We start from the raw sequence: 144,045 nt of genomic DNA, 5'->3' as shown, positions 1-144,045 counted from the left end.
TTGAACTGAGGTGGCCGGCATTATGTTTTGCTCCACAAATAGGGCAAGTGAGATACCACTTTATCATATCATATTATGAACATCGCAATCCTGCAAGTACTTATATTTCATGTTGCTTATTATTGTGTTGGTATCCTTTCATGACTTGCTTAACTATTGAGTATCCTTAGTTGCATGCTTCTTATTATGAATTACCTGAGCATCGTCTGATCATGTAATGAGAATATATGCATCATATGAAGCAAATAGGTTCGTGAAAGTTTCTTTTATCGCACTCAGTTGTCACTGAATTGCTTGAGGAAAAGCAATAAACTAAGCTTGGGAGGAGTTACTTTCCCGAACACTTTTGATGTTTTTTACCCTCTATATTGTGTGTTTTGAATACAACTAATGCGGACTAATGCTGTTTTCAGCAGAACTGCTCTAGTGTCTCGTTTTTGTGCAGAAATCCTACTTTTGGGAAAATTCCCAGAAAATATAGAAAAACCCATATTTCACCTGAAGACTCTCGGAGCCAGAAGACGATATGGAGGGGGGCCACGAGGAGCCCACACCTACCCTTGGCGCGGGCCAGGCCTTGGCCGCGCCAAGGGGTGGTCTGGCCGCCTCGGCCACCCCCTCGACCTCTCCTTCGCACTATATAAGATTCCTGACCTGAAAACTGAGGGGGGTTCGACGTTTTTCCAGAAAGAGTTCCGCTGCTCCGCCGCCACCAGAAACCCCAATCCGTGGACCATAAGTTTCGTTCTGGCACCCTGTCGGGACGGGGATTTGGAGGAGATCATCGCCATCGCCATCACCGACGCGTCTCCATCAACCATCCATGATTCCCCCCATCCATGTGTGAGTAATTCCCCGCTGTAGGCTATAGGGAATGATAGGGATTAGATGAGATTGGTCATTTAATAGCTATAAGATTGTTATGGGCATAGTGCCTAGTATCCGTTGTTAGTATTTTTGACATTGTTGCAACTTGCTATGTGTAATGCTTGTCACTTTGGCCCGAGTGCCATGATCTCAGATCTGAACATGTTATTGATTCATGAGGATAATTATTGTTTTTGATCATATCTGCAAGTTATATACACATATTGTTGTCCGGAACCCCAGGCCCCAAAGTGACGTTTAATTGGGATAACCGGAGGGGATGGATATGATGTGAGGATCACGTGTCTTCACGGAGTGTTAATGCTTTGCTCCGGTACTCTATTAAAAGGAGTACCTTAATTACCGCTTGATACGTCTCAAACGTATCTATAATTTCTTATGTTCCATGCTACTTTTATGACAATACTTGAATGTTTTATACATACTTTACATCATTATTATACATTTTCCGGCACTAACCTATTAACAAGATGCCGAAGCGCCCCTTGCTGTTTTCTGCTGTTTTTGGTTTCAGAAATCCTACAAAGGAAATATTCTCGGAATTGGACGAAATCAACGCCCAGGGTCCTATTTTTCCACGAAGCTTCCAGAAGACCGAGGGGGAAAGGAAGTGGGGTCACGGGGCGTGATACGTCTCCAACGTATCGATAATTTCTTATGTTCCATGCTACATTATTGATGATATCTACATGTTTTATGCACACTTTATGTCATATTCGTGCATTTTCTGGAACTAACCTATTAACAAGATGCCGAAGTGCCGGTTCTCGTTTTTCGTTGTTTTTGGTTTCGAAATCCTAGTAACGAAATATTCTCGGAATTGGACGAAATCAACGCCCGGGTTCCTATTTTTCCCGGAACCATCCGGAACATCCGAGAGCCGCCGGAGGAAGCCCTGGGGGCCCCACACCACACCCTGGCGCGGCCAGAGGGGGGGCCGCGCCGCCCTATGGTGTGGTGGCCCCAGGCCCCCTCCGAGGCTGCCCTTTCGCCTATATAAAGCCCATGCGTCGAAAACCCTTACGGAAAAGCCACGGTACGCGAAACCTTCCAGAGCCGCCGCCATCGCGAAGCCAAGATCCGGGGACCGGAGTCTCTGTTCCGGCACCCCTGCCGGAGCGGGGAAGTGCCCCGGAAGGCTTCTCCATCGACACCGCTGCCATCTCCACCGCCATCTTCATCACCGCTGCTGCTCCCATGAGGAGGGAGTAGTTCTTCATCGAGGCTCGGGGCTGTACCGGTAGCTATGTGGTTCATCTCTCTCCTATGTACTTCAATACAATAATCTCATGAGCTGCCTTACATGATTGAGATTCATATGATGATGCTTGTAATCTAGATGTCATTATGCTAGTCAAGTGGGTTTTACTTATGTGATCTCCGGAGACTCCTTGTCCCACGTGTGTAAAGGTGACAAGTGTGTGCACCGTGTGGGTCTCTTAGGCTATATTTCACAGAATACTTATTCACTGTTATGAATGGCATAGTGAAGTGCTTATTTATATCCCTTTATGATTGCAATGTGTTTTGTATCACAATTTATCTATGTGCTACTCTAGTGATGTTATTAAAGTAGTTTTATTCCTCCTGCACGGTGTAATGGTGACAGTGTGTGCATCCGTGTTAGTACTTGGCGTAGGCTATGATTATGATCTCTTGTAGATTATGAAGTTAACTATTACTATGATGGTATTGATGTGATCTATTCCTCCTAACTGGTGTGAAGGTGACAGTGTGCATGCTATGTTAGTACTTGGTTTAGTCGTATCGATCTTTCATGCACTCTAAGGTTATTTAAATATGAACATTGAATTGTGGAGCTTGTTAACTCCGGCATTGAGGGTTCGTGTAATCCTACGCAATGTGTTCATCATCCAACAAGAGAGTGTAGAGTATGCATTTATCTATTCCGTTATGTGATCAAAGTTGAGAGTGTCCACTAGTGAAAGTCTAATCCCTAGGCCTTGTTCCTAAATATCGCTATCGCTGCTTGTTTCTTGTTTTTACTCGTGTTACTACTGCTGCGTTACTACCGCTTGTTTACTTCCTACAATATTACTACCATCAACCGCACGCCGATAAGCTATTTTCCGCGCCGTACTACTCGCTCATACTTATTTATACCACCTGTATTTCACTATCTCTTCGCCGAACTAGTGCACCTATTAGGTGTGTTGGGGACACAAGAGACTTCTTGCTTTGTGGTTGCGGGGTTGCATGAGAGGGATATCTTTGACCTCTTCCTCCCCGAGTTCGATAAACCTTGGGTGATCCACTTAAGGGAAAACTTGCTGTCTGTTCTACAAACCTCTGCTCTTGGAGGCCCAACACCGTCTACAAGAATAGAAGCACCCGTAGACATCAAGCACTTTTCCGGCGCCGTTGCCGGGAGGAAAGGTAAAAGGTACTCACACTCCGGATCTCGGCTACTAAGCTATTTTCCGGCGCCATTGTAAGTACTCGAAGCTATTTCCTTTAGACTCTGCAATTGCGACATTTGGTTTCTTGTTTACACTAGTTAGGCATAATGGACAACAATGACCTTCTTATTCTATTTCCTGATTTAAGACATGGATGGTTTGATGCGAAAATTAAAAAACCCATGGAACATATTAATATGAATGCTTTGAACACTATTGTTGCTAATGCTATGGAAAATTCTAAGCTTGGGGAAGCTGGCTTTGATGAGCATGATATTTTTAGTCCCCCAAGCATTGAGGAGAAAATTTACTTTGATGATACTATGCCTCCTATATTTGATGATGAGAATAATAATGATAGCTACTTTGTTGAATTTGCTCCCACTACAACTAATAAAATTGATTATGCCTATGTGGAGAGTAATAATTTTATGCATGAGACTCATGATAAGAATGCTTTATGTGATAGTTATATTGTTGATTTTGTTCATGATGCTACTGAAAGTTATTATGAGAGAGGAAAATATGGTTGTAGAAATTTTCATGTTACTAAAACACCTCTCTATGTGCTGAAATTTTTGAAGCTACACTTGTTCTATCTTCCTATGCTTGTTACTTTGCTCTTCATGAACTTGTTTATTTATAAGATTCCTATGCATAGGAAGCATGTTAGACTTAAATTTGTTTTGAATTTGCCTCTTGATGCTCTCTTTTGCTTCAAATACTATTTCTTGCGAGTGCATCATTAAAACTGTTGAGCCCATCTTAATGGCTATAAAGAAAGAACTTCTTGGGAGATAACCCATGTGTTTATTTTACTACAGAAATTTTTGTTTTGTTGAGTCTTGGAAGTTGTTTACTACTGTAGCAACCTCTCCTTATCATGTTTTTGTGCCAAGTAAAGTTTCTATGTTAAAGTTGATGTTATATTTGGGATCGCTGCGCAGAAACAGCATTGCTGTCTGTCACGAATCTGGGCACAAGTCTCTGTAGAAAATTTGAAAAAATCTGCCAATTTACGAGCGTGATCCTCAGATATGTACGCAACTTTCATTAATTTTGAGTTTTTCCGTTTGAGCAAGTCTGGTGCCATTTTAAAATTCATCTTTACGGACTGTTCTGTTTTTGACAGATTCTGCCTTTTATTTCGCATTGCCGCTTTTGCTTTGTTGAATGGGTTTCTTTGTTCCATTAACTTTCAGAGTTTTGTGCAATGTCCAGAAGTGTTAAGAATGATTTTGTCACCTATGAACATGTGAATTTTGATTATGCACTAACCCTCTAATGAGTTTGCTTGAAGTTTGGTGTGGCAGAAGTTTTCAAGGGTCAATAGAAGAGGGTGATATAATGTGATCGAGAAGAGTGAAAGGTCTAAGCTTGGGGATGCCCCGGTGGTTCATCCCTGCATATTTTAAGAAGACTCAAGCATCTAAGCTTGGGGATGCCCAAGGCATCCCCTTCTTCATCGACAACTTATCAGATCATTTCTAGTGAAACTATATTTTTATTCGGTCACATCTTATGTACTTTACTTGGAGCGTCTGTGTGTGCTTTTATTTTTGTTTTGTTATCTTCGTTCTCCGAATAAGTTAATCCTTGTGTGGGAGAGAGACACGCTCCGCTGGTTCGTATGAACACATGTGTTCTTAGCTCATAATATTCATGGCGAAGTTTCCTCTTCGTTAAATTGTTATATGGTTGGAATTGGAAAATGCTACATTTAGTAATTGGTAAAATGTCTTGGATAATGTGATACTTGGCAATTGTTGTGCTCATGTTTAAGCTCTTGCATCATATACTTTGCACCCATTAATGAAGAAATACATAGAGCTTGCTAAATTTTGGTTTGCATAATTGGTCTCTCCAAGGTCTAGATAATTTCTAGTAAAGAGTTTGAACAACAAGGAAGACGGTGTAAAGTCTTATAATGTTTACAATATGTCTTTTATGTGAGTTTTGCTGCACCGGTTCATCTTTGTGTTTGTTTCAAATAACCTTGCTAGCCTAAGCCTTGTATCGAGAGGGAATACTTCTCATGCATCCAAAATCCTTGAGCCAACCACTATGCCATTTGTGTCCACCATACCTACCTACTACATGGTATTTCTCCGCCATTCCAAAGTAAATTGCTTGAGTGCTACCTTTAAACATTTCAAAATTTATCACCTCTCGATTTGTGTCAATGTTTTATAGCTCATGAGGAAGTATGTGGTGTTTATCTTTCAATCTTGTTGGGCAACTTTCACCAATGGACTAGTGGCTTCATCCGCTTATCCAATAACTTTGCAAAAAGAGCCGGCAATGGGATTCCTGCACCCAAATTAATTAACAAAAATAGACACTCCTCCATGGTATGTGATTTTTGGACGGCACCCGAAGGATTCGGTTAGCCATGGCTTGTGTAAGCAAAAGGTGGGGAGGAGTGTCATCATAATAAAACTAATATAAAAAGGCACTCCTCCATGGTATGAGATTGTTGGCAGGCACCCCAGGATTCGGTTAGCCATGGTTTGTGAAAGAAATGTTGGAAGGAGTGCCACCCAAAAATAAAATAAAATGGGAGCCGCTCTTTGAAGGTTTGTCTGGCAAGGGGGTTAGAGTACCCACTACCATTCGTTGACAACAACAAACACCTCTGAAAACTTTATTTTTATGCTCTCTTTATGTTTTCAAAATAAAAGCTCTAGCACAAATATAGCAATCGATGATTTCCTCTTTGAAGGACCTTTCTTTTACTTTTATGTTGAGTCAGTTCACCTATCTCTCTCCACCTCAAGAAGCAAACACTTGTGTGAACTGTGCATTGATTCCTACATACTTGCATATTGCACTTGTTATATTACTTTGCATTGACAACTATCCATGAGATATACATGTTACAAGTTGAAAGCAACCGCTAAAACTTAATCTTCCTTTGTGTTGTTTCAATACCTCTACTTTGAATTACTGCTTTATGAGTTAACTCTTATGCAAGACTTATTGATGCCTGTCTTGAAAGTGCTATTCATGAAAAGTCATTGCTTTATGATTCAGTTGTTTACTCATGTCATTACCATTGTTTTGATCGCTGCATTCATTACATATGTTTACAATATGATCAAGTTTATGACGGCATGTCACTTCAGAAATTATCTTTGTTATCGTTTTACCTGCTCGGGACGAGCGGTAACTAAGCTTGGGGATGCCGATACGTCTCCAACGTATCGATAATTTCTTATGTTCCATGCTACATTATTGATGATATCTACATGTTTTATGCACACTTTATGTCATATTCGTGCATTTTCCGGAACTAACCTATTAACAAGATGCCGAAGTGCCGCTTCCGTTTTCTGCTGTTTTTGGTTTCAGAAATCCTAGTAACGAAATATTCTCGAAATTGGACGAAATCAACGCCCAAGTTCCTATTTTTCCCGGAACCATCCAGAACATCCGAGAGCCGCCAGAGGGAAGCCCTGGGGGCCCCACACCACACCCTGGCGCGGCCAGAGGGGGGGCCGCGCCGCCCTATGGTGTGGTGGCCCCAGGCCCCCTCCGAGGCTGCCCTTTCGCCTATATAAAGCCCCTGCGTCGAAAACCCTTACGGAAAAAGCCACGGTACGCAAAACCTTCCAGAGCTGCCGCCATCGCGAAGCCAAGATCTGGGGGACAGGAGTCTCTGTTCCGGCACCCTGCCGGAGCGGGGAAGTGCCCCCGGAAGGCTTCTCCATCGACACCGCTGCCATCTCCACCGCCATCTTCATCACCGCCGCTGCTCCCATGAGGAGGGAGTAGTTCTTCATCGAGGCTCGGGGCTGTACCGGTAGCTATGTGGTTCATCTCTCTCCTATGTACTTCAATACAATAATCTCATGAGCTGCCTTACATGATTGAGATTCATATGATGATGCTTGTAATCTAGATGTCATTATGCTAGTCACGTGGGTTTTACTTATGTGATCTCCGGAGACTCCTTGTCCCACGTGTGTAAAGGTGACAGTGTGTGCACCGTGTGGGTCTCTTAGGCTATATTTCACATAATACTTATTCACCGTTATGAATGGCATAGTGAAGTGCTTATTTATATCCCTTTATGATTGCAATGTGTTTTGTATCACAATTTATCTATGTGCTACTCTAGTGATGTTATTAAAGTAGTTTTATTCCTCCCGCAGGGTGTAATGGTGACACTGTGTGCATCCGTGTTAGTACTTGGCGTAGGCTATGATTATGATCTCTTGTAGATTATGAAGTTAACTATTGCTATGATGGTATTGATGTGATCTATTCCTCCTAACTCGGTGTGAAGGTGACAAGTGTGCATGCTATGTTAGTACTTGGTTTAGGCGTATCGATCTTTCATGCACTCTAAGGTTATTTAAATATGAACATTGAATTGTGGAGCTTGTTAACTCCGGCATTGAGGGTTCGTGTAATCCTACGCAATGTGTTCATCATCCAACAAGAGAGTGTAGAGTATGCATTTATCTATTCTGTTATGTGATCAAAGTTGAGAGTGTCCACTAGTGAAAGTCTAATCCCTAGGCCTTGTTCCTAAATATCGCTATCGCTGCTTGTTTATCGTTTTTACTGCGTTACTACTCGCTGCGTTACTACCGCTTGTTTACTTCCTACAATATTACTACCATCAACCGCACGCCAGTAAGCTATTTTCCGGCGCCGTACTACTTGCTCATACTTATTTATACCACCCGTATTTCACTATCTCTTCGCCGAACTAGTGCACCTATTAGGTGTGTTGGGGACACAAGAGACTTCTTGCTTTGTGGTTGCAGGGTTGCATGAGAGGGATATCTTTGACCTCTTCCTCCCTGAGTTCGATAAACCTTGGGTGATCCACTTAAGGGAAAACTTGCTGCTGTTCTACAAACCTCTGCTCTTGGAGGCCCAACACTGTCTACAAGAATAGAAGCAACCGTAGACATCAGGGCGCCGCCACACTAGGGCGGCGCGGCCTAGGGGGGGCCCGCGCGGCCCTAGCGTGTGGGGCCCCCATGACCCCTCCGACTCCGCCCTTCCGCCTACTTAAAGCCTTCGTCGCGAAACCCTCTGTACCGAGAGCCACGATACGAAAAACCTTCCAGAGACGCCGCCGCCGCCAATCCCATCTCGGGGGATTCAGGAGAACGCCTCCGGCACCCTGCCGGAGAGGGGAATCATCACCGGAGGGCTCTACATCATCATGCCCGCCTCCGGATTGATGCGTGAGTAGTTCATCCTTGGACTATGGGTCCATAGCAGTAGCTAGATGGTTGTCTTCTCTGCTTGTGCTATCATTATTTAGATCTTGTGAGCTGCCTAACATGATCAAGATCATCTATTTGTAATGTTACATGTTGTGTTTGGTGGGATCCGATGAATCTAGAATATTATGTCAAGTTGATTATCAATCTATCATATATGTGTTGTTTATGTTCTTGCATGCTCTCCGTTGCTAGTAGAGGCTCTGGCCAAGTTGATACTTGTAACTCCAAGAGGGAGTATTTATGCTCGATAGTGGGTTCATGCCTCCATTTAATCTGGGATAGTGACAGAAAGTTCTAAGGTTGTGGATGTGATGTTGCTACTAGGGATAAAACATCGATGCTTTGTCTAAGGATATTTGTGTTGATTACATTACGCACCATACTTAATGCAATTATCTGTTGTTTACAACTTAATACTGGAGGGGAAGCAGATGCTAACCCGAAGGTGGATTATTTAGGCATAGATGCATGCTGGATAGCGGTCTATGTACTTTGTCGTAATGCCCTGATTAAATCTCATAGTAATCATCATTGATATGTATTGAATCTTTATTTGTCAATTGCCCACTCGTAAATTGTTCACCCGACATGTTAGTTATCTTATTGGAGAGACACCACTAGTGAACTGTGGACCCCGGTCCATTCTTTACATCTGAATACAATCTATCGCAATCATTGTTCTTTACTCGTTCTTTGCAAACAAACATCATCTTCCACTCGATACGCTTAATCCTTTGTTTTCAGACAAGCCGGTGAGATTGACAACCTCACTCGTTACGTTGGGGCAAAGTATCTTGATTGTGTTGTGCGGGTTCCACGTTGGCGCCGGTTTCACCGGTGTTGCGCCGCACTACACTCCTCCACCAACAACCTTCACGTGCTTCTTGGCTCCTACCGGTTCGATAACCTCGGTTTCTTTCCGAAGGAAAACTTGTCGTTGTACGCATCACACCTTCCTCTTGGGGTTCCCAACGGACGTGTGCTTCACGCGTTATCAAGCTCTTTTTCCGGCGCCGTTGCCGGGGAACCGAAGAAAAGCTACACCACGTAGATTTCTAACTCCCACGTCAACTACACGCTAGCGCCTCTTTTTCTGGCGCCGTTGCCGGGGAGATCAAGACACGCTGCAAGGGGAGTCTCCACATCCAATCTCTTTACTTTGTTTTTGTCTTGCTTTATTTTATTTACTGTCTTGTTTGCTTCATATTAAAAACACAAAAAAAATTAGTTACTTTACTTTATGTCTTGTTTACTAGCTCTATATCAAAACACAAAAAAATTAGTTACTTGCATTTAATTCATCAAGTTTAATTTTGTTTATTTCATCATGCTTCATCCTAAGTTTACTTTGAAAGATATACCTGTAGGTAGTGGGTCTATCATTGGAAAAGATAATATAGAAGAATTTTTCACTGATGTTAGTAAGACTAAAGATTTTGAAGATAGATCCTTGGTAGAACTTGCTCCTGATTATGAAATTGCTACTGCCTCTTTAGTGCACATGTTGGAAGATAGATTTGTTAATCTTAATCCAATAATGCAACATATGTTTCTTACACTCGGTGATATGGAAAAAGGAGAAAATAAAGATTTTATTCTAGAAACCCTTCTTAGAGAATTTGGTGATGTAGCTAGAGAAGCTAGGAAAGTCTTTATTCGATATAAGATGCTAGGCTTGTGTACAAATTTTGCAAATATCCTTGAAAAAAGGGAAAACGATAGGCTAAGATACACTAATAAAGTCAATTGTGAGGGGGAGATTAAAATACCAATACCTCATAAACTCATAGGAATGCACGAGGCATTAGAAAAGAATTTTGATTGGATTGTCCCTGAAAATTTATTTGAGGAGGATAGTAAGCCTAAAGGTATTGAAAAGGGAGTTCCATACATAAATAAGATACAATGCATAGTTGAGAAAACTCCCAAAGCCCGAGGCAATGTTGATGCTTTATCTCTTGATGTTACTTGATTTGCACTTTCTGGGCCTAGCTGAAAGGCGTTAAAGAAAAAACACTTCTTGGGAGATAACCCATGTTTTGTTTATTTACTGTATTGTTGAGTCTTGGAAGTTGTTTACTACTGTAGCAACCTCTTCTTATCATGTTTTTGTGCCAAGTAAAGTCTCCATGGTAAAGTTGATGCTAGATTTGGATTGCTGCGCAGAAATAGAATTGATGTCTGTCACGAATTCGTGCAGAACTCTCTGTAAAAAATTCAAAAAAATCTGCCAATTTACGTGCGTGATCCTCAGATATGTACGCAACTTTCATTAGTTTTGAGTTTTTCCGTTTGAGCAAGTTAAATGCCTCTGTAAAATTCGTCTTTACGGACCGTTCTGTTTTTGACAGATTCTGCCTTTTATTTCGCATTGCCGCTTTTGCTATGTTGAATGAGTTTCTTTGTTCCATTAACTTTCAGAAGCTTTGTGCAATGTCCAGAAGTGTTAAGAATGATTATGTCACCTCTGAATATATGAATTTTTGATTATGCACTAACCCTCTAATGAGTTTGCTTGAAGTTTGGTGTGGGGGAAGTTTTCAAGGGTCAAGAGAAGAGGATGATACAATATGATCAAAAAGTGTGAAAGGTCTAAGCTTGGGGATGCCCCGGTGGTTCATCCCTGCATATTTTAAGAAGACTCAAGCATCTAAGCTTGGGGATGCCCAAGGCATCCCCTTCTTCATCGACAACTTATCAGGTACTTCTAGTGAAACTATATTTTTATTCCATCACATCTTATGTTCTTTACTTGGAGCGTCTTTTGCTTTTATTTTTGTTTTGAATAAAGTTGGATCCCACCATCCTTATATTGGAGATATTGCGCTCCGCTTTTTCATATGGAACACTTGTGTTCTTAATTGTGCTTTAATGTTCATGGCGAAGGCTGAAAATTGCTTCGTTAATTGCTATTTGGTTGGAATCAGAAAATGCTTCATATGGTTTGGAATAACTAGGAAATTGTTTTGAGCTCTCATAGATCATGTTTAAGCTCTTGCATCATGTAGTTTAATCTATTAGTGGAGAACTACCGTAGAGCTTGTTAAATTTGGTTTGCATGATTGGTCTCTCTAAGTCTAGATATTTTCTGGTAAAGTGTTTGAACAACAAGGAAGACAGTGTAGAGTCTTATAATGCTTGCAATATGTTCTTGTGTAAGTTTTGCTGTACCTGTTCATACTTGTGTTTTCTTCAAACAACCTTGCTAGCCCAAACCTTGTACTGACAGGAAATGCTTCTCGTGCATCCAAACACCTTGAGCCAAAACCCATGCCATTTGTGTCCACCATATCTACCTACTATGTGGTATTTTTCTGCCATTCCAAAGTAAATTACTTGAGTGCTACCTTTAAAATTTCATTCCTTTATCTTTGCAATATATAGCTCATGGGATAAATGGCTTAAAAACTATTGTGGTGATGAATATGTAGTTATGTGTCTTAGTTCTTATAAGTTGCTTGTTGAGCGGTAACCATGTTTCTGGGGACGCCATCAATTTTTTACCTTTGTTGGATATCATGTGAGATGTTATGCATGTTCGTCTTGTCTGAAGTAAGTGTGATTTCATGATCAAATGGTTTGAGTATGCATGTGTTAGATAAGAACATTGGGCCGCTAACTAAAGCCATGTATCATGGTGGAAGTTTCAGTTTGGACATACAACCTCAATCTCTTATGAGAATATTATATGTTGTTGAATGCTTATGCATTAAAAGAGGAGTCCATTATATGTTGTCTATGTTGTCCCGGTATGGATGTCTAAGTTGAGAATAATCAAAAGCGAGAAATCCAATGCGTGCTTTCTCCTTAGACCTTAGTACAGGCGGCATAGAGGTACCCCTTTGTGACACTTGGTTGAAACATATGTCATGCAATGATAATCCGTGTTATCCGAGCTGATTAGGACAAGGTGCGAGCACTATTAGTACTCTATGCATGAGACTTGCAACTTGTAGGAAGTATTATGCATAGCACATATGAATTATTACTACCGTTGACAAAATTGTTTCTATGTTTTCAAAACAAAAGCTCTAGCACAAAAATAGTAATCCATGCTTCCCTCTACGAAGGGCCATTCTTTTACTTTATGTTGAGTCAGTCTACCCATTTCTTTCTATCTTAGAAGCAAACACTTGTGTTAACTGTGTGCATTGATTCTTACATGTTTACTTATTGCACTTGTTATACTACTCTATGTTGACAAATATCCATGAGATATACATGTTACAAGTTGAAAGCAATTGCTGAAACTTAATCATCCTTTGTGTTGCTTCAATGCATTCTACTTTGAATTTATTGCTTATGAGTTAGCTCTTATGCAAGTCTTGTTGATGCTTGTCTTGAAAGTACTATTCATGAAAAGTTTTGCTATATGATTCATTTGTTTAGTCATTATCTTTTGTTAGCAATCTTTTGCTTCAGATCACTCCATTCATCTCATATGCTTTACAATAATGTTGATCAAGGTTATGTTGGTAGCATGTCACTTTAGAAATTATTTGTGTTATCGTTTACCTACTCGAGGGCGAGTAGGAACTAAGCTTGGGGATGCTTGATACGTCTCAAACGTATCTATAATTTCTTATGTTCCATGCTACTTTATGACAATACTTGAATGTTTTATACATACTTTACATCATTATTATACATTTTCCAGCACTAACCTATTAACAAGATGCCGAAGCGCCAGTTGTTGTTTTCTGCTGTTTTTGGTTTCAGAAATCCTACAAAGAAAATATTCTCGGAATTGGACGAAATCAACGCCTAGGGTCCTATTTTTCCACGAAGCTTCCAGAAGACCGAGGGGGAAAGGAAGTGGGGCCACGGGGCGCCGCCACACTAGGGCGGCGCGGCCTAGGGGGCCCGCGCGGCCCTAGCGTGTGGGGCCCCCGTGACCCCTCCGACTCCGCCCTTCCGCCTACTTGAAGCCTTCGTCGCGAAACCCTCTGTACCGAGAGCCACGATACGAAAAACCTTCCAGAGACGCCGCCGCCGCCAATCCCATCTCGGGGGATTCAGGAGATCGCCTCGGCACCCTGCCGGAGAGGGGAATCATCACCGGAGGGCTCTACATCATCATGCCCGCCTCCGGATTGATGCGTGAGTAGTTCATCCTTGGACTATGGGTCCATAGCAGTAGCTAGATGGTTGTCTTCTCCGCTTGTGCTATCATTATTTAGATCTTGTGAGCTGCCTAACATGATCAAGATCATCTATTTGTAATGCTACATGTTGTGTTTGGTGGGATCCGATGAATCTAGAATATTATGTCAAGTTGATTATCAATCTATCATATATGTGTTGTTTATGTTCTGGCATGCTCTCCATTGCTAGTAGAGGCTCTGGCCAAGTTGATACTTGTAACTCCAAGAGGGAGTATTTATGCTCGATAGTGGGTTCATGCCTCCATTTAATCTGGGACAGTGACAGAAAGTTCTAAGGTTGTGGATGTGCTGTTGCTACTAGGGATAAAACATCGATGCTTTGTCTAAGGATATTTGTGTTGATTACATTACGCACCATACTTAATGCAATTATCTCGTTGTTTACAACTTAATACCGGAGGGGGTGCGGATGCTAACCCGAAGGTGGATTATTTAGGCATAGATGCATGCTGGATAGCGGTCTATGTACTTTGTCGTAATTCCTCGATTAAATCTCATAGTAATCATCATTGATATGTATTGAATCTTTATTTGTCAATTGCCCACCCGTAATTTGTTCACCCGAGCATGTTAGTTATCTTATTGGAGAGACACCACTAGTGAACTGTGGACCCCGGTCCATTCTTTACATCTGAATACAATCTACTGCAATCATTGTTCTTTACTGTTCTTTGCAAACAAACATCATCTTCCACTCGATACGCTTAATCCTTTGTTTTCAGCAAGCCGGTGAGAATGTGTTGCCTGCCGAAACCCACCGGCGGGCAGCGGTTAAGCAACACGAAGAGCCGGGAGGCTCCCAAGACTGCTGGTGGGCCTTGGTCCCTCGGTCAATGGCCCGCAGTGCTCTGGCACACGTCCTGACGGATGCAAGGGCGTGCCACCTGACCTATACCTGGTCAGGAAGGTGCTGGATCGTTTCAATTAGTTTCCTGCATGGTAGACACGTAAACATTAAATGAGCCTCGATCGGCTCTCAGGTTACCCTGTAGATCGGCTCAAGGAGCCGATCAACCCATGGTTCATGTTAGATATGCAATAACATGGGTTTCTTGCTTTATCAATACTAAGCTAATCAGATCTACGAAAGTTTAGGGTTTTCACCGCATAACTGGAACATCCTACACGTGATTGAGCCTGGCAGATACGTAAGATAACGGAAAACGAACCCTAGATGAGGCCTAAAAACCAACATAGTGTCGATTCCCGGAACGTCCCTTCTAGGATCAGCAAACCGTACCCTACGCGCTACTGGATCATTCAACCCGTTTGCAAGGCCTAACTATGCAGATATTAAACTAATCCTTGAAGAACAAGGAGCAACCGTAACGGATCAAATCTACTAAATAAAGACAAAGCAAGGCGCTGCCCTTACACCTAAAAAAGGTGTAAGGGCAGCTAGATATCGAGGGGCAGCGTATCTAAGCAAGCAGATCATAAGAGTATCAATGCAAGCCCCAAAACATCTAAGATAAACAGTATTGCTCGCCATCAACAACGCTTCAGCACGAGCAATACCAGATAACGAATAAACGTATATTGCCTAGATCGCGAGATGCGATCTAGGCAGCATGATGCTTACCCGGAAGAAACCCTCGAAACAAGGGGTGGCGATGCGCCTGGTTTGTGTTTGTTGTGAACGTGATCGTCCTCCTTTCTCAATAACCTTAGGTACATATTTATAGTCCGTGGACTTTCTATCTTTGGAAGTACACCTAACCGTGTACGGGCTAAACTCTATCTCTTAATTCTAAACTAAGATGCAATCTACTATACAGATACACGGGCAATTCAGCCCAAATTCACACACGAGGCCGATTCATAAATACTCCACGTGTATATCCTTCAAGCCCATCTTCATTACGGCCCATCTCTTGATCCGGTTAAAATCTGGTGATAACACATGCCCCCCTGGTTTTGATAATGATAATTTCAAAACCACTCTGTTTTTTCTTCGTAGGGTCACGTCGTGGCAGAGCAGAACCGTCACAGTATCCTTCATCATGATGCCTTGCCTTCTCAACTTCTCTGCACGATTCGACAGTTTTGGCACCACGTCCTCGGAAATCACCGCAGCATTAAATCTCCACTATATCCCCTTTATTTAACCGCATCGAGCAGTTCACTTCTTCATCCCCCCTGCTCTGTACTAGCCATCGAAAAACCCTCCTTCACCATGGACTCTTCCTCCTCCTCCTCTGCTTCCTCCGAGCTTTCCTGCGCATCCTCTCCCGTCCGAGAGCCGACGCCAGAGTGGGACCCGATGAGGGCATACAACATCCTCGCCCCAACGAAGTGGGACGAGGAAGACCATGATTCCTCCGTCTGGTCCGAGGACGACAAGTCCTTGAACGACGGAGAAGATGACTTCCAGTTCCTCGTTGATGGGGAGCTGGAGGCGGAGAGCGAGGATGACTCGTTCTCCTGGGACTACTTCACCTCCTCCGACGAGGAAGAAGAAGAGGAGAGTGACACCTCCTCCGGCGAGCCGCCGGCGAAGCGCATCTGCTTCGGGTCGGACGCCGACGACGATGACGAGGATGACGACGAGGAGGAGACAGCCCCTGTCGCGGGCTACGGCAGCAGCGACGAGGAGCTCGCCGGCAGCAGCGCCGATGGCAGCCACGACGGCGACGACGAGGGCAGTGATGGCCCGTAGACTAGGATTACTAGCATAGGACTAGTAGTAGTAGTAATCGGGTCTTCCCTTGTTCTTGAGCAATCGGCTCTTCTTTGTAAATCGTTCTTTGAATCCCTCTTTGAATCAATGGAACTTGTTCCCTCAATTTGATTTTCCGAGTGCCTTCCAATTTTCGATTGTCAAAGTGGGTCAATGCACCAAGAACCGATAGCAGCGTATCGGTCTTTCACCATCACGCGCTCATAAGGCCAACCCGAAAACCAAATTGGACAGGTTTAAGCAGACATTTCCAAAATTCAGACAATAACTTGATGCCTGCTCATAATCTGTTGTTCCTCTGTAGTCGATGGCCGTGCATCGGCTGTTTTTTTTTATTCTAAAGTCGATGTCTGTGCATCGGCTGTCTTTAATCTAAAGTCGATGTCTGAGCATCGGCTGTTTCCCCAAAAAAAATTAATTTTTTTTTACTTGCCGATTTCATGAATCCGCCCCCATATTTTACTGTCCATCATCCCAGATACTTGGGAAATACTTCTTGAGATGCTGGCCATTGACAGCCACTGGGAACTTCACACCATCCAGCTGCTCGAGCATGTATGCATTACCCTTTAAAACTTGGTCGACTCTGTACGGCCCGTGCCAATTTGGAGACCATTTACCATATACTGCATCCTTGGTTCCCAATGGCGGTACAGCTTCCCATACCAGATCACCAACGTGGAACTCCTTCGGTCTCACCTTCTTATTATATGCATGAGCCACCTTAGCTTTGTTCTCCTTAATCTTCTCAAGCGACCACAGCCTGAGCTCCGTCACATCCTCAACGCTATCGCTCATCAGGGCTGCATATTCTTCAGATGTTAAGTCATTCTCAAATGCAACACGTCTCGATCCAGCCGTGATTTCCCAGGGTAATACAGCTTCCTGTCCATAGACCAGATGATATGGCGAGGTTTTGATCGCTCCATGACATGACATACGGTAAGCCCACAAAGCTTCTGACAATACCTCGTGCCAACGTCTAGGATGCTCGTCGATCTTTCTCTTAATCAGCTTGATCAGACTCTTGTTGGATGCTTCAGCTTGCCCATTTGCTTGAGCATAATATGGAGACGATCGGATCAGCTTGATTCCCATATCCTCGCAGAACTTTCTAAATTCCTTAGAAACTAAGACCGAACCTCCATCGGTCGTGATAGTCTGGGGCATCCCGAATCTGTGAATGACATGTTCTTTCACGAAATTGATAACATCTGATGATGCCACCGCCTTCATAGGGACGGCCTCCACCCATTTAGTGAAGTAATCTATAATGGCCAATACCCACGCATGGCCTTTGCTCGAAGGAGGATGTATCTTGCCGATCATATCCATGCCCCACCCTCGAAACGGCCACGGCTTGATGATGGGATTCATTGCTGATGCAGGTACCATCTGAATTCTTCCAAACTTCTGACATGCTTGACACCCCTTATAATAATTAAAACAGTCCTCAAGCATGGTGGGCCACTAAAACCCTGATCTCCTAATCAGTCATTTCATCTTATGAGCCGATTGGTGAGTTCCACAAGCACCTTCATGTACCTCATGTAAGAGCCGATTCGACTCGGCTGGTCCCAAACATTTGAGAAGTAAGCCTTCCAAAGTCCTATAGAACATGTAATCTCCAATAAGGACGTACTTCATGGCCTTATATCTTATCCGTTTAGGTGCCCCCGAGCCAAATCCTTCAAGTAATTGAAGATATCGGCACTCCAATCATCCGGTTCCAAGGCCTGTACCTGGACGTCGGCTCCATCTGCTACGTCCTTGTAGCCTGACGCCATCTGTGCTAGATCATTGGCTTCGGCATTCTGCAACCTTGGGATCCAATTGAAGTTTATATACTTAAATTGTGCCATCAGCTCACGGCATTGCATCTATAACGGGAAGAGCGACTCGCTCTCACACTTGTACTCCTCCGTGAGCTGGGAAATCACCAATTTGGAGTCTCCAAAAAGTTCCACTGCTTCTGCCCCGGCTTCTAATAGCAACTCCATTCCCTTGCGTATGGCTTCATACTCGGCAACATTGTTGGTGCAAGGGGTAGGTAACCTGATGGAGAAGGAGTATGTTGCCCCCCGGGGCGACACGATTAAAATGCCGATGCCACATCCACCATCACAAACCGATCCATCGAAGAACATAGCCCATGCATGTACAGACAGTGCAGCTATATCAGTGTTGATTCGTTCAGCAATAAGATCGGCCAACGCTTGTCCCTTGACTGCTTTCGCAGGATGATATCGGATATCAAATTCCGATAGGGCAAACATCCATTTACCGAGTCGGCCTTTCAAAACGAGAGCCGACAACATATGCTTGATGACATCAGATTTGCGGATGACAACAATCTCCGCAGTCCACAGGATGTGGTGAAGTTTGGTGCAGGTAAAAAATAAGCAAAGGCACAACTTCTCGATTTCGGGGTATCTCGTTTCTGCATCCAACATCCTTCTGCTGAGATACAAAACGACTTTTTCCAGGCCATCATAAACTTGCACCACCACTGAAGCAATGGAAGTGTCAGCTACTGACAAGTAAATGTAGAATGGCCTGTCTTGCTGGGGTGGCACTAACACAGGTGGCTTCGTCAGATACTCCTTGATCTCGTCAAATGCTTGCTGTTGTTCTGCCCCCCAGTGAAACTCGTCATCTGATTTAATTTTTACCAGCCCCATGAACGGCTCAATTCGTCCCGACAGGTTGGAGATGAACCTTCTGACGAAGTTGATCTTGCCGGTGAGACGCTGGAGTTCTTTCTTTGTGGTAGGCGGCTTCATTGTCCGCACTGCCTCCTGACTTTTCAGGCCGATCTCAATTCCGCGTTCATGGACCAAGAAACCTAAGAATTGACCGGCCGAGACACCAAAGGCACACTTCTTTGGATTCATCCTCAATCCGAATTTTCTAGTTCGGTCTAGGACGTGTCGCAGATCCTCCAAGTGTCCTTCCACCGAGACAGACTTAACTACCACGTCATCGATGTAAATCTCCACCAGTTTGCCGATTAGATCATGAAAAATGTAATTCATGGCTCTTTGGTATGTTGCGCCGGAATTTTTCAAGCCAAACTTGACTACATATTCAAACAAGCCCACTGATCCTGGCACTCTGAATGCAGTCTTGTGTATATCTTCTGGAGCCATAAAAATCTGGTTGTAACCGGCATTGCCATCCATGAAACTTAAGATCTTATGACCAGCAGCCGCATTGATCAATGTCTCTGCTACTGGCATTGGATACTCATCCTTTGGAGTGGCACTGTTGAGATTCCGAAAATCTATGACAACGTGCCATCGGCCATCGGCCATCCTTTTTCTCCACAGGTACGACATTAGAAATCCATTCAGCATACCTGCATGGCCTGATGAACCCCGCGTTCAACATTTTCTCGATCTCTTTCTTAACTTCTTCTAAAATTTCGGCCTTCATCTGTCGTGCTCTCTGCTGGAACGGCCGAAATCCTTTCTTCAGAGGGAGCCGATGCTCGATGATGCTCCGATCTAGCCCGGCATTTCTGTGTAATCCCAGGCAAAGCAATCTGGGTACTCCTTCAACAAAGCTATCATCGGGCCCCTCAGATGTGGTTCTAACTTTTTGCTGATAAATGTTGGTTGTGGCTTATCCCCAGGACCAATGTCAATCACTTCTAGCTCATCAGCTGATGTAAACCCATATCCTAGCTTTCCGTCACCTGCCAGATCGATGTTGAACACAGGCAAGACGTATGATGAGGATAATTTTGGCCGATTGCTGGAATCGGCCTCCTTTGCAATTGCATTGCACAATGAAGGTTTACACCTTATCTGTACTCCACTACTACGTGACGTACTTGAGGTGGGATCCTTGCTTTCTATTTTTTGGGGCCGATCGCAGGGATCGGCCTTGCCACGTACGTCCGTCGACTTTGGTCGTGTTACTCGGTCAGGCCGGTGGATAAGACCAGCCTCACCCCGTTTTTTGTCACCTCGATGCGCTCACAACCGTCCAAGCTAACTCCAGAGATCGGCTCTTGGTCGTTTATGTCCCAAATACTCATGTCAGCTGTTGAGATCTCGATCGAGTCATCTGCATGAACGACCTCCACTTCATCTCCATCCCACTGTATCAGGCATTGGTGCATCGTGGATGGAATGCAGCAGTTGGTGTGAATCCAATCCCTCCCTAGCAGGACCGCGTAGGTGCTCTTGCTGTCGACGATGAAAAACGATGTGGGGATGGTTTTTCGGCCGACGGTTAAGTCCACGTTCAGAACGCCTCGCGCTTCTGATGCCTGGCCGTTGAAGTCGCTTAAAGTGACGTTGGTTTTGATCAGATCTTCAGTAGAGCGTCCCAAACGTCGTAGCATGGAGTATGGCATTATGTTGACTACCGCTCCCGTGTCAACCAACATCTTGCCGACATGCTGCCCGTTGATGTAACCCCTTAGGTATAGGGCCTTCAGATGTTTGTAGCTCCTTTCTTGCGGCTTCTCAAAGATAACTGGCCGTGGGCCGCAGTCAAACTGAGCTACTGGCGCTTCTTCGATCCTTGGAGCACAAAACTCCGACAGGAGTATGAACACCATGTTTGTGCTAGCCGATGTCTTTGCATCGGCTTTCGCTTGTTTGGGGCGCCATTCCTTCTTTGGTGGACGTGTATCCGCCTCCAAAGTTTGCTGAATTTTCACGGCCAGATCGGGCCGAGCTTTCCTCAACGTGTACAGGTACTGTGCCTCGGCTTCCTCCAAACTACGTAGCCGTTGCACCCTGCGCTTCTGGGAGTGACTGAGTCCATCAGGGCACCACCTTGGCCGGTGGTATCTATCTTCTTCTTCGTCATCTGATTCATCGAACTCTTCCCCTTGAGATGACTCAGCTTTTCTGTTCTGGGGTGGGAGAGGCCCTAGACGCCTGAATACTGAAACGTCTCCCTTGTCCTTCTTCTGCTGTTTCCATTCCGGGCAGTTGTCGATTGTAGGCAATCGGCTCATTCCTGAATCCCAGCAATGCCTGAAGAACGGACAATCCCAGTGTCTGTCCATATCTTCTTGCTCCCTTGATCTCCCATTAGCGCGGCGTTCATACCCTTCGTCGTCTCTATCATACCGATGAGATTTTTTGTTGACGGCATCAGACCGACGATATCTTTCGTCATCTGTATCGTATCGCCGACGTCGGTCATACTAATGCTCGCACTTGTTAAGGAGGTGCGCGGAAAGTGGTCGTTGGTATCGCACTCTTCTCACTTGATCCTCGGTGATGTACCGTTTATCTTCATGTCGGCGCCGGTCGCATGGACCGGCCTCCTCTTTATCCTTGCCACGGGAGTGACCGTTTTCTTCCTTGTCGTTGTCGTGGTGGTGCACAGGCCCTGCCATGTTAATACCAAATGAGAATCCTGGCTGACGCTGGACGGGGTAACCTAGCTCCACCATGTTGACGCTCGGAAACGGATGCGTGTCCACTTTCATGGCAAACTGACTGAAAATCAAACGGCCTTGTTCTATCGCCGATTGGATTTGCTTACGCAGCTCTTTGCAGTCATTGGTGGTGTGGGAAAATGAGTGGTGCCACTTGCAGTATGGTCTCCCATTCATCTCTTGTGCCGTAGGTATTTTATGGCCTTCGGGTAACTTCAGCTGTTTCTCCTTGAGCAACAAATCGAAAATCTGCTCAACTTTGCTTATATCAAAGTCAAACCCTCTTGCAGGCCCTTGTGGCTTCACCCATTTGCGGGACACGAGGACTGCCCCCGAGCCCATTCAGCCACAGCTACTTCCTGGTCTTCTGGGTCCTCAACCTCTGCTGTCTCGACCAGGGTGATCGGGCGCTTGATGAACTTGTCTTGGTACAACTCTGGATGGCTCTGCTCATACAAAGTTAGCTTCTGGACCATGTGCGCCAGTGAGTTGTAGTCGGCTTGTAAAGCCATGTCCTTGAGCGGCGCGGCAAGGCCCAACGCTGCCAGCTCGACCACTTCCTTTTCACTCAAACGAACCGAATAACATCGGTTCCTGACAGTCCTGAACGGCTGGATGTACTCTGACACCGTTTCTCCTCGCTTCTGCCATACCTGCGTCAGGTCGGCAATGCCAGCCTCGATAGCCTCTGAGTGATATTGCACGTGGAGCTGCTCTTCGAGTTGCTTCCAGGTCCGGACTGAATCTGGTGGCAACGAGGTGTACCACCCAAAGGCTGGTCCAGTGAGAGACTGCGCAAAAAATCTCACACGCAACTGGTCTGATGCTGAGATCATGCCCGATTGTGCCAAATATCGGCTCACATGCTCAATCGAGCTAGATCCTTCCGACCCACCGAACTTTGAGAACTCGGGGAGCCGATATTTGGGTGGCAAGTGGAATCAAATCATATTCATTGGGGTACGGCTTGGAATAGCTGATTGTCCTCCTCTTTGGCGGGATGCCAAATTGGTCTCTCAAGATCGTGCCGATCCGTTCCACCGTTTGTGCCTTGCAGGGGCCGAACTTTCATGACTCGTTCCGGTGGCATATTTAGCTAGCCACGCCTGTTTATCGGCCTCTGCTCCAGAAACTCCTCCTGCGGAAATCCCTACCGCTGCAACCTGGTTTGTACGCGTGAAGTTGTTGCAGTCAGGCACGTATGTGCACATATCCATGCGGGATTTCTTTGGGCGGCTCCAACCTTGTAGACGACGTATGCCGGTGAAGCCTGTTGTTCTGAGGCGGCAAGCGTGAACGGCAGCTGCGGTCTGGTGTAGAGCGGTATCTCTCCCTGCTGAGTCCCTAGAGTAGGTCCTGAAGGAGAGTACTGATGCTTCATGATTTCCTGAACCACGCGCACCGCAATGCGCTCCAAAGAGTTCAGCAGGCTCTCAGAAAAACGGTGCATAGAATGAGCCACCATGTAATTGACTTCTTGGCGCAGAGCTCTGGTGCATTCCTCTGAAGGGAGAGACAGGTCTACCCCGTCGAGAATGCCTTCAGGTGAGAATCCCTTCCACCTAACGCCGTGTGAACGGGTTTTCTCGAAAGAGCCGATGAGATCGGCTTCGAACTGAGATGTGATCGCATCATAATTCTTCTTGTGATCCTCAGTTAGCTCGTCGTACGTGACTGGTGTGCCGGCCATCTCGGTTGCAGATGTTGATGCCGTTGTTGTAGAGTGTCCCACCGGGCCTGCCAGAATGTGTTGCCTGCCGAAACCCACCGGCGGGCAGCGGTTAAGCAACACGAAGAGCCGGGAGGCTCCCAAGACTGCTGGTGGGCCTTGGTCCCCCGGTCAACGGCCCGCAGTGCTCTGGCACACGTCCTGACGGATGCAAGGGCGTGCCACCTGACCTATACCTGGTCAGGAAGGTGCTGGATCGTTTCGATTAGTTTCCTGCATGGTAGACACGTAAACATTAAATGAGCCTCGATCGGCTCTCGGGTTACCATCGTAGATCGGCTCAAGGAGCCGATCAACCCATGGTTCATGTTAGATATGCAATAACATGGGTTTCTTGCTTTATCAATACTAAGCTAATCACATCTACGACAGTTTAGGGTTTTCACCGCATAACCGGAACATCCTACACGTGATTGAGCCTGGCAGATACGTAAGATAACGGAAAACGAACCCTAGATGAGGCCTAAAAACCAACATAGTGTCGATTCCCGGAACGTCCCTTCTAGGATCAGCAAACCGTACCCTACGCGCTACTGGATCATTCAACCCGTTTGCAAGGCCTAACTATGCAGATATTAAACTAATCCTTGAAGAACAAGGTGCAATCGTAACGGACCAAATCTACTAAATAAAGACAAAGCAAGGCGCTGCCCTTACACCTAAAAAAGGTGTAAGGGCAGCTAGATATCGAGGGGCAGCGTATCTAAGCAAGCAGATCATAAGAGCATCAATGCAAGCCCCAAAACATCTAAGATAAACAGTATTGCTCACCATCAACAACGCTTCAGCACGAGCAATACCAGATAACGAATAAACGTATACTGCCTAGATCGCGAGATGCGATCTAGGCAGCATGATGCTTACCCGGAAGAAACCCTCGAAACAAGGGGTGGCGATGCGCTCGGTTTGTGTTTGTTGTGAACGTGATCGTCCTCCTTTCTCAATAACCCTAGGTACATATTTATAGTCCGTGGACTTTCTATCTTTGGAAGTACACCTAACCGTGTACGGGCTAAACTCTATCTCTTAATTCTAAACTAAGATGCAATCTACTATACAGATACACGGGCAATTTAGCCCAAATTCACACACGAGGCCGATTCAGAAATACTCCATGTGTATATCCTTCAAGCCCATCTTCATTACGGCCCATCTCTTGATCCGGTTAAAATCTGGTGATAATAGATTGACAACCTCACTGTTACGTTGGGGCAAAGTATCTTGATTGTGTTGTGCAGGTTCCACGTTGGCGCCGGTTTCACTGGTGTTGCGCCGCACTACACTCCTCCACCAACAACCTTCACATGCTTCTTGGCTCCTACTGGTTCGATAACCTCGGTTTCTTTCTGAGGGAAAACTTGCTGTTGTACGCATCACACCTTCCTCTTGGGGTTCCCAACGGATGTGTGCTTCACGCGTTATCACCAGTAGTTTCCCTAGAGGCCTGATACGTCTCCAACGTATCTATAATTTTTATGTTCCATGCTAGTTTTATGACAATACCTACATGTTTTGTTCACACTTTATATCGTTTTGATGCATTTTCCGGAACTAACCTATTAACAAGATGCCGAAGTGTCGGTTCTCGTTTTCTGCTGTTTTTGGTTCCAGAAATCCTACAAAGGAAATATTCTCGGAATTGGACGAAATCAACGCCCAAGATCTTATTTTTCCCGGAAGCTTCCAGAGCACCGAAGAGGGGCCAGAGGGGAGCCAGGGGGCCCCACCCCACAAGGCGGCGCGGCCAAGGGGGGCGCCCCCCTATGGTGTGGCTGCACCAGGGCTCCCCCGAGGCTGCCCTTCCGCCTATATAAAGTCTCCGCCTCGAAAACCCTAAAAGGAATAAGCCACGATACGAGAAAAGTTCCAGAGCCGCCGCCATCGCGAAGCCAAGATTCGGGGGACATAAGTCTCTGTTCCGGCATGCCGCCGGGACGGGGAAGTGCCCCCGGAAGGCATCTCCATCGACACCACCGCCATCTCCATCAACGCTGCTGTCTCCCATGATGAGGAGGGAGTAGTTCTCCCCCGAGGCTAAGGGTTGTACCGGTAGCTATGTGGTTAATCTCTCTCTCATGTGCTTCAATACAATGATCTCATGAATTGCCTTGCATGATTGAGATCCATATGATGAGCTTTGTAATCTAGATGTAGTTATGTTATTCAAGTGAATTTTACTTATGTGATCTCCGGAGACTCCTTGTCCCACGTGTGTAAAGGTGACGAGTGTGTGCACCGTGTGGGTCTCTTAGGCTATATTTCACGAATACTTGTTCACTGGGTTATGATTTGAGTTGGATGTCTCTATGAAATTGTGGTGTGTTAGTACCTCCTATGAATGCTCAAAGTGACAGCGTGGGGTGTTTATTAGTACTTGGGAATACATCTTTGAGGTTTTCTTTTGCATCCCTACATGGTGAATTAGTGTTCGTTATCCAGTCAGAGAGTAATTCAGAATAGCATAGTGAAGTGCTTATATTTATATTCAATTATGATTGCATTGTTGAGAGTGTCCACTAGTGAAAGTATGATCCCTAGGCCTTGTTTCCAATACTGGAAACACCACTTACTTACTGTTCTACTGCATGTTTACTTGCTGCAATATTTACTTCATATCGCAATTACCATCTACCACCATCTATACCACCTGTGTTTTACTATCTCTTCGCCGAACTAGTGCACCTATACATCTGACAAGTGTATTTGGTGTGTTGGGGACACAAGAGACTTCTTGTATCTTAATAGCAGGGTTGTTTGAGAGGACTATCTTTGACCTCTACCTCCCTGAGTTCGATAAACCTTGGGTGATTCACTTAAGGGAAACTTGCTGCTGTTCTACAAACCTCTGCTCTTGGAGGCCCAACACTGTCTACAAGAATAGAAGCACACGTAGACATCAAGGCCTCGCTGCAACGGGCTGGTAGGTCAAAAGATGTCGTGCAAGTTTCTTATTGCGAGCACGCATGACTAAATAGGAATGCATGCCTATGGTTATATTATGCTAAGATGGTTATATCATTTTTACTTGCAATGCCTATGTCTTGCTATTACATGGACTCTCTCATTCATGCAACGCCGTTCATCCATTCATGTGCCTACAGTATTTTAATCATGTTGTCTACTGCAATCATCGCTACTATTGTTTTTGTTTCGCTACTGCTGTTACTTCACTATTACCACTGCCATAAAACTGTTACTACTGATAAACTGTTGCGAGCAAGTCTATTTTCAGGTGCAGGTGAATTGACAACTCACTTATTAAAGCTTATAAATATTCTTTGGCTTCCCTTGTATCGAAGCAATAAATTTGGGTTTTACTTCCCTCGAAAACTGTTGTGATCTCCTATACTTGTGGGTCATCAATCACTATGGCCATGGTGATCATTGCGTGTATCTTGGATGCGAGGGCTTGGAGCATTGCCGGAGAAAAAACAATTGGGTCACTCATTGCCGGGAGATTAGTCTTTTTTCTTTCGGCTCTGTAGCCGTTGGGCTTTAAATATCATGTTACTAACTCTTTTTAATCAATTAATTAAGGCAAATCTTTTCCCTTTTTTAAAAAATAGTACTCCGCATAAGACCGAATATACCGATGAGACAAATATGATGCATGATAAAGGCTAAAATTTACATCAAGGTTGTTTCGAGTCGACGTATTTGGTTCCATGTTTTGCATCTAGGGTTTCCAGCACAACTAAGTGAAAAAACTTCATAAAATTGAATATGCGCAAACCTGCCAAACCTCAAATATTTTACAAAGAACAACTTGAGACACCCACCCAATAGGCGATGATGGCACCGAATGCACTTTGGCTAGGACACACCTTTTGCATGGCCAATCTCGAACGTCTAATTCGTCATCCTACTGTGTAAGCCCAAAAGGTTGAAACATGAGAACCACTAGCATAACTGTTTTGACATGATCACTCCTCGCTACCACCAACACTTGTCGAAGGGTCGAACATCAACCCACATTATATGAAGCCATTGGTCCACAAGACCAATATTTCAGAAGAACTCCTTCATTCGGCCATGTCGGTCACAGTGTCCGCACTTTTATTCTTTGTGAGGATGCCTTGCTATTGATACGTCATCACTAGGGATGGAGTTCTTTTAGCAAAGAGATGTTGCCAATTTCTTTGGTGCCAAGAAGTATTGTTAGCTTAAACCACAGAAATCAGACAATACATTATCGTAAAATTTCTTGTGAAAAATGATCCAGTTTCATATGGAACATAAGTAATTTAATGGCGGATGATAAATTAATTTTACTATTTCATTTTTCTTATGTTGATAAAAATTGGTATGAGTACACGTTTTCGACAAACAAGGGCTTCTTCCAAGAAATAGCCCATTATCAAAGTACCCATATACACCGCTTGCGGCAAAAAAGAAGGAGACGTGGTCCGAAGCCCATCTTGCACAATCGAATCTATCATCTTCTTTGCTGCAGCGTGCTCGCCGTCGGTTCCCCCACCGCGGGGCCAGCCGCCTCGCCGCACCGCCCTGCTTGATCCGCCACCGCCACGGACCTCCATCTAAATCTCCTGCCTCCTCTCGTACCCCTCACCCTAAGCCCCCTAACAATAAGTCCAGCCACTGGCAACACCCATGCACCCTAACCCTAACTCGACAATCCATCTCTTCTCCCTCTTCTTTGGTGGGCCACTAATGGGCCTGGCCCATGCATCGCCCACACGCCTAGGAGGGTGTGCAGCGCAAGTCTTCGGTGTCGCAACAAGCAGTGTATAGGTTTTGCCCCCATTATGCCATAATTCAGCCCATGGTGCTCAAAGTCACAATTGCGTGCTGGGCCGCGTAGCCTCTCTCTCTTCCCCTCGTCGTTCTCAATCCGTGCGGGCAGAGCTGCGGCCCTCCGTCCGCTCAAAAAAGAAGAAAAAAAAAAAAGCTGCGACCCTGCGACGTCTGCCTTTGGGAGAAGAACCTGCCGGAGGCTTCCTCGTCTCCGAGCTCCGGCCGGCGAGAAGCCGAGGGAAGTCCAATCAGGTTAGCCTTCCCCTCTGTTCGCTCTACACGTTAACAACAACTAGCCCCCGAAGAGAAGGCCGCAGCAGGGTAGCAGCGCTAGTTCGAAATCTGCGGATCTGATCGAATTCGAGGCTCTCGGAATGTTTCCAAGTTGCTTCAGGTGTTCGAACGCCTGCGTTTACCACTAGATTTGACTAGTCAAACGGGGGTGATAGCTTGAGTTACTCCATGGTTTTTTTTACGGGTTATTCCGTAGTTGTCTACTCTTGTTATTCGTGAAGCTAAGCTGCGAAAGGATCGAAATTAGTCCCCGAAAAAATAAAGGGTCCACTAGGTCTGCATACCGTTTAGTGTTACCGATATGGGATTTTGGTTCTGCTTGCGCAGAGCTTATGCGAAATTATGCAAAATGAGACAAGGACACAAACTGAAGTATAGAGTATCCTTAAGTTTCTGGTTTCTAGCATTGTGGATGGACGCATGTGTTAATTACCTTGGGCAACCCCAATGATCCGTCAGACAGATTGTGTCATGTGCTCAAAACATCTACGAATTTACAGATCTGTGTAAAGTAGAAACTTCATATCTCCTGAGTTATTAGAGTCTGCCCTTGCTAGTTACCATTTTATTGAATTTCATTCATATGAGCAGAACTCCCACATACTCTATAACTGTTGCTATATGCCAATCTCATGCATACTGTATATTTCTTTCAACTTTAGTTTATTTTTAAGTGCTTAGATATTTATATTTTGGCGTCAATCCTGTACTTAGAAGTTAGAACTGTGGAGGCACATAGGTAGGCTGACTCTTGTTAAACTTTAGGTTTGATAGCAACTTGTCTTACCAAAAAAAAAGATAGCAACCTGTCTTTAATGAGGGCAGCTGAGACAAATGAGTTTCATATTTTAGGCTGCATATTTTGCCACCTTTGTGCCTCAAAAACCAATAACCATGTTTCCAGTTGCAAGTTATAACTAACAGTTAGCAAAACCAATTGCAAGAGCTGAAGCTGAAGCTCTTAACTTAAATATCAATTGGATAAGAAGTACTCCCTCCAATGTATAATAAGTGTCGGGGTCTTTGTTCAAATTTGTACTACTCCCTTAGTAAACCACGACACTTATTATGAATCGGAGGGAGTATCTCAAAACATTTAACTGCATCCATGAGCTTCTGTATAGATCATTGAATATTTGATCTGCCTCAGTATTGTGCAATTACTCCTTTTGACATTACTCTTTCCTGTATGTACTCCTTCCATAACATAGACTGATAATGTTTGGTTCAGTACCATCCATTAAATGGTTGAATGGTATGCAAAGACACAAATGCCAAACATTTAAGCTAATTACTAGATATTAATGTTGAGTTTGCTTAACTGTTGTCAACCTGACACCTAATTGGAATATGTTTCATTGTTCGCCTGTGTGTTTGAGTTTTTCTTAACTGCTAGATATGTTGTCATGATCCAGAGTTCGAGACATTAGGCACTAATTTGTGTATCTTTTATGCAGTGTTGGAATTTGAGATCCTATACCATGGCTTCTTTGCTCTGTTCACAGATAAAATTGAACAAAGCATATGTTAGGAGGCAGGTTCATGAGAACAGATTACCCAGATCTCTTTGTTGGAGCCCATTGCAATCAGGCCATTTTAAAAATCTTGCACTGCGATGCACGAAGAATTTGCCTTGGGAGGCTTCTCTCCCATATGCTTCCTCAGAGGACAGTGCCAGCATTATCATGGGAACAAATGTTGTTGAAGCTATCGATACAGAAGAAGCTCCAGAAATTCCAATCCTCCAGAGTGAACAGGATGTTGTGGAGGTGAGAAATGAACAGGATGTTGTGGAGGTGAGAAATGAACCATCTGGGCAGCTAACAGCATTTAAACTGCCTATGTGGCTGTTAGGGCCTTCGGTTCTGTTGGTTACGGGTATAGTTCCAACTTTGTGGCTGCCATTACCTTCAGTGTTCCTCGGTCCTAACATTGCCGGCTTTCTTTCTCTAGTGGGACTAGACTGCATCTTTAACATGGGAGCAATGCTGTTTTTCCTTATGGCCGATGCATGTGGGCGCCCAGAGAACAATTCGTTTGACCTGACAAGGAAGATCCCAACTACTTACAGGCTGTGGAATCTGGTGGCCAGCGTAATAGGCTTTGCTGCTCCTTTGGCCCTGCTATTTGCATCCAGTCGGGGTACTCTGCAGCCACAGATAGCGTTCATTCCGTTCTTAGTGCTGCTTGGACCATATCTTTTACTCCTTTCAGTGCAGATGCTGACTGAGATGCTTACATGGCACTGGAAATCGCCTGTTTGGTTGGTAGCGCCTGTTGTCTATGAGGGTTATCGTGTGCTACAGCTGATGAGGGGCCTTCAGTTGGCCAACGAGATCACTGCGCCTGGGTGGATGGTGCAGAGCCTCCGTGGCTTGGTGACCTGGTGGGTGCTGGTCCTTGGGATTCAATTGATGCGTGTTGCTTGGTTTGCTGGACTCAATTTTGCAAGCCGTCCAAGTTATGTATCCAGTGATGATGCAAACAAGTAGGTTCGTCTGGGTTACTCATCTTGCTTGCAAACATGCATGATTTTGGGCAGATCGTATACACGGACAAGGGTCAGACTGCTAGAAAACTGTCAGTAGTAGTGTAACTACTGTTGTACATACGAAAAGATCACTGTACTTAGCACACTAGAATGTCCATGTGTAGGAAATACTTTACTTGAATAAATAATATACTCCAAGCTGTTGTTACCTGTCTCAGTGATCTACACTACCAGGTGACTATCGTGTGCATGAATATTAGAGAAATCTCTGTTGGTTGGGTGTGTAATTTGTGCAGGGCAACCTTGCGAAGAAATAGCAAGTTCTGTCTTTTTCAGATAATCTTCTTGATCCAGATATAACACCCGCATCACCCGAAATTGATAACACCCGACCTAACCATGTGTCATGAGATGCATACGGTTTGTCTACCAGCCCACACCGCAACCTACAACCGTTGAATCTCACAGAGCAAGTGCCCAAATGTCAAAAAGATAGAGCAAAAAATCTTACACTTGTCAAGCACTACATGTATCAAGCACACAAGTCCAGTGACATGGCTTAAGACCTAACTCAACACCATTGGTGTGTGGTGCGTCCATTGTGCAAGTATAATAATAATTAAAGAGTATGAATTCCATATTTTACTACATGTATGTGACTTGTTAAACGGAGATCTGCCCTACTTTGCATGTTTCACACAATTTTATTGAACGGATCGACCTTTTAGGATGACATGGCGTGAATGTAACACACACCAACTTGAAGGCGTAAATCAGCTTGATGTGTTCTCACTACCCGAGCGGCCCCCAATGTGCCCCAACTTGTTTTACGAATCAGGCCATCACTGGAGCAATGTCTGTCCTTTTGCCACCTGCCTTCACGAGATTAGGAAGTGCGTGTTTGGTAGGCTGCATGCTGCCAACTCCTGGGTTGCAAAAGTTGGGTGATTGATCACCTTCACACGATGCTAGGGTAGAATCTCCCCATGTTTAAATCACCTCCCAGCCACGCGATGCAGATTTAGCGGTTTGTTCGTGCCATGCTCCCTCGGTGGTGTGGAGGAGAAGGTGGCATACGTGGTGGCTCATGCAATGATATTAAGTGACGTTTCCCATGATTTGCTCCGTTTACCCTATTAATCTCCTTCACCCGTCTCTTCTTATCAACAAAATGGTGTTCCGATTCATGATAGATTACGAAAAAGATGCACATCGACAATGTGATTTTATTTCCGTGATTGGTTCCAAGTTCCACTATCTATTGATCTTCAATATCGTGTTTATATTTGTAATTTTTAAATCTATTTTCTCGATTTTGTTGCACACGGTTGATCTTTTTTTAAATTCCTTAGACCACTAATTTCATCCCGTTGTTCCACAACTCCCATGTTACAAATTTTAAAATGTTAAGTCTTCATCTGCCATGTGTTGTCTGAATCCGTATCTACTTTCTTGTATGTCTTTCTGTGCATCTCTCTGCTGGTCGTTACTTTTTTCTAGATCATTGCTCCGTGATGAGGTCTACTAGCATGTTTGATTGCCACCCACACTTTGACAAGCCCAACTTTAGGAAGTGTGGTAGCCATAAAATTGTGGCAAAAAACACTCTGATCGATGGTCCATCAAACACATGCCAAATTGCCAAATTTGGGCTTGTCAAAGTGTTTGTTGGGAACCAAATAGTCCCGTACTTGATAAGAATGCATATCGACGATGTGACTTCATTCCGATAGTCAATTACAAGTTTAGCTAATTCGAACTCTTTAATGTTGTGTCCATGTTTGGACACCCTTTTAGACTAGTTTTGTCAACTTTATCGCATCCCAGTCGATGGTTCTGAATTTCCTTTGACCACTAGCTTCGTCTCGCTGTTCTCCACAATCCTCATGCTGTAAATTTTAATTTCGATGATCATAAATAGAATGGTTCGAGTTATGCGCAAGTGTGGTGTTGTAGACCAAAAAAAAGAGTTAAATTCACCATGTTGGACAACTATGACAACAACAACAACAACAACAACAACATAAGTAGGCACAAAACTAAACACAAACTTGTATTAATGAAGATTAAGCATGCAACCAAACTTCAAGATCCTGTTGCTGGTCTTGTGCATGATAATGCATCGCAGATGACCAACCACGTACGGTCCAATAGGACATGAAAACAAGAAATTGGTGCAGTCCACCAAACAAGCCGTGGTGTGGTACAAACTAAGCCTAGCTCTGCTCAGCTGGTTAGGTTCCTGTGGTGGAACCAGCCCACCCAGGTTCAGGTCGTAGACTTGGCATGTATGTTCACATTTACCTAGATTATTCCAGGATTTAACGATGGTATTCTTTTGGTGGTAGGTGACGTGCCCATCAATAGCGAGACGTCTGTGGTGTCTTCGTTAATCTCAAAATTTGTCGGACCAGTCTCTCGGAGGTGCTCATATATAGAGATAGGGTGTGCATGCGTGCGTTCACAGGAGTGAGTGTACATGCGTGTTTGTGAGCGTCTGCGTTGTACTGTGTTTCTAAAAAAAATATGCAAAATGACTTTCTCTTTGAAGCAGGGAATGCCCTGGCAGGATGCAAAATACCTGATTACCAGTGCCAATAGGAAATTCACCTACCACAGGGCCACAGCTTTGCCCTTTTGCAGAAAAAGGAAAACCATGCAGCGGTCAAAAGCTGCATCAACCATTCAACCGCAACCGCATTTGGCCCAGCCTACTTTTTACCTCTCGTGCTCGTCTCCCCAACCAAAGACCAGACCAGACCAACCTTCTTCACCCTGCTGCTGCTTTCCAACCAAATTCCTTCCGATTCTCCACTGCTCTCGCCTCCCGAGGCACACTGAACCCACTCCCCAAACCCTAGCTCCCCCCCCTCTTCTCGCACTCGTCGCCCCAACCCCGGATCCAACCCGCGCGGAGCTCGAGCGCTCCCCTCTCCCGAATCCGAGCGCGCGGCAGATGGGCTCCGACGCCAAGGAGCTGCTCGGGATCGAGCCCCTCGAGCTCTGCTTCCCCTGTACGCCAATCTCTCCTCCTCAACTCGCCCGTGCTTTTGTCTAGCTGTTCTGGGCACCTGCCGTTATTCTTGTTGAAGGAATTTTCGGAGTTTTGTTGGTTATAGCTTCCCAGTTTACTTTTTTAAGCCAAACATTCCCGTGCCATTTTCTTTTATTCGGGAATCTGGCGGATTCGTCGGTTTTACTGCTCCTGCTAAATTTTTTGTTATCTCCCTCACACTCTTCCTTTTGGATCCCGCAGTTGAGACGAAGAAGCAGATCTCGTGCTCCATGCAGCTCACCAACAGGACGGATGGCTACATCGCCTTCAAGGTAATCGGAAAACTCTTTTTTCCACAACCCTGCAATTGCACAACTTTTCCAACTTGTCTGAACGCAATGCCGCGTTTCGGCGAATTGCTGCGCTTCTCAGGTCAAGACAACCAGCCCGAAGAAGTACTGCGTCCGGCCGAACAGCGGCATCGTGCCACCGCGCTCCACCAGCGACGTCATCGGTACTGCTAACTCCCACGCCCTTCCAGCAAACCCATCGGGATGATGCTTTGTCATTTATGCGCAAAAAACTGAAACTGTCTCTGATTTCTCAGTGACAATGCAAGCGCAAAAGGAGGCGCCGCCGGGAATGCAGTGCAAGGACAAGTTTCTCGTGCAGAGCGCTGTGGTGACCGAGGGCATGGCAGTCAAGGATATCACCGGAGAGATGGTACACCACTCTCTACCGCCTCTGCGTCTTTGTTATGTTGATGGAGGTTTTGTTCTAGCGGTGCTAACAAGCGAACCTTGCGTAGTTCAAAAAGGAATCAGGGAATGTGGTGGACGAGGTGAAGCTGAAGGTTCTCTACGTCGAACCACCCCGGCCACCGTCGCCTGTGCGGGAGGGGTCTGAAGAGGGCTCGTCGCCCCGGCCTTCATTCTCAGATGGGGTTTATCGAGATGTGAGATCCCTGGCTTTATGTTGTTTGTTTCATTTTCCTGTTTGTGCTTAACTGATTCAGATGTGATTGAATGTTTGTTAGATGGAGGCAACGAAGGAAACTGATGAGACAACATCGTTCTCTGTTAGTATCCCACTTTAAGTGCGCTTTTCTTGCTGTATATTTCTTTTTGTAACGATTGGTGTTGGTTTCAGGAAATGAGAGCGCATAAAGAACCTGAAGAGGTTAACTTTGAGGTGAGATCCTGCCAACACTTATCTTAAGTCTGCTTGCAAGAAGTAATGGAATACAATAACTGATTTTGTATAGGATTGAAACACCCTTTTCTTTACTAGCTCAAGAGTTATTATAGGTTTTGACTAGGTCTTTTTTTTTGAGGTAAAAAGAAAAACAAGTAGTGCAAGGTTTTGACTAGGTCTTAGCAAACCTTGCACTCGAATCTTCCAGAAGTAAATACCAAGTAACGTAGAGACATAGCTTGTGATCTTTTGAACGCACCATTTCAACGAAAACATGATCAAGTGCTTAAATACATATTCCTATGGATTTTGAAGAATGGTAGTGGCGCTAGATCACATATTCTCCCCAAAATTTCTTGCATAACTTAATTGATTACACCAAATGTAGATGTAGTAGATAGTCATTCTTCCTCATTTACTTTGGAGTTGACGATTGTGCTTTAAACATTAACGAGACCCAGACTTGGTAGATTCTATCTGGCACTCTGAGCGATGGTCAATTTAATACTGAAATAGTGAATAAGCAGCAACCGGACCAATGGTTTTTTAAGCCTCACACAGATGGAAGTATTTTGAATTTAGAGTGTCATCCAAGGAGATAAAATTGAAGCCACCAGTCAGTCGATATCATGTTCACCTCTACAATGTGGTGTATGTTGAACTTGTTAAAGTTGAAATTGGGTGCTCTATGCTGATTGTTGCCTGCTCATGCAGCATATGCATTTTTTATTATTATACCACTGGGTATATTTATGCATATTGGTCTGTTATGTTTCCTGTGCACTTATCTCAGAGATCAGTGGATCAATAGTCAATCTTGAAATGGTGGCAAGATGCTCAACCCGTTTAGTTTAGCTTTTCTTAATTCACCATAATATACTGTTCTTGGCCCTTTCTAGTACTTCCTACTCACGTTGCAGCTGTCAATTGTAGCTATTCCACATAATGGTACATAAATGTCCTAGTATAGCAACTAATTCCACATATTGGTACATAAATGTCCTAGTATAGCAACTAAATTGCACATAAATGTCCTAGTATATCAACTAACCTTTTATTAGGGGTGCAAATGCACATAACTCCACAGTATAGCCACTTAACTTTTAGTAGGGGTACAAATGCACATAACTCTGCGGTACATTACTAGTTTGATTACTAATCAATAAATGAACGTGTTGAGACCTTTTGTATTTTTCATCATTTCATCTAAATCGCGTGAATAAATTATTATTTTTTGCTTCCCTTATACTGGCTAATGTCTAATTTTGCTCTTTCATAGACATCTGCGTTGATTTCGAGATTAACTGAAGAGAGAAACTCTGCTATTCAACAGAACAACAAGCTTCGTGAGGAACTGGTTAGTGGATTTGATCATGATGCAAACATTTTGTGGCATGTTGTGCTAATTGACTATAGCAGTATTCTTTGCTGGTGTGATAATTCTTGAGTAAAGAGTTATCATTATTATTTAATATCTTGTCAACACTGTTAATTTTAACATCTTTGAGTCCACAACATATTGCAGCGTGACCAGGATCCATAAATCATAATAATTTCATATAAAATTTATTGTACTGGCTTCATGATTGGAATGTTGGTACATGAGGAAACTGCTAAATGTCAGCTGTGCACGTTGAAACCTAATATTGGCTGTAACTAAGCATCTTGTGTTGAACCTTAACAGGACATGGTGAGGAGGGAGATCAGCAAGCAGGATGGTGGTTTCCCATTTGTGTTCGTGGTCGCGGTTGCTCTGCTGGGAATTCTACTGGGATTTGTCATGAAGAGATAGATGATCATGTGCAACTCTGCATCTTGTTAGGCTTCTGTCCTCAACTGAATCGAATACTGTTGGCGTCTGCATTTCCTGATACACTTATTTACATGTGTAACACTACTACTTCGCAGCATATTCATCTTAGGGTATGACGTCCTCTGTAGTTGCAAAGATCAGATTGTTTGACCACCACACCCGGTCTAGTCGTCGTCATGCTAATGGTAGTTTGTTACAAGGTTGCTGCCAGCTTGGGCATTGGTGTACTTTTGGTAAATTGTAACTAATGTGCTGATTACCTGAGTGATATTTATCCATTGTTTTCATGAGCTGTATTCTATATGACTAATTCGCTTTGCCTAAGCTATCTATCCTGGGAGGCTGGGACGGATTTTTTCAATCATGAAGCCAGTACAATAAATTCGCTTTGCCTAAGCTCCTTTGTGTGTAGCTCAGATTCATGCAGTAGATACTGTAAAGTGTATTCCTCATTGGGACCTTTTATACTGCACACTAGCAAAGCCAAACAATACTGCACTTAATTACGTATGTACTTCATCCAGAAAATTGGATACGTGTACTTCATCCAGAAAATTGGATACGTGTGAGTCTGGGAACTGCTCTCCGGACGGTTCAATGGATTCTCGTTTAATTCAATGCCCATGTGCGCACTTGCCGTGGAACAGTAGCAAATGAGAGAACGGTGAATTCATAATTCCCATCATAACAGAAGCAGTACTCCCGTCAGTACCCAAAACAACGTACGTGACGAATTAACCTACTCCTACCAGGAAACAGCTACTCCTACCAGTTTGTGGCATCGACTGACATGGCAAGAGTGACACCATCGGTCTATCATCCCAAGATGGTCCTGGGGCTTTCCTTAACTGCGCAGACTCATACTTCCTTGTGCAATCTGCACTGATTTTTCAGCTTCCAACTCATGCTGCTGCTTCCCGTTAGGATTTGTGAAGGCACCATCTGTTTGCAAAGACTCCTTGAGTAATGATCATGCCCCACCTTCACTGCCCAGGCTCCTGCAGCATGTTGCATCGGGATACAATGGCGCGGAAGTCCTCGAGGTTTATCTGTCAAGTAAAATTGAACTGTAAGCAGTGGAGCTGGATGTTCAAAAGGTACTAGCAGCCACACATCTGCAATATAAGTTTTCAGAGACATCATTTTTATTAGTACAGATAGTATTGGTAGTCTGATGCAACACTAGTAGGGATAACGACGAACAAGTGTTTGCAGCACTTGACAAACTGACATCCATATCCCATAATGATTATTATAATAATAAAAATGATAACCATAGTAACAAGTTAAAATTATTGGAAGTTGCATTAGTTGGATATGTTGTAGTTAATGGTCCAAATAGGCAATCTAGTGTCATTACTCACTAGTCATTTTACATCAGGTTGACGATAGGAGGGCTATCATTATACAATTACTAATTCTGCAAGGTCACAATACTTCACAATAAATTATCATTCAAATATATATAAGCGACTAGCAGGGAAAAGCATGAAAATCTGCTATTGATGGCTTGTCTGAAGGCCGCACCACCTGGAGAAGTGCATCTATATCTGATTTACAAATCTCTAGAATGGAATCAGTTGACACTGTTAACTAATGGAAAATGCTTCCATGATGGGCACAAATCAAGAATGTTTCTGGTTTCCGAAACCACAAAACTTGGTTCTAAGCAATGCAGTTTTAAACATGTTGTCTTATTTAAGAAAAGAAGGCAAACCTTTCCATCTCTGTCACTATCAAAGCACTGGATCATTTTAGATATCTCAGAATCCGTCCAGATGAAATCATTTACATTGGCCATTCTTTCCAGATCCCAGGGTGTGATATGCCCTTTTCTTGCTTCTGTGCATACAAGTAGTAACCAATTCAGATTGTTTATGAAACTAAAAGATAGAAAGCAAATAAAAAGAATGAACCTTCAGAGTACAAGCCACAAAGAAAAGAGATACTATTCCAATCCAATTTAGTGTTTCTGTTCTAAAGCATACAGGAATGACTACCCAAAGTCTAAAGGGTTGGAAAAAATCAGATTGGCTTTTTAAATACTGATTTAAAGTAATATTTATTGCTTTGTTACCTCAGCAAGCATCCGTCCACACCATAAGTGACTTAACCAATACTTTTTATTTTCACAAAGGAAGGTGGAGGAACAAACAATTAGTTAAAATAGCAAACAACTGATGAAGAAAATAAATAAGATTATTTATACATTTATAAGGTATGTGCAAGGATATGTTGGATTATGGCCAGCAACTTCAAGAAAAATATGCATGATCATACTGGTTTAAGTGTGGTATAACTAGAATTTCTAATCAAATGTCTGCCGAGTTCCGGACCCTTTTACACACGATAAATATCATTTTTTTCTCGGTACCATGCGTTTGACTGAAACACCTAACTCCCGGCTAATTCTCCAAAGTCGCTTGTGATGCATCATTTGAATCAAATAGTTTGTGCTAACTCTAATAATTAAAGAAACGACTTTTATCAATTCCGAACAATTAGTTAAGAGCATGCATGTGTGTGAGTCAAGTGCGTGCCTTTGGAGTCCCGTGCTAGTTAATGGACACATGGCTATTGGGTGGTACATTGGTAACGGTAGTGCACTTGCATTTTTTTCCCCTGTTTCACACCATGCAATCCTCTGTGATGTTGGGTGGTAGCATAGTAATTATGTGGAGCAAGCCCACAAAGATGTATTTTGTGCTGTTTTCACACCCTGTGATCCTTTGTCTTCTCACATATTCCTATATAAATCGCAAGTTGCACCGGTGTTCAGTCTTGTGCTTGAACTTCCACATAGCAAGTGTGTGTGCGTGTGTTTTGATCTTGGTCAGCAACAATGGGGAACAACGAGGCGAACAAGAAGAGAGCGGGGTTGACAGAGAGCAGGGCACTTGTAGCACTCGAAGCGCCCGTTCAATGGAACCCCGGGGTGGTGGAGATGAACCTAGTATTCTTTCACTGCTTTGTATGCCAGCGTCCCCTCAAGCCTCCTGTGCACATGGTAAGTGATCAACGCACTCATACTGCTATGAATCAGGAAAGATGTATCACTACATAGTGATTGTTTTAGGGATGCGACGCGACTATAGATTTGCAGCCACGTCATCTGCGGTGGGTGCCATGGCTACATCTACACGACATGTGACCCGACGGGCTACCGCCTCGGCCAGTCGAGGGATGCTGCTATCCACGCCTTCGAGATACCGTGCCGCTACGCCGCGGACGGCTGCCAGAGCGAATTCCTTTACTACTAGCTCGCCGACCACATGTCCCAGTGTGCCTTCGCGCGCATCACTTGCAGATCGACCGACGCTTGTTCCTCGTGACTGCATCTCGGTTGTTTGCCTCTGGGAAGCATGACAACGGGGGCACCTGGGTTCAAGTCCTAGGTTGAGGTCACGAGCAACACAGTACGCCGTCTCTATCTGCGGTCGATAGTGGCAAGCAGCAACCAGCTTCCCCGTGGAGAGGGGCCGATGTGCATGGCGGTACCACCGGGCTTCGGGAACGAGAGCGAAGAGACCTCCTTCTTGTCTGCATCGACAAGCTCTGAAAAGCGTCAGACGCTGCTTGGTAGGTCCTACATGCATTCTAGGGGAACAACGGCACCAAATCCAAGTCTTATGATCGAGTAGGACCTACCAAGCAGCGTCAGACGCTTATCAGAGCTTGTCGATGCAGACAACACGGAGGTCTTCGCTCTCATTCTTGAAGCCCGGTGGGCGGTGGCACCGCCATGCACATCGTCCCCTCTCCACCGGGAAGGTGGTTGCTGCTCGCCATTGTCGACCGCAGATATAGACGGAGTACCTCGCAACCTACCAAGGTGCATCCGCCGCCGCTGGCGTGCTTTACCGGAGGCAAACAACCGAGATGCCTGACTCGGAGAGGGTCACGAGGAACAAGCATCGGTCGTTCTTCTTGAAGAGGAGATGCCTGCCGCGCCAGGGAGGAGGCACCATGAGTTTGCACGCATACCCGTCGAGTACCTTGGTGGTAGGCCAGAAGTGGGCGGTGGCAACATGGCAAACGAGCGTTGGCGAGGACGTCCGGAATCAGCAGCCGGGCTCTAGGGAAGAGATGGGCGTGAAGGCGGACTGGGACATGTGGTCGGCGAGCTGGTAGTACAGGAGTTTTCTTTGGTAACCATTTGTGGCGTAGCGACACGGTATCTAGAAGGCGTGGATAGCAGCATCCCTCGACTGGTTGAGGCAGTAGACTGGCGGCGGGTCACATGTCGTGCAGATGTAGCCATGACATCCACCGCGGACGACGTGGCCCTCGCACTGCAAAAAAAATCACAAATCTATAGTCGCGTCACATCCCTAAAACAATCACTGAGTAGTGATACATCTTTCCTGTATGAGTGCGTTGATCACTTACCTTGTGCACAAAAGGCTTGAGGGGACGTTGGCATACAAAACAGTGAAAAAATACTAGGTTCATCTCCACCACCGCGAGATTCCATTGAACGGACGCTACGAGTGCCACCAGCGCCTTGCTCTATGCCGGCCTCGCTCTCTTCTTGTTCGCTTCGCCGTTCCCCATTGTTGCTTTCCAAGATCAAAACGTGTGCACACACACTTCATATGTGGAAGTTCAAGAACAAGACTAAACACCGACGCAACTTGTGATTTATATAGGGATATGTGAGAAGACAAAGGATCGCACAGTGTGAAAACATCACAAAACACATCTTTGTGGGCTTGCTCCACATAATTACTATGCCGCCACCCAACATCCCAAAGGATTGCATGGTGTGAAAAGGGGAAAAATGCATGTGCACTACCGTTACCAATGTACCACCCAACAACCATGTGTCCATTAACTAGCACGGGACTCCAAAGGCACGCACTTGACTGACAGGCATGCATGCTCTCAAGTAATTGTTCGGAATTGACAAAAGTCGCATCTTTAATTATCAGAGTTAGCACGCAGTAGCTGATTCAAATGATGCATCACAAGCGAATTTGGAGAATTAGCCGAGAGTTAGGTGTTTCAGTCAAAAACATGCTACCGAAAAAATGATATTTATCGTCTGTAAAAAGGTCTAGAACTCATTTGGTTAGAAATACTACTATTAGTAATAAATTCATAGGAATTTATACTAGCATTAGTAATAAATTCATATGAAATACTAGCATTAGTTTTACCACACTTAGGCTGGCCATAGTGGGTAGTATCATATAGTAGTATCAAGTATATGATACTTTTGTATGATACTAGATCCATAATGCATAGTATCATAGACTAGTATCATAGTTTTGCTATATTAATTGATTTGTAGAATCCCAATACAAATTTGCGTACAAGATTTATTTGATACTAACTTTTCTCGTGATGTGCGCTATGATACAGTATCTACCTATGATACTCTAATCTTCTCTCTCATCTATAATTACCTGCCACATCAGCATTTTTGGTGGGGCTAGGATGCATGATACTAGCTATGATACTAGCACTATGGCTAGCCTTAACCACTATGCATGAGCATATTTATACTAGCATTAGTAATAAATTCATACGAAATACTAGCATTTGTTATACTAGCATTAGTAATAAATTCATATGATTAGTTATACATTTCTAAGGTATGTGCAAGGATATGTTGGGAGTACATTTGATGATACATCTGATCTGAACTTTGAAGAGGTTACAATGCATATCGTAAGCTAGGCACAAGTTCCATGGGCGGGAAATGAGTGTCAGCTGGAAATTCATCAGATCAACAAAACCTAAGTTACTTAAATTCACAGGATTTCCTACTGAGACTCTTTCATGGGTTATTTCCTCAACAAAAAAAAAGTACAAGTCAGATCTTAAATTCCATAATGGGACTTCCAAGTCAGATAAAATACCATCAAATGAGAAGAAGAATGCCACCACATCATCTTCTGACAGTTGTATTCTGCTCCTGACCTAAAAGCAAGCATGAGAAGAAGTGTAATTGTGTAAAACACAAATAAGAACAGATCAAAGGATAGAAACTTAACATGGGCCATTCTGGAAGGAGCATACCTGCTTCTTAGGCTTCCTGTTTTTGGCTGAGTCCTGAATAGGTGTGTTGTTCTTATTTTCGCATGGAGTGCCTTTCCTTCCTTTCGCTCCAGCGCTTGAAGTTTCTGCACCGATTGCTGTCACGGAATTTTGCGAAGGCTCTGCTAAGGAGAGTGCAATTGCCTGCACAAATAACTCTGTTAAAGAGTGAAGAACATAGGTGGAAAAGAAGAGGAGTTCAATTGGCATACTAGGATCCCATCAGTTTGGAGCCAGCATCTGTTATGCATAGATTACCTGCTGCAAGGCTGCATCTTCATCCATGAAGTCGGTGACAGGAACACCCTCTTCTCTAACGGTACTTTTAGAAGAGTTTCCTGAGTTCAGTAGCTTCTTTTTCTTTCCCTGTACATAATGAAGAGAAATGACTATGCATTACACTAAATCAACAATACAGGTACAGTTATACTAAAATGCAACGCCACATTCTTCCGATATTCATTTGACTAGTTGATCTCTAACCATAACATGTGATGGTTAGCTTGGTAAACACAATGTGCTGGTGCTTGGATATTTTAAAACCATGACTTAACGATTTAACATGAGAGTGCTAGGATGCCATGAACAAGCCCACTAAAAGAAATTCAGGAATGCAGCGAGAGAATCCTCTATCGCAATACAGCTGACGCAAAAATGACTCGTGATTATGTATCCTGTCGCTTCCTATGGCTATGGCACGAACACTGTAACGCCTCTGTAATATTTTGGGCTGTATGCATCTCTGTGGCCTTTCACCCATTATCTAAAACAAATGCAGGATGCAGCTGACGCAAAATGTGATCGATACACTATCACCAATGGCCTAAGAAATGTATACTAACATCGAAAATATTACAATAAAGGGCATGGATTAGTAGATTTATTCCAGAGGGAGAAAGAGGGAACCTTTTGCCGAGACCTAGAGGAAGACTTGGTCTCCTTGCCGTCGTGTTCGTCGCTGTCCGATGAGCTCTCCCCATTTTCCTCCTCCTCACCGCCGCTCTCGTCGGACGGGAGGTATTCCTCATCCACATCGTCGGATCGTTTCTTTTGTTTCCTTTTGGCCGCCGCCGCTGAGGACGGCTGGTTGAGGAGTGGGGACGCAGCTAGGCGGCGGATTCCGAGGGCCTGGAGGCGGGCCTCGTTCTCCCGTATCCGCGACAGCCGCTCCTTCTCGTAGTCCGTCAACGGCTGGTCTTCTCCCGCCATGGCGAGGCAGCAGCGGACCAGTAATTTACCCAGAAATCACTGTCTTTCTTCTTCTCCCGTTTCCTCTCCTCCCTTCTTTTATCTTTCTTTCTTGCCGTAGACACAGGCCGCAAGCGTGATATGGGCCTTAGAGCAGCCCAAAAAAACGCCAAATGAAAAAGTGTATAGTTTAATTTCTCGAAAAACTAGTTTCTAGCAAATTTGGAGGTGGCGTAGAACATAACCCGTAAGTCGGAACCAAAAAATTTAAAATTAAAATTTCACGGGAGATTTGTTCATCGCAGTACAAGTTCGGCGATGAGATTCATAGTCATACATACATAATTTACATACGAACGTCAAAATAAAGATCTTAATCTACTAGTCTCCGCCGCTTGACCTAAAGATAAACAAAATTCGGCCCCGGGATACTTGTCGGGGCCTCTAGGCGCGGCGGAGGACGGGGCGGCGGACGACGGCAAGGCGCAGGAGGGCAGAGGAGGACGTGGCCTACTCGGCGTCGAGGTAGATGATCTCCTGCGTCACGCGGCGGACGCGGGCCTCCCTCTGCGAGGCCTCATACAGGCGCACCGGCCGGATGGCCTCCTCCTCGTGGCGGAACCGCGTGCGCACCTACGCCTCAGATATGACGATGACCTGCTGGATCGCCGTCGCCTCCTCCTCCTCCCCTTCCCAGAGCTGCCACCGCGAGCCATGCGGTGGAGGTGGAGGTCGCGGATGCGCGAAAGCGGCGGCGGATGTGAATAAATTTGTCACTGAAGTTGAGCGGCGGAAGACGGCGGAGCGGCGGAGGAGAGTAGGGTTTTGGAACCGAACTCTCCTCCGCGGCCTGTATACATAATGGGCGCGCGTCAAATTTTTCAGTCCCCCGAGAATTTTTTTCGGATCGGGCCGCGCGTTTATGCTCTGATCTGCACAGCTTTCGACCGGAAAATTTAGTTCCGGCAGTATTTACGGACTCTGTTATAGTCGGTCTTAAACCAAAATTTTCTTCCGTACAATGGGTCTCTCTATGTTAACAAGCCTTCTAGTGGTGATGGGTCTCAAATTCTTAAAAACAAATGAACCGCACAAACCACTCATTTACGCGCCAAAAAGCAGCACAAACCAGTACACAATCACTGTTACGGAGTACTTTTATCTGTGCAATCTACATCTACTTGCAGTTTTCTAAAACAAGTACACGACCGTGTGCTGCGACCGGGATCGAGTGCTAACGTTGTTTATGCCCAACGGTGATCAGAAAGGAGCAGAGGATGAAAATTACAATGAAGAAAGAAAGGGAGTAGACACGGATCAAAAACCAATCTTTGCGCAAACCGCTGTGCAATTACAGCCTGAAAACACAAAAATCTGGGACAGACATCTACGACATGGCCAACTCCGCCGTTGCCCATGCCAAGGACGAAGCCCTGAGCGCGGTCGCCGTTGACATGTCGACGCCTTCCTCCAGGATGGCCGCAATCATGTTCATCGAGGGCCTACGCGACGGCTCGGCGTCGATGCAGAGGTTCACCGCGTTGCAGATGATTCCCAGGTTGTCATCGTTAACGTTCTTCAGCTTCGGGTCCACGAGTTTGCTGAACTCCTCGGGCTGGTCCAAGTGCTTCCTCGCCTGAAAACACACATACATCTCGTCGATCATTCTCGGTACTTTTCAATCCAAACTGGCGCGAAATAACATTACAGAGCTCATATGATTTATTGATTTAGTTCTCTGATAAACTTTACATGCTACCACTAGCCCTGTATTTCAGACAAAAGAACACTTACCCAATCCACCAGGTCATCTGTATCTTTGGAGAGTGAGGCTCTGCCGCTTATCAGCTCCAGCAGGATCACCCCGAAGGCGAATGTGTTGGCCTGGACGTCCATGAAACGCATTTGCCGGGGGTCCACTACGCCGTTGAGAGGCCCGCCGTTGACGATGACACCGGAGCTGAGAAACGGTTTGGCGACAAGATCCCTCCACCTCTCAAAGTCAATTATCTGAAAAACCAAAACCCATTTCAACTGTTACACCATCAGAGAGTTTTTGCTGTCAACTGCACTAGGACGTCATGTCACAAGCAGTTTGTTTACAGTGTCATATCCTACGAGTAACAGACGACGCAGACCGACCTTTGGTGAGAATTCTTCAGTTAGGTAGACTGAACTGGACGTCAGCGCGGCGACAGCAAACGGAGGCTGCAACTCGGTGTGCAAGTGCCTGAGAACTCGCGCGATGCTGAGCGCAATCTTCACCCGTCTTGGCCAAGAGAGCTGGCATCCTTCCCCATCTGAAGTTAAAAGATCACAAGCAAAGTTAATAAGTTTCACTTTTTCTTTCAAATGGCATCATACAGACAAATCGCCAAGCTTACCATGAAGATGCTCGTAGAGAGTCCCATTTGCTGGGTACTCAAAGACAAGCATTCTCGAGAACGGATCAGACTCCTTGCAGTAACCCACCATCTTCGCCACGTTTTCGTGATCCAGTCTGGCCATTTCTACCACCTAAATGATCGAAAAGTACTGAGACATTTGATAAAAAAAGGACTTGTAAAATCCTAACATCTATCTCAACATGGAGAGTAAAAACTTGCCTCCCTCTGGAAGTATAGCTCGACGTAGTTCGTCCAGTAGTGCACCGGAACAGACAGTGACACGACAGCGATCTCCCGGCCATCCTTCATAGTTCCTTTGTACACCACCGTCTCATGGGACGATCCAATTATGTTGCTGAAGTCTTCACAAGCTTCCGCGAGCTCTTGCCGGCTCATTTTCGGCACGTTTCCCAGCAGGTCATCATCTACACAAGCAAGAAAATCTGTAACTAGAACAGCGTAAACTCCACATATGTCAGTAGCTCGTATGGGAAGGCGAAGACTGACCGATTGAGATCACTGTGCTCTCCTTCCAGCTTATAGCTCTTGTCCATGGAATGCTGTCCCCAGAGGATCTATCTTTACATCTTCTGAGACCAGCGATGGCACAGAGTGTTAGTATGCTAAGCAGTGAGACTCCTGTGACGACCTCCACGATGAGAAGCCAAAGTGGTTGTGTCATGTTTTTCTCCCCACTCCCACCCGTAATGTGGTCTGTATCTGTACCGTTGATGTTTTCACCTGAAATTACGATGTGATGTACTTGCTTAATGTCCATAAAGTAAATTAACGAAGGAGGTAGAAGTAACTATAAGCATCCTAGTTTGTAATATGATGTAGTGCTAAAATGCAGAGAATCAGTTTGGGCTGTATCCTGCAGTGCTGATTTACAAATATCTGATAGAAAAACATGGACAGGGGGAAGAATGTGAGAGACAAAGTCCAAGAAGGAAGCAAACAAAGTTTCACATTTATGTTCTTTATTTTAGCAAAGCATAGCTGATTCCACTACACACTAGGTCCCATGATGTCATTCACAGCATAGGTAATAATTTGCTAATGCCACCAAATTTGAACAGGCAATATTTAACTTCCTAAAGTCACACCAACTATCTCCTCGAGCCAAGAAGAAGTATCACTTTTTGTCTTTAGAGGATAAAGAAATGGGTGGGACTATTTTTTAATCTTCAGACTAGCCAATGGAGCAGTTCCTTTAATAAACATATTGAATTAGTAGTTGCTAAGATCGCTGCAGGAATATATTATGATGTAAATGCACAAGAATTTATGCAGTATTTATTTTGCCCCAAGCAACCGCTAGATGTATCTTGCAATAGGTAATGTCAATATGGTCTTGTAAAATTACCGAAAGACACTAGCAAACAGCAAGAAAACCTAACAATATCATGGTGCTGAAAAGAGAACTAAACTTCGTTAATGATTGAATATGTTAGGAATGAAACATCTATCATACATTGCTCGACCGGACGGTTCATTATGTCATTGTCCTGGAAGCAATTTCCCACCCTGCTTGATCTGTTCAAATACTGCAAAAAATGTAAGTTCAGATAGACTTACTAAAGTCCAAGCCACAAAAGAAAGGTGTACGTACCCTTTCATTTGCTTCAAGCATGTAGGGATATCACCAACCAAAAAGTTATATGAGAGGTCTAAATCAGTTAGCTGGGCTAACTGACACAAACCAATTTGATCTTCTCTGCTGGTGGTCACCCTGAAAGAACAATCACAATTGCTTATCCATTTGCTATATGTATGTCATTAATGTCCAAAAAGAAGTACTCCTATATCTGTCTCTTGTCTCATTCAGCTTCTTTCCGGGCGATAAACCACATGTACATATTTACTCAGTACGGCTCTAGGAACTGAATCAGTGATGGTTGATGCTGACCTCTTAAATGAATATCTCTATTACATCCATAGAAGCGACGTTCTTCAATGCATGCCTAAAGCAAATGTTTGTTTTTGAAGACTCTGAAAATAATTTACTTACATGACCGAATCATTGCTTCCAGGAATAGTCCCCGTGAGACTATTATTGCTCAGCCGTAGCTCCACGAGGTTTGTCAATTTGCCAAGCTCAGGGGGGATATCTCCATTCAACCGATTCGCGTGAAGGTCTCTAGGGCATAAGCCAACAGATGGGTTATGAACTTCGAAATTAAATGTTGACAGAAACAAAAGTTGGTCATAGCTTTTTGAGCAGTACATTGTTGAGATCTTCCGCATATCCCCGATCTCGCTCGGAATGGGCCCCATAAGCTGATTTGTACTGAGGTTCAGCACCGTAAGGTTCTGTAGCTTGCCGATTGCTCTTGGTATTGAGCCCATGAGTGTATTGTGATCCAGTATACTGCACACAAAAAAAGCTCGCCAAGGCTATTATTCTCAGTTGCTTGCAGGTGGAGTATATGTTTGTAAGTATGAGGGTTTTAAGCACGTACAGTTTCTGCAAAGAACTGAGGGATCCAATCTCTGCTGCCAGGAACCCTCTGAGAGATGAATTTGATAACTCTCTGGACAGTGACACCCAAGAAGTAAAACACTAAACCATGAGAGAACGGCCAAACAAGCTTATAAATAAAATAACTAAAATGAAATAAATAATAACTGCAATGAGAGAACAACAGCAAGTGTATCAACATATAAATAAACGGAACTAACTTATTGCTCAGTCAAGCTAAAACCGACAAATATGTATCGTGATTTGTGCATCTGAGTTGCAAGTGGAGTTGCAATTGATATTTTTTAGTTACAACTCGGGTCGCAACTAAGATTTTAAATTGTAACTGAGTTGTAACAAAAAAAAAGTTTAATACAGAAAAAATTCACACCATAAAATATATCTGTATAATACAAAATTGTGTATATGACATCCCAGTCGACCGAGAATTAGCCACGTCTGTAGACAAAATTCATATGAGCCGCAATGCTGAACTTTTAGTTAGCGAGCGAGTATGCCTAAGTAAGGCCAACAAGTGTCTTATTTGGATTTGGACAAGTAACACTTGGTTTTGATTTTTGTTTTAAAAACTGAAAAACTCTATTGCGTTGATTGTTTGCTGTTTTGCCAAGGACCACAGATCCACCAGGTGAGTTTTTCGTGGGTGCCTCTCGGTCAACTGAAGATAAGAGAGAAACAGAGTAGAGGTAGGTAAAAAGATCATGGTAGCTTTCAGCTGGACGTCTCATTGTGCTGTCAGAGACTTTGTCCACTTTTCTCTTGACAGAACATGCATCATTCTGCCCTGCTGTTGGCCCTGAAAGCCTTCTACCCCGGCTTCGGGCCACTGTTTATCTCTATTACTACTAGCAGAGGGAGTGCATGGAGAATTGTTGATGGTATGAATTTTGATAAGCTCTGTAAGAGGTAACAGACGGCCGAACACTTCCATCCGGGCATGCAAAGGATTGCACACAGAAAATGCGCAGACATATGCTAGAGAAACGAACGGTGCGTTGAAACGAAGAGGGGAGAAGAAGAACGGATGAGACCGATCGAAGAGGAGAGATTCTTACAGAGTAACGACGCGGCCGTCGAGCGGCGAGCACGAGACGCCGGACCACTGGCAGGGAACCGTGTCGCTGGAGTTCCAGTCCGACAGCATGGCGAGAGGGTCTTCGTAGATGTCTCTCTTGAAGGCAAGCAGCGCAGCAACTGCACGCCCAGGCACGATGGTAATCAGCAACAAGCAATCAACTCCTCAAGAATAAAACTACAGAGAAAAGAAACGGGCAGCACTCACCGTCGTCTGAGGCGGCGGCGGGTTCAGAAGCCGCGGCGAGGAGCACGCAGCCGAGCCCCACGACCAGGAGCAGCCTCGCCATCTCTCGTCGTCGTCGGACTGCGTACCGGCGTGGCGGTTCTCCTAAAGGCTAAAGCAGAGGAGGCTCGTTCACATGGTATAATCTCTAGAGCTCCGCGTGCGTTCACTCGAGTTTGTGGTCGCGAGGTAGAAGAAGGACCCGCGGAAGTTGCACTTAACGGCCACGGCAAGCAGTGATGATGTATCCATATCGCACTGCGCTCAAGGCCAACGAGACAACCAAACCACCGCCGATATTTAATTAGCTCGCTCGTAGTACTGCACGAGAATACTGTACATGTGACCGTGCAGAGGTCTTCGTGAGGAACTTGGAGCACAAACTAAGTTCAGTTTGTACCGCGCGCGGTGAAATGAAGACGCTGACAATGAAAGTTCGAAAAGTCGAAAGTACCAAATCAACCGAGACATGTGCCCAAATCAATCAGGTTCCAAACTGTCATCGTTACGTGACGCTGATGCTTAAGCGCTTAGCTTACCAGAGCTCTGACGACCTGAATCTTTATCCATGTAAATAATATGATGCAGTTCTGAAACGATTCGAACTGCTGATTCAAGCTTAGGTTGGCAGGCAGGGCAACGCTCCTGAGCAGAAGCGCACCAAAAGCGACGTATTAGAAGACCACTATAAATTAACAAAGCTTTCGAGGGTCAGGACACTAAGATATAGTTTTGTTCGGTGTCATGGCCGGACTGCTTCTTTATGCCGTGGTTTGGGTTGTTTCCTTGCAACCAATTAGCTACTTGAATCTTTGCCCCGTCATTCATTTTACTGAAGAGAATGACGCAATAATAATCTTTGAGGAGACAGTAGCCAGTGGTACTCGCCGGCGCGCTCGGCGGAGAAACATGTCCATCCCAAAGTGGACGGCGGGCTACCCATCGTTCGAAGAGGAGGTGAGGTCGGGAGAAGAGCTGAGGCGGAGGGAGAAGGAAGCGGCGAGGGCGGAGGAGAGGAGACAGGCGATTTTGCGGAGGAAATTGCTGATCCTCCAGATCAGCCTTGCCTCAGAGTGGGCGATCGAGCAGATGGCGAAAGGCTGGCGGCCGCAGATCTCGGGGCAGGGCCTCGAGGAGCAGGTTGCGGCGGCGCTAGCAATGATCAAGCTCAAGGAGCCCGACGATCCGAAGAGGCTCATGGCGGAACAAGGGCTGGAAGATCTGGAAAATTGGACGCCATGAGCGTCATGGATGGTGGGCTGTTTCGGAGATCCGCTGGTTCTGATGGCAATGATACTGGTTCTGCTACTTCGGGTGCTAGGAGTTTGGTGGATTTGCGACGGCGACTGGAGAGGATCCGCCGTGGTAATCCCTCTCCGACCCGGGGCGGCTCGCCGGAGAGATTTGGGGGAACTTCTCGAAGGTTCCAGAAGCTTTCCATGCCGTTTGGCAACGTTGTGATGGCTTCTTCTGGTAACCGTCGATCTACGGTTGTTTCGAATCCAGCCGTTGAGATGGTGGCGGTTTCCAGAAATGCGCCTTCTAAGGCGGATAAGTCTGGAGCGAATACGCTTGTGACAGATAAAAATCGCTTGGGCAGATCTAGGTCTCCGCCTGGGTCTCAGACACTAGTCTGGGTCAGGAGGGAGCTGGTCCGAGCTAGATCCTTCACTCCAGCTGATTGTCACCCCGCTGGGGCAGGTTTCCTTCCGAATCCAACAACTGTAAAGTTCTCAGATCTGTGGGGTGCTGAAGCTGGAAGGAGATCATACGCAGAGATTGTCAAGATGGTGGGAGGTGGTCGAGGCGGTGGAAGAGGGAGTGGAGCTGGTGGTGGCCGTGGTCACAGTAGTGGGCGTGTGCCACCAGTTGCTGTGGCGGCAACCGCTTCCTCTCTTGGTGGCGCCTCTGATCCGGTCAGAATTAAATCGGAAATCCCCCAGGGGCCGGGGCAACAGATGGGTGCCGCTCAAGGTATGTTCCCCATGATGAATCCTAACATGTGGAATGTTCCGATGAATCAGTGGCAGCAATTCTTTGGCAACCAGCAGTTTCCCCCCCATGGTTTCAATCCCATGATGATGATGCCGCCAGGGATTTCCCCTACTCTTCCACAAACCAATAGTCAGGGGAGTAGTGCCAGTCTGGTTCCTTCTCAACAGCAACAAGTGTCTGGGAATAAAAACAAGAAGAAGATTCAGAAAGGGGCTACCTCTGATAGTCAGAAGAACAGTGGAGATAAAGGGGGAAGCTTGATGCAGACTCCATCTTCAAGTGGACCTGGGCCTGTTCTTGATCCCAAGTTCAAGAATGTCACTTGTTACAACTGTGGCGAGTTGGGTCACTATGTTGGTCTGTGTACTAGGGTGAAGAGATGTTTCATTTGCAGCAAGACAGGTCATCATATGGACAACTGCCTGATGTGGTATTCCCTCTTACCCACTGCTCAATATTGGGGTAGTGCAAATCCTGGCCTAGGTTTTTTCCACGTGGATGTAGAAGGACCTGAGGCTGTCCAATGGTTGAATATGGATAATGTTGGGATAGTGGTCATAAAGGAGGGTGAGATTTCTGCTGAAGAACTGGAGAAAAGCTTCAATGATATGTGGAAGGTCAACTGGTTCTGGCAAATTAGACAAGTTGGCCCTAAGAAGTTCCTGGTGAGGTTTCCCCCAAGCAAGAGGATCAAAGAGTTAGTGGAGTACCCATCTATAAATCTCAAAAAAGAGGGAGTTGTGATCTATTTTGAGAACTCGGGAGGGGAGACAGAACCTTTTGAAGAATTCCAAGAGATATGGGTCAAGATTTTTGGCATCCCACCCAAATGGCCGACATGGAAGACTATCTCGTCAAGTTTCAACTCGCTCTTGGAGTGCTAATTAACATTGATTGGCAAGTCATTTTCAGAAGCTTCTATGAAGAGGTCAGAGTCAAAGTGGCTGTGAGGGACAAATCAAAAATCCCATCCAACAAACTGTTCGAGATGGAACAGTGTTTCTTCTTGATTAACTTTCTGGTGGAGAGTGATGGTGAAACTATTGAGGTTGATGGGGATGATGATGAAGATCCTGGTCAGAGTAATGAAGGGGACAAGGTTGAAGATGATGCTGAGCTTGGTGATGACTTCAAGGCCCTTGAGAAGAGTAATGCTGGTGGAGATAACAGCAAGATGGAAACCGATCCTTCCTATTCAGGGGTAGAAGTGGTCCTAGGCCTACCTCTCAAATGGCTATGGAGTCATCTGTTCAAGCAAAAGTTTTTGGTAAAGAGCCTATGATCCCCACTGAGTGTGCTCTAGTCATAAGAAGTGCTGAGGAAAATATTGGAAAAAACCTGTTACAACACTTTGAGGAGGAAGAGGATGATGCTGGTGAAGGGACCAAAAGTGCTGAAAAAGGGGAGCTGCCCAAAACTTGTGTCTCTTCTATGCTGCCTAATGTGTGGAAGGAGAAGAAGCAATGGGGCCCTGTGCAAGCAACTAGGATGAGTTCTAGAATCCCAAGAGATGGTAAATCTTCTATTGAAAAAGCCCAAGATCTCAAAAAGGCAAAGAATTTGGAAATTCCTAAAGGTAATATCCATGGTTTCTCTAATTCCTTTGCTGCCCTTGATAATCATACTCTGTATAATAATGCTAAACATGCTGGCATTAGCCTGGGTAATAAAACTAGAAACACTGATGATGTCATTGATCAAATTAAAAAAGTTGAATTAAAAAGACTTGATGATTTTCACCAGACTAATCCTGCTAGCTTTCTTCCTAAGGACATTAGTCTCACTGTGGAGGAACTGAAAGGGGGTATGGATGATGAAAATGTGGGTCCATCTAATCAGGATGATTACACTAGTGATGTACCTGATGATGATGAACCCTGGACATTAGTCCATAGTAGGAAAAGGGGTAGAAGGAAATTAATCTTTAAAAATGGTAGTAGCCCTAATATGGAATCCTAGAGGCTTAAATAGGCCTGATAAGATTACTAGAGTGCATGATCTCATTAGAGAAACATGTCCTGATATTATTTGCTTCTCTGAGTCTAAGAAAGAAGACTTTTCTAGTTTGCAGCTGAAACAAATTGATCCAGGTGGGATTTTCTCCTGGAATTGGTTGCCAGCTGTTAAAACTGCTGGAGGTATCCTTGTTGGGATAAACAATGAGATTTTTGATATTGTTAGATGGGATATCTTATCTTTCTGTGTCTCTGTACAAATCAAAGGCAAGAAAGATAAGATAGTGTGGAGAGTTATTGCTGTGTATGGTTCTGCTTATGATGAGCATAAATTAGACTTTATTAATGAGCTTCATAATGTCATGGTTTGTTGGAGTGGCCCCACTTTAGTGGGTGGCGACTTTAACCTCATTAGAGAAAAGTGTGAGAAGAATACTGGTAACATTAACCAGCATTGGGCAAATTTGTTTAATGATTGGATTAATAAATTCAATTTGATGGAGCTTAAGAACCCTAGTAGACAATTTTCTTGGGCCAACAACCAAGATAATTTGGTAATGGCTTTGCTTGATAGAGTTTTTGTGTCTACTTGTTGGGATGCTTTGTTCCCTGCTAGTAGCTTATCCTCAAAACCCAGAGTAGGTAGTGACCACACTCCTTTGATTGTGGATACTCGGTGCTCGAAAAATCCCCAGGACAAGCAATTTAGGTTTGAAAAATGGTGGCTCAATATTGAGGGTTTTGATGATGTGGTTACTAAATTCTGGAATATCCCATGCTATCATAAAAAATCTCTTGATAGATGGCAATTTAAGATGAGGAATACTAGGAAAGGTTTAAAAGGTTGGTCGGCTAATATTGAATCGGCTCAGAGAAAACTTAAGCAAGGGTTAGTTGCTGAGTATGACCTGCTTGACATTTGCTCTGAATCTCAGAATTTATCTCCAAATTCCAAACAAAGAATGAAAAGCATTGCTAATGAGTTGACAAAAATTTGGAGTAATGAAGAGATTAAAGCTAGACAAAGAGCTAGGGAGAGATATATTTTAGAGGGTGACCGTAATACTGCTTATTTTCATGCAGTTGCCAACCAGAGGAGGAGGAAAAAGCAGATCTGTCAATTAAAAAGCGAGGATGGGATGGTAGAGGACAACAAAGGTATGTTAAAGATTGCTGTTGATTATTACAAGAACCTGTTTTGTAAAGAAACTTGCCTGGATATTGACCTGGTAGATGATTTCTGGGACCCTGAGGATTTGGTGTCTCAAAAACATAATGATATGCTTAATGCTGAGTTTTCTGAGAAAGAAGTTAAGGATGCTATCTTTGGCTCTTATGCTGAAGGTGCTCCTGGCCCTGATGGGTTTTCTTTTTTGTTTTATCAACATTTTTGGGAGCTCATTAGAGCTGATTTTATGGCAATGGTTAAGGATTGGAATGAGGGGAATCTTGATCTATTTAGATTGAATTTCTCCCTCTTGACTTTAATTCCTAAGGAATCTGATGCTGTAACTATACAGAAATTCAGACCTATAGCCTTAACCAATTGTAGCTTTAAAATTTTTTCTAAGTGTGCTACCAATAGGTTGGGTGTGGTCAGTGAGGAGCTTATTTCTCCTAACCAAACAGCTTTTATTAAGGGTAGATACATTCTTGAGAGTGTGGTTTCTGCCCATGAGGTCATTCATGATGCAGTTTATAATGGGCACTCTGGGTTTATTTTCAAACTTGATTATGAAAAAGCATATGACAGGGTTGATAGGGATTTTCTTTTGAAAGTTATGAGGATGAGGGGCTTTAGTCCCAAGTGGATGGTTATTATTGAAGGTCTTTTGCACAATGGCTCTGTTGGTGTTAGAATTAATGACTGTAATAGTCAAATTTTCTTAACCAGCAGAGGGGTGAGACAGGGGGATCCCATCTCACCTATCCTCTTTAATTTTATGGCTGATGTCTTTACCAAGGTGCTTTATAAAGCTGCTGGTTGTGGACAAATTGTTGGTCTTATGAGAAATTTGGGAAGGGGTGGGATTATTAGCATGCAATATGCTGATGATACCCTCCTCTTTCTTGAAAATAACATTCAAACTGCCATAAATTTGAAGTGGATCTTAGCTTGTTTTGAGCATATGTCTGGGATGAGAATTAATTTTCATAAATGTGATCTTGTCCCTATTAATGTGGATGAAGAAGATGCTCAGCTTATTGCTCAATCTCTGAGTTGTAAACTGGGTGCTTTCCCTATGAATTACCTGGGGGTTCCTCTTCACCATAGTAAACTCAGAAAAGAGGACATCCAACCTGTTGTGGATAAAATCCTTAATAGAGCTGGGGGTTGGAGAGGGAAACTTCTTAATCATGCTGCTAAATTGGAGCTGGTGAGAAGTGTGTTGGCTAGTATTCCCCTTTATCTCCTTAGTGTGATCAAGTTCCCCAAATGGGCTATTACCCTTATTAATTCTCAGATGGCTCATTGCCTATGGGATAACTATGAGGGACATCACAAATATCATTTAGCCAACTGGGGGTTAGTGACTAGGAAGAAGGAATATGGGGGCCTGGGCATTCCTGACCTAGCAGAGATGAACATGTGCCTTCTGGCTTCTTGGGTTAAGAGATATCATCTAGATGAGGATAAGTTGTGGAAACAGATTGTGAATATTAAATACAATCTGGATAATCCTAATTTTTTCTCCTGCTCTTTAAATGGTGCCTCTCCTTTTTGGAAGGGAGTGATGTGGGCTGCTAATGCAGCTAAAATGGGGTACCAATGGAAGATTGGGAATGGTAGGAATATCAAATTTTGGGAGGATCACTGGTTTGGGTCCTGTTCCCTGGCCATCCAATACTGGGAGGTTTATTTCCTAGTGAATGAACAGAATAAAACTATTGCTGATCTGTGGGATGGGAATACCTTAAAAGTGACCTTTAGGAGATGTTTTGACCATAGATTGATGTTACAATGGCATGAAATTCAACAAATTGCTCAAACTATTGTTTTTGATGATTCTAAAGATAGTCTGATTTGGATGTGGGAGGCTAATGGCCAGTACAGTGTGAAATCCATGTATGCTGTTATTAATTTTGGTGGGATTTTGCCTGTTGATATTCACTGTGTCTGGAAACTCAAAGTGCCCCCAAAAATTCATTTCTTTCTTTGGTTATTGGCTCATAACAAATTGCTCACTAGAGATAATTTGGTTAAGAGACAAAATGTAGATGATTTAACTTGTGTGTTTTGTAATGAAGTTGAATCATGCCAGCATCTGTTCTTTGATTGTGTGGTTGCAGTAAAACTTTGGGATGATATTGTTAGTGCTGTGAATCTGAATATCAAAATCTTGACTATGCATGACATTTCTTCTCTTTGGGAAAATAAAAAGAATGCCCATATAAATATGATTTTTGCTGCTGTGTTGAGAGCTCTCTGGATTACCAGAAATGACTTTGTTTTCAATCGATCTCAATGGCTTGGCATGCAGGGTTTATGGAGGACCTTGGTTTGCAGCTGTGTACAATGGCAAATCCTCCTGAAGGAGGAAGAAAGAGGAAGATTGAAGACAATATTGAGCAAGGTGGAGGATGCAGCTCGGAGGCCGCCGCTGCTGTTGTGGCCGGAGCCTGGCTGACTCCCCAGAAGAAGGCCAGAACAACCTTGGAGATCTGTGACATGAACACCACAAGGGGGTTTGGGCCAATGCTGATCACCGCTGAGGATCTGAGGAGGACGTTGGAGGCAAATGATCTAATCCTGGTGGGTGATGGAGCTGGGTTTCAGGTTCTGAACCGCCCATGAAAAAACTGAGTGCCTTGGTCTAAAAGGGTGTTTGCGTGTTATGCAGAACTTCTGTGGTGTTTGTTTTGGCTGCCGTTTCCCCCTGGTGAGGGGTGTAGAACTGATATGATGTGGAAAACCTGTGGTTTTTGGGTTTGGGCCGAGTTTAGGTGTGGTGAGTTTGGACGTGTGAGTTCTGTTTGCTGTATGCTACCTTATTTCGGTTTCAATATATTTTGGAACCGGGGCGAGGCCCTGTTTCTCTAAAAAAAAAAAAAAATCTTTGAGGAGTTGGTGCAACCACTTTCCGAAAGTTACACAAATCCTAGAGTATTCAGAGGGGATTACACGTCACTGTTTTTTGCATAATTTTGACAGGTCAAGAACAGGGCGCCATCAGGCCACGCGCGCGCAAGGCCCGTGACAAACCAAAACCAAGATGTTAGCTTTGAGAAGGAAAAGTACAATATAAGGTACACTAATTGACAAACTAAGAAGCATCCCCGTGTCTTCAAATTGAATAAGAACACATGCTTAGTTGAATTTTCTCAGAAAAAAAAAGGCGCAATCCTTTGGCTCAGCTGAATCTTAAAGTTTGATGCAAATATGCACATCATATAAGACCAGAGGAACGGAGATTGTTTAGCTTAAAGATGGCCTGAAAGTGAGCCCGTGATGCTTCCAAGCAAATCAACGAGGTACAAAATGATGATTCATGTGGGTGCAGAAGATGGAATGGGGTACAACAGGCTTCAGACGCAAGCTTCTCTCTTACTCTGACATAGCCATTATTTCCATTTCACCTTTCTACATCATCCTTTCAAACAAAGTTGCACTTTCTGTCGTTTAATTGAGTCGTGCCGTGGTCTTCATTACTTCCAAAATAAATCTGTCCACAAAGTCAGGGATGAATGTTCGATGCATTCGCCCTGTAGGAAATACAATACTGAAGACAATATGATATTGGTACTAAATGTATGTCTCCGGGTCCAGTCTTCTAATTTCTATACATAATATGTCGTTGTTGGTCTCCACCTTTAGTCTCCTTACCACTTTTCCATACGGCCCCCATTTGGGCCAGATTCTACTATCAACTGATGGCGGATTAATGGAATATACAGTCACCGAAGGCATCCATGTGAAGAACAGAAAAGAAAAAAAGAAAGTTTATAGTGCCGCCTACTGCTCCTCGAAATAGGCTTTCGCCCCGCTTTATAAATAAAGCAACCACACCATACAAGAGTTGAAACAAAGAAAAATGCTGGAGCAACAGCAGAAACATGCCCAACTTGCCCAACTGAAAGGAAAGATACAAAGGACGCTAATGGCAGATCGACTAAATGATGGCACTCCGCAACTGTCGACGCCTTCCGAAGTTGTCCCACCACGCTACACGCACCACGGATCACCAAGTACCAAGGCAGCACCTTCAGGAAGGGATGCGACGTCAGCACGCCGCTGCTCCCCGGACCAGCGAACTGGACCTAGGGTTTCCCCCGGTACTCGGGGTTAGATGGTACCGGGGATCCATGATGCCCTCCAAGAAGGAAAGGCGACACCCGCAGGCGCCGCCGCATCGGTGTCGAACCAGCCGGCAAGGATTTCTCCTGAACCCCACTACCACTAACCCCCGGAAATCCGTAGCCTAGGAGCCCACGAGGTCCATACGCAGAGGTGGTAGGGTACGTCAGCCGCTAGACGCAGGAAAGGCAGACGCAAAACGGCCCGCAAAGCTCGGGCCCAACAAGGCTCGTAAAGCAATAGCCGGTTCTAGGCCCGCCTGGCCCGGATCCAGCCCGCAAGCTCGCTGTAGCCGCCGCCTCCGCCTTCCCCTAGTCCGGCAACCCGCACCATCCCACCCTGACGCTAGGATCGTCACCACCAGCCTGCCGCCCACCAGCTCGCGTCGCCCAAGACCGAGCCACCATCGCCGCCTCTCCGTGGCCAGCACCGCCTGGCCCAGATCCGGCCTGCAGCAAGCACAACACAGCAGCGCATCTCGCCGCTGGCCTCCCAGCAAAACCAGCCCGCCATCGAGCCGCCCCTCCTTCCTCCGCAGAGGTCGGCCGACCACCATCCACCACGGCGCCGCCTCCACCCGCAACTGCAAAGGCATACGACCACGGCCCACGCCGCCCATGGCCCGCGCCACCCAGAGATACCGACGCCGTCGACCTCCAGGATGCGCCACCACCACACCGCCGTCCGTCGCGTCGAGGCAGCGGGTCAAGCCCGCGCGCCGGCCGCCGTGGCACCCGACGAGCGCGCCACGCCCTGACCCGGAGGGTGCTCCCCGCGCCCACCCTCGCGAGCAAGGGAACGAGAGAGCCTCGCCGCCGCCGGCGCCGACCGGGCTTTGCCCGGCCACACCCTCAGGCGGCAGCGAGGGAGGGGGGAGGGGAGGAGAAGCCCGGCGGCGGCGGAGATTAGGGTTTCCCCCCGGTCGCCACGCGGGGGCGACACGGGAGGGAGCCAGGAGAGAAAAGCTCCAATCTACCACTTTCTACAACGTCGTCAAGGGTCTGTTCGTTTTTCGGATCAAGTGGAATGGAATGGAACCATTCCATTCCATTCCATTCCATTCCATTCCATTCCATTCCACTTCATCCCATTCCAATCCATTCCCCTGTTCGGTTCATCCCAAAAAATGTGGAATGGAATCGAATCGAATTAGTGCCTAATTTAATTAATCATTGCCTAAATTAATCTAAAAAATCTGAAATCACGCCCGACAGCCGCGTCCGTGCTCGAGATGGCCTGCCTCCGGCCGTCGCTCCTCCGGCCGTGCTCGAGGTGGCCGGCCTCCGGCCGCCCCGCCGTGCTCGAGATTGGGGCGGCGAGGGTGGCGTGCTCCGTCTCGCGTTGCTCTGGCCGGCCGCCGCCCCGCCTCCGGCTGCCACGGCCCCGCGTTTCTCCGCCGTCGCGTGCCTGGCCCGGCCTGCTGGCCGCCGTCGCCGCCTGGGCCACCGGCGTTGACCTGGAGGAGAGCACCGCAGTGAGGGAGACACGGGAGAGAGAGAGGTTAGCACAGGGGAGAGAGAGGGATTAGCACGCAGATCGAGACATTCCACCTCGTCCGGCCGATTTGCCCGGACGGGTACGTTCCGCATCTGGGCGGAATATTCCCTTTCGAGGAACGGTTCCATTCCATCTTATCCCTGAACCGAACGCGAGAATAGCTCTGAGGAATGGAATGGTTCCATTCCATTCCACCTAATTCTACAACCGAACATACCCTAAGAAGCTAATGTCATTTGCATACATGGCCAGTGCCGCCTACTGCTAAGGGGTTTCTTTGTTATGTGTGTTCAACTGTTCATCCAGGTGTTCACAACGTCAGAGATGAATGCTCGATAAATTAGCTCTGTTAGGAACTATAATCGTGAAGAGATATTGGTACTTGGTATGCTCCAGGTTCAGTCTTCTAAACATAATGTGGTGTTGGTTGATCTCCAGCTTCAGTCTTATTCAATTAAGTATGTGATGACCCTTTTCCACTCAGATAAGTATGTTTGGATTAACTTTTTTGATTGACCAATGTTAGAGAAAGAAGCATCCGTCAGATACGATTCATTCGCAAAAAAAAAAAGTTACGATTAGAATGGAAAAGGCTGCAAAAACTGTATCATCTCCTGAAATAGTAACACAACGCTATGTGAAAGAAATTAGAGCATGCTTCTACAGGTAAAAAAACTGAATTCCTCTGTTACAGGGATTTTCGAAGTGCTGCCAAATTGATTTTTTTCGAACAGAGGGCATAGAATCAATATATTTGTTGAGTCTCGAGGTGTACAAATGCATATAGCATTGTCCGTGGTAAAAATCGAATAACTAAAAGCCTGTACAAAATAAAGAAGTAAATGTTTGATACACTGGCACCTATATGGGAGATAGTCTTCCATTTTATTCATATTTATTCATGTTTGATTTGAACCATTTATTTCATTTCAAACAATTCATTATTTGTTTACTTATTTAATTTAAACATTGATTGTAATTTAAGATTATTATTGTATCGTGCCAGGTTGAAGCATTAATAATTTTGATTTATATTGCTATTATATTGAGATTCTATTATTAAAATAATAAATATAGGCCAAATCTACAAAATGATTTGCGATACCGATCCCTTAATTAAACTCATATCGTATTCTTTTTACGGTAGGAGTTTAGGGAGTCAGTTAGGAAGGAGCTCGCTACAACAACTAAAACCTATGATCGATGCAAAGTTTACCTTTTTTTCGATAAAGTAAATATATTAATATTAAAAGATATCAATTACACACAACCTCTGCAAAAACGCCCCACCCTAATGGCAGTACGGATGCACACGGCAAAAAAAGATAAAAGAAAACTAAGAAATAAAAGTCCCACTACAACATTCTAGACCTAACAACAACAATAAAACCACCACCGTGACAACACCTGAAATACAGACTCTCCAAAAGCGGCGCCTCCAAAAAGGAAACAGTGCACCAGCGCCGTTATCGCCCGATCAAAGCTCTTAGGTTTTCACCCTAAAGATAGTCTCCACTTTCAAAACAATGCCTCCAATAAGGTCATTGTCAGGCACAACCAGTTAAGGCTGAACCTTGGGCCTTCACCCTAAAAGGTAAGACTCTGGACTTCACCTATGCTGCCGCCCCCACTTAAATACCACTGCCGCGGAGTCCGGAACGTCAAGCAAGTCCCTTAGCGTCACGGAGACTCGAACCTCCTTTAGCCAATCCACCAATCCAGCCTTCATGATATTCCGTCTTCTGACTTCACCATGGACCAAAAAGTCACTTGATGTCAACACAGAATAGAGCTTCGCGCTGCTCCTCCGGAACCAAACGGTCGGAGTAAAAACAGGGTGCGCGTGACCGAATACCACTCTATCCAGCAAACTCCAGGCAAAAGATGCACTGTTCCATTCGCCAACGGAGCTTTCCGGAACTCATCTCTCCAGCCAGATCAAGGCAAACTGATCTCCGGTAGATCTTCATCTTCGCCTGCGAGAAACCCGAGGATCGCCACCAAAACAAAGCAAGACCAGCAGCCCCACGCCGGATCACCAGGGAAGAGAACGGCGGCGCGGATCATGCGTACCACCGCCGAACCGTCACCGGGGGCAGAGGCCGCCACCGCTCACCCACTCCTCCATGGCTACCGACGAAGAGCATTAGGCCCCGTCCAAGCAGCCATGCCGCCCAGTTTCCTCCACCGGCGCCACATCACCTCCCATGGAACGCTGCCGCGGAAACTCTCTCCCCCCCCTCGTCGTTCGACGGAAGGGGCGCCGCCACCGCCGCCGGGGCCGGGGCCAGCAGCAGCGGCGGCCTGTGGGGCGTGGTCTAAGGGGCGGCTGCGCGGGATGGGAGGTTCCTCCGGCGCCGTCCGTGAGGGGGCCGGGAGAGGAGGTAGGGTTCTGCAAAGTTTACCTGTCATTGGTATACAAGGCCATCTCACTTCCAAGTCATACATGGACAAAAATAGCAAAAAAAGAATCAGCCGAAGAGTATAACTGGAGAAGCAACTGAGGAAGAATGAATCCCATTCATGGTCTGCCTCAGCGCCTTGTCCTTCTCCTCGTCGGTCCATTCTAACGGTTGCTGCTGCGCCACCATCTCCCAGTCCCAGTGCCCCTTGTCCCGAGCATGCCCCTTCTTGTACATGGCGACATGGCGCAACGCTGTGCTGCATACTCTGATGACAAACCTGAAAAGGTAAACCTGCCTGTCCGTGCCCTCGAAACCAACCATGACAAACTCCTTGAGGTTATGGTGTTGAAGCATTGTGGGCTGCCACAATATGTCATCACTCCTGGGTTCATCTATCTCCGCTTTGGAAGGGGGGCTAATGTGGATACGAAGGGTCTCGAGGGAAGGCGCCGTCTCAAGGAGGAGACGGGGCCATGAGACGTCCCAGGACCAAGGCACGTCTGCGATCAATAGCCGCCTGAGATTAGGTAGCAATGCCGGCGACGGAGAGGAGATGGATGGCACAATCCATCTGTCTGGTCCTGTGAACCGAATAGTCAGGCCAGTCATGTTCGGGGCGTGTCTCAGAAACAAGCCCAGCTTCAGCTTCAAGAGCGGCGCAAAGAATTGACGATCGCTTTCCAGACCAAGCCACACGGCCATGTTATACTGCCTAAGGAAGGGAGATGAAGACGACTCGAAGCGCACTCTAGTTCCCAGGGAGGCCAATCGCTCGAGTCTGGGAAGAGCCTTCAAGCGTATCCGTCCGAATTCGCATTTGTCCACAACAAGCTCCCTCACCTCATATCAGACTTGGGGGCGTCCACGGTGATGTCCCCGCAGCCTGTGCAGCGGCAGCAGATGAGGTGCAGCACCTGCAGCTGCGGGCACGAGACGAAGATGTTCCCATAGGCTGAATCAGGAGTCGAGTGTGGTGTGTCTTCCAAGACGAGCACGGTGAGCGCCACTACATCACGGTATAAGATTTGGGGCATTTCAAAGTGCCCCAAATTTGAACCAAAGTGCCACTAATTAGCTATAGGGGCACTTTTTCAAGTGCCACCTTTACTTGCGTCTCTAAAAGTATTTGGGGCACTACCTAGTGGCACTTTGCCAAATGCCACTAAATCCAATTAGGGGCACTTCTAAAAGTGCCACTAAATCCAATTAGGGGCACTTTGCCAAGTGCCACTAAATCCAATTAGGGGCACTTCTAAAAGTGCCACTAAATCCAATTAGGGGCACTTCTAAAAGTGCCACTAAATCCAATTAGGGGCACTTTGCCAAGTGCCACTAAATCCAATTAGGGGCACTTTGCCAAGTGCCACTAAATCCCAATTAGGGGCACTTTGCCCAGTGCCACTAAATCCCAATTAGGGGCACTTTGCCAAGTGCCACTAAATGCAATTAGGGGCACTTTGAGATGTGCCCCATAACCTGTGGCCATTTCCTAAATTCCGCAAATACCATTTCATGTGCTGCTCACTGTCATACAAGAATGAGCACACAATATGAACATTATTTCATACAAGAATGAGCACATACTGTCATACAATAATAAGTACACACAGTACCAACATATATACTGTCGTACACACTGTCATACAAGAATCCAATACACTTTATCGCGTCCAACATAATATCTCACTATGTCTCACAGAGCAAAACGGAGACAGAAATTATGACTCTCAGTTTGTAGTAATTTGATTCAGCAAAACAGAGACGAAAAGTGACACTCTCAGTTTGTATACTGTCAAATCATCACCATGTTTCGACTTTGAACATCATAACTGATCAGCATCACCTTCAGTTGAACCCAGACGACTGAGATGGTGCGGCATCACCATCACCTTGAGTATTCAAAATTTTACCTTGAGAGAAGCAGTAATATGTTTCAGCAAAACGGAGATGAAAAATAGAAGTGCAATGTCCATGCTCAGATGCTGACAGTAAGTAGTAAACCAAGTAGTTTGGTCATGTGCACATGGTGGATGCTAAAAACTTGCCTTGTTGCATACATCAATGTGGCACAAAGGAGCATGAGTAAGTTGACGCTAGCATAGAGACCCCTATTTTGAGTGAAAGAGCTGAAAAATATGTCCTAATGAAACAAGAGAAGACAATACTAAAGCATTTTTAACTGAAACTCAAATGCTCAATATGAACTGTCCTAAAGTCATTTGGATAACTCGTAATAAAAGAGTTGTCTATCAATTCCAGTAACAAATATCAAAGATAGATACCCAATATCTCCATCTACGGTATGCATTTCTTCGGAAAGTCATGCAGCTGGTGTATCCACATGGCTTATTAAAAATATTAGCTAAATGTCAATACCGTAGAAAGTGAAAGAGGGGCTTGGATTAATGCAAGTAGCAGCCTGCCCATGTGAAGTACGTTTTCCTAGCATGCAAGCCGAGTAGCTGTAGCAGTATATTACACTAGATGTCTTGTATTGTTTAATCTAGATGTCTTGTATTTTTTTCCCGCCCGCTGTAATTTGCAAATATGTAGAGCAAGGGTAGTGATGCTGGACATGCTAAGGGCTTGTATGTTGGGTTACAGAGAAGTGAAGATGTTATTAAAATGGATGGATGAAGTACTTGATCCAATAAGTTCATGCAAAAGCAAAGCACTATAGGAACAATCCGTTGTTTGGACAAAAAGAAACTAGTCCGTCCAACTGAGCTTCAAGAAATGTACATACACGACAATTTTCGATTCTTCACTTAAATAATATAAATTCAGTTAACAGTTCACGTGGATAATCTGTAAAAGGATGATGATGAGCAATTCACTTTTTCTCAGTAGCTTGATCAAAGTGTGTATAGTAAACATGGAAATCGCAATAATTCTACCTCAGGTATCAGGCTTGTGTTGATATCGGCATATCAATACCATAGTGCCAGACCATTATACCCCAGTATGGCATTCATGTCTTTTACTGGGATATATGAATACATAATAAGTAATCCCATGTTTTTATGCCATGTCCCTATTCTTCATTGACATTGGCAGTTTGGCACTGGTCATGTCCTGGGGAATGGCATGGTGAAGTACAAACCAATTCCACTCTATAAAGAATCAAGGATTATCCTGTTACAACTCTAGACCTAATGTCCCTGTTTGGCCTGGGAAATGAAATGTTTGGTCCATCACTAACCCTTTGTGGCGTCCAGCATAGTTAAAACGCAATTGAAAACCATCATGAACAAGAAAACATCACTGGACAATCACATGAGGGGAAAAGCAACATAGTATTAATAAACGAGGTCAATCCAAAAATCAAGCAGCCTTATTTGTGATATTTCATGGCTGCTCAGGCAAGTGAAGAATTTATACGAGGCTTAAATAATATAAATTCAGTTAACAGTTCACGTGGATAATCTGTAAAAGGATGATGATGAGCAATTCACTTTTTCTCAGTAGCTTGATCAAAGTAGCGGAAACTATAGGCCTTCTGACCATGGAGATATTTAAGCATGGAATGTGCACAAATTTACTAATAGTTAAGTGACATTTGTACCTTGAGATTTACTTCTTCTCCTCTTCTTGCACTTCACATCTCGAGGGTCATTTTCCCGCAGCTCTTTCTCCACATTTCTCACAACTTCTCCATTTATGTTGCCCAATTCTTGCTCACGTAAGCTGCAAGTCAATGTCGAAGACCTAAACAGTTTGTCAGCCTGTATTTTGTAAATTTGTCACGGCAGTATTTAGATGCAAAAGGAATATGGCAGTAATTAGATGCAAAAGGAATATTTTGATGCAGTCATTGTAACCTACATTTTTTTGGGGCCATGGTATGCAGTGCGCTTCAGCTTGTCCTACATTTTTTATCCTGCCTTTAGCTTTTGGCAGCTGTGGTTTTCTTGAAAACAATGTTAACAAGAACTTCAACAAATTCTTCGCTTTCTACATCTTGTACTGTCCCTAGAGCAACCAACTGTAAGATGTTTGGTGAGGTTAACCCCACTTTTGATTTTGTCAACCTGCCCATTAAGATACATCATAAATATGACTTTACTCATATCCAGTACTACTCAATAATACAAAGTTTTAATATCGCAAGCTTACCCTCATTGCTTTTCTTGGTGGAAACCAAGCTTTGTGCTTCTTAGTTGCAATGATTTCTTCTACCTTCTCTTCCTTAACCTTGATCAATTCTTCGCAGCCTTCTAACAACTTCTTGTATGATGCCTTGGGTTTTGGTTTTGCACAGTCTGGTGCAACCACACATTGTAGTTCCCCAACTTGAGAATCAATGATATTCTGGAGTTTCTTAGTCTTGGGTGGTGCCGTTGCTTCTTGGCTTGTTTCCTCTACTTGTGTACATGCTTCGCTCGTTATCTTCAAGCAATCAGCTGTTGTGGACTTGAAGCAGTCAGCTGCACTCCTTTTCTTTTTCTTGGGTAGTGTTGTTGCTTCTTTTGTTGTTGCTTTGCTCGATTTCATGTACTGACTGCTTGACGTTGTTCCTCTGAGTTGACTTGATTCAGGGATTTCTGTAGGTCCTTTTGCTTCTACTGCTCTCCTCTTGTTTATGGTTTGCTGCTTGACGTTGTTCCTCTCAGTTGCTTGTTTCGATTTCTTTCCTCCTTGGCCAGCTTCATCTTTGCTTCCTACAAATGCTTGGCTGTGCCTTCTCTTTTTCTCGTCGTGCTGCTCCTTCGATTCTGTCGGGACTTGCTCGGTGTCGACCAACATTTTCTTGCCACTGTATTCATCTTCAGCCGGTATGAAGGTATTTTCCAGATCTTGAGTAGGTGCGAAGGAGTGGTTCAAGTGCTTTCCTAGAAGTTGGCTAGCTTCATCTGTTTGCTGCGAGTACTTTCCTCCTTGGCTTGCTTGAGTGATGCGCGTAGATGTACACGTCCGTTGGGAACCCCAAGAGGAAGGTATGATGCGCACAGCGGCAAGTTTTCCCTCAGAAAGAAACCAAGGTTATCGAACCAGTAGGAGCCAAGAAGCACGTGAAGGTTGTTGGTGGAGGAATGTAGTGCGGCGCAATACCAGTGAAACGGGCGCCAACGTGGAACCTGCACAACACAACTAAAGTACTTTGTCCCAACGTAACAGTGAGGTTGTCAATCTCACCGGCTTGCTGAAAACAAAGGATTAAGCGTATCGAGTGGAAGATGGTGTTTGTTTGCAAAGAACAAGAAAAGCAGTAGAATGTATTCAGATGTAAAAGAATGGACCGGGGTCCACAGTTCACTAGTGGTGTCTCTCCAATAAGATAACTAGCATGCTGGGTGAACAAATTACAGGCGAGCAATTGACAAATAAAGATTCAATACATATCAACGATGATTACTATGTGATTTAATCAGGGCATTACGACAAAGTACATAGACCGCTATCCAGCATGCATCTATGCCTAAATAATCCACCTTCGAGGTTATCATCCGAACCCCTTCCGGTATTAAGTTGCGAACAACAGATAATTGCATTAAGTATGGTGCGTAATGTAATCAACACAAATATCCTTAGACAAAGCATCAATGTTTTATCCCTAGTAGCAACGAGCACATCCACAACCTTAGAACTTTCCATCATCGTCCCGCATTTAATGGAGGCATGAACCCACTATCGAGCATAATTACTCCCTCTTGGAGTTACAAGTATCAACTTGGCCGAGCCTCTACTAGCAACGGAGAGCATGCAAGAACATAAACAACACATATATGATAGATTGATAATCAACTTAACATAATATTCTCTATTCATCGGATCTCACCAAACACAACATGTAGCATTACAAATAGATGATCTTGATCATGTTAGGCAGCTCACAAGATCTATAACAATGAAAGCACAAGCGGAGAAGACAACCATCTAGCTACTGCTATGGACCCATAGTCCAAGGATGAACTACTCACGCATCAATCCGGAGGCGGGCATGATGATGTAGAGCCCCTCCGGTGATGATTCCCCTCTCCGAGCAGGTGCCGGAGGCGATCTCCTGAATCCCCCGAGATGGGATTGGCGGCGGCGGCCTCTCAGTAATGTTTTCCGTATCGTGGCTCTCGGTATAGGGGGTTTTGCGACGGAGGCTTTAAGTAGGCGGAAGGGTAGGTCAGGGGGCGTCACGAGGGGCCCAGACAACAGGGCCGCGCGGCCAGGGCCTGGGCCGCGCCGCCCTGGTGTCTGGCCACCTCGTGGCCCCACTTCGTCTCCCTTTCGGTCTTCTGGAAGCTTCGTGTAAAAATAGGCCCCTGGGCGTTGATTTCGTCCAATTCCAAGAATATTTCCTTACTAGGATTTCTGAAACCAAAAACAGCAGAAAAACAGCAACCGGCACTTCGGCATCTTGTTAATAGGTTAGTGCCGGAAAATGTAAAATAACGCTGTAAAGTATGTGTAAAACACTCAAGTATTGTAATAAAAGTAGCATGGAACATAAGAAATTATAGATACGTTTGAGACGTATCAAGCATCCCCAAGCTTAGTTCCTACTCGTCCTCGAGTAGGTAAACGATAACACAAATAATTTCTGAAGTGACATGCTACCAACATAATCTTGATCAACATTATTGTAAAGCATATGAGATGAATGGGGTGATCTGAACAAAAGATTGCTAACAAAGATAATGACTAAACAAATGAATCATATAGCAAAACTTTTCATGAATAGTACTTTCAAACAAGTATCAATAAGACTTGCATAAGAGATAACTCATAAACAATAAATTCTAAGTAGAATGCATTGAAGCAACACAAAGGATGATTAAGTTTCAGCAATTGCTTTCAACTTGTAACATGCATATCTCATGGATATTTGTCAACATAAAGTAATATAACAGGTGCAATAAGTAAACATGTAAGAATCAATGCACACAGTTAACACAAGTGTTTGCTTCTAAGATAGAAGGGAATAGGTAAACTGACTCAACAATAAAGTAAAAGATTGACCCTTCGCAGAGGGAAGCATGGATTACTATTTTTGTGCTAGAGCTTTTATTTTGAAAACATAGAAACAATTTTGTCAACGGTAGTAATAATTCATATGTGCTATGCATAATACTTCCTACAAGTTGCATGTCTCATGCATAGAGTACCAATAGTGCTCGCACCTTGTCCTACTTAGCTCGGAAACACGGATTCTCATCGCATAACATATGCTTCAACCAAGTGTCACAAAGGGGTACCTCTATGCCGCCTGTACAAGTGTCTAAGGAGAAAGCACGCATTGGATTTCTCGCTTTTGATTATTCTCAAATTAGACATCCATACCGGGACAACATAGACAACATATAATGGACTCCTCTTTTTAATGCTTAAGCATTCAACAACAGTTAATATTCTCATAAGAGATTGAGGTTGTATGTCCAAACTGAAACTTCCACCATGATACATGGCTCTAGTTAGCGGCCCAATGTTCTTCTCTAACATATGCATACTCAAACCATTTGATCATTAAATCGCACTTACTTCGGACAAGACGAACATGCATAGCATCTCACATGATATCCAACAAAGGTAAAGTTGATGGCGTCCCCAGAAAACATGGTTACCGCTCAACAAGCAACTTATAAGAATTAAGACACATAACTACATATTCATCACCACAATAGTTTTTAAGCTATTTGTCCCATGAGCTATATATTGTAAAGGTAGAGGAATGAAATTTAAAGGTAGCACTCAAGTAATTTACTTTGGAATGGTAGGAAATACCACATAGTAGGTAGATATGGTGGACACAAATGGCATGGAGTTTGGCTCAAGGTGTTTGGATGCACGAGAAGCAATTCCTCTCAGTACAAGGTTTGGGCTAGCAAGGTTGTTTGAAGCAAACACAAGTATGAACAGGTACAGCAAAACTCACACAAGAACATATTGCAAGCATTATAAGGCTCTACACTGTCTTCCTTGTTGTTCAAACGCTTTACCCGAAAATATCTAGACTTAGAGAGATCAATCATGCAAACCAAATTAAACAAGCTCTACATTAGTTTTTCATTAATAGATTAAACTACATGATGCAAGATCTTAAACATGATCTATGAGAGCTCAAACAATTGCCAAATTGCCAAACCATATGCAGCATTTTCCAATTCCAACCAAATAGCAATCTAACGAAGCAATAAGCTTTCGCCATGAACATTAAAGCACAATTAAGAACACAAGTGTTCCATAAGAAAAAGCGGAGCGTAATATCTCCAATATAAGAATGGCGGGATCCAACTTTATTCAAAACAAAACAAAAATAAAAACAAACCGACGCTCCAAGTAAAGAACATAAGAATGTGACGGAATAAAAATATAGTTTCACTAGAAGTGACCTGATAATGTTGTCGATGAAGAAGGGGATGCCTTGGGCATCCCCAAGCTTAGATGCTTGAGTCTTCTTAAAATATGCAGGGATGAACCACCGGGGCATCCCCAAACTTAGACCTTTCACTCTTCTTGATCATAGTATATCATCCTCTTCTCTTGACCCTTGAAAACTTCCTTCACACAAACTTCAAGCAAACTCATGAGAGGGTTAGTGCATAACCACAAATTCACATATTCAGAGGTGACACAATCATTCTTAACACTTCTGGACATTGCACAAATCTTCTGAAAGTTAATGGAACAAAGAAACTCATTCAACATAGCAAAAGCGGCAATGCGAAATAAAAGACAGAATTTGTCAAAAACAGAACAGTCCGTAAAGATGCATCTGGACTGGGCACTTAACTTGCTCAAATGGAAAAACTCAAAACTAATGAAAGTTGCGTACATATCTGAGGATCATGCTCGTAATTTTTCAGATTTTTTCGATTTTTTTACAGAGACTTATGCCAGAATTCGTGACAGACAGCAATGCTGCTTCTGCGCAGAGATCCCAAATATAACATCAACTTTAGCATAGAAACTTTACTTGGCACAAAAACATGATAAGGAGATGTTGGTACAGTAGTAAACAACTTCCAAGACTCAACAAAAAAAAATTGCTGTAGTAAAATAAACACATGGGTTATCTCCCAAGAAGTGCTTTTCTTTAACGCCTTTCAGCTAGGCGCAGAAAGTGCAAATCAAGTAACATCAAGAGTAGAAGCATCAACATCATAACTTGTTCTAATAATAGAATCAAAAGGCAACTTCATTCTCTTTCTAGGGAAGTGTTCCATACCTTTCTTGAGAGGAAATTGATATCTAATATTACCTTCCTTCATATCAATAACGACACCAACGGTTCGAAGAAAAGGTCTTCCCAACACAATAGGATAAGATGCATTGCATTCGATATCCAAGACAACAAAATCAACAGGGACAAGGTTATTGTTAATCGTAATGCGCACATTATCAATCCTCCCCAAAGGTTTCTTTTTAACATTATCAGCAAGATTAACATCCAAATAACAATTCTTCAATGGTGGCAAGTCAAGCATATCATAAATCTTTTTAGGCATAACAGAAATACTTGCACCAAGATCACATAAAGCATTACATTCAAAGTCATTGAATTTCATTTTAATGATGGGTTCCCAACCATCTTCTAACTTCCTAGGAATAGAAGCTTCAAGTTTTAATTTCTCTTTCCTAGCTTTAATGAGAGCATTTGTAATGTGTTTTGTAAAGGCTAAATTTATAGCACTAGCATTGGGACTTCTAGCAAGTTTTTGTAAGAACTTTATAACTTCAGTAATATGAAAATCATCAAAATCTAAACCATTATGTTCTACAGCAATGGAATCACTGTCACCAATATTTTGAAAAATTTCAGCAGTTTTATCACAAACAGCAGTTTCAGCAATTTCAGGCAATTTTGTACGCTTTGCACTAGGAGTAGAAACATTGCCAACAGCAATTATTTTACCATTGATAGTAGGAGGTGCAGCAACATGTGAAGAATCAACATTACTAGTGGTGGTAATAGTCCATACTTTAGCTACATTATTCTCTTTAGCAAGTTTCTCTTTTTCTTCTCTATCCCACCTAGCATGCAATTCAGCCAACAATCTAATATTATCATTAATTTTAACTTGGATGGCATTTGTTTTAGCAAACCTAGCATCTTCAACTTTCTCAGGCATAACTTTCAACTTTAAAAGATCAACATCAAGAGCAAGACTATCAACCTTAGAAGCAAGAATATCAATTTTATCAAGATTTTCTTCAACAGTTTTATTGAAAGCAGTTTGTGTACTAATAAATTCTTTAAGCATCACTTCAAGACCAGAGGGTACACTCTTATTATTGTTGTAAGAATTACCATAAGAATTACCATAACCATTACTATTAGAAGGATATGGCCTAAAGTTGGTGTTACCATAATTATTCCTATAAGCATTGTTGTTGAAATTATTACTTTTAATGAAATTCACATCAACATTTTCTTCTTGAGCAACCAATGAAGCTAAAGGAACATTATTAGGATCAATATGAGATCTACCATTTGCAAGCATAGACATAATAGCATCAATCTTATCACCCAAAGAAGAGGTTTCTTCAACAGAATTTACCTTCTTACCTTGAGGAGTTCTTTCAGTGTGCCATTCAGAGTAATTGATCATCATATCATCAAATAATTTAGTCGTGGCGCCCAGAGTGATGGACATAAAAGTACCTCCAGCATCTGAATCCAATAGGTTCCTTGAGGAAAAATTCAATCATGCATAAAAGGTTTGGATGATCATCCACGTAGTCAGTCCATGGGTTGGGCAATTCTTTACCAAAGATTTCATTCTCTCCCATGCTTGAGCAGCATGTTCATTATCAAATTGTTTAAAATTCATTATGCTACTTCTCAAAGATATAATCTTAGCGAGGAGGATAATATTTACTAATAAAAGCATCTTTACACTTAGTCCATGAATCAATACTATTTTTAGGCAAAGATAGCAACCAATCTTTAGCTCTTCCTCTTAATGAGAAAGGAAACAATTTCAGTTTTATAATATCACCATCTATATCCTTATACTTTTGCATTTCACAAAGTTCAACAAAATTATTAAGATGGGCAGCAACATCATCAGTACTAACACCGGAAAATTGCTCTCTCATAACAAGATTCGAGTAAAGCAGGTTTAATTTCATAGAATTCTGCTGTAGTAGCAGGTGGAGCAATAGGAGTACATATAAAATCATTATTATTTGTGCTAGTGAAGTCACACAACTTAGTATTTTCAGGGGTACCCATTATAGCAGTAAAGTAAACTAAGCAAATAAAGTAAAGACAAGTAACTAAATTTTTTTGTGTTTTGATATAGAGAATAAGATAGTAAATAAAGTAAAACTAGCAACTAATTTTTTTGTGTTTTGTTTAAGTGCAGCAAAAAAAGTAGTAAATAAAATAAAGCAAGACAAAAACAAAGTAAAGAGATTGGAAGTGGAGACTCCCCTTGCAGCGTGTCTTGATCTCCCCGGCAACGGCGCCAGAAAAAGTGCTTAATGCGCGTAGATGTACACGTCCGTTGGGAACCCCAAGAGGAAGGTATGATGCGCACAGCGGCAAGTTTTCCCTCAGAAAGAAACCAAGGTTATCGAACCAGTAGGAGCCAAGAAGCACGTGAAGGTTGTTGGTGGAGGAATGTAGTGCGGCGCAACACCTGTGAAACCGGCGCCAACGTGGAACCTGCACAACACAACCAAAGTACTTTGTCCCAACGTAACAGTGTGAGGTTGTCAATCTCACCGGCTTGCTGAAAACAAAGGATTAATCGTATCGAGTGGAAGATGGTGTTTGTTTGCAAAGAACAGTAAAAGCAGTAGAATGTATTCAGATGTAAAAGAATGGACCGGGGTCCACAGTTCACTAGTGGTGTCTCTCCAATAAGATAACTAGCATGCTGGGTGAATAAATTACAGGCGAGCAATTGACAAATAAAGATTCAATACATATCAACGATGATTACTATGTGATTTAATCAGGGCATTACGACAAAGTACATAGACCGCTATCCAGCATGCATATATGCCTAAATAATCCACCTTCAGGTTATCATCCGAACCCCTTCCGGTATTAAGTTGCGAACAACGAGATAATTGCATTAAGTATGGTGCGTAATGTAATCAACACAAATATCCTTAGACAAAGCATCAATGTTTTATCCCTAGTAGCAACAAGACATCCACAACCTTAGAACTTTCCGTCACTCGTCCCGGATTTAATGGAGGCATGAACCCACTATCGAGCATAATTACTCCCTCTTGGAGTTACAAGTATCAACTTGGCCGAGCCTCTACTAGCAACGGAGAGCATGCAAGAACATAAACAACACATATATGATAGATTGATAATCAACTTAACATAATATTCTCTATTCATCGGATCTCACCAAACACAACATGTAGCATTACAAATAGATGATCTTGATCATGTTAGGCAGCTCACAAGATCTATAACAATGAAAGCACAAGCGGAGAAGACAACCATCTAGCTACTGCTATGGACCCATAGTCCAAGGATGAACTACTCACGCATCAATCCGGAGGCGGGCATGATGATGTAGAGCCCCTCCGGTGATGATTCCCCTCTCCGGCAGGGTGCCGGAGGCGATCTCCTGAATCCCCCGAGATGGGATTGGCGGCGGCGGCCTCTCAGTAATGTTTTCCGTATCGTGGCTCTCGGTACAGGGGTTTCGCGACGGAGGCTTTAAGTAGGCGGAAGGGTAGGTCAGGGGGCGTCACGAGGGGCCCGGACAACGAGGCCGCGCGGCCGGGGCCGGGCCGCGCCGCCCGGTGTCCGGCCACCTCGTGGCCCCACTTCGTCTCCCTTTCGGTCTTCCGGAAGCTTCATGTAAAAATAGGCCCCTGGGCGTTGATTTCGTCCAATTCCGAGAATATTTCCTTACTAGGATTTCTGAAACCAAAAACAGCAGAAAAACAACAACTGGCACTTCGGCATCTTGTTAATAGGTTAGTGTCGGAAAATGTAAAATAACGCTGTAAAGTATGTGTAAAACACTCAAGTATTGTAATAAAAGTAGCATGGAACATAAGAAATTATAGATACGTTTGAGACGTATCATTGAGCTGCTTGTTCAATTGCTTGGCTCCTCTGTCTGATTCCTCTTTTTGCCTCAAGTGGTTCAAGTGCTTTCCTAGAAGTTGGCTAGCTTCATCTGTTTGCTGCGAGTACTTTCCTCCTTGGATTGCTTGTGCTGCTTGTTTCAATTGCTTGGCTCCTCTGTTTGATTCCTCTTTTTGCCTCAAGTGCTTGCCTCCTTGGATTGCTCCATCTTTGTTAGCTTCAGCTGCTTGTCTGTATCTTTTTCTTGCTGCTGCTGCTCCTCCTTCAGTTACTTCCACTTGCTCAGTCTCTAGCAACATTTCCTTGGCAGGGATTGCCTCTTCTTCTGCTGTAGAGGTGGATTTCAGCTCTTGGGTTGCTAGGAAGGAGTTCAATTTATCTTCTATTAGTTTACTCCTCTCTGTTAGAGCTGCCTGGCTTGCCACTAGTTTTTCTACCAGGCCTCTTAGTTGCAGGTTCTCTTCTTTAGAATCTCTAAATGCAGCTACAGCTTCATTTAGAAGTACACTAGACTTTCCACCAACCACTAGTCCGAATCCATCCATTCTTGACTTGCTTGGGAAGATGTGGGAATATAGATCTCCATCTCTGTGTTCTTCATGAATCAGCGATGCATTCACATTGAAAGCAACAGTTATCTCCTCCTGTCAACAGAAGCACGCAACAACACTTTTTAAAACCTTATTGTCAGCCAACAATGTTATCAGTTGTATACATAGGAGAATGGTACATACAATTTTAGCTGCAGAATAATCGTCTACTGGAAGTCCATCTTTGTTTGTATGGACAATACGGTATAGTTCAGACCGAGATACAGGCTTTCCTTGTTTAATTTCCTGTCATTTGCACAAGTCAACAACTTGAAATGAAAATTTCTTCTCAGATTGTACACAAATATATGATTAAGCATGATATCACATTATAGCCATGGGTATGGTATGAATCAACTATACCACCAAAGAACACATACCAGAACCAGGAAACTTACCTCCTGTTCATGCACAACCGCGAAGCTCCTAGTACCAGCAGTATGTCGAGCATTCTCCTGATTTGCCCTTGTTGTTTTATTTACTGCCGACATTTCCTGTAAGATTATATAAGTCCATGGACAAGCACATGTGAACAAGTTAAAGAATCATGTAGTAATACATCAGAACTGACCATTGTCTTTTCCTTTCGCCAGTACTTGCATAGCTTTTCCCACTGATTCTCATGAATCCTACCCCGACAGCCATTTAAAATATTTTGCTTCAAGGTCAATCTTGCATCATAAAATGTAATCTTTAAATAGTACTTGAATGATCTCCACTTTTTTGCTGCTGATTTCATTACCCAGTACTTGTTTGCTTCAGTAAGGTTGAAGTAAGCCTGACAAGCACTAGGTTAGATCAATTTTCCATTTGCAAAATTTAAAAATGTTCATATACAAAATACTGTCTTATGAAGTTGCACATGAATGAATGAATCAACATTATGACTGTTACCTTCAATGTCATCCACAATTTATTTTTCTCACATTCTGGCACATCCCTCCAACTATGGGCACCAAGAGAGATGTCTTTTCCTTTTACCAAGCTACTCATGAAGTTCGATAGCTTGGATGTCTTAACACCACAGGGTTGTCCTAAATGGTTAAACTGCAGTTGCACCTAGTTATTAGGCCCATGCTTTGCCCAAAATTTTTTCATGTCGGTAGGTCCTCTTGTACTTTTCTCTTCCTGACCTACAACTTCATTTTTAGTCAAGAACAAGTTAAAGATTATTTGTTCAGTTGCAGTTTTATTTTTTTATTTTAGATGCAATTGTATTTCATACCTTGTTGATGTACTTGTGCATGATCACTGGTTTCATTGTCATCTCTGGTTTCATTGTCAGAACTTTCCTCATCCCCTGTCTCATCATCCGAGGCATCAGCTTCTTCATCATGTTCTTCATCATCATCGTCTGAATCATAAACCCTGGCAGACTAGAAATGTACAAGTAATATGTTAAATTGAACAAACTTACTTTAATATTCACTGATACAGACTACAAATGCATATAATATTTTTAAACATTGCTAGCATTTGCAAATGTTTAGTGAATTTAACATTAAAACTTACTTCTAAGTGTTCATAATACATCTTTCTGAACTTTTCATCTTTTAGTAGACAGATTCTCTCATATTCAGATGCTTCCATCTCTGCATCAGGTAAGCCAAGCATCTTGTTCCTCCAATCTTTTCTTCCATTCATCTCTGCTCCTGAAATAATAACAGGAGGGACAATATATGGTGCCCTCACTAATTATAATTTGAATTTTCCAAAGATACAAATCAAATACCTCACTATATCATATGTACCAAAGGAGTGTATATCACCACAATTGAACATGTCATGTCATATAAGCTACTACTAGCATCATATATCTACCAAAGAAGAAAAACACTTCAGCCCAAAATAGATTCAAGTACTACCAGCAGCATTCATAGATGAAAAACAGATTCATTACAACCAGCAACATTCAGAGAAGAAGAAAACTTCAGCTAGTTCCTCATTCCTCTTCCTCAAGCTTCAAGATCTCCATCCTCAACCACGCAAAAGGATCTCTCGGGCGTACTGGAACCTCCCTGTCATCTATGAACGTAAACATGCAGACATCTCCCTCCTTTAAGTTGAATGCCTTCACCGCATAAGTCCACGACTTGTTGTCGATTATAGCCTTCCCAGAATCTTGCAACTTCATCCGACAGTACTTCTTTAAATCACTCGTAGGTGTGCAAACAGCCACACTGACTTCTTGTGCTCTTGCTGTGTTTCCAAGTCTTACGCATCCATCATGAACTTAAAAAGGAAGGAACGTGTGTACTACGGGGTAAACTCCTAGAAAGGAATATGTTGAATTAAGTCAGAAACATTTATAAATCAAAGATCATATACAAGAAAGGACGGCTATTTATGATCTTGAAACTAACAGTTACGCATACATATCAGCTATTTCTAGGCCAGGTTAATAGAAAATTATCAGCTATTCGTTAATAGTCAAGGTAGCATGCTATATCTCACTGTAATGACGAATAGCTGATAAATAACAGGAACTAACCAAGAAGCACTCTCCAGATGGTGTCACATTGAATTTGTCAAGTGTGCAAACGTACTCCTTAGTGGCTGGCCTTGGTAACACTTCAGTGACATTTCTAAGAGTCATTCTCTGATGAAAGTTCAATTCAACAAAATTTCCAAAAATACAGAAATTGTCAAATGGCTGATCAAACCCTGGAAATCCTGGACCTGCATGCAATTTATGTGTAAGATAATGTTTGGAATATTTTTTATAATCAGCCGATACATGTGTATAAAACAAACCTCTTACTATGATTTCTTTCTTCTCATCATACTCATCTTCTTCAATGAACAATGCTTCATCGTCGCTCATGTAGGGGTCTCTCACATAGTAATCCTCCCCGCTCACATAGTCGTCTTCCTCGCTCACATAGTCGTCTCCATCATCAGTCATATCCTCATCTAAATCACTGAAAAATGTTCAATCAACGGAACATATGGCACATAAGTTGAATTGTTCCAAATTCGAATATATGCAACCTCGGCAACTGGGACCCTAATTAATTCAATAATATGCTGCCAGGGCCAAACAATCAAGTACATCACCTGTTCTTATAAAAAAAATAGTACAGCCCTTCACCGAAATCCATTGGCTGTAGAAGTATACTTAGGGTCCAGGAAATCACTCATAGGCAAACTAAGTAGAACCAGAAAAGCCAGCAAGGCCACAAGCCAGCCATCAAATAGAGTAACCATGTATAAGCAACATATCTGCTCAAAGTATGCATATCAACACTTTGCACACTACCAGCAAGCAAACCATGTCAGGGAGCTAGCAAAGTATTCACTTCACACCACAACAACCACATAAATTGTGAACTAACTGAATTTCTGCTGTACCAAAGTTGTGTTGTACTAAATTTCTCTAGATGACAGAGAAATGACAACTAACTGAATTTGTGCTGTACCAAAATTGTGTTGTACCAAAATTAACACATGATCATTATAGGACGAGAGAAGGGAGGCATACATCGTTGGCGGAGGACGCGCCGGTGGAGTAGGCCGCGCCGGTGGCTGAGGGAGCGCCGGTGGCAGAGGACGCGTCGGTGGAGTAGGATGCGCAGGTGGCTGAGGCCGCGCCGGTGGAGGAGGCTGCACGGGTGGCTGATGCCTCACCGGTGGTTGATGTTTAACTTCAGAGGTGGACACACCAAAATCTGAATTGCTATACAGTAAAGAAATATGGTTCAGTCAGTAGCACTGGTACTGTTTAACTGATCAACTATAAGCTTGTCTAGTCGAACAATCATTTGTTATCATTTTTCCTCTTACATTTTTATACTGGCCAATTTATTATATGAGAAATTTATAGAGGCGCTACCCATTTAATCGAAACCCACTTTGATTTTACCTCCTTTGATTTTACCTGAGGGTTTGTTTTGCAAGAACGAAAATATATATACCACTCACCGTCTCTTATCATCTTTCATCTATTCATTTCTAGGGTTTGTTAACCGAGCAGATCGAGGAGGCGAAGGGGAGAAGGCGAAGGGGAGAACTGCTCATCGGCGCCACCGCGACATCGGCGCCACCGCGACATCGACCTAGGCTCAGGTTAGCTGCTCATCCCCATCCTAGCCTCATCCCCATCCTAGGTAGGCCGCTCATCCCCATCCATGGTTTAACGGCATTCAAGATTTGGTTGGCTGCTTGTCCCCATTCTTGGATGCTCAACCACATTGTAGTTCATTCTTTGGCACTTTGAGTGATCTTAGGCTGATGAAAATGTAGAGACCATTTGGTTCAAATAACCAGAGGTTTCTTTGCACGAACTAATTAAAAATAACAATACATTTGGTTCAAATAACCTTAGGTTTATTTGGTCCTCTGAGCCATTTACATCAAATGGGTAGCGCCTCTATAAATTTCTCATATAATAAATTGGCCAGTATAAATGGATGGCCAGTATAAATGGATGTGGAACTTATTGAGCATCATGTTTATGAAACAATTAATGTTTTATTACCAACTAGTAATTCAATCAGTAGGAATATATGTTGGTTCTAAAGGCTACCAATTATAACACTGCTCCTTATAAAAAAACTATTAACAATTGAAGTATTGGTCAGCGATTAGCAAAATAATTTAAACAATTCAAATAACCTGAACTGAATGAGGAGCTCTTCCAAGTGTATGGATGCAATGTTTGTGCATCCAAAGTTGTAATTCAATACCTACCCATGACATGCTAAAAAATAGTATGAGTGCTTGCTAATCCATGGTTCTAAAAAATACTCTTAACCTCAGTGAAAGTACTTCTGAAAAATAATCTTAGTTCTAGTGATTATCTGATGGAACAAATAATGAAATAAAATGACGGTTGAAGTTTTTTTTATTTTATTTCAAAGTGTACAGCTGTGCATAGACCTTCTGTTTTTTATTTTTTTGATACAAAGGGAGTAGGACAACACAACTGCTCAATTTAATCTTGCATTTCCGACAGTATAATCTAAATAATTTGCTATTTATGTCTCTGCCTGTATATCATTTCTTATTCCCCATTTCTGCCTATTCTCTGCCTGTATATCATTTCTTTTGGACTGTGCATCTTTAAAATTGGAGAGCTAATTTTTTTACAGCTTGCACAATATGTACAAAACAATGTATGTTAATCTATTATTAAAAATCAAGTCACCACTGTTTTATTTAACACCTTGCTATATTTCAGAGATGGAGGTGGGGAGCACGGAGTTAAATCCTATCGTGCTCTCTGATGGTGAAGAGGAGATGCCGATGGAAAGTGATCCGGACATGGACATCCCGGTGCAGCAGATTGTGCTCGGTTCATAGGGGTATGTGTCTTCACATTCCTACAAATATGTCGTCCACGAGATAAACGGATATGTCTCTCACATGTACAACTATTATCTGCAGGACCGCGTATAACTGGCAACGAGGAGTATGATAAGCACTGTGTTTGGGGAAACAATCTAGTACTGAATGAAGACCAATGCAAGGCCCTCACGAACTTGGTTCGTCAGTTCCCAGGAAAACCATTCAAGTACTGTGTGTACAGGATGAGCAAATCTTCGGTCATTCAAAAAAACTGCAAAATGGTGTGTACTTATTTTAACTCCTTGCATAAATTCTGAAAAAATACTAGGTACTGCTAGTTTGCTACTTTGTGGTGCTTTGATTTGATTCATGCCCCCACTCTGTATAAACCTTTTTTGCTTCAAAAATGTTTATATTGGGCATGTAGTTGGAGATTTACTTTTCTTGTTGGAAGCAGACATTGGTACTGTTATTCCTGTGTTAGTATGTCATCTTGCTTAAATATAGAATTTACAAATCCAATATCAATTAATCTATATTTGCCTTGTGCATGTTTAATCATCACTTACTAATTACTAATTTACTACCAGTAGGTACTATTGCCCAAGAAAGAGAATTGCCTATTAGTGTTGTTGTTTCCTTAGGTGATCAGGTGCTACTTGTTGATCTGTTTTGTTTTCTTAGGTGATCATGTGTTTGTTGTTTCCTTAGGTGATCATCTGCTACTTGTTGATCTGTTGTTTTCTTAGGTGATCTTGTTCTAGTAGTTTATATATGACAGGCACTCTGTATTTATATAATCTTGTTTTTTCTTCAAATTGTGTAATTTTAGTTGTGGCTTTTCTCCTGATGTAAAGAAGCAGACAAATATACTAGTACTTTAGGAAGAATACAAATATTCTATCCTAATGATTCTCAAATGTTTCTATTTTGCAAGGAATTTTCCGCAAAGTTCACACAGAGGTACCTCATGAAGTACCTAGATGATGCAATTGAGCTACCAGTCCAATGTGCGGGATATCGAAAGTCTTACAATGTCAAGATGAGGTCTGGGACTAGATCTAAAGAGGGCAATGCCGACAAGTGGCTGGGCGAAGGCTGTAAGGAGGTTCGGCTTAGAAGAAGGTTGCGTCTACATCTTCTGCTTCTCTGTCGATAAGAATGGCCATAACCCTTGGCTTCTCATCGACCCCCTGGAACCATGAAGACGGTGCCAACGGTACCTGAAACCATGAAGACGGTGGCAACGGTACCAATGGTAGCATTTTGGTTTGGTGGTAGCATTTCTCATAGCACTGTTGTGCTAGTTTGAAATGTTGGACTTCAGTAATCTAGTTAAGTAATGGACTGTTAAGTAATGGACTGCTAAGTACGGACTGTTAGGTGGTTGTTAAGTACTGCTAAGTATGGACTATTAGAAATGAACTGCTATGTGTCGATGCTACTGTTAAGTACTGCTACTGTGCAATATGGGTAGTCTGAATGAACTGCGTGTTAGTATGTATGTATGGAATGAACTGCAGTGTTAGTATGTATGTATGGAATGTTAGTCTAGTGTTAGTCTGAATGAACTGCTATGTGTCTATAGGATGTTTGTATATGCTACTGTTATGTTTCTGTCCCTGTTAACTATATGCTAGCTATAGCATTGTTTACATTGATTTATCCAAGTAATTGTCAATTGTGGCACTTAAAAGTGCCCCAAAAGGTCAACATCTATTGGGGCACTTCAAAAAGTTCCCTAGTAGGTATACACATATTGGGGCATTTAAGAAGTGCCCCAATAGGTATACAATTAGGGGCACTTTGGAAAAGTGCCCCAATAGGTATACAATTAGGGGCACTTTGACAAGTGCCACTAGGACAAGTGTCCCAATATCTATACCGTGGTGTAGTGCGTGCTGTGCTCGTGCATCGGTGTGAGCGTGCAGCCTCCAAGCTTGAGGCTTCTCAGGCGTGACGCGCGGGGCTCCTCGCAGATGCCATGGCTGGGGAAGGCATGGAAATTTTGGCATTGCCAGTAGATTGGCTTCGCAACGGCCACGAGATCATCCACCTCCCAACCATCGATGGCCCTGGCAACGAGCCGGTTGATGCAGCTGGTGTTGTTCGTGGCGAAGAACTCGACCCTCAGCCGGCTGACCCTCCGGCTCCGGCGGCTGATGTCCGCGTCCAAGAAGCTCTCGACGGACCTGCTCAAAGCGCGCATGGCCCGGCGCTCGTACCTCCTGATGTGCGGCATGGCCTTCTCCACCTTGGCCGCACCGAGTTGGTAATGTAAATCAGTTACCCCCGAGTCGCGGTGGAGGAGAAGCCGCTGGTGGTAGCGCGGCGCAGTGGTTATCCAAAATTGTACTTAAATGCCACAGATCCTAACGTTACAAATTCAGACTGGTTCATGGAAAAGCTAGCAGAGTTAGTTTTCTGCCCTATTTCCTCCATGTACTACAAGAAAATGAACTTGCTTTCTTTAGTTCTCTTGTTGGTAAATAAAAAAAAAACCTATGAAATGAATGGTGGTTCTGTTACAGTTTTCTTTCTATTTTTATTCCATATGAAACAAGCGAATTCATCCGAAAGTTCTGTAATATAAAAGGGACAAGGGGATATGGTACGTAAAATGACAGGGGCTTGCTGACACCAAAAGAAAGTAGCCCAGGGTGTTTCTTGCAATGTGCTAAAAGAGGTTGCACGAATCTCAAAGCATATTGGACCACCAAGATAAGCCCGTGACACTCACATGTATGTAGAGTTTGATTTCCGCAGGTGGAGACATGCACGACGAATCGTGGAGTAGCCAGATATATGTGGATGGTTTGCGATCTCGGTAGCGATTAAACAGAGCTGTCGGCATCGACACCGAAATCTGTCCGGATCAGTTGAGAGAAGTTTGCGTGGATCAAGAACCCGGAATCGGAGTAGAATAGGAATCGGAAACCGCCTGTCAGGGTTTGGAAACTATCCAAAGTACTACCTCCGTTCTAAAATAAATGTCTTAGTTTTATGATCAAAGTTTGAGTGAATTTCACTTTCTACCTCATAATTGTTCATTTGTGATACAAATCATCCCATCTAGTAAGAGTTTTTACCAACATGTCCCATTTACGAATAAAATGAACACAATTTTGCCCAATTTTAGCATTCACCTTGTGTTGTTGGATAATTCCAACATGTCAAGGTCGACATGGTGCGGCAAAATATGTAAAGATCGAGGGGTATCCTCGCCTATCATGTCCAACCTCGTCTTCACGACATGTTCTACTCATCCTCGTCATCCTGATAATTTCAAGCCAAGGGACATGCATTAGAAAAAAGGGTCTAAAGTTTCCAGAAGGGTTAATCTAGACCAGTTTTCATTATATGGGGTAACTACTTTCACAAATTGACAACTAGAGGGTAAAAGGTGAAATTCGCTGCTTAAAGTTTTTTAAACTACGAGTTATAAAACCACAATGGATGGAGTTATGCAAGAAGAAGAGATAGTTCACCGTGAATATTGTCTAGAGGACTACTACCTCCGTTTCTCAAAAGAAGGCTTGTAATTTTTTGAAAAGACAAACGATGTAAAGTTAACCAAGTTTTTTTTAGAATAAATAAATATCGATAGTACATCATGAAATCTGATTTCATATGATATCTATAATATGTTATAGTTGTTGATGATTTTTTGCAAAAACAAAATTTACATTGTTTAACTTTTGTAAATAGCTACAAGCCTTCTGAAATGAATAGAGGAAGTAATCCTAAAAGAGCACAGATGGTCCGTTTACCCAACAGTCAGTCCGTCCAGTTTGTTTTTTTCCGTGATTATGGGACCCTTTTCATTATTTACTGCATCTCTCAGCAATCTCAGGCAGCAACGGAAACTGCCAAAAAAAGATGAATGATGGATACAAATTAGATCTTCCGAATTAGTACAAATCCTCACTGTATGTCACAGCGGCTTTGCAAAGTAAAACTGATCCAGACCAAACAAAGTACATGAAGTAATGGTTTCAACTAAACACCCCTTTATACTCCGTATGAGTATAGCGCGATGATGCACACAGAAGATTGAACTCTATCAAGGATAGATACTTGCTCTGTTCACTAATGTAAGGTCTGTTAGACATTTTGAAGTGGACAGATAGGAACTAGAATGAGTGAACCTGCACACTAAAACGCATCTAGATACATGCATTTACTTAAAAAGCTAGACTATCTTACATTAGGGAACAGAGGGAGTATTAGTTAACACTAGATTAACAACATTGTAGATTGTAGAAGATCTATCCTAAATAGACAGCCAAATCTGTATTGTCCACCTGTATATGGGAACAAAAAGAAGAGGAGGGGGCTCAAAGCATTTTAAGGTGCCGAAGCTATCCGCTCCCACATTTCAACCTGCCTAATTGTATTTTCTTTCCTCTGTTTTAGCATTCTGAGCTCCAGTGGGCTGAAGGGAGGAGGAAGATCACATGGACCTGAATCATGGGCAGACTTCACCATGGATTCAGTAAAAAACTTCTTCTCAATGCCTTCAGCTTGGCAGATCAAGGATTCAGGACAGACCTCAACAGCTTCAGGTGGCTTAGTTGGCCTGAACCTTAGAAGCTTTGCATATTCCGTTAAAAGGTGAAGCATGTAATCATACACAAGATCCATATTAACCTCTTCTTGAATGAAATTGCTTGCTTCTTTTCCTATGCGCTGTGCCTACAATATTTTAGAAGTAAGAGAAGAGTATTTTCTTGAAAAACAATGCAGTAGCTGTTTCAAGAAGAATGTGACTTATTGACTAAAGAACATCATGGTTAAAATTATCAATAACAGTTAGCTCTTATGGAATTTAAATACTCTATAATAAGCTCCAAATGGTTACTAATAAGGAAATTTCAAGTGAAATGTATCATTAAACACTAGACATGTTTTCAGCTTGGTCAATTTAAACCGAACAACACAACAGAGAGATTTGCAAGAAAATTTCCTGCTACCACTACCAGTGCAGTCCTCAAATATCAGCAAGTCAATACTTTCTCCCATTTAAAGTTCTGATTTTGGTTTACGGTTTACAACACACCTAATGTTGGTCCTGTTTATTTTTAACAGGAGGTAAGAAAAAAATCCATGAGCAGTAATTTCTCATTTCCATCAATTTTGTTTAGACTAGTCACAATAGGAAGTATCATATACTAGTATCATGCACATGATATTAGTTTGTGATACCACCTCCACATGCATAGTATCATAATATGGTATCATACTTATGTCATATTTAATGTTTTGTAGAATCTCAATGCAAATGTATGTACATGATGTATTTGTCATGAATTTTTCTAGGTTTATGTGTCATGACATGGTATCATATTATGATACTACTCTTATCTCTCACCTCATTAATTGATGTGATACACCAGATTTTTACCAACATGACATACATGATACTACTTATGATACTACATTGGGGCTAATCTTATTGCATTTCATATGTAAATGCTGATAGACTGAAAGTACCGATTGCTTGTGAGAGTTGCCCCATTCAACAGCATATTTTATGGAGGCACATTTATTGTCATCCTGAACTGGCCAATAATGCTGAATCGGCATAAGTGACCTTGAAAAGAAATCATAGTATTTTGGTGTGACCAATAGTGTCATTGAATCACATGCTAGAATATATTTCTGACTGATCGACCATGCTGATCCTTCTATATAGATCTTGTACCTGTTGAATGTTGACCAAGTATGAGAAACTTAGAACCACAAATAAAATCATATAATTCCTTGCTCTCTATCACCAAAAATTAACATGAATACAGAGTAAACCTGTGTGTGCACTGATTGCCCAAATTTGAGTTTGTATACCCTGCTTTGCTCTCTTTGAACCAGTCCTATAACAGAAACAATAATGTTAACAACAAATCCTGTTAACATTTGCCTTTATTGAAGACAGCACCCATCATGGGCTATATGCTTCCTCTCAATGCAGAGGCCAGAAGATTAATAAAGTCTTCCTTCAAAAGAACAAGAAGAATTTGATGGCTTTGAGTATACCAAATTAAATCACGTAAGTCTGTGGATGGGGAGAAAGGAGCCTCTGTACTTTTTTCAAGTTTCACTAATTACATCGGTGACACCATTAGCATACAAATTACCTGAGTGTAAATCCTTGCGTTCCAATCCTGCGTACTGGAGATATTACACTTAACCAGTTCCTGCCGTGACACTGCAACTGCTGTATTCCCTTTCCAGTAAGCATAAGGTTCTCTATCGGACCATGTTACCCTACTATTACCAATTTTCAAATCTTTCTGCAGGGCATCCCATGGTTTTATGTTAATCTCTGGCCTGCCAACGTGAAAAGAGTTATTAGAGTGATTGAGCTTTCTGTGCACAACTGAGCATGAAGACCCCAAAATTTTATATTTTTGAAATTTCTTAGACATTTGAATATCCTATTAGCAATGCTAAAAAGCGAGTATTTCACAACTGTGTGGATAATATGAGTGGAAAATGCTTAACATAGTAGTAATGATGCGTTTACAAAATTATGACTCATGATTCAGAAACATCATAGGAAAACACATAGATAATGAACTTTACTGCCATAAAAGTTCTGTTACTTGTTAGGATTCATACACTAGCCACTTGAACCAAAAGTCCGAACTGATGGAGAGGGCTAGACAATCTACTTATACACTTCACAACACCCCCACTCGCGTGTGACGGGAGAAGAGAAAGTCAACACGTGAAAGAAGAAGAGCACACCGAAACAGGGCATCAGCGGTAGCTAAAGAGGGGGGCAATAGCAATTTTTAGGCTTAATTGCGAAAACCGGGGCAACAACAATTTTTAGGCTTAATTGCGAAAACCATGTGAAAGCCAGGATTTGAACTCGCCACTTGAACCAAAAGTCCGAACTAATGGAGAGGGCTAGGCAATCTACTTATACACTTCACAACATTACTCAGTTATGCGTTAATGTTTTTTTTAGACCCAAATGTTACCATATACTGTACTTTTCTGTCATCAAAACTCTGTTATTCAATTCTCTGTTAATCTTAATTATCTTTGAAATTATTTATCTTATCAAGCTAAAAGTATTTCATACAGTATGCAGTGAGAAGAAGGTGAGCAAGCATAATTACCAGCCCCAGAATGACCAATCGGGGAAGACGATATCCAGGGTCCTGTCATCCCCGCAGTACCGGAACAGGGGCGGCATGAAGGGGGCGTGCTTCCCGCGGTAGAGGTGCGTGCGGACGATGGGCCAGTCGACGCAGTCGAACATGAGGTCGAGGTCGGGGACGCGGCCGGGGTAGCGGCGGAGCAGCTGGAGGATGCCCCAGATGGTGAAGAGGTCGCGCGTCTGGAACGCCGGGCGGAAGCGCTGGACGTAGGCGCGGCCGCGCAGCACGACGAGGCGGAAGCTGGCGGTGACGCCGGCGCGCGTGAGCATGGCGCGGGTGACGCCCCCCGCCGCACGCCATGGGCGGAGGTCCTCGTGGATGAAGCGGAAGTAGGATGGGCACGAGGAGTTGGAGGGTGAGGGGGCTGCGCCGGTGTTGGTGGCCGGTGGGGCGTCAGGGGAGGTGCGGCGGCAGGAGGACGAGGAGGAGAGTGCGAGGGCCAGGGTTTGGGAGGATTCGGGCGCTTTGACAGCGTAGGAGATGTTGGGGCGGAGGGAAGGGGTGGGGCAAGAGACGGAGTAGGTGGCAGGTGGTGGTCGCGGTGCTCTAGAGGGCGACTGTGGTGTTTGGTGGCGGAGAGCGGCGGCGGCGGCGGCGGGAATGGCCGCGGCGGCGGGGAGGCTTGCCTGCAACTGCAAGGACAAACGAAAACGATCGTTTCAAATGTTTGCAAGTCAAAATGAAACAAAATCATTAAATCGAGGAATTTTTTTTTCTCAAAATAGCACTTCCAAGTACCTGGCGCATAGAATGAATCAAAATGTCAATATTACTAAGTTTAACTAAATATATACTCCTAGAAGAAACTATCAAACAACTATTTTACATTACAAAATATTCCTCATACAAGGTAGAGATACGGGGAGCGCAACTAAACCCAGGCGATCGGCGAACCCAAACCCCAATTTTATTAGTAATTAGGTTAGTTTATCTTGTCCATTTATGATACAATAGGTATAATCTCATCCAAATTTCATTAATTGATCGAAAGTTCACAACATAAGTTGTCTCCACCTAGGCCTCCTCCATAGGAGATGTTCACCCTCCTTTGGTCAGCCCCATCATCCTCGAGAGAGGTAGAGAACTCGATCTATGTGTGAGGTTTTTAATAAAAAAAATGTTTTCTAGAGATTTGGTAGACATTTTCGTTTTCGCATCCGACTTAATGGAAGTGACATCGTCTTCAATAAGTGATATTCGACTATTCATTCGATGACGAAATCTCCTTCTCTGCGTAGACATACCTGTTGGTGTAAAAACTCGGTTGATTGTTTCCTATGGATTCAAGGGTACGAAAGCCAAGTTAACTCATTTACGTGCCATTATTTTTTCCATGAAGCCAAGTTAACTCATCTATCAATTGATAAATTTTGGAGTGACTAAGAAGGATCCAGACTTACTTTTTCATTTTCATATTTTAAAACATGTTTAAATTGTGGTCAAACCTATGATTCGACCAAGATTTAAATGGGCATAAAAATTCAAAAAAATCAAAAAAAATGAAAAACCAAAGCACGTCGTCTTCTTATGTCATATAGTAAGAATTCAAGGTGATAAACAAGGTCTGATATATTCAAACCACAAAAATCATGTATCTACCCCCTAACCCTAAACTATGTCTTATGAAGTTAAGCACGAAGAGAAGTGGTTTTGTGTTTCAAACATTGACATTTCAAAAACCCTTCCAAAAGCTTCATTTTGGAGTGACTAGGAAGGATACAAGCTTACCTTTTCATTTTCATGTGTTAAACTTGTTTAAATCTTGGTCAAACCTAGCTTGTTGAAGAAATAAAAGTAATAAGATATAAAATTTTGGGTTAAAAAGGGTTCGAATAGAATAAGCTAGGAGAGAATAATTTCTCAAAATAAAATAGTATAAGAAGTGCAAGAATGGCATAGGTGCCATAAACATGCATTTTGGTAAATAGGAAAAAATAGAATAAAGAAAAATAATTTTCTAGAAATTATTTTTGAATGGATATGACGGGCCAATGTTTATTGACCACGTTAATATGGATCTACAAGTGCACGTAGACTTGGTATTGCAGCTTAAATTAAAATTATAGACAAACTTTCATTGATATTTACAGGTTTGTGCTTTGGTATCTAACGTTCAGTCGCCGTAAAAGATAACTAGAATGTGCCATGAAAGAAGAATGAGTTTAAAAACTTCGAAGATTTTCTCCTTTTTTTTGGGAGTGATGTTTTGACTCATGATAGCATATGCTTCATTTATTTTGAAATGCATCTTAAACATATTTTGAAATGTCAAAAAAATTTAAGCAAAAAGAAGTGGTACATCTTCATGGGAGGATATGCTCCACAAAGTCGTCTCATGAGAAAATTCAACTTGCCGTATGACGTGTGTAAAAAGATCAAGTTTTGTTCTAAAAATAAGGCTTTCCACCAGATCAATTTTCTCGTTTTCATATAGAGCACAAAAATATCGGTTTTTCACGAAAGATATAATATAGAGATGTACATGTAGAATTGTTTTGTCGAAAAATTTCAACACTTCGAAATATGTTTTTTTTTGTAGAGGGATCATATACATCCGAGAGCCAAATTGAATTTCTATTTTTTTAGACTATTTTATAATCGCCGGTGGCAACTCATGTATCTCTACCATCTTTTATTTGCTACTATAACTCCCAATCGACTTAGGTACACGTATATGGTATCGATTGTTAAAAAATGCACAATCTTGTCCGTTTAAGGCTTATATTAATGCAAACCTAGTTTAAATCTGTTTGAATCAAAATTGGAAAAAAATAGTTTAGGCACCCGTGCTAGGGTTAACACGTGACCTAAACAAACAGGAGGAAAACGTGTGCATGCGTGTCAGTGCAGTCATCGAAACGAATTAAATTGGACACATTTTCTACTCCCTCCATCCCACAAAAAAATATCTTAACTTTGTTAAAATTTAAATGTATCTAGACACTATCTACTACGTAGATACATCTAAATTCTAAATTTTGATAAAGTTAAGACCAGGACGGAGGGACTATTTTTAAGCTCCAACCACATGTACTGCACTCTCTCGTGAGCCTTGCTCCTTTTCTTCTTGCTTTTCGTTCCTCCCCTCAACCTTTGTAGGTGAAGTCGTGAACCACGATCTTGTCAAGTCATAACTTTCCATTTAGCCTTGCCGTTCTTGTTCAATTTCTCGCGAAAAGAGGGGCATGCATGGAGGAAGATAACCACGTAATCAACCCTCCGAGGGGGCTGGTGCGGTGGTGCTAGCACCTGTAGACTGTAGTCTGTTGTGTAGTGCCCATAGTGCGTCCATGAGCACCGTGACGTGAAGGGCACAACACAAAGCAGAAAAAGGGGAAAAATTAATACGCCTTACCAACCGGCTTTCGACGCCGTGGTCCAAGCCGGCGGCTAACTGACCCAGACGGATTGAAGCTGCGTTTCGAAACCCACGATGTTATTAGCATTCATGGTTAACTGGCTATCGCCGCCGTAGCGCGGCTATCCAGTGAGAGTAGACGACAATCGACGACGTTCCTCAAGTCAACTAAAGCAACGGATCAGTCGTCTCGCGTCACATTAGAGGGCTAATCATGCAGCAACAAAAGTTAGTTTTATGCCTCTCTTTCTTAAAGGTTAAGAACTCGATTCTCTGACCCGCCAAAAGAAGAACTCGAATCTTTGAGAATGGAAATTCTAGCTGTTCTTTTCATCACCGAGGCTTGCTGATGCTACCGGCCGGTCTCAGATGGGAATGGAGAATATGGCAAGCCGAGCACGAAATTAACCAAATTAAGAAGCTTCAAGTAGCAACTCACAGTCGTGGTGGTGGTGATCCAGCGAGAAGATGCGAAGACTACTCCGACGACAACGACGGAGAAGAAGAGGAAGGTCGAGCTCCTTCTCGACAACGCCGCGGCGAGCTTCCTGGATCGCTGGCCGTCCACGGCCCCAGCTGGTGCCACCGCCATCGCCATAGCATCCGGCCGTCGTCAGTCGTCACTCGTCAGTGAGCTTTATAGGCTCAGGTAGGCGCAGCAAACTGCTCAATTGCTACTCGAAGGGCAGACTATCAGGAGCTCATATATTTTCTTACAGCGCCAGCGGCACAAGGGCAGACAGCGACCAAAAAAGACGGGTAAGCGCAGCAGGCGCCACGTTGATCGAATCATTGATGGTTTTCCACGAGAAGCAGATGGAAATCAGCTATAGCATGGTTGGGACAGTTGCTAATACTTATGAAGGGGTATGAAGGAGATTTTGAAGAAAATATGGATATGGAAATCTTTACTATTAAATTGGAGTTGGGGATGGTGTCCACTTTGACATCAAACATTGGAGCAATCTTAACCGTTAATTGTTCATCAAATCGCTCTCAAAATAGTCCATCAAACTCACGCTACTCCGGATGGAAAAAAATTTCAGAATTATTGGCTACCAATTAGATCGGCATAAACAAGGAAACAATCACGTCCACCATTCTCCACCAATCAAGGAAAGAAATCACATCATTATTTTTCGAAAAGATTAGATTACATACACCAATCACGTCCACTATTAAATTTTAATCGGACGTGATTTATCCAGAGTTCGAGACGTAATTCAAGAAATCAACCCGCAGTCCTCCATCTTGTTCCGATCTTCTACGATTTATCCAGAGTTTCAGACGCGCTGACCCCGATCCCTGATCCCATCTCCCGTAGGAAGCTGCCTGATTCGCGCACCGCCTGGAGCAGCCGTCCTGACGGCGAGATCCCATGCCCATCTGTCCGTAGACGCGCCATGCGCTCCTCCACGGCCGGCGACGACCGCGACCTCCAAGGGTTCTCCTCCGACCACCGCGCTGGCCGCCCCCCTGCTCCTCCATAGCTGGCGATGGCCGCTACCTCCATAGGTTCTCCTCCGAGCACGGCGCTGGCCGGCCCTGACTTTCGCTTCTGCGCTCCTCCAAGGGCGGCAGCCGCGACCTCCACGGAGTCTCTTCCGAGCGCCGAGCCGGCCAGCCGGCCATGCTCTCTGCCGCGACCTCCGACCTCCACGGGTCTCCTCTGAGCGCCACACCGGCCGGACGGCCATGCTATCCGCCGCGACTTACACAGGACTCCACCACCCGAGCGCCGATGCAACATGGTTGCTCCGTTTAGCCGTCCTGTGTTTTCTTGGATGTTCCCTTATTTCACTGATACATTCATCGGATCAGTTCAGGTAAGCCTACGGTTTACAAAGTTAAATAGATACGATGTACCATGCCAGTGAATTTATTCATCCCACTATATGAATGGTTTAGGCTATGGGTGTTCAGAAAATGAGTTGGCCTCAAGATGGCTGCCAATTAAGCTTGTTAATTCAAGTTAGTCTTCGATGCAGAAACTATTAATCTATTTTATACTTGGAATCAGCCTTTAATAGTTCAACACAATTTCAGGAAATACCTATATCTTGACATCTAGATACTCCTAATATCTACATGCTAAGGTTAAGTAGTTCAGCGTTTCACGTTGAACAACAACCATATAGTGCTACAAGTTACCTGTCAATGATTCAAACGAGATGAATAATGTAAATTGATTGCAGGTGTTCACCATTCCCGACACCAAATTGGTCGATAACTTGCTTAGGGTGTTGTTGTACTACCTCATCGGACGTTGAAGAGCTCCTGGTCCGAGTGCAGCAGCCAAGACTCGCCCGACCAGGTTTTGGCAGATAGGTGTCATCGAAATCGTCGTCGAACCGCACATCAAAATGGTGTAAGGCCGTGTTCTGAAACCGGCGTTGATGTTGATCTCGTTGCAGAAGAGGTTAGCTTCGGCTGAAGATTTTGTAGTTTCACCACAACAAAGCGAGTTTATTTTGCTGAAGATTTTGTAGTCTCACCACAACTAAATGAGTCGTTGAATTGTCTAAACTCTGAAGTTCCTTGTTCGTCGTTGATGACCGGTAACAAGTACCAACGACAAACTCGTTCTACCAGCAGTTCATGCAGCACGCACTCAATATGAGTTATTGGATGGTCAAAAACATCAACATGGCTTTGTTCCTCAATGCTAGATTATTTATGTTGGTAGAGAAGTCAGACTTCATAGACCATTCAACAATTATTTTCAGGTTAATTTTATAAATGTCGATTGTTGTTTTGGTGTTCTATACAAGTGCTTTAGTAGTTGCAAGAATTCAATAAGATATAGGTGAGTCAAATATTAAGAGTGAGTGGATCATGAAGAAACTAGCTGTCTAAAGATGCAACGATGACATTGGTACGACAAATGCAAGGAATAGATAATTTATTAGGAAGGAGGAGATTGGTGAAGTTTGTGCTAGCATCGTGTCAAATTTAAACAAAAAATAGTGTTGAACCATGTATATTAACCATGTGTGCATATTGTTGATGTATTATTTTTTATGTTACTATGTATACTATTAAATAGAATAGTATTATTTTTTATTTTTTATGTTACTATGTATAATATTGAAAATTTTCACTTTGTGCTTTGCCTTCATCCGGCCATCCAATCTGCATCCGACGGCACACAGTTTCTGGGCTGCTCTGAATAAAATAGAAACTTACGCTTTTTGGTATCAAACCAATCCCCCAACAATCAAGGAAACAGATATCTCCATCCATCACGTCCAGCAATTATGGAAACAAATATGTCCAGAAGGAAACAATCACCTCCTGGTACCAAACAATTAAGGAAACAAATATGTCCAGAATTAAACAATCACGTCCTGTACCAATCATTAACGTTCCACCCAGCTGCAATCGCTCTCTCTCTACAATTCTTGCAACCAAGAATCGACATCCACATTACATTCTCATCCGCAATCGTCCCATGTGCTAGATTGTCTGCTGAGATGAAAGAAGAATACCTAAATAAGCAGTGGATAGCCCGGCAATGAAAAAATGTTGCAACTCTACCTGTTGGTAAAATTGAGGAGCATGGTAAGAAACATTCAGAGACCGATTGAATTATATTTAAATGCATGTTTCATATTTTAATATGTAGAGTTTTTATTTGATAATATGTTTCACCTTTGTAGATCATGAGCGCGTCCAAAACAGATAATGCCGATGCTCCGAAAAAGAACTCACCGCCATAGGCTCGGATGCGATGTTAGTAGAAGAGACAGAAAAATCATCGACTACTAAACAGCCGAATGAGATGATTGTGTTTTTTTTCTACGCGTGTTTCCATATGCCAATGTTTAAGTTTTATTATGTTCCAATAAACTTTGCACATAAAGGTTCCACTTTCGCACGTAATGAACAATATAGGTATGGATGTTGTCAATGTTCCAGAACAAGCTACCATCATAGAGCCCCACACGATGTTGTTGGAAGAGACTTCATGGGCTTTTACACAGTCAAAGGAGGTGCATTTACAGACAATCCATTCACGGCATAAAATCGCTTCACACAAATTGGTAAATATATTCACTTATCCAACGGTGTCACATTATGTATATTTCTAATGGTTGTCCTTTTGAAGGTTTTCTTCCGTATTCATCCATGGGCCACTTTAACTTGTTCTCCACCGATAGGCATGATTGTTCTGTCTCTGTTATCGATCCTTTTTCTATGCCTCCATCGCCGGAGAGTAAAATGGTTCGATTGCACCACATGCAATTAATCTTACAAAGAATTGCAATATACCTAAGCTCTGCACTTGCATTGGCACAATTTAGTTGGGATTCCGATATATTTTTCTAGCCACTTAGGTCACCAGCTGGTATTCCGCAAAGTTCAAGCATGTGAGCATCTCTAAAATAAAGATAATGACGAGATATTTATCTACAACAATTTGTCTGGTTATTTTATTTTTATATTATGCTCTCATGGAATGGTAAACAAATGATTCATCCTATATGCATGGTGGATATTTTACCTTGCACTTTCTATTTTTCACTAAAATTATAAATGCTAACGACAAGTATTGTTGTCCAGAATGTTATCGATCCCAGGAAGAATTTTCTGATACGTTTGCTCAAGTACCATAAAAATGAAGCACGAGAAAATATTCCACACATTGTACTACATATCTACGGAGCATTGAGGAGGACATTTTTTAATATAAAATAGTTAGTGGAGTACAGCTTCATATTCAAATGATGTCATAATGGTTCTCAAAATATACTTCAGACGGTTTAGAATCTTACCAGTTTTTGAATATCTTGTGGTTGTCTTTTTTATACACGTGAATTTTTACAAATATCATACTCACACAATGTGAGAGAAAAAAGCCGTAGCAACGTACGGGCATTCAACTAGTGCATATAGATTATCTGATTATGCGTTGGGAACTAAGTTCATGCTCAGATTGAATCGTTAATTATGCATATGACCTGCAAGTTGGATTGCAATTGCAAGCTGAGTTGCAACTAAGAATTTTTTCAGTTGCAAGTGGACATATAACTAAAATATTATCCGGACCGTTAGATTTGCTTCGTGATTCATGCTTGTTATCAGTTGCAACATGAATTTTGACTGAGATTTGATGATATCATCTACTAAGAATGAAGTTAGTTCTCAGTCGACCGAGAAACAAACACACATAGATTATAGCCGAATAAACTAATGTTAGCCAATTTTAGTAATTTTGCCCGATATTGCAATCATCCAACCTAAAAACTAACAAAGTTATATATTTTTATGATTCTATTTATGATTGAACATGAAATTATTGTGTATTATTCCAATATATTTATCTCCCTACTATATTGGATTCATTATAAGATGTGTTTATCATTTCATTCATTATAGTAGCGTGAGGTGTATGTATTCTTAGTTGGTGTAGTGATGGGGGTTAATGAAGTTTTAATTTTTCAAAGAGTAATTTTAGATGTTAACTTATAGCAACGGATGATTGGTCCACAAATAAGTAGCTCAAGCCAGACCAGAAGAAACTAGTAGAGTGAAGCATGCTTTTACGCGGCTATATTTACCACGTATTATGGCAACATATAATTATGATTTTAGAGTTTGGTAAGGTCTTCGGTAAATAACTCTGACCATTGTGTTCCTATAAATATGCTGATGCTAGATTTTATATACAAATGGTAGTAAAAAATGAAAGGACAAAATTGCACCATTTAATAATATATAAATGAATAACCAAAGCTATCTATAATCAATGTGGTTCTAGGTTTTCTCTTTCATTGATTTGTCCATGCTTCACTACTTCACTACTATATTAGCTTCGATTTATGATTCAAATATATGGAAAGATGCAACCACATAATCACGTCTTGATAGACATCACTAAAGTTTAGTAAATTTTATTGGATGTATTGTATATTTCCTATTGGTTCTTTTTGTCAGCGATAAAAAAAATCCCGAAGTATGCGGCCCATCATGCAAAACCATATTTTCTCTTAATCTTCTAAATTTTTTTTGGCCAATTCACCTCACCCCTCAATATCTAGCCTTCCAACACTATTCTTATTAATTTCCTAATACATACACAATATATTATACATGACTCGCTCATAAATCCATATATTCGTCTTTTTCGTTGGTTGATTCATGTCACAACTATGTCATATCCATGACTATATTTTCGTTTTCTCCCGTACTTGAACCTTGAATACTTTTGATTTATGCAATAAAAAGGCCGTGTGCATCAATTGATGCAGATGCTGGGACGTTTTTGCTCCCTTATCGAAAAAATGTAATTTAATTAGCTAATATCCAATGTAACCTTATTTGGGAATTCTACCCAAAGACACCTTCAGTAAAAAAGTGTTTTATTTGAACCAATACAACTATCAAATCATTTTCTATTCAGATTTGGTGTGGTCAGATAGTCTTGTCTCGCTTGTACTTGTCATTATTGATAGGCAATTAAAAAAAAATGAAACAGTGTCTAGGAGGAACTAGAACCCTATTGATATAGTAGAAGCGGGACTTGGCGTGAATATTCCAGTAATTCGCCCCTGACAGGGATCGAACTCTGATCGTTAGGGTGCGCCACTGCGACCCCAACCACTAGGCTAAGCCTACGTCGTTATAGGCAATTAGAAACCAGAAGAATAGCATATTGGCATAATTGTTCTTTTTATTTTGAAAACATAGATAATAATTAAAATGATTATTTGAGGCTCATATCTAAACCTTATCTCAACAATACTTTTCTGTTGCATTACTTGGTTACTGAAATATCATGTATCTAGATGCTTCACACAAACACTCGTCATAGCTTGCCTTCTTTTATAAAGTCCAAGTTTCTTTTTTGACTCATATTTTTTTTAGTTAAACTGTTGTTACTTTCTATATACTTTAAATGATGTGTCATGTTGGTGGAAGTTTTTTGGCTCTCGAGCTCCAATGATCCCTTTATTAAAAAATAAAAAAAATCATATTTACAAGTTTCAAATAAATCTAATAATATTTTTTGACGCAGCTAATGATATATCTTCCAAGCGTTTAAAATGTCGACACAAAATTATTTGCATTATGGGCTTCACAAAAAAATAAAATATTGATACTTTTTTGGAGATTTGAAAATGTGCTACTCAGATCCGCACTCCTACCATTTTTGTTTAGCTCAAAATAAAAGTTATTTTAAATTGATATTGTGTATATTTGTGGGATACATCACTGGCTACATCCAATTTTTTTCTTCATATTTGTTTGAAACTCAGAAATATTTATTTTAATTTTTATTAAATAACATGTACATCGGTGCTCACTGCTCAGTAGCCAAAAGGATGTCCACGAAGTTATTTACAGTCTTTATTCTTGTCACATGCTCCCACTGTTTATGCATATTTTTTTCGAAATGGAGGGAGTACCCCAGCTGCGTGAAACTCATATTCGAAGTATCATGGAAACATAGCAGACTAATAAATAATATGATTAATTATGTGAAACTGCTCTCATGTTTCCGGTTAACTAAACATGTTGCATGTCGTGCATCTTCGTCTGTGCCTACATGCAACGTTTACATTAATAATCACCATTCTATGTGATAGAAATCTAATCAATTTATCTAATTAGTGTTAGTGATTTACCATAGATGTACATTGTAATTTTTGACACTCGCCTTAGCACATGTGCATCAATCTTTTTTTTTAGGGAAACAGTAGGACTCTGTTGTGAGCTTTATTGATAATCAACCAGTCTTCTCGATTTATCGCTCTATCGTAACAAAAACAGTTCTTTTGTATTATCAACTTATCGTCTGTCTCCATTCTATCCATGGCCATTTTTTACTCCCTCCGTTCCGGTTAAAAGGACACGGAGGCAACGCTGGCATGCATGTAGGTTGTGTCCGGGTTGATTAAATCGGATTGGAGGTAGTGTACCACCCTAACCATTTGGGCAAAAGAAATCAGATAAGTAAACTTTGGATAATTGTTCGACAGTTAAGTAGTGCAAGTGAGATCAAAAGAAATCTCATGCTGCAACTTATAATTAGACATCATCAGGCTGAAACACACTCGCACTCTCTCTAACCCTCCATATCGATCCAGAATCAATTGTCCCCTCGCGCCATTTTCCACCTTTTCTCCTCTTTTCCCATGTCAACCCAATCGACGTGGAATCGCATCGTACGTCTGCCGCTGCCACATGGGAAGAGAAGCAGAGTGTTTTCGGCATTACCAGAATTCTAGACGAGACAGATACCATGGATCACCTGCTACGGCATGTTCTCGGTGACCGGTGAAGCCTGCTGCTATAGCAGATCGCTGGTGCAGTGGTGCATTGTGCACTCTGCATTTCCCTGTTACGGTCCTCATCGTGTTTCCCTGCCATCAGCACTCCGATGTCAGAAAGTTCGATCCAATGCGCATGCCAAAACCTCGTCCTTTATCCTTTCTTCAGTTCGTCACCGCCTCCTCCCACGACTCCACCTGCCTCACCGCATCGGCTTTCCTCCTCCTCAGCGTCTCCAGCTCCTCAGAACTGAATGGCAACGGCAGCTCGCAGGGGGCTGCACTGCCCGACGCGTTCACCATCGTATCCACCATGAATTCCCTCTCCAGTCCTCGCCTTCCATGAGTCATGGACTCCACGGTGACCTCCACGGCCCCGTCGGGTACCGATGGCTTGTATCGCAGTAGCTTAGCGTATTCGCTTAGAAGATGAAACATGTAGTCATAGACATGGTCCATCGTCAGGTCCTCCTGCATGAACTTGCTCGCGTTTCCTCCCATTTCCTGCGCCTGCAGAAGCACCGATCGACGAAACACTTCAGAACTTCTGGTGTTGCGACGGTGGTACAGTTCAGAAGAGTTTGTGTACCTTGTCCGGGTGCGAGTTGCCCCAGTCGACGGCGAACTCGATGGACCGGCACTGGCCGCGGTCGCGGACGGGCCAGTAGTGCAGCAGCGGCAGGAGACCCCTGGAGAAGAAGTCGTGGAACCTCGGCCGCACCACCAGCGCCACGGAGTCGCACGCCAGGATGTACTTCTCGCTTACCGACCACCCGCGTCCTTCCGCGTAGATCTTGTACCTTCCCGTTGCAAGAATGTCCCTGACTGTCAGGCACTACACGTCGCACGAATGTGAATGTGATTGTGATGAACGGAGTTTTACCTGTGTGTGCATTGCTTGGCCAAGTCCGATTCCCTGAACCCGTCTCGTACCTGCTCCCTCCAGTCCTGAAAAAAATGCAGTAAGCGCTCATAAGCCAGGCTACTGGTACTGAACTACGGTATTGATGTGGCGTTGTGGACGTGCCTGCGCATAGATCCGCGCCTTCCAGTCGCGCTCGCGGGACACATTGCATTTGAGGAGCTCCCAGCGCACCGTGCCCACCGTCGGGTTACCCTTCCAGAACGCGAACGGCGCTCTGCGCGTCCAGTGCAGAGCGGCATTCCGTTCACCGATCTCCCGTCTCAGTGCGTCCCATGGCTTTATGTTAAGCTCCGGCCTTCGTAGATTGAAACAGAACCGATCAGCAATTATCACTCGGTAGCTCGACGCACCATGAATCTTATGATACGTCCGGATTTGATAGAATGTGTGTATTTACCAGCCCCAGAAGGACCAGTCAGGGAAGGCGATGTCCAGCGTGGTCTCGCTGCCGCAGTACCGGAACAGCGGCGGCGGCGCGTGGTCGCCGGCGTTCACGACCGGCAGGTCCTGGCAGTCGAATATGACATCGAGGTCGGGGACGCGGCCGGCGTGGCGGCGGAGCAGCTGCAGGATGCCCCACTGCGTGAACAAGTCGCGCGTCTGGAAGCACCGGCCGTAGGGCGCCACGTATAGGCGCCCGGCGATCACCATCACCCGGAACTTCGGCCCGTACCGGTGGGCGCCGTCCAACGTCTCGCGCGAGATACCCGTGGCTCGCCATGGCCGCAGGTCCTCGTGGATCCACCGGAAGTAGGCAGGGCAGGCCGGAGCTGGTGGCTGTCTCTGAGGAAGAGGCGACAAACCGGCAGGTTCCGACGGTGTCCGGTTTGCGCCTAGACTGGTGAAGCGGGCAGAACTCAGCGCCGGCTCCGGACTCCTTGCACTTGCAGCGTTTTGAGCTACGGCTCTAGTGGCGATAGGAATGATTGGAGCAACCTGTAGTTTGCATGATGCCTTTTTAGTAAGTTCGTCATATGCTCGAAACAAGTGATGCAATCTATAGCTTTCGAAGAAGGCTTACGTTTCGAATCGGAGGTAGTAAATGGCTTGTTAAACACGATTTTTTTTTGTAAAGAGATTGTTTTCTGAAGTTCAGTGGATGGTTCGGTTGCACGGCAGAAATGTCGGCAATCGTGATACTGTTCTAAATCCGGATGCGTTGGTCGGCCAGTGCCAGGTGATCCTGACCTACCAAGAATCTACCCAGGTGACGGAAGAACAAACTCAACTACTACTGTCAGGAAACAAGACAGAGATGCTGCAAATGCACTTCAGGAACTTTACTCTGGTGCCGGCAGATATCCAGTAGGCGGAGATGAGAGCGCCGGCGACAATCGCGGCGATGAAGACGAACAGGCCGCGGTTCACAGCCAGAAAGGGAGCCGCCAGGCTCCGAGTGAGCCGATCAGCCTTCGCCGCAGTCTGCATCTCTCAACCTGATGCCGTGGCTTCTTCCCTCCTCGGACAAGCCGACGCTAGTACAGGCGATGAGCTCGTCATCTCTTCCTCCTTTCACTGGTTGTTCTTTTAATATCTTAGACTCACGCCTGTGTTTTTCCTATCCGGCCTCTACTAATGCTAGCTTGGTTATGGAGTAGTATTCAAGATCCATATGATGAACTTGCCCAGATCATCTGATATAGACTGGCTAGCCATTCTGCTCCCATCATCCAGTTCGTTGTATCAGATATAACTTTCTCGACCAAAGTGGTCATCCACCGACGGGTTGTTTTCACATTTATTGGCGTGCTAAAATGCTAGTGCACTAGTGCCTAGCGGTCGCATGGAGCTTCCTCCAGGCAGAATGGTCATATCGTGCGTGTACTATTTCTTCTTTGGGTCTCTGTCCTGGACTTACTCAGCTGAGGTCTTGCTGCACACTGCAGGCTTTAGGATCTTGATCAAACGAGCGGTAAGTACATAGTCAATACAAATAGTTTCCCGGATCGTGCCTAATTTCTTGTTTGAGGGAGATCGCTTAACGTGTATGCCCATGATACCCATTCCGAAAATATATATAATTAAAAGACCTATTCAAAGTTTTGATGTCTTGAATCACCGGCCCACATGTAGAATGATCCCTCTCAGTGGACTTGATTCGCCTCACCCGAGAGAGGTAGTCAGAGGTGATGATAATACCATCCAAACCCTTATTCTTGACAAAAGAGCGCCGTCCTAACTGCAATTGCTTCTGCGAGTTCAGGTATTGTAACCCCTGGAGAATTGTTAGCACAAACATCGACCAAATCTCCGCGATGGTCACACATGACAATACCAGCACCTGCCCTTTGAGAAGAATCAATAGAGCTTCATCAACATTAACCTCGGCGGAGACCAAGATAGTGCCCTCGAGGTCTCACGTTTGTGGTAGGCGACAGGCTTCATCCCAGCAACACTACAAGGATGTAGTGTACCCCTATCGAAACTTGTTACGAGCATCCTAAATGTGCCAAAAAGGTAAGAGCATATCCACTTGGCCCTCCCCCAAATCCACCCCCAAAGGATTTGGGGGCGCCGGACCCGAAAAGTTCGCTCAGTCGGCCCCCCGAAAACCAGATTTCACCCCTAGGACACACCTGACCCACCGGGGGGGGGGGGGGGATGGAGCTGAAAATTCGTGGGCCAGCATTGTCGGCGATGACAGAGCAAAAAAACCATTTCACCCTTGAAGCCACACCTGACCCACGGGAGGAGGGGGTGGAGCTGAAAAGCTCGTGGGCCAGCATTGTCAGTGACAGCAGAGGAACCCCCCCCCCCATTTCACCCTTGAAGCCACACCTGATCCGTAGGAGGGGGGGATGAGCTGAAAAGTTCGTGGGCCAGCATTGTCGGTGACAACAGAGGGAAAAACCCCCCATTTCGCCCCTCCCTCGCCCACCCCCACTAGATCACCGTCGGCACCACCCCTCTCCGCCTCCGCCATTTCCAACCGCAGGACATGCCGGTCCTCCAAGCAAACACACCTCGTCACCCCTGCCTACCTCGCCATCTACCAACTCCCGACCACCGCCAAGAGGCGTCCGCCAACTATCCCCCCTCTCGCAGCCGTCTTGCATACGAGGTGTTTGGAAATTTGCATGTTCATGGATTTGAAGGACGAGGAGATAGTCATCACTTTGCTTGAGGAAGAGGCCGATGCTACTGCTTCCGCCACCAATGACGAGCATATGAAGATCCCATCTTGTGTCCTAGGCATATACACCCGATATTTGAAGTTGTGGCGTGTATGTTCGAGGCTAGGGCGGCGCAAGAGCAAGCCGAGGCAGAGGTTAGAGGGCTATTGAATGTTGTACGCCGATTACTTCACCGATGATCGACTACACGATGATGTGGTATTTCGGTGCCGTTTACTGAGTGTCTGTACCTGAATTATCGAATTATGACACATAATGCAATACATGGACGAAGCTAGAAAAATATATTAATGGGGTCATGTCTATATTCTCACTATTTTATTGGGGTCATGTTCTATAAATAATTATTAGCTTTAGTGAAGATTTTTGTGTTTTTCATGGGTGTCAACTGACACCAACCCCTTGAACCAGCTTCATCCCTGATGCAATAAGAGGATTTCCTAGGATGTTTGAAAACATCAATTGTATGCATTGGTAATGAAAAGCTGTCCATTTGTATAGCAAGGAATATACAAAGGTCACAAAAGAGGCTGAAGCGTGGTCCTTAAGGCAGTGGCAGATCACCTCGCAAAAATGGTTGGAACACAAACTTACCATGTAGGCACTTGTTCTTCCATAGTCATGGACGACATAGTTCCTCACAAGTGTTGTTACATTTTTTTATCTTCTGGGAGGTTCATTGGATGTGGCACAAGAATTTAGCAGCGCCATGGAGCACATGATAGGTTCATTTGCCTGTGGCACAAGAAATTAGTTTCTAGTTTCTGCATAGCAAAGACGCTGACCAAACTTACCTAAATGTTCCCTTATTTTTGTGCGAGGGACCTAACTGTTTCCAAGACCGCAAGGCACAACAAGAATTGATGTATCACAGTGCTGTCAAGGAAAGTCATAAAGAGGACTGTAGGAAGTAGGCTGCTACCGTGCTACGTGATGGCAGGTAAACAACTGCTGAGCCGCCAGTGTCGACACGGCAACCTTTTGACACGATGCACCTGATGAAATATAAAAAATCCTGGACTTTACAAGTTAATAGTATGACTTTTTTTTCGAATAGTTATTAGTATGACTGGTAAGTAACGGCTTAACGTTATTCTGACACTTTTCTTTCTGGCCACCCGCAACGACCAACGAAATGTTTTTGCTTCGTTAGGTGACCAATTTGAATTTCGGTCCCAGAATTGTACACAGGCAACGCGGTCTTTCAGTGCATATGACTTGTGCTCTTGGACCAAGAGAAGAAGAAACATAGAGGAAGCCTGAACCCGGCGACGGTGTACAAAATCGGGTTTGTTGTCTCCCAGCTTGGCTCATTCTGCACACTAGAAACCACGAACAACATTCTCCTCCCTGGTCTCCAACCCCTCTATGTCTCTCGTCAGGATGGCCCCGCAGGTATGGTTCCAGTGCATTTCTGCAGATCAAGCCTCTCTCAGCCATGGACAATTTCTTCGATGGGTTCTAATTGCAGAGTTCTTTTCATGCTAGCAGAAGGTGGTCCTGAAGGTTTCTTCGATGAGCGACGAGAGAGTGAAGCAGAAAGCAATGGAAACTGTTGCAGATATCTATGGTGAAGTGCTAGTTTTGCTGTTTTTTTAGCTTATGTTTTTCATCTCTTTCACTGATCGCTTGCTATCTTGGTTAAGTAGGAGTAGTATGCGGAGTAGCATTCAAGGTTCAATCTCTGATCATGATCTGAAACAGGTATTGATTCGATAGCCGCCGATCTCAAAGATCAGAAGATGATGGTGATAGGTGATATGGACACCGTCACGATCGCCAAGAGGTTAAGGAAGTTCGGGCGGATCGATATCCTCTCTGTTGGGCCGGCCGAAGAAGAGAAGAAGGATGACAAGAAAGGGGACAAGAAGTGATCAAACATGGTAGTTCTTAGTACTCCTATGTTCGATCCCGTGGATCTCTGTCTCTTCTTCTCGATCTCCAGGGTGAATTTTTTGTTTGCTTTACAGGGTATGTAGTAAAGTATCCAAGATTAATCTTAGGTGATTCTTTTCCTGTATAATTATTCGGATATCTAACTTGGCTCAGTTTCTCCTCAATATAACTGCTCTCGAAAGTGTGTGAAATGCAGAGTCGGAGAAATATATTTCTGAATATACTTGGAGTAGGCAATATGATTCATCTACTTTATCAATTAGGAAAACATTATCGAAAAAATCAATCGAGTGAACGAGTTTCCTCAGCGCGCGTCGTTAATACAACCAAGGTTCATCGCACGCAAAAGAACAGAAGGAAAGAAACTTCAAATTTCGAACAGAGGCGACAGGCCGCAACCCCCACTCGTCGTCATCCATCGCAGCCGGCCCATGGTTAACTGGCATGGCTGGCCAAGTCATGTCTCTTTTGAAGGGTCCATGACGTGGCCGAGGAACAAGACTTGGCCCTTGCCATACTCGACGATGGCGAAGAGGAACGGGTGGTCCGCGACGAAGCTCATGGGCGGCGGCGGCGGCGTGCTCGGCGGGCTGTAGGTTGGGCTCGAACACGTGTACGTCGCTCCTGCCGCCGTGGTGCCCTCCTCCCCGGAGCCAGCGCGAATCTATGACGGCGATTCGCCATCGCCGGTGGAGCTCGATACATGGATGAGAGGGGAAAACGATATATTAGGCTTTTTCCGTGAAAAAAGAAAGCGCCCAGATTGAAGTTCTCCTTTTGTCCATCACAAATGCCAAGAACAACACTACCCTGGCCGGCTGGCCTAAGCATTAGCACTTCAAGAAAATGGTAAATCACTGTAACTAACCTGATGATACATATGTTATCACCAGATTGCAGCCGCGGACAGAAAACAAAAAGGACCATCAGACGGTCCATGCCAGCAGAGTTGCTTGTAGGAGCTCCACCAGAGAGTCCATGCCAACCGGCCGGCCGCTGCCGCCACGCCAAGGATTGAGTCGACGAGCGTTGGACATGGTATATCCTCTCCTCTCCTCGACAAGTAAAAGTCAAAGTCTAAGTCATAGTCACACGCGAAATCCGCACGCGGTGTGTGACCAAGGGCCTATACTTATAGAGCTACACTCCTTGTTAATTCTCTTCTCTTCTCTTTGTTGCTTGCTGGGAGAAAGATGATGGACGGCTAAGAAGATGATGTTCCCAGTTCTCTACTTGTTGCTTCGACGGACGAGATACAATGTGATGTGGATCGCTGACATGGAGAGAGAGACCAAACGCCCAGGCTTCCCTGCAAGCTGTGGTAAATTACGGACAGCTCAATTTTCTAGGGGCAATTGAATGACGTCTCTGCTTTTTGTTGCTCGCTGGGAGAGAGGGGATGGACGGCTAGGAAGATGATATTCCCGGTTCTCTACTTGTTGCTTTGACGGCTAAGATTCAGTGTACTGTGGATAGCTGACATGGCAGGAGAAACCAAAAGCCCAGGCTGTCGTGCAAGCTGTGGTAAATTATGGCCAGCTCAATTTTCTAGAGGTAATTGAATGACTATCTCGTGAATCTAAATGAGCCATTTAGTTTACTTGACACTTGATAGGCAACCGTAGTTGAACCAAAGAAGAGCATTGCGAGTGGGAAGCTAAGCAGGTTGATCAGGTTTCCTACTACTAGCCGGAACGTGTAGCTCTCTTGTTGTGAACCAACAAAATCTAGTTTTCATTTTCTTCAAAATACATGGATCAATCACCGTCAACATATATAATTCGTGCCTAATGGTGTTTTCTGACTAGTGATTGCGGCATTTAGATAGCAGCATTGCCAGTTTTTTGAACCGGCATAATAATATATGTTTACATGTGTTAAAATCAAGAGGCATATATTTAAGAGAAAGGTATCACTAAGAAATCTGGATACATCCATCGGAGAACATACTTCAAATATGAAGCAATTTTTTCTAGTTATATATAGCTCGGGAGGAAAATGTTAGAATTTAATTAGTCTTAATTAAATGGGTTAATCCCTGCTTGTAACTGCAACATTTGTAGCTACTCATTTAGGGAACCGTCATTAGGCGGTTATTTCCCTGGAGCGTCGCCTCCCAGGAACCGACCTAATCACGTCTGTTCCACCCCTATATATATGTAAAATCTTCATCAATCAATACAAGTGATTCCATTCCAATCATTGTCTCTCTTTCTCTATTCTAACTTTAACACGTTATCAGCACATAGATTCTACCAGTAGAGTTCATACGGATCCACCGGCAAAAAGGTGAGAAAAGAATCCGATCTCTGTACCTTCGACTGCTTCGGGAAGATGGCCGTCGTCGTCTCGCCCGCCACTTGCTACCATGGTGCCGGCGGTCGCCGTCGCTTTTACAGGACACTCGCATGAACTCCTCCGATTCATTGGTCGCCGACACGGCGAACGAATCCGTCGGGGCTTCCGCAGTCCTCGCCGTCACCAACAGGTCGCGCCGACGGTGCCCAATCGGCTCCGCGCTGGTCCGGCCGCACCATTGCTTGAGACCGCACTCGCGTCGCCGCCGCCCATAAAGTTGCCTCCGTCGGTGTCGCGCTTCCCGGACGCGCCTCGCGTGCAGGTCCGCGCGGACGACGCGCTCGCCTTCGTCTCGGCGGCGACCGGAGCCTCCTCCTTCGTCTTCGGCTCCGGCACTGCGACCGTCGGTGCAGTCGCCCTGATGCGGCCGCCATCCCCGGCCCTTGTCCACGCGCTGACGTTAGCCGTCGCCTGGCGGCCCTTGTCCTCCCTCTGTCCAGCTCGGCGTCCGCCTCTCCGTCAAGCAGCCGCCTAAACATGATGTCTCCCTCATGCTAGGCCGGCGACACCCAAGCCTAAGGGAATCTTGCTTCGGCAACTCTTCTGACGGATTGGATGATCTGGACACAGAGAAATGCATGTGTCTTGATCCTAAACTGTACAATTTTTTCGATGCATCAACCTGTAGAAGAATTCCTATAAATTGAACCAGGCAAGGACAACAACAACTCAAGTGGCATGCCATTAAACTAAAAGGTGCAGTACATGTTGAAGAAAAACGGCCAATGAGCCTTGATCCTAAACTACTGAAGGAAACAAAAAATTAGATGACCATGAAAATGGCTTTGATACAAAATAGTGTCAACTACAATAACAAACTGCTATAAAGAAGGATATAGACTAGCACACATGTCCTATCTGTATATGCCAAAAACCACAAATAGTGTACCATTGCAACAAGAATAAAAACGAACAGTATGATGAGAAAAGTGCCATCATCTGTTTGTAAGAAGAATGCAACAAGAACATGTGTACGTCATTACCCAAACCGCAACAGTTCTCACTGCTTGTTTGATGGTACGCATAGCGAATGATAGTCTTTCATCAAATCTGACTTTTGTTAAATGCTAGATAGATCCTAAATGGAGCTATTATAATTTTTGTTAACAATAATGCACTCAGAAATAAACTATAGTAAAAAATACAATGATTTTTTGACTGAAAAGGCGGGGCAGAGCTGTTTTTCGTTGATAATATATAGGGGCAAAATTTACAAGAACAAGGACGAGCAAAGACACTAGAAAAATTATGAAATTAAAGCAGAGCTAAAACTAGGAGATTGCTGCAAGAATACATCACATCAAAGAAACCAATAGAGAAGGGACTAGTCAGGTTCTCATGGTCTTTGTAAGAGTTCACACACCCGTCTGCGCCAGGAAGTAACCATTGATCCGCATCTCCCAAGATTGCTGCGATGATGTTTGCCATGGATTCCTCACGCGCCTGCAAAATACTCATCCATTGTATATTAATTGCAGAAGGTTTACACATGTATTGACTAGTTATGCCGACATACTATAACTAGGTTTCACTTATGCTATGAAAAGTTTTTTATGTATGATTTATTAATAATAAAACATTCATTTTGTATCTTAGGTCTCACCTATGCTAGCAGTTCAACTATCTGAAGGATACGACCTCTCCTACAAACTGAATTCAATGCATTCCTACTAAGCATATAAATGAATTTTCTTAAAAAATAAAGTACCAGAGCAATCATTGGCGCTCTAGGTTAAAGCGGCATCAAATTGTAAAAGGCACAACTCTTCATTTCAGAACTAATAGAGCCAATGCTAGGATTTTTCCTACATGCTGAGAAGCAACTAATCGAATAATGTAGAGAGAAATCAACCTAAGCCAACAACAATAACTTATCTTGGCCATCAATTTTCTCACTTAGACAAAGCACCAACAATAGTGGATGAATAAGAGATAATTGTGTAATTTGACTTCAGATTAAGGCTAAAATTTGAATATATCACATATAAGTGAAAACTATATAATTTGGCTTTAGATTTACAACGTGAAAATCAATATTTGAGTTGCATAATTTGACTTAGATTAACACTATGAATGATTGAATTATCTCACCTAGACAATTCAGCCAAAACACACATTGCTTGATCCTGGCAAAATATTTGAGCTGAATCAATAACCTTCGATATTGAAACTAGGTACTCATGTCCAGAAACCAGGAACATTTCGCACTCTGAAAATGAAAGGAGGATGAGAAAGGGTTAGATAAATTATTTCTCTACAATAAACATGAATACATGACATATCTTGAACACAACTACCTAGTCCAAACATTACTGATTGAATTTCAAATGTTATCTTTGAAACTAGAAAATTGGGAATTCTTCAACTAATTAAGACCAACTATAATTTATCATGGGGGTGAGAATTAACCATCAAACTTTCTAAAAGACCATAGTGATGTTTCCAAATGGCCAGTAGATTCTAAACTTGAATGAATCATTTTATGTCTGGAGATACAAGTGTATTTGTTTTGTCAGGTTGATCATCTTAGATTTAGTCATAATGACACCAGATGCCAAAAAAATGCTTGTAAAAAAATGGACTCTTTTAGGCTGTTCAAAAGTGTGTATATACCTTGATTGGTGAAAAACCATGTGGAATACACTAACTTAAACCGCAATAGATTCAAAAGCATTGAATTAAGAGCATACATGAGGAAACAGGTTGCAACTGCTACCCTGTTGTGCCATCCAATAGTCCTCGTTAACCTTGAACAAGAATGAAAACTTGGTCAACTGTAAAAAAAATAGCAAAACAAATCTGGAGGAGGTAACAAATTTACCAATATATACATTAAATTTCAGAACTAGATATGCCCGCCATGACAAGACATATTGCAAAAGTAAGCATCTGCCCATATACATTAAACAAAACAAAACACTGGTTAGCAGCCTTACAAGCTACAGAGACCACATGCATCTCATGAACAAAAATATGCTTATCATTAACCAGGAACAAGAACAAATCTAGCTTCCCTTCCCTGAGAAAACTACTTCTAGCGCCACAATACATTGGATATGGATATGATAGAGGTAACAATGGAAAATTTCAAGATAATTAAATTATGCAAGTGCTAGCAGGGTCTATAACAAGTGGAATGCTATTATTACTTTGACGTCACAACCATGCAGTAAACGAACTACCAAATTCTTTTTTTACCAATGCATTAGGGAGCACAAATTATGCATAGCTAGAGCAAGCAGTACTGTACCAGATGGTTTCTTAGGGAATAGTGCATCACTGATATCTGCCCGGGGATTTGCAACCAAGCCACTGCTATAAATTTCTGTACTTCCTGTAATTTCCTTTACATTATTTATCATGCTTCAGATAACAAATCTAGGTGAGTGTATGTTATGACCCAAGAACTTGCACAACAGGGAATACAATTTTGAACCGGAGGAAGTACAATTTTCTTGCAAGAATAGATGGAGGAGGAGAGGGGCGTCACCGGGCTGCTGCAGGTTGGGATGGTCGTCGGAAGCAACAGGGTCGAGTCGTGTTCGGCAGTTGCAGGTCGGGTACATCACCAGCGACCAGCAACTTTGGGAGGTGGTTGCGGAGGTCACCGGAAGAAGCATCTCCGACCAGGAAACCGGCAGCTCGTCCTCTACACACCCCATCGCCATGCCTGCAAAGCTGCGAAACTCGTCCAACTGACACTACTCCCGCCGGCCGCGGCCGACGCCGAGCGCCACCGTCACGCCATCTAGGTTTTCCCCGCCGATCCAAGGTCAAACATATGCGGAGGAGGCCGCTAGGGAGGAGTGAGGCATGGTGGCGGCCCGGCTGGTCGGACGGCGAGCTCTTGATCTAGATGAATGCGAGAGGGGGGAGGCGGCATTCTCGGGCAAAGTGAAGGAGACGCGAGGGCGCGCGTAGAGAATAGCAACCATGCTGAGAAGTACCACTATTCCAAAGACGCGTGGAGGCGCACGTTCAATGCATTCCAAAGCGCGAGGAAGCGACATCGTTTTGCGACCTGAATAGCTGGAGACCACCACCGGCATGCCATTGTTAATTACTCCGTAATTAACTAAGGAGTGTCGAAGTTATTAGAGCTGGGAGAAGCCAAGGAGTCCAAAGCATTCATGCATCTAGGAAATTGCATACCTTGATTAATTATAGGACATCTAGGAAACAAATTGTACATGAGTACATCGTGTACGTATCCAAGTATATACATGAGTGTGTTACACATGTACTCCATCCGTCCAACAATTGCCGCAGCTTTTATAGATGTAGATGTATGTATAAACTAGATGATTCGTACTCCCTCCGTCCACAAATAAGTGGACATCTAGCCTTAAATTTTGTCCACAAAAGAGTGTACTCCTATCTTTCCAATGTACTTTAATTGCTTCTCTCTCATCGCACGGAAATCAAACCCAATACTATTGAGCAATATTATCCTTATTTTCTACAAACACTTAGCTCACTGGAGGTGAATTAATTAAATTGGGAAGATGCATCTTTCCAATGCATTTTTTTACTTCACTTCATAATGTATCTTGAAAATCCCGCACATACACTTATTTGTGGACGGAGGGAGTATCTAGAAAAGTTGCCGCGTCAAAACCGAATAGGCTCCCGTCCTCCTCCTGAGCCGCCCTTGTGTGGCGGCCGGGGGAACTCTACCCCGCCCCCTTCCACCTCTTCCCCGCCCCTCCCTCGCCGCCGCCAGGGGGCGTGGTCTGGCAAAGGCCGTCCGACGCCAGCGCCAGCGGGGATTCTTCGTCATCTCCCGCGAGGAGGTCGGGCGTGGGTCATCCTCCTCGGGCCAGAGCGCGACCCTTTCAGCGGGGACCTCGATGGCGGCGCTGGCCTTGGCTCGGGGATGTCATGACGGACGAGGAGGTGGTGTAGTGCCCTGCCGGCGGCGGAGGGAGGGGTGGGGGCGGGCTGCAAGGGGAAACCCTAGGTCCCCTTCTCCTCGCCTCTCGGCGGCCGGCGGTGGAGGGAGGGGTGGGGACGGGCTGCAAGGGGAAACCCTAGGTCCCCTTCTCATCGCCTCTCGGCGGCCGGCGGTGGAGGGCTGGCTTTCGGTTGCGGCGGTGCCCAGGCGTGTGCGGTGTCTTCGGACTACGCGATCTGCTTGGTGTCTCCGGCGGCAACCATGGCCAGCCTGGGATGGTCGCCGGCGTGGGGGCCCAACCTGAATAAAGACGGCAGTCCTAGTGTCTCTCTTGGACCTGAATGTTTGTACATACATCTAACACACCATTGCATGCTTGCGACAAGCACATGCATGCACACTTACTTCACCAATTGTCATACCTGGGTTAATTATCTTCCAAAAGATATATTTCTAAAATATTTCGTCAAAATAAACCCGACCACGCCACATGCATCATGTGAGTCGGCCGAGTCGCAAATCAAGAATATCACAAACCAGGGCGGGAATTAATGCTAGAGTCTAGGAGAGCTCCACCGGCGGCACCTGAGGCGGGAGGACAACCGAGTGTGGGAGGGGGTGGATATCAAGCAAAAGAATACCGATGAGCCTCTATCGCATGATCAAGAATAGCAAGATTACATGAGGACACCAGGGCGTTGCCCCGAAAGACGGTGGACGAACAAAACCATGCGACGCTAGAGTGCCCTGGCGATGATCAAAATATAGCGCATTATTGACGCCCCCGAAGGATGCGCATGTAACCTCTAGGACACCATGAACACGAGCTAGCTCCATATGAGCAGACCCAATGGTTGGAGGGAGAGGGAAAGAGACAACAAGCTAAAAGAATTTTATGCCTTCAAGATGTTATACCGAGACCGCACAACATCGCCAACTACAAGTATGAAGAAACTTCGCTACGGGTCTTCATCGTAATCCTAGCAAGAAACATAAAAACACCTATTTGACTGTTTAGAGTTAGTCATAGGAGCACGAAAATCCCTATCCAATGGGCCTCGCGACGTCTACCTCTAGCTTTTGGTTGAAAGTGACGATTCCAAACATTTCTCTTTGCTTAGAGTTGGTCATAGAGACCTGAAAAACCCTATTTGATGGGCTCTGCAATGTCTACCCTAGCTTTCAGTCGAAAGTGATGATTCCATGTGATAGTTTAGAGTTGGTCATAGGAGCATTAAAAATCCAATTCAGTGGGCCCCATGAAAACTACTCGGTAGCATATAATTTTTTTTTTTTGTAAGTGTTAGAGTTGGTCATAAGAATATTAAAACCCTAGGTGCTCTTACGGTTGGTTTGTACACATTTATTTCGTTTATCCTGGTGATATTCATGCCTTCGGTGTCATGAGGTTTTGAGCGGAGCTCCTAGCTAGAGTCTAGCATTCCGAGTCAAGGTGTCTCGAGGTGTTATCTTGGTTCACGAGTTTTTCCTACGCGCACGACTATGCATTCGTTCGGCGACGTGGACAGTGTGGCCTCGACTCCGTAGGTCCTAGGTCCTCCACCATCGTCGGGACACGGTTGCTACCGTCAAGGTGTCCACATCGGTAGCTACAATTGTATTTTCCGAGAATAGTCACATGGAAGATATCCCAATGGCTTGCATACATGGAGTAGGTGGTATGGGCACGGGTGGAATTTTTTCACGACGTGGTGTGATGCATCATGGACATGCACACATGGAGCTAGCTAATCACATTGATCGATATGGTTTAACACGCGCGTGTAGTTGAGTCTAGAACAAGCCGCTACTTATTAATCACGGACTACACCTCGCCTTTTCCCCTCCCACCCACAGCACCTCGCGTTCCACGTTCTCTCCCGATTACCCTGCCGCCGGCCACCACTGCTCCACCTGCGCCGCCGGCAGGCCATCCCCGCCCCTCTCCCGCCGACGGCCCCAGTGCTCCCCTAGTCCCCTTCGTCTACCAGTCCTATGCCTAGCCCCTCTCTCTCTCCCTAACCTCTGCGAGATACCAGCCTTTACCCCAGCTCCGTCGCTCCAGCCCCGCCGCCTAGTGGGTCTCCCCGACCTCGCCAGCGTCCGGCGAAGCTCCGGAACAGCCCCCCTGCAGAATCCATCGATGACGCGCCTCCAATCGAGCCTCAACCGCGTCGCCAAGAAACCCGAGGTCGCCGGCCGGCCGCCAGGCGTCCAGGAAGACGCGGGCAAGGCCAGACGCGACACTGTCTGGTCTTCCGCTTCCCCGTCGTCGCCTCGCAGCTCCGTCCCCGTGCGCCCCCTTCACCACCGGGTCCTCGCTTCCGGAGGTCTTGGCCGTGCGGGAGGAACCTTCCAGCGGCGTCGCCGGCGCCGTGATGCCGACCACCGAAGGGGTACGAGCCGTGACCCAACCCCCATCCCCCAATCCTCTTCTCCCTAATCTTAAAAAATGCTTCTTTCTTGTGCAGGTAGCCGGAGGAGAGATGTGGGGTTGATTGTTGCCGCCGTTCGCGGTATGCAGGGTTAGAACGCCGCAGGTGAGACCAATTCGTCAATCTGCAGGGATTTTTTTTTCATGCTTTGGTTGCACATGGATGCAAATCAGTTGTATGCAAAACATCTGTGCATATATAGTTTGAGAAATTGAGAATGGGCATTTAGTTCCTATGGTTTGCTGTTGATTAGTATATTACCTCTGCAATATTTGTTGCTAGCGAGCTACAGGGATCTGTAGCTGCAGGTAAGACCAAAATTCCTTGCTGTGCTACTGGGACTTGTACCCCCAGGAGTTTTTATCGGGAAGAAGAACTGCAAATGGTTTGCACGTTTGGTTGCGCATTGATGCAAAACAGTTCTGTGTGAACCTTCTTTACATGTATAGTTTGAGCAATTTAGAGAGGACAGGTAGTTGCTATGGTCTGTTCTGATTAGTACATTAATCATGCTATTTTTTGTGTGTTCAGGCTTAATGTCTATGCATCGGTTAGAGTTCGTCCACCTGTAGCTCTTGCGATTGCTTTGACACTGTTTAGTTAAACAAAGTTGAGAATTAATCAACATCCATGTGTATGTCAGAAAATTAGAATGCTGGAGAGTGAGCTTTAAAACAAATGGATCTTACTGTTTATGTGTGCGTATGCAACTCTGTTTGGCTGAAAATCAGTGTATTTCATAGTAAATGTTAATGCTCAATTCACATGGAGTTATGTGCATTTGCTGCTGTTTATTTCGAAAGATGCATTTGTAGATTACATGTGCTGCTGTTACCATGTGTTGCCATGTATACCATGATATCCGGGTTTGCTTTGCTGACCATGCTTTGTTCTTGTTCTAGGATAACGAGAAGGACTAAAGGACAGCGGTGGCCTTGTTTTTCTACTCCATGTTGTGTTTAGGTGAAGTTTCTGTTTCCTCTCCATGTCTTGATGATAATCGAGACCTTTAGCCGGTTGTGTTTGTGCAATATGTTTACTGCTGGGTGGATTAGGTATTTGTATTACAGGCGGTGAGGTTAATTTCAATGTTGCACTGTGGTGCCTGTGATAATTGTGAGTTGTGCTAGAACTTTACTTTATTTTTGTGCTGCTATCTTGCTAAGTTGTCAATAGCTTTGTTTCACCCAAAGAATGCTATTTGCTGGAATTGCAGGCTCTCTAAATTAATAATTTGGTCACCGCTTTATTGCTGACACCTCTTTGGATGAAAAACGTCTTTTGTCTGCTGGATTTGCATCTCACTTGCAAGTCTTGCGCAGCCGCATCTCATATGCACTACCTAAATTTCGATTCGATTCACTTAAGTGCACATCAATAACTCTTGTGATGGGAGGGATCAGATGTTTTGCTACTGTATATATCATGTGCTATTTTATGATTTGTTGCTGCTGTAGAGAGTTAATCATATAACAGTTCTTTGTATTGAGTTGGCATGTATTGATTGAATTTTTGTGCCAGTCTGACTAGGGAAGGATTTGGCCAGCAGCAAAGCGGCAGGATGATCGGGACAGAGGTGTTTTCTTCGCAGGCCCTCTCTCTGCCCCGGTACAAGACCGGCAAAGATGAGCTTACGGTGCTTCCCCAGGACACCAAGGTAATCGAAAGGTAGCTCTTTTTTCTGTAATATAAATGGTGATCTTAACTTCACTGCTGTACTGTACTGTTGTGCCAGTGTCAATTGTTAGGTGATGTGATTGAACTTTACTTTAATTTCGAAGCTGATCTAGTTCGTTTTCCAAACAGCTTTGTTTCACCCATTGAAATGAATGCTATTTAGTGGAGTTGTAGTCTATCTAAGTTGAAAATTCGATCACTGTTTTACTCCTGATCGCTATGGATGAAAAGTGTCTATTTTCTCTTGAATTTGTATCTCACTTGAATTCGTGTGTTGTTTAAGTATCATGTGAACTGTTTGGCCTTTTTTCCCCCTAGTAGTGCGTTTCTTTGGTGATGTTAACTTCACTGCTGTACTGTTGTGCCGTGTCAATTGTGAGGTGCTGTGCTTGAACTTTACTTTAATTTCGAAGCTGATCTAGCTCGTTTTCGAAACAGCTTTGTTTGATGTTGGGGCTCGCTCTCGCAGCCCCTCTCTTCTTCTTCTTCTACCTCTGATCTCTCACAATCTCTCTTGTCTCTCTCACCTCACAAGAACACACTCATGGTGAGAAATACTACACAACACACACGCACACCTCACCAAGGAGAATATTTGCTTTGCAACTTCCTCCCGGTGAGACCATATTGGCTACATTTTACTCAGCCCTCACGGCCGTCTTTTCCATTAGCTCAATGCACATATTTATACAAGGGACTCTGGAGTAGCTACCCACTAACTGACCGGCCACTAACTCACTCACGCCACTAACCACATAACCGCATGCATATCCTGGAAACGCTCTTGGATCCACATGACCCGGACAATGCACACTCATACATAAACAACAGATCTCTACGCCACGACTAGGTAAACAACTACCTGCAACACGTTGCCTTCAGTTCTCTCATGCAGCTGCATCACACGGCACTGGGTATCTCGCCATCAGTCGCATCGCACGACCATCGCAGGCATCTCACCTCTGTGCATGGCTGAAGCTTCACCTGCTTTCCTACGACACCTAAACTGCATGCTTAACAAGAAACTAAAATATGCAGATATGTAATATCAAGATTAGAGCTGACATAGATCCTACGGGCAGAGAAAAAAAAAAAGAAGAAGAGAGGGGCTGCCAGAGCGAGCCCCAACATTTGACCCATTGAAATGAATGCTATTTAGTGGAGTTGTAGTCTATCTAAATTGACAATTCGATCACTGTTTTACTCCTTATCGCTATGGATGAAAAGCGTCTATTTTCTCTTGAATTTGTATCTCACTTGAATTCGTGTGTTGTTTAAGTATCATGTGAACTGTTTGGCCTTTTTTCCCCCTAGTAGTGCGTTTCTTAACTCTGTCAAATTGATGAACTTACTTATTACTTTGTCAAGTGGCAGCTACATGGAAGGGGGAATGAGGACAAGTTGAAGCAGTCTTGCCGGTATGTTACTTGAAGAACAGAACTCTGAGTGGCCAGCCTGGTATATCTTGTTTCTTATGTCGAGCAATAGTTTCATGCAAGTCTGTTGTGTGTGTGTGAGAGAGAAATATGTGCATTGGATGCTGAAGTTTGGTTGAACTTGTGGGTATGCTTGACTGAATGTTAATTATTTGCATGTGCCAAGTTAAATGCTGATCCATTACTAGTACTCCCTCCTTCACGGTATACTGGGCGCACTTCCAAATCCATACATTTCCACTACCAGCACTTATAAGGCGTATTAGCATTAATTACCCAAATTAAGTGGAGCGTTTTGGCCCACAAATTGCTCCTCTTCCTGGTTTCCTTTCGGCTGTGTGATCGCTGGCTCGATCCGGCTGAATCGTTCTCCGCCAATGCATGCACGAAAAGGAGTCATTTACTGGCCGGGAGGAATACCAAAGAGACTAATTAGCATAAAATTAGACGTGGAAGGTTTAATGGCCTGCTACTTTTCCGTTCATCTCAAACGATTTTAGATCCAATCAACGATTGCCTTGGTCCCAGAGATAGCTCAAGGACGCCCTGTAAACTGTGAAGGAGGGAGTACTATGCATGCAGTCACCGCCACCAGTAGCAGGCAACAATTGACAAGCTGTCTGTTTTTGAGTCTTGTGTGTGCACTCTGTAACGAGCTTTTATTGGCTTGGCTAGTAGTACATTGCGTGCTCGTGTTAGATTTATTCAAAGTGTGCAATGGGGGCATGAACACCGATAGCTAGTTGGTTTATTAAACTGGGATGGGTAACTAGCTCAAATAGTACTGTAGTGCTTTTGGTTTCTTAATTAAAGCAGAAGAGATCCTAAACAGCGTGCCAGGTTTTTCCGTCTGCGTTGATTCACCTGTTGTGTTTAAAACTCGTCTAGCTCCCACCGGCCGCGGCTAACGCCGAGCCCCACCGTCGGCGCCATCTAGGTTTTCCCCGTCGATCCAAAGGTCGCAGGGATGTGGAGTAGGACCACCAGGGAGGAGTGAGTGCTGAACTTTTGGGTAGATCGAATTCTTTTAATGTGTAGATTCGCTCATTTGATTTGTATCGAGTCAGCTTTTACACTCAGTTTGATTTGTATGTCGTCTACTCTTAACGCGTAGATTCACTCATTTGTAGTACCCGTATGCATGTAGTCACTTTGGAAACGTAGGGAGTAGCTATTTTGAACCTATAATTGGTTATTAGCTGAGTGATCTTAGTGGTTCGGGTACAGCACTAGCAGGTCGTATGACGCAAAGAAGAAGAAAGACGAAGGCTAGTACAGTAGACTTTCTTTTTGCCTCAAAATATCCGTCCATAAAAAATATGTCAGAGAATTATGTAAATACGGATATATCTATATATTTCCTCTGTCCTGAAAAGGATGTCGAAGATTTATGTAAATTTAGATGTGTATCTAGACACAATTTAATGTATAGATACATCCAAATTAGATAACTATGCGACATATTTTTCTTTCCGGATGGATGGGGAGTACTAAAGAGTGGTAGTACATGTACATCTCCGTTTAAACAAGGGAAAGGCTGGTATTCCCCCGGACGATTTGTACGCACTTTTCCTCCGCCTCCACAACATGCCACGCGTCCGTAGAGGACCCACACATCACCGCCCAACCGCACCTTATCCCTTCGTTCTCTTCGTCTTCCCTTTCCCCATCCTCCTCCATTGCTCGCTCACGGCATGGCTCCATCCGTTGCCACATTCCACGGGCCACCGACACCTCGGGTTCCCAAACGCTGCCGCGGCCTCACGGAATCCTATATCCGTCGCGCGTGCTCAGCTCTCCGCCTCGCTATCGACGACTCGCGCGTTACTATGGTGCCCAGGCGTTGGAATCTGCAGTCGTGCTATGCTACTCGCCTCGCCGCCGCTGGGCATGGAGCTCCCAGGTCGAAATCAGCCGTGGCCGCGCTTCCATATGGGGAGGGGGGGGGGGGGGGCTTCCGCGCCGGAATCCGCATGCCGTTGTGAGGGGAGGCAACGCCGAGGCGGTCGTCCATTCTGCAGCAAGGGGGAGGCGGAAGCAGTTACAGCCGGCGAGCGGAGGAGGTTGCTGCAAGCGGCGTCCAGTGTCGCTACAACAGACGGTCGGGCTTGCTACAATGTGTTGGCGGCGTTGCTACTCAGGTACGCGAGTAGAAAAAACCTTGGTCGGGACCTATCCTTGGTACAGTAATTAAATAAATAGTGGGGACTGAGGCGGAGTAGTACGTAGGGCCACTTCTTTTCGGCTTCTCCGTTGGCTTCTGGAAGAAGCTTCTCCCCACCACCTTCTCCTAGAAGCTCGAATCCAAAATTTGTTTTGGCTTATAATCTAGTTTGATCTAAACTCGAGTATAAGCCAGAACAAATTTGGCATCAGAGCTTCTGGGAGAAGTAGGTAGGAAGAAGCTTCCCCATAAGCCATCGTAGAAGCCGAAAAGAAGTGGCCTGTAGTAGCAATGGATGGCCAATGGAGAAGCAGCAATATTCACGTACGCGAGTAGGGAGGTGCACGAATTTGAGGGATGACTTAAGTAGTATATTTTTCCGTAAGGAAAAAAAAAAGGCAGTAACGCATTTTACTTGTCGGGCATCCAGTGGCTAATATTGGTCCAAGGAAAAGGCTTTTGGCGGGAAGCGTACCGAAATTGATTGATTACCACTTGGGCTTGGGCACAGGTCAGACCTCGTGTAGGTGCCTAGGTGGCATTGAGAACAAGCAAGTGCGTGGGTACTTGCCCTATGCTAGGGAGCTCCACGACACCGACCTGTCGCCCGCCGGTAGGGAGAAAAGGCCACCCCGCTCGTCCCCCCCTTTCCCCTCCCGAAAGAGCTCTCGGTAGGAGAGACTCAACCTGCGTTGATCTCTCCCCGGCGGCGCCTCAGGTACGCCCCTCCTCCCCCGTTCTTCCTTCCTTCTCCTCCCTGGCACTCTTTCTCCTCGCCCTCCTCTGTGATTTCTCCCCCTAGGCCGTCCTTCCCCTGCAAGCCTTCGCTAACCCTAGATTGACGGGGCCGCCGCCATCTCATCTCCTCTTCTCACAGATGGGAGTACAAGTGAAGGTCACCATGGGCTGCTACTCTGTCGGCGACGAAGGATGGCGAAAAGGACGCATCGGGTGCAGACGGATTCGGTGGATGGATGGGCGAGCCCGCATCACGGTATGTTTTCTTCTCCTCTCCAGGTCATGGATCATCTGTCTTCTCATCCCCACCAAATTTCATTTATATTTTAGGAGGCCAAAAATATGGTAATATTCTGTGCAGGCTAGATTTTCTTCTAATATTCTCATGAAATTATGAAATCAGGAGTCAGATAGGGTGGGGAAAGCTAGCAACCAGTGAGATCTGGGATGAAAAGGAGGAGGCATACACGAGTGTGGAAGAAGAGATGGTGAGGGATGATGCCGTACATGTAAAAGTTGAGCTTGAGACGGATTGAACTGTACTGTGCGGATGAAAAATGTTACTGAATAGGCAGTAGTGGTCGTGCTATATCCCAATTTATGTTTCTTGTTTGTCAAAGTAGGCTTATTCTGAATTTCTAATGATAGTTATCCTCTATTGAATTTGACAGTGCGTAAATTGTAAGGTTAATGGCTGCATCTCAGGTATATATATGTTTATAAGTTTATTAATACTAAGATGTGGAGATTATTCCCTTATTCCTATTATTGCAGACTCAGAATAAATAAATTTTCATTGCATTCTTCACACAGGTTGAATATAACTGCCTATGTTTCAATGCGCTGAAAGGTTTACTAGGTGATTAATTTCTTTCTCTTCGCTTATTAAACTAACTGAATTTAATTTGCACCATTTGACACAATTTTCTTTCTTGCTATAGGTTCGTATATGTAAGTCATTCTCGTCCTTTTTACCAAGTTACAGACGACAAAAATCCTTTACCTCAGAGGACAATAGAAGACCCAGCTTTCACACCTCACCATACCATATGTCTTCTCTTTACATTGCTGTCTTTTTGCCTCTTTATTTCTTCTCCCCCAGTTTTCTACCAGGAAGTAGAATCCATTTTCATGTTTTTTTTACATTCATGGTCTCAAGATCTAGCTGCTGATGGTTGGGAAGCAACGCAGAGGCTGCATGATGTTGCAATGATGCATAACAAAGGTAACTCATCTCTCTGACACTGAATTCATTAGGAATTGTGCGGTCACTGCTAGATGTTAGGAAGTACCTTGTAGGTTGCACATTGTATGCTCCTTGATAACTACATGGCTAAGTGAAGAAGGTAAATTTTCTCTCAGACATTAAGTTTATTTTAGAATATTAATGTAACTTCACTTTGATGTACTCCCTATGTTCCTAACGATAAGATATTTTGGTAAGCTGAATTGACTTGCCAAAACATCTTATATTTTGTGAACGGACAGAGTAGTTATTTTTTTGATGATCCAAATTTATGGCTAAATTCTTTTGGTGACATTGTAGGATAATTAACTGAACATCCATGTGTTCTTCGGATACCTGATCTGCAAAGTTCCAGTTTGGTATGTAGCATTAAATTACAAGTTCAATCGATATGATTCATGTGTCATGCTTGCTACTTTCTAGCAGTTTTGCATCCTCCTCCTCTCAGATTTGTTTACGTTTTTAGTGGTATATGAGTTAAACAACAAAACGGTTATGTGCACATATGTCCCTTTATATCTATGGATATTTCTGCTTGTAAATGAGCGTAATTTTCATGTTAGCCAATCCACTGAGGTAAATGAGCAAAGTCCTCCTGAGGATTTCTATTTTCTCTTGTTTATTTTGACTTGCCTACTAATTAGAAATTCTTGCTTATAATGGGGATTCAAAGAAGCTTGATAGTTCTGTTGCATTAGTCAAACTGTCAATAATAGTTATGTGTGCAAAAAAGAATCGACTTGTATCGTCCGCATCTTATTTTCTACCATATTATTCTCTATTCGAAGTCTTTGTACCCTTGTGCAGTGCCAAAGAAATTTCATGAAATACAAATGTGTATTTGGCTGTGTACCAAGAATCTGGAACTTTAGGCTGAACCGGTCAGGTGTTTATCAACCATCTCATATAGAAAATGGATGATATCTTTGGTTTTAGTTTGTGGGATATATAGTTTTTTATCTCTGCATTTTTGCTTCTGACTTGCAACTGGAGATTGCTAAAACAATATGAATGGTTATCTTTTGCAACCTGAATTAGTTTTTAAGATGAGCATAACTTGAGATTTGGTACAACAATACTGAAACATAATTTGTGATGTGTATCTTTGTGCCAGGTCTCGGCACAGTTGCTCCTTTTGACTATGCTTGGTTTTTTTTTTTTTGATATATGCAGGTTTGACCTGATTTGTCTAATCCGAGACAAGGCCGAATACTAAGTGATATATATCTGACCAAGTAAATTGTTTCAATGCATTCAAAGGATTCAGATGTGTATATGCCAACTTCTGCTCCAACTTTTGATAGAATCCATTATAGTGCAAGAATCGAGCAAATTATAGCTTTTACTTTTATACTATGCATGTATAGAAAATACATGTCTTAGCTTTTCACATGTTTAGTTTTTAAGTTATTGTAAGGTAAGATTTGCCTTGCAAGTTATATACCTTCTAGAGTAGCAAAGCATACTTCCTGTTTTACAACCGAAATATTATTTTAGAACTAATAGTAGCACCCATTTTCTATTCCATTATTAAGTAACGGATTGCTACTGAAAACTTGACAGCCTGCTCAGTGCCATTTTGCTTTTATACTATCTGAGACCATGGGTTGCATCGGGCTCTAAGAAGTGTTATTTATCGGAGCGAGAAAGGCCAAAAGGTTGTGCATAAATTTTCACATTTCATGAGCTTGCTGCTGCCATTTGGGACTTCGGACAAGATTGCGTGAAGACCTAGGGAGCTTTTGGCTGCATATGTGAATTTCCTCTGGAGAATGGGCATGCTTGTCTTCCGAAATATTCTTGATACCTGAGTTTCTACTGGATATACATGTTTGTTTAACTTTCGACTTATCTAGAAGAAATGTACACTGACGTCAAATAATTCGATGTTGTTACTTTCTTTATTCTTTTTCATTATTCCAATATATGTTGTTGGAGTTAATAAACTTCAACGTGTTGGTCCTGAAAGAAATATAAGATCTATGGTTTGAGTTCGTATGCTCACTGTTTTGCATTACACCAACTTTCTAAACCCAATCGGTTATTGTGTTGATAGTTAACACCTAACAATGTATTATTGGTTTGTGCCATGATTATGACGCAGAGGGCCGGCTAGGAAGCGCCCCAAGGGGCGCTCCAGCCTCTAGTCTATACCTAATAATAAAGGGAGAAGCGTTTCCGTGGTTTGGTCCGTCACACCTGATTTTCGTCCGTTCGTTTTCGTTCGTCCGTCGTGCCCAGCTTTCCTACGTCTCCCCCTGTCCAGCTGAACCGCGTCGAGTATGGAGCCACACAAAGTCCGGCTGGACCTGATCCTTCTTTAAATAGCTAACGATCATACCGTATGCCACGGACACAGGCGCTAGGTCTGAAACTTTGTTTAACTCAAAAGGTTTCCTCAGTCGTTGTCTGGACACCGATCTGGCCTATGTATTGCACGTCAAAAGAAAAACGCCAGCAGAAGCAACGATCGGAGCAGACCAAAAATTCGGACGGGAGACAACCGTCATACGCAGAGTCCAGATTGAATCTCTGAGGTAATAGAAAGAGTCCAGGTGTAGTGTGGGAATCACGATCAGAACCGCGCGCGAGTCGGTCTTTTCTTGGCTTTGTCTATACCAAAAAATATAGGAGCGTTAGATTTTGCTCTGCAACAATCGATCTAAGACAAACAGAAAAATAACGACGACTTTGATGCACCACCACCACCTCCTCCTTCCCGGCGGAGGTCATGACTCATGAGCCGGGTTGTCGACGGGGGCGAGAGCTGGCAAACCAGTACCACTACACGCGGGCGGCAGGATCATGAGGTGTCTCATGGATTAATTCTGCAACAGCCTAGCTGAGGTCGCCAATGTCGCCGACGTCAAAGTCATCTGCAAAGTGTACCTCTCGTCTAGGGTTCTGAACTTCTGATCACGCCAAAGGTTAAGGAGGACCGGGAAACTAGGCACGTCAGGACCAAGAGGAGCGCCGCTGCGGGCGGCGCACTAAGTGCGAAACTGCATTATATCCTGACGAGCGCTGCGCCATGTCGACGAAGCAGTTCGCTGACCTTGCTGCACTCTTGATCTTAACTTTTTGCTGCACTCTTGATCTTAATTAACTGGATTTACTTTGGGCGTGCTGCGTCGGACCGCAATCGGCACAACATCGACGGGGACATGCATTCTTCCAGCGCGCTGATGGAAATCATGCAGCTCGCATCGTGGAGGTTGTCGTACCAGCTGCCGCGCGTGGCCGATACCTTCAAGCTAGCTTGGCTGTGGATCAAACTGAATTAATTTCTTCAATGTATGCTGCTAGGTGCTTCCTCCATTCACACAAAGATTGCTATCTGAAATTCTGAACATTCATGTTGCTATAGCTGCTCACGCACATCAGTGTAAATGACCAGACTTGGGTGCGCCTAGAGGCTGAACTCAACATGTTTCTTCAGATACACTAGGAGTTGGTGTTGGATGCTGCAGTTGTTGATAAGTGCAGAGATAAGGTCGTGGCTGCCGAGGATCATCAACGAGGCGGCAAAGGTCAATGTTGTGCCGGACTCGCACGCAGGGCGGTCCGACAGATTGTCTGTCTTGGATCTACCAACAAGCTGTACACTACATCAAGGCTGATCTATCACAGCACCCTCGACACTACATAATCAACAAATTGGACACTACGTCGTCTACAAGTAAGGGTTGATGGAGAGCTATTATGTATACACCACATGTTGGTTGATTTTTTTATTTTAAGTTTACTTCGGTTATTCTGATAATTGTCTTTAAACGATATTTCAAGTCCTCCTTCCTGCATTTTGAACTATAACATAAACTCAAATTTTTCTATGTTTGTTCATGCTAAATTGAAAAGGTCCATGTGCTTCTATCTTAATTGGTTGTTGTGTAAGATGTCTTCTTCCAGTTAGGGGTGTTGAAATGTCAATAATACGTATACCTGATGGTTGGTACTAAATCTTCTACAGTAGCAATAGTGAGTAGTATCATTGGAAGAAATATGTGCTCATGTTTTCAAGATAGAAAACTCTATAGGTTTGGAAAAAAGGGAAAGTATTAACACGCCTAGGGTTTTGAGCATTAGCCTAATAAAACATATACCATAAATCAACGCGCAAGTCAATCCATTTTGGGGCAGAAGTGATCAATATAGAACAGATTAAAAATTATTTTAATAAACCCGTTGCAACGCACGGGCAAATTTACTATCTATCTATACCTATATATATAATAATAAAGAAAATAAGGTTTCTTGCGGTCCAACATTTTTTTGGACGGATTTACCCTCTCATCAAAATACAAAAACGGACTGAAATTACCCACTTTGCCACCCATAAGTCATACCGGTTGGATTTTCTTTTCTCCCGTTCGAACAAATCGTCTGTTTCGTATCCAAGGGAGAAAGGCCACGGTTGCGATTTTGCCAACCCGCGCATCACAATCCCCTCGAACAGAACCACCGCGCTGCATGTGAGATGCTCCAAGAGACTGGCTTCACGGTGGCCTTCTTCATCGCATCTACTCTCCAGGACATGCGAGGCTGTCCTCGCCGCATATACTCCCTTGGTCGCATCGGAGCGGGTATCCTCGGTCCCGGCCTATACAGCTATACTCCCATGCATGGTCGCGACGGAGGCGGTATATCCTCGGCCGCCACCATGCCGGCGAGGCGGAGTCGGTATATCCTCGGTCGCAGCCTACCTCGACCGTGATCACGCTGGCGAGGACCAGCCGCGCACCTTCTTCGCAGACGCGCTCCCAGTTCCAACTATTCCGTCAGTGCGTTTCTGAGGAGTAGCTTTTGTGAGCCTCTGAACGACATCGTTCTGTCAGATTTTGTATATTACAATGATGCTGGCACAATCACAACCAGCGAATCAAAGATGTTAGATGTAGCACTCCATAACAATTAGTAGAAAGGTCTGGTACTGCATACACGAACACCACGCGACCCGCCATAGTCTTGAGTGATCTCACGTGTCCACAGAAACCAAGCTTTGGCGAAAATCACAGCCTTAATAAAAAAATCTAGCGGCCAGTTCATTGCCGTGCAATACATTACAAGTGCTCAAACTCTGGTTTAAGATGATGTTGCCTTTCTGATCCTATCGGCCGTCGCCTCCTCATCGACCGGGAGCAACCTGCAGGTAGCAGCGCTCGCATCCGAGTACAGCTGAAACCTCTAAATGAGCTTTATCTGGAACTGTAGAAGATATTAGTGCTGTTGGCTTTGATTAATTCTACTAGGTATTTTTGTATTTTATTTTTAGAAGTGTTCAATGAAAATTATGACAATACTTACACTTGCAATTTTTAAATTTTAACGAAGCTGATTTTTTTAAAGAAGTAGATTTTAGTTACGGGATGTGATCCGTAGCAACGCACGGGTTTTGTCCTAGTATATAAAACGCGCGGCGTGCCTGCTCCTTAATTACAGGGACGGTCCATCTCCCGTGCGGGGCCCGTTCTCGTCCCGTTGGCCGAATCGTGACAGCTGCCGTTCGTCCGAAAAAAAAGGAAGGAGTGTACGCAGGTCCTCGTACGGGCCAAGTCCATGGACCGGCACTGGCCGCGGTCGCGGACGGGCCAGTAGTGCAGCAGCGGCAGGAGGCCCCTGGAGAAGAAGTCGTGGAACCTCGGCCGCACCACCAGCGCCATGGAGTCGCACGCCAGGATGTACTTCCCGCTCACCGACCACCCGCGTCCTTCCGCGTAGATCTTGTACCTTCCCGTTGCAAGAATATATGTCCCTGACTGTCAGCCACTACACGTCGCACGAATGTGAATGTGACTGTGATGAACGGAGTTTAATTACCTTACCTGTGTGTGCATCGATTCCCTGAACCCGTTTCGTACCTGCTCTCTCCAGTCCTGGAAAAAAATGCAGTACGTAAGCGTTCATAAGCCTGCAGGCTACTGGTACTGAACTACGGTATCGATGTGGCGTTGTGGACGTGCCTGCGCATAGATCCGCGCCTTCCAGTCGCGCTCGCGGGACACGTTGCATTTGAGGAGCTCCCAGCGCACCGTGCCCACCGTCGGGTTACCCTTCCAGAACGCGTACGGCATCCTGCGCGTCCAGTGCAGCGCGGCGTTCCCTTCACCGATCTCCCTTCTAAGTGCTTCCCATGGCTTTATGTTCAGCTCCGGCCTTCGTAAATCGAAACAGAACCAGTCGACAATGTACCACTCGACAGACGCTGTATGGTAGTACGTGATAGAATGCGTGTATTTACCAGCCCCAGAAGGACCAGTCAGGGAAGGCGATGTCCAGCGTGGGCTCGCTGCCGCAGTACCGGAACAGCGGCGGCGGCGCGTGGTCGCCGGCGTCCACGACCGGCAGGTCCTGGCAGTCGAACATGAGGTCGAGGTCGGGGACGCGGCCGGCGTGGCGGCGGAGCAGCTGCAGGATGCCCCACTGCGTGAACACGGCGCGCGTCTGGAAGCACCGGCCGTAGCGCGCCACGTAGAGGCGCCCGGCGATCACCGTGACCCGGAACTTCGGCCCGTACCGGTGGGCGCCATCCAACGTCTCGCGCGTGATCCCCGTGACTCGCCATGGCCGCAGGTCCTCGTGGATCCACCGGAAGTAGGCAGGGCAGGCCGGAGCTGGTGGATGTCTCTGAGGAAGAGGCGACAAACCGGCAGGTTCGGACGGTCTCCGGTTTGCGCCTAGACTGGTGAAGCGGGCAGAACTCAGCGCCGGCTCCGGACTCCTTGCACTTGCAGCGTTTTGAGCTACGGCTCTAGTGGCGATAGGAATGATTGGAGCAACCTGTAGTTTGCATGATGCTTTTTAACAAGTTACTCATATGCTAGAAGAACTGATGCAATCTAAATGAATTGTTAAACACGATTTGTTTTGTAACGAGATTGTTTTATGAAGTTCAGTGGATGCTTTGGTTGCACGGCAGAGTTGTCGGCAATCGTGATACTGTTCTAAATCCAGATGCGTTGGTCGGCCAGTACCAAGTACAGTCTCGACTCGCAGTTGATCCTGACCTACCAAGAATCTACCCAGCTTGACGGATGAACAAACTCAACTACTGGTAGTGCTTTGCAATATGGCTTGATGCATCTGGAATTATGTCACGGCATGTCAGGAAACAAGACAGAGATGCTACAAGGCACTTTAGGAACTTTACTCTGGTGCTGGCAGATATCCAGTAGGCGGAGACGAGAGCGCCGGCGACAATCGCGGCGATGAAGACGAACAGGCCGCGGTTCACAGCCAGAAAGGGAGCCGCCAGGCTCCGAGTGAGCCGATCAGCCTTCGCAGCAGTCTGCATCTCTCAACCTGATACCGTGGCTTCTTCCCTCCTCGGACAAGCCGACGCTAGTACAGGCGATGAGCTCGTCATCTCTTCCTCCTTTCACTGGTTTTTCTTTTAATATCTTAGACTCACGCCTATGTTTTTCCTATCCGGCCTCTACTAATGCTAGCTTGGTTATGGAGTAGTATTCAAGATCCATATGATGAACTTGCCCAGATCATCTGATATAGACTGGCTAGCCATTCTGCTCCCATCATCCAGTTCGCTGTATCAGATATAACTTTCTCGACCAAAGTGGTCATCCACCGACGGGTTGTTTTCACATTTATTGGCGTGCTAAAATGCTAGTGCACTAGTGCCTAGCGGTAGCATGGAGCTTCCTCCAGGCAGAATGGCCACATCGTGCGTGTAATATTTCTTCTTTGGGTCTCTGTCCTGGACTTACTCAGCTGAGGTTTTGCTGCACACTGCAGGCTTTAGGATCTTGATCAAACGAGCGGTCAGTACATACTAGTCAATACAAATAGTTTCCCGGATCGTGCCTAATTTCTTGTTTGAGGGAGATCGCTTAACGTGTATGCCCATGATACCCATTCCGAAAAAATATATAATTAAAAGACCTCTCCAAAGTTTTGATGTCTTGAATCACCGGCCCACATGTAGAATGATCCCTCTCAGTGGACTTGATTCGCCTCACCAGAGAGAGGTAGTCAGACGTGATGATAATACCATCCAAACCCTTATTCTTGACAAAAGAGCGCCGTCCTAACTGCAATTGCTTCTGCGAGTTCAGGTATTGTAACCTCTGGAGAATTGTTAGCACAAACATCGACCAAATCTCCGCGATGGTCACACACCACAATACCAGCACCTGCTCTTTGAGAAGAATCAATAGAGTTTCATCAACATTAACCTCGGCGGAGACCAAGATAGTGCCCTCGAGGTCTCATGTTTGTGGTAGGCGACAGGCTTCATCCCAACAACACTACAAGGATGTACTGTACCCCTATCGAAACTTGTTACGAGCATCCTAAATGTGCCAAAAGGTAAGAGCATATCCACTTGGCCCTCCCCCAAATCCACCCCAAAGGATTTGGGGGCGCCGGACCCAAAAAGTTCGCTCAGTCGCCCCCTGAAACCCGATTTGACCCCCAGGACACACCTGACACCTGACCCACGTGGGGGGGGGGAGGGATGAAGCTGAAAATCCGTGGGCCAGCATTGTCGGTGACGACAGAGCAAAAAAAACCCATTTCACCCTTAAAGCCACACCTGACCCACGGGAGGAGGGGATGGAGCTGAAAAGCTCGTGGGCCAGCATTGTCAATGACATCAGAGGAACCCCCCCCCCCCCCCCATTTCACCTTTGAAGCCACGCCTGATCCACAGGAGGGGGGATGGAGCTGAAAAGTTAGTGGGCCAGCATTGTCGGTGACAACATAGGAAAACCCCCCCATTTCGCCCCTCCCTCGCCCACCCCCACTAGATCACCGCCGGCACCACCCCTCTTCGCCTCCGCCATTTCCAACCGCAGGACATGCCGGTCCTCCGAGCAAACACTCCTCATCACCCCTGCCCACCTTGCCATCTACCAACTCCCGACCACCGCCAAGAGGCGTCCGCCAACTATCCCCCCCCCCCCCTCTCGCAGCCGTCTAGCATACGAGGTGTTTGGAAATTTGCATGTTCATGGATTTGAAGGACGAGGAGATAGTCATCACTTTGCTTGAGGAAGAGGCCGATGCTACTGCTTCCGCCACCAATTACGAGCATATGAAGATCCCGTCTTGTTTCCTAGGCCTATACACCCGAGATTTGAAGTTGTGGCGTGTATGTTCGAGGCTAGGGCGGCGCAAGAGCAAGCCGAGGCAGAGGTTGGAGGGCTATTGAATGTTGTACGCCGATTACTTCGCCGATGATCGACTACACGATGATGTGGTATTTCGGCGCCGTTTCAGGATGGAAGTTGTTTATGAAAATTGTGTTGGATGTCGAGTCCACTGTCACTGAGTGTCTGTACCCGAATTATCGAATTATGGCACATAATGCAATACATGGACGAAGCTAGAAAAAGATATTAATGGGGTCATGTTCTATAAATAATTATTAGCTAGTGCTAATTAGTGAAGATTTGTGTGTTTTTCATGGGTGTCAACTGACACCAACCCCTATGAACCAGCTTAATCCCTTATGCAACAAGAGGATTTCCTAGGATGTTTGAAAACATCAATTGTATGCATTGGTAATGAAAAAACTATCCATTTGTATAGCAAGAAATATACAAAGGTCACAAAAGAGGTTGAAGCGTGGTCCTTAAGGCAGTGGCAGATCACCTCGCAAAAATGGTTGGAACACAAACTTACCATGTAGGCACTTGTTCTTCCATAGTCATGGACGATATAGTTCCTCACAAGTGTTGTTACATTTTGTTATCTTCTCGGGAGGTTCATTGGACGTGGCACAAGAATTTAGCAGTGCCATGGAGCACATGATAGGTTCATTGCCTGTGGCACAAGAAATTAGTTTCTAGTTTCTGCATAGCAAAGACGCTGACCAAACTTACCTAAATGTTCCCTTATTTTTGTGCGAGGGACCTATAACTGTTTCCAAGACCGCAAGGCACAACAAGAATTGATGTATCTCAGTGCTGTCAAGGAAAGTCATAAAGAGGACTGTAGAAAGTAGGTTTGCTACCGTGCTACGTGATGGCTGGTAAACAACTGCTGAGCCGCCAGTGTCGACACCGCAACCTTTTGACACGATGCACCTGATGAATTATAAAAAATCCTGGACTTTACGAGTTAATAGTATGACTTTTTTTTGAATAGTTATTAGTATGACTGGTAAGTAACGGCTTAGCGTTATTCTGGCACTTTTTTTTCTGGCCACCCGCAACGACCAACGAAAATGTTTTTGCTTTGTTAGGTGACCAATTTGAAGGTCCCAGAATTGTACACAGGCAAGGCGGTCTTTCAGTTTCTGGGACCGCAGAGACATAGAGGAAGCCTGAACCCGGCGATGGTGTACAAAATCGGGTTTGTTGTCTCCCAGCTTGGCTCATTCTGCACACTAGAAACCACGAACAACATTCTCCTGCCTGGTCTCCAACCCCTCTCTGTCTCTCGTCAGGATGGCGCCACAGGTATGGTTCCAGTGCATTTCTGCAGATCAAGCCTCTCTCAGCCATGGACAATTTCTTCGATGGGTTCTAATTGCAGAGTTCTTTTCATGCTAGCGAAGGTGGTCCCGAAGGTTTCTTCGATGAGCGACGAGAGAGTGAAGCGAAAAGCAATGGAAACCGTTGCGGATATCTATGGTGAAGTGCTAGTTTTGCTGTTTTTTTAGCTTATGTTTTTCATCTCTTTCATCGATCGCTTGCTATCTTGGTTAAGTAGGAGTAGTATGCGGAGTAGCATTCAAGGTTCAATCTCTGATCATGATCTGAAACAGGTATTGATTCGATAGCCGCCGATCTCAAAGATCGGAAGATGACGGTGATAGGTGATATGGACACCGTCACGATCGCCAAGAGGTTAAGGAAGTTCGGGCGGATCGATATCCTCTCTGTTGGGCCGGCCAAAGAAGAGAAGAAGGATGACAAGAAAGGGGACAAGAAGTGATCAAACATGGTAGTTCTTAGTACTCCTATGTTCCATCCCGTGGATCTCTGTCTCTTCTTCTCGATCTCTAGGGTGAATTTTTTGTTTGCTTTACAGTGTATGTAGTAAAGTATCCAAGATTAATCTTAGGTGATTCTTTTCCTGTATAATTATTCGGATATCTAACTTGGCTCAGTTTCTCCTCAATATAACTACTCTCGAAAGTGTGTGAAATGCAGAGACAGAGAAATATATTTCTGAATATACTTGGAGTAGGCAATATGATTCATCTACTTTATCAATTAAGAAAACATTATCGAAAAAATCAATCGAGTGAACGAGTTTCCTCAGCGTCGTTAATACAACCAAGGCTCATCGCAAAAGAACAGAAGGAAAGAAACTTCAAATTTCGAGCAGAGGCGACAGGCCGCAACCGGCCCATGGTTCACTGGCATGGCTGGCGAAGTCATGTCTCTTTTGAAGGGTCCATGACGTGGCCGAGGAACAAGACTTGGCCCTTGCCATACTCGACGATGGCGAAGAGGAACGGGTGGTCCGCGACGAAGCTCATGGGCGGCGGCGTGCTCGGCGGGCTGTAGGTTGGGCTCGAACACGTGTACGTCGCTCCTGCCGCCGTGGTGCCCTCCTCATCCACCTCCACGGCGCACTTCTGCCACACAGACGACACGTAGAGCCCATTGGGGGGCATGTTGGACACCGTCCCAGACAGGTCCGCGGCGAGCGGGTCGAACGGGGCGGCGACCCCGAGGCCTCGCAGCGCGTCCATGGCGTTGAGCCGAGCGGAGAACTTGAACTTGGGGATTTTGCACGGGCTGACCCGCTGCTCGCGCCGGGGAGCGCAGCGCATGACAAAGTCCGGCTCGGAGACGGCAAGCCGCAGGAGGTCGCTGAGGCCGTCGCGCCTGTGCGGGAGGAAGATGAGCATGGAGAAGAAGGGCGCCTTGGGGTCGAGCTTGCCGTCGCGGCCGACCATCTTGTAGAAGCACTGGAGCACCTTGAAGCCGAGGTCGTCGAAGCTGTCGGCGTACTGCATTCCAGGGTCGGAAAGGAAGGGCACTCGCAAGGAGGTGCCGTCGAGACGGTTGAATTGGCTGCCGACGCTCCTCCACAAAGTCGTTTTCTGAAATTTTGACTTGTCGTGTGGGTGTGGAATAAAGACAAAATTCAGTTCTAAAATTAAGGCTTCACACAAACACTCGTCATAGCTTGCCTTCTTTTATAAAGCCCAAGTTTCTTTTTTGAATCATATTTTTTTGTTAAACTATTGTCACTTTCTATATTCTTTAAATGATGTGTCATGTTGTCACAAAAGTTAGTTTCGGCCTCTCTTTCTGTAGAGATAAGAACTCGATTCTCTGACCCGCCAAAAAAAGAATTAGATTCTCTAAGAATGGAATTCTAGCTGCTGGTATTTGCAGCAAGAAGCTAAGCTGATGCTACTGGTGTCAGATGGAGATCGAGAGTATGACAAAAAGAGCATAAAATTAACCAAATTAAGAACTAGTATAAAGCTTCAAGTAGCAACTCACAGTGATGGTGGTGGTGGTGATCCAGCGAGCAGATGCGAAGACTACTCCGACGAGAACGACGGAGAAGAAGAGGAAGGTTGAGCTCATTCTCGACAACGCCACGGCGAGCTCCGATTCCGATCTTGAGGCTCCCCGGAGCCAGCGCGAATCTATGACGGCGATTCGCCATCGCCGGTGGAGCTCGATACATGGATGAGAGGGGAAAGCGATATATTAGGCTTTTTCCGTGAAAAAAGAAAGCGCCCAGATTGAAGTTCTCCTTTTGTCCATCACAAATGCCAAGAACAACACTACCCTGGCCGGCTGGCCTAAGCATTAGCACTTCAAGAAAATGGTAAATCACTGTAACTAACCTGATGATACATATGTAATCACCAGATTGCAGCCGCGGACAGAAAACAAAAAGGACCATCAGACGGTCCATGCCAGCAGAGTTGCTTGTAGGAGCTCCACCAGAGAGTCCATGCCAACCGGCCGGCCGCTGCCGCCACGCCAAGGATTGAGTCGACGAGCGTTGGACATGGTATTTCCTCTCCTCTCCTCTCCTCGACAAGTAAAAGTCAAAGTCTAAGTCACAGTCACACGCGAAATCCACACGCGGTGTGTGACCAAGGACCTATACTTATAGAGCTGCACTCTTTGTTAATTCTCTTCTCTTCTTTGTTGCTTGCTGGGAGAAAGATGATGGACGGCTAAGAAGATGATGTTCCCACTTCTCTACTTGTTGCTTCGACGGACGAGATACAATGTGATGTGGATCGCTGACATGGAGAGATAGACCAAACGCCCAGGCTTCCCTGCAAGCTGTGGTAAATTACGGACAGCTCAATTTTCTAGGGGCAATTGAATGATGTCTCTGCTTTTTGTTGCTCGCTGGGAGAGAGGGGATGGACGGCTAGGAAGATGATATTCCCGGTTCTCTACTTGTTGCTTTGACGGCTAAGATGCAGTGTACTGTGGATAGCTGACATGGCAGGAGAAACCAAAAGCCCAGGCTGTCGAGCAAGCTGTGGTAAATTATGGCCAGCTCAATTTTCTAGGGGTAATTGAATGACTATCTCGTGAATCTAAATGAGCCATTTAGTTTACTTGACACTTGATAGGCAACCGTAGTTGAACCAAATAAGAGCAATCGCGAGTGGGAAGCTAAGCAGGTTGATCAGGTTTCCTACTACTAGCCGGAACGTGTAGCCCTCTTGTTGTGAACCAACAAACTCTAGTTTTCATTTGCTTCAGAATACATGGATCAATCAACGTCAACATATATAATTCGTGCCTAATGGTGTTTTCTGGCTAGTGATTGCGGCATTTAGATAGCAGCATTGCCAGTTTTTTGAACCGGCATAATAACCTATGTTTACACACTACAGGAATCCGGCAAGATGCCGACGGCCTACGGCCCTCGGCGTATCACCTACCTGCCCTCGGCGTACGATACGCCGACGGGGCCCCTCGGCGTAGCTCCTCGGGGAAGGTGGGCCTCGGCGGAGGCCACGTGGCCCTCGGCGGAGGCCACGTGGCCCTCGGCGTAGACGAAGAGGGCCGACGGCAGGCCCCACCCGTCGGCGTACTGGCCGTCGGCGCAGCTCGCTAACCGGCACCGTCAAGGTGACGGCCGTTACGGCTACGCCGAGGGCCGCACCGTCGGCGTACGTCCACACGTGGCGCGCCCTGGGCGACCCTGGCGCACGATACGCCGAGGGGTACACCATCGGCGTAGCTCCACACGTGGCGCGACCTGAGCGACCCTGGCGCACGATACGCCGAGGGGCACACCGTCGGCGCAGCACGCCATTCCCGTAGTGACATGTGTTAAAGTCAAGAGGCATATATTTAAGAGAAAGGTATCACTAAGAAATCTGGATACATCCATCGGAGAACATACTTGAAATATGAAGCAATTTTTTCTAGTTATATATAACTCAGGAGGAAAACAATAAGAAATTTCTCTCCACATCACTTCCAAATCACGATGGAATTCAACCAATTTTTTACCTTCTTTGTTCAACCCGTGGGATACACATTTATAAAGAATCAGAATTACCTAACCAACTATCACATTAAAATTTACATTTTCATGGTTGTAAGTTTTTTCCTTGGATATGTTTGACCACGCCCCAGAGACGGAGGTCGGTAACCAGGAGTAGCAACATCAGCTTGGCTGCTTACTTTACTCCTTATCATCTTCCCCTTCCAGACATAATATTGTGACTTTTAGGAAGCATACTCTCAAATTCTACTCCTACGGATCCAAATATAACACTAGAAGCGGAGGATCCTAGCTAGATTCACTAGCCATCACGCATCAAGCTAAAATATATTAATTTGAACCATCCATCGAAATTATGTACCAAATATAGCCAAGACAAAAAGAACATTAATTTGTCATGCCTGCACCAAGTACAGTTCATCATCATGGATTACAATTGGAAGCCTACTTGGCCAAAGTTCAGAAGGAGTAATGCAACTAGAAAATAAAAATGGAACAAAGCCAGCTCCCAAGGTCCAGGACCTAGCTAGAAAACAGTGACCAAGCCAGAAACAAGCATTGCACACTCTAGATTAGACAACAGCGACACACTACAGCAGTCGACCTATAGCTCACCACCTAACAGACCAACTACAAACATCCTTCGAAGAAGCACGCGCAGAAAAATGGATGCATGGATCCGACCAGCTCAAACTCCACTTCTCCCTTTCACAAGGGGCACTGCCACCAATTGAAAAAGCTCCGCTCGTCAATCAACTGCACAATAACAGACCAAGAAAGATTTACCTCCACATATACTCCACAGAAACAAGATTTACTAGGCTTAGCCAGGCACAACATGGGCACAAAAGAATGTTATCCAAGTGACAGATTATAAGTGAACTTGGCACACATTTCGCGAAAATAGCAGGCTTACAAAAAAATATAATGTAAAGCTACAACCTACTAGAAATGATCCTAAGCATTTTTTTTGCAAGAGTGCCAGATAATAATAACAAAGTTCTAATCAGGACCATCCATAATGGGTATTTATTTCATTTGTGTGAGGAACCATGACATTCTTGCAATAGGACAGTACATGTATCCACACCAATCAACAATCAATTAGGTATCAAACTATAACCTGAAGCTAGGATCTCAAGGTTCCATTTTTGAATGTGCAACTTAGGTGGAAAAAGGAACACCAGGCTGAAATAGTTTTAATTTTCATATTGGAGTCCAACTAAACCATGTTATGACAAGATGCTAAATATTTCAAATTTACAAAGCGAACACGTCATAAGATAATAAGGTCATTCCATTCCAATAATCAAGCACAATTACACAACATCAAAAAGATCCAAGTACAATAGCCGAGGACATGGGGAAGAAACCAGGAACTCACTTGAGGAGGTTGTAGCCAAGGAAGAGCCGCAGTTATGGCAGGGCGAACTTGCCACTGTCACATGGCTGCAGGAGCTGGGGCTGGAGGCAAGGTCATCAAAGTTGAGGGCATGCCAAGCCTACAACCACACGTGAGGCATAGGAGGCCGCTGCCAGCACAACACCACACCAGCACCTCCGGAACCAGAACGGCCAGGTCATGTCGGATCTGACAACCATGGCTGCCTCCTGGGCAGATCAAACTCCACTTTTCCCTGCTGCCCTGCAAAGGATGGATGAATGTAACCATCAAGTAAACATAAATGGACTAAGTAGCTATCACATGAAAGATTACAACAATACAACTTCTCAATCATGATGATGGATTCAATTCCCAACGCCATAGTTACAACATGACCAACATAGATGGTCTACTTCCTAGATGTACATGAATGAAGGCACATGATGCATCACACAGATCCTTGAAGCTAGTTCCAATCCATCAGCATACCCAAAACCAGCTGCACTTGGTACAGTAAACTTTCTACCTTCCTAAAAAGAAAGTGTCAATGTCTACTCCGCTTATGGTTGGAATGTGGCACCAGAACATTGTGAGGAAGCATCCCGCAAGCTTGATCAGCGGTGACACCCTCGTCTTCCACCCGGTGCTGCCCTTCTGGAGTCAGCTTAGACTGGAATGTTTCACACATCGTGAGGGTCAAGAGAAGCATCATGTTTGTTTGTAGTTTGAATGACAACAAGCATCGATATATAATGGCACAAAGAGCAGGTTTACTCACGGTAAAGAAGACAAACATGAAAAATGTTTTAGGTTTGTTGCCAACCAAAAAAATCCACAAGTAGAAAAGACAGCCGGAGGTGTGCACTTAAGTTATAACATGATGGCTAGATAGGTTCACCTACAAAATCGACAATGCAAGCATCAGTTTCATTCATTCAGCTCCAAAGACAGTCAAGTACACATATCACCTATGTTGCAGCAGTGAAAGAAAACTGGAGGAAAATTTTATTTTGCAGCAATTTTGAGAAAATAGTACTTATGTTTATCAAATTATTAATAACAGGGAAAAATCAACAAACTAGCTAGACAATAGAAAGAAGGTCAGCCCAACAACTAAACCATCACGTTCAACAAGATGACTCGTGGAAGGCAAGGAATTGGAAGTGATCCAACTTGATTCCCCACTCGCAACTGCTTCTGCATCATTCACTTTCCCATACAAAAACGCCAAGGCAATCAGCTGACTGCACCAACGTTGAATCTGTCTACCACCGCTTGAAGAAGCTAGGCTCGTCCAACACCTGCATGACAACAAACCCCAAGAAAATTTCACCTCCACACTACAAGAAAACCCCTCTACAGCAACGCATTCATGCGTATCTAAAAGTTAATATAGGCGTTGCAAGAGTCTGCACCAACGGATAAAAATGCATTGCGTTTTTGGGTGTTGCAAAGGCACAATGCAACGCATATACATGCGTTGGTAACAAGAGATAGGCGTTGCAAAATAGCTACAGAATCAAAGAACAGCTATATCCGTTGGTAGAGGCATCATATACGTATTGGAAATTCTTTTCACATAATACTATTTTCTGGACAACATGGTATGATCGTTCCAGAAGGATTTTTTTTCTCAGCGAGAACAAAGTTCACATGAGACATGCCACATCTCAAACACAAATAGGAGAATATAAATGTATTGAATCACCTATAATTCAATATTATTAGTGTAAGACCATTCCATGCACGAAAATCATGTGAAGAGTAGTCAATTTACATCTTGCATCATAATATGATACACTACCTAGCCCTATATATACATTTTGGAACACCCTTCTATACATTGAACATTGTCTGAAGATTAGACAATTTACAGTCTTGCATCGAATATGATGTTCTACCTAGCCTATATATTATATTACTAATACTTTGCCTAACATATGCAAAGCTGATGTCCAAATAGAAGTCCTGCTGATGTATGTGACCTGCAAATACAAGATTCGCTTTAAGTATCAAGATGGAGAATGGAGCCTGAAGTACGTGCTTAATAATTTGTAGGTATACTCACCTTGGTGGCATGCCAAAGCTAAGTCAGCACACAAGACATTTTCGCTATCCATTGCATTTGATATAGCTTATCAGATCAACAAGTCACATTAGTTACCCGAAAAATGCAGTACAGAAAATCAAATACTGGATAACAAGTATCTGAACAAATCTATGAATCAGAAAATCAAAATCTTTTTATTAACTAGATGGTCCATCTAACAAGATATCAGAATTTTTAATTAACTAATCAGTAGAATGGTCGATACAGTTTCATAAAGCAAAATAATTAATCTGCATAAGTAAAAGATCACACATGTCTTGCATGTCATAACATGAGTAGCCCAAGGTAAAGAATATGGACAACAAATAAATTGCAGTGCATTGATTGACTGCAGTTTGCATCAAGAGAAACACAGGCACAATGATTTAGCGGAAAGGAGTACTTATTATATTGGTGTTCTGATCGGTGACAAAGATATGAGAGATAGTGCTTGGCAATCACCGTGAGAGCTAAACCTGATATCCTTGGTACATTCCCCAAAGCGGCCAAAATTTTGTTGATGGTAGCAGTATATCCTTGGTACATTCCCCAAAGCGGCCATTGTTGCTGATTTTTCTGCATCCTGTCAAGCACAACCGGAAACTTCCATTACTGAGTGCCCATTAACCTGCATCGATAATCTCATCTCTAGCACTGTCCAATACAGTTAACTTTAAAGGTACGAGATGGAAACCAGAATATACTCTGCAGTGCTCCTAAGGCATCTAATCAATCCAAACAGGAAAAATGTAACAGCACACGATGAGCTGCCAACGACATGAATAAGCACGGATGTGCAAAAATCCTGGAAACTGAAGAACACGGGTAAGCCAAGGGAAAACGCGAGAGGGCTCTGACAGGAGAAAAGTGAAAAAATGCACCATTCTATCTTGCCCTTTCTCCGCTGCGCCAGCTAAGGTCCAACTCGCCGCCCCGACTCTTCTAGTCATCACCACGTCGTGGAGTATCCCAAATCCATCTTGGTTCCACTGGAAGCATCTCGCGGATTTGTGGGATCTCGTGGTAGGCGAACGCGAACCTGTGGTCGATTCATCACGTCGGGACATCATCTATCTGAATCCCATACATCGGAAGCGAGGAGAGGGAGGTCGCAGCATTAACCGCGTCGCCGGCGAGGGAGGCATTACTCGCCTGCTCGCCCATGGGGCCTTGAGGGAGCGGATGGAGGCGGCTAGGCGGACGCCAGGGAGCGGAACTGTCGGGTGCAGGCGCATGTTTGTGGCTGCGTGGCATGCGTGGTGAGGTTAAAGGATAGGTCGTGAGACACGATTAGTGGGCTGGGCTAAAAAGGTTTTTTCTACCGATTGCAGTATGTATAGCTGACAACGGATGTGCCTCCAACGAATACAAGTGTATCTACAATAAAACTTACAACGAATATCTAAGGCGTTGCTAAGTATGTATAGCTGTAGGAGGGTTGTTGTTGTAGTGCCATGGCACAAGAAACTACTATTCAACAATTATTAATGTTCTTAAATTCATATACCAACAGACCATGAGTGCAAGGTGAAATAAGAGTCCAGTCACTCCTGTAGATTATGCAAGTCTAAAATGCGGAAAATAGGACCAAGAAAAACAAATTCTTGTTTCTTTTATTATTTACAAAACAAGTTACTGAAATTCAACAAGATCAGAATTTCTACAACTAAATTATTTTTTGTGCTAATTTGAGAGCATTTAGGATAATTTGAAGTGAAATTTGATGAGAGTGACCATAGTGTTGATGAAGAAAGCTAGCAGTGCAAGAATATACTTGGAAAGCAAATGGATGGCCTCTCTTATGCTGCTAGGGTATGCACATATAAAAAAAATTAGAGAGGAATATTCAAGTGCTTCGAGCCTGACAACATTTGAGAGAGAAATTACTTATCATAGAAGAAATTTGAAAATAAAATATCAAACATATTGGAATGATAGATGCCAGTAACTTTGG

General features: G+C 44.2%; 7 protein-coding genes, 3 long non-coding RNA genes and 2 pseudogenes across 10 annotated transcripts; 6 read left to right on the top strand and 6 right to left on the bottom strand.

Annotated features, from left to right (window-relative positions):
- Positions 1–28,416: 28,416 nt before the first annotated feature.
- On the top strand, positions 28,417–31,282 carry LOC124673765. The gene is made up of 2 exons (XM_047209806.1): positions 28,417–28,539; positions 30,039–31,282. Exon 2 carries the CDS (start codon positions 30,063–30,065, stop codon positions 31,071–31,073), a length of 1,011 nt encoding a protein of 336 aa, XP_047065762.1. The 5' UTR covers positions 28,417–28,539; positions 30,039–30,062; the 3' UTR covers positions 31,074–31,282.
- A 2,602-nt stretch (positions 31,283–33,884) lies between these two features.
- On the top strand, positions 33,885–37,377 carry LOC124673766 (vesicle-associated protein 1-2-like). Its single transcript, XM_047209807.1, has 9 exons — positions 33,885–34,086; positions 34,329–34,399; positions 34,500–34,581; positions 34,675–34,790; positions 34,876–35,022; positions 35,104–35,145; positions 35,217–35,258; positions 36,541–36,618; positions 36,946–37,377. Exons 1-9 carry the CDS (start codon positions 34,029–34,031, stop codon positions 37,051–37,053), a joined length of 744 nt encoding a protein of 247 aa, XP_047065763.1. The 5' UTR covers positions 33,885–34,028; the 3' UTR covers positions 37,054–37,377.
- LOC124673768 lies at positions 35,276–35,529 on the top strand. The gene is made up of 2 exons (XR_006992815.1): positions 35,276–35,374; positions 35,427–35,529. It is a non-coding gene; the product is annotated as an uncharacterized LOC124673768 (long non-coding RNA).
- A 285-nt stretch (positions 37,378–37,662) lies between the features above and the next one.
- LOC124671617 lies at positions 37,663–44,349 on the bottom strand (the record flags this gene model as incomplete). Its single annotated transcript, XM_047207969.1, has 6 exons — positions 37,663–38,123; positions 38,792–38,916; positions 42,939–42,999; positions 43,099–43,260; positions 43,375–43,482; positions 44,023–44,349. Coding segments are annotated over 6 exons (849 nt in total), but the record flags the coding sequence as incomplete, so codon positions are not given.
- A 1,165-nt stretch (positions 44,350–45,514) lies between these two features.
- LOC124676124 (probable LRR receptor-like serine/threonine-protein kinase At1g63430) lies at positions 45,515–50,697 on the bottom strand. Its single transcript, XM_047212204.1, has 13 exons — positions 50,456–50,697; positions 50,229–50,367; positions 49,154–49,225; positions 48,919–49,062; positions 48,703–48,831; positions 48,304–48,423; positions 48,166–48,227; positions 47,199–47,432; positions 46,911–47,116; positions 46,689–46,821; positions 46,447–46,604; positions 46,099–46,314; positions 45,515–45,940 (listed from the first exon to the last, which is right to left on the bottom strand). The coding sequence occupies exons 1-13, from the start codon at positions 50,535–50,537 to the stop codon at positions 45,692–45,694; spliced, it is 1,944 nt and encodes a 647-aa protein (XP_047068160.1). The 5' UTR covers positions 50,538–50,697; the 3' UTR covers positions 45,515–45,691.
- Positions 50,698–63,648: 12,951 nt separating this feature from the next.
- On the bottom strand, positions 63,649–84,742 carry LOC124677592 (annotated as a pseudogene).
- A 2,054-nt stretch (positions 84,743–86,796) lies between these two features.
- LOC124675488 (O-glucosyltransferase rumi homolog) lies at positions 86,797–89,953 on the bottom strand. The gene is made up of 5 exons (XM_047211564.1): positions 89,628–89,953; positions 88,635–88,827; positions 88,306–88,370; positions 87,994–88,204; positions 86,797–87,195 (listed from the first exon to the last, which is right to left on the bottom strand). The coding sequence occupies exons 1-5, from the start codon at positions 89,936–89,938 to the stop codon at positions 86,848–86,850; spliced, it is 1,128 nt and encodes a 375-aa protein (XP_047067520.1). The 5' UTR covers positions 89,939–89,953; the 3' UTR covers positions 86,797–86,847.
- Positions 89,954–100,974: 11,021 nt separating this feature from the next.
- LOC124675000 (O-glucosyltransferase rumi-like) lies at positions 100,975–103,846 on the bottom strand. Its single transcript, XM_047211061.1, has 6 exons — positions 103,510–103,846; positions 102,623–103,161; positions 102,328–102,520; positions 102,184–102,248; positions 101,890–102,100; positions 100,975–101,810 (listed from the first exon to the last, which is right to left on the bottom strand). The coding sequence occupies exons 1-6, from the start codon at positions 103,651–103,653 to the stop codon at positions 101,466–101,468; spliced, it is 1,497 nt and encodes a 498-aa protein (XP_047067017.1). The 5' UTR covers positions 103,654–103,846; the 3' UTR covers positions 100,975–101,465.
- Positions 103,847–106,742: 2,896 nt separating this feature from the next.
- LOC124670150 (heavy metal-associated isoprenylated plant protein 13-like) lies at positions 106,743–107,233 on the top strand. The gene is made up of 3 exons (XM_047206652.1): positions 106,743–106,754; positions 106,851–106,929; positions 107,064–107,233. Exons 1-3 carry the CDS (start codon positions 106,743–106,745, stop codon positions 107,231–107,233), a joined length of 261 nt encoding a protein of 86 aa, XP_047062608.1.
- Positions 107,234–116,838: 9,605 nt separating this feature from the next.
- On the top strand, positions 116,839–120,212 carry LOC124669629. Its single transcript, XR_006992271.1, has 5 exons — positions 116,839–116,903; positions 116,979–117,047; positions 117,845–117,905; positions 118,464–118,599; positions 119,994–120,212. It is a non-coding gene; the product is annotated as an uncharacterized LOC124669629 (long non-coding RNA).
- A 3,521-nt stretch (positions 120,213–123,733) lies between these two features.
- LOC124669749 lies at positions 123,734–125,264 on the top strand. Its single transcript, XR_006992311.1, has 3 exons — positions 123,734–123,816; positions 123,899–124,562; positions 125,011–125,264. It is a non-coding gene; the product is annotated as an uncharacterized LOC124669749 (long non-coding RNA).
- A 3,653-nt stretch (positions 125,265–128,917) lies between these two features.
- LOC124671616 lies at positions 128,918–131,687 on the bottom strand (annotated as a pseudogene).
- Between the last annotated feature and the right edge of the window lie 12,358 nt (positions 131,688–144,045).

Source organism: Lolium rigidum, chromosome 7 (assembly GCF_022539505.1).
Source record: "Lolium rigidum isolate FL_2022 chromosome 7, APGP_CSIRO_Lrig_0.1, whole genome shotgun sequence".
Classification (NCBI taxonomy): domain Eukaryota; kingdom Viridiplantae; phylum Streptophyta; class Magnoliopsida; order Poales; family Poaceae; genus Lolium; species Lolium rigidum.
The sequence above is the reverse complement of the archived record's forward strand: the minus strand, read 5'-3'. Positions and strand labels throughout refer to the sequence as shown.

What these genes read in the sequence shown, in the direction of transcription:
- LOC124673765 (XM_047209806.1), top strand. Translation starts at nt 30,063, where the DNA reads ATGGCTTCTTTGCTCTGTTCACAGATAAAATTGAACAAAGCATATGTT.
- LOC124673766 (XM_047209807.1), top strand. Translation starts at nt 34,029, where the DNA reads ATGGGCTCCGACGCCAAGGAGCTGCTCGGGATCGAGCCCCTCGAGCTC. An exon ending in AGGATATCACCGGAGAGATG is followed by an intron (nt 34,791 to 34,875) that starts GTACACCACTCT and finishes AACCTTGCGTAG; the next exon opens with TTCAAAAAGGAATCAGGGAA. An exon ending in CAGATGGGGTTTATCGAGAT is followed by an intron (nt 35,023 to 35,103) that starts GTGAGATCCCTG and finishes AATGTTTGTTAG; the next exon opens with ATGGAGGCAACGAAGGAAAC.
- LOC124676124 (XM_047212204.1), bottom strand. Translation starts at nt 50,537, where the DNA reads ATGGCGAGGCTGCTCCTGGTCGTGGGGCTCGGCTGCGTGCTCCTCGCC. An exon ending in CTCAGTTCTTTGCAGAAACT is followed by an intron (nt 49,063 to 49,153) that starts GTACGTGCTTAA and finishes TTTTGTGTGCAG; the next exon opens with TATACTGGATCACAATACAC. An exon ending in TGCTTGAAGCAAATGAAAGG is followed by an intron (nt 48,228 to 48,303) that starts GTACGTACACCT and finishes GTATTTGAACAG; the next exon opens with ATCAAGCAGGGTGGGAAATT.
- LOC124675488 (XM_047211564.1), bottom strand. Translation starts at nt 89,938, where the DNA reads ATGCTCACGCGCGCCGGCGTCACCGCCAGCTTCCGCCTCGTCGTGCTG. An exon ending in GATTGGTCATTCTGGGGCTG is followed by an intron (nt 88,828 to 89,627) that starts GTAATTATGCTT and finishes TCACGTTGGCAG; the next exon opens with GCCAGAGATTAACATAAAAC. An exon ending in GCAACTCTCACAAGCAATCG is followed by an intron (nt 87,196 to 87,993) that starts GTACTTTCAGTC and finishes AAAATATTGTAG; the next exon opens with GCACAGCGCATAGGAAAAGA.
- LOC124675000 (XM_047211061.1), bottom strand. Translation starts at nt 103,653, where the DNA reads ATGCAGACTGCGGCGAAGGCTGATCGGCTCACTCGGAGCCTGGCGGCT. An exon ending in GCCAAGCAATGCACACACAG is followed by an intron (nt 102,101 to 102,183) that starts GTAAAACTCCGT and finishes TGCAACGGGAAG; the next exon opens with GTACAAGATCTACGCGGAAG. An exon ending in GCAACTCGCACCCGGACAAG is followed by an intron (nt 101,811 to 101,889) that starts GTACACAAACTC and finishes GTGCTTCTGCAG; the next exon opens with GCGCAGGAAATGGGAGGAAA.
- LOC124670150 (XM_047206652.1), top strand. An exon ending in AACTGTTGCAGATATCTATG is followed by an intron (nt 106,930 to 107,063) that starts GTGAAGTGCTAG and finishes GATCTGAAACAG; the next exon opens with GTATTGATTCGATAGCCGCC.